The sequence below is a fragment of the Thamnophis sirtalis genome, unplaced genomic scaffold (assembly GCF_051295495.1).
Source record: "Thamnophis sirtalis isolate CommonGarterSnake01/CBP01778 unplaced genomic scaffold, rThaSir2_p1.2 scaffold_6, whole genome shotgun sequence".
Taxonomy (NCBI): domain Eukaryota; kingdom Metazoa; phylum Chordata; class Lepidosauria; order Squamata; family Natricidae; genus Thamnophis; species Thamnophis sirtalis.
Window position 1 is genome coordinate 91,813,519 of NW_028261386.1, and position 132,289 is coordinate 91,945,807.

Here is a 132,289-nt window from a genome sequence, read left to right on the forward strand (position 1 = left end):
AGCCTATCTAAAGCTAATTGAATTACAGTTATGGATGTAGTAGAATTTTTAAAAAAACCACTGAGAAATTACATGAAGCAAAATCATTCCCACCTCCATGTAGAGTGATAACAAAATACTTTTCCATTGATCCACACATTCTTAATTCATAATCAGTTCTTCAAATATGCATTTTTGTGAACAAATTCTCTGATAAATGCTTTTTAATAGTCGTATCTACAGAAGGTTAGTTTGAAAGAGGAAACAATGGAAAAATAATGGTGTTGACATGCAAATTTAACTTGAACTTTTCCCCAGGTGTTTCACAAGGATCTGGCAGGCATGGAGACCTTTAAAATATCAAATATATGTTTCATTTTTGCATTTTTACCTTTACCATTGTACACAAAAGAAGTTCCATTCTCTTTTTGATTGTGTAAGTTATAGAGTACAAACACCAATTCTATATAAGTTTACAAAGACTCTATTGGGAAATACTGAGCATTGAAAATGGAAAGTTTCCCAGCACCAAAGTTGTACAGTAATCATACACATAAAAATCTTCCAAATGTAAAGTAATTCTTTCCCTACTGGAAGTTTTGCTAGAAATGATGCTGCAATTCCTTGAATATAAATTTAAAATAATCGGTGACTATCACTTTAGTATAGAAAAAAATGGACTTTTACTTAAGAATAGGAATAGATTACAATTGAGACTGGAATTACCATGACTACCATGCAGTCTTTAAGTGAGTCACACCTGATTTTAAAATCTTTTGCCATGGTCATTAAACAAATCATGCAGACATTAAAAAAAACCTGGTTTCCCACATTGACTTTGCTTGTCAGAAGGTGGCTGGGAAAGCCACAAATGAAAATCATGTGACTATACTATAAAGTCACTTCTGGTTGGCAAGTGCCCAAATTTGGATCATGTACCTGCAGGGACATTGTTGCAATCATAAGGGAGATGACTAATTGTAAGTCACCTTTTTCATTATAACAAACAATCATTAAATGAACGGTTATAAATCAAGGACTATCTGTGGTCACAAAAAAAGAGCAACTTATTGATACAAAATAATGTTCCTGTTATTATTTTTTTTCATTTCATCCCAGCCTAGAAAGGTGACTTGGTCAGTTATTGGACATTAGATAAACATAAAGACTTGATCTCATAGGCCTTATAGTAGAGGAACAAGTCCTAGGACACTTATGGAGTCCCGTCTCCTTTGACTAATCATGGAAGCTACATGGATTATCATGTCCACAAAGACAACCAAAAAGTGCAAAAAAGGTTGCAAAATTGGGTGCTATGGTGACCTCCTGAATGACCACAAAAACATAGGACTGCATTTCTGGGCTCAGTTACGGTTATATGTCGAAAACTACTGGTCACAATTCAGAGGGATGCTTTTCATTTATGAATCTCAAATGTTGTTCCTAGTCCATTTAATTGCTACCCTACCTTTCAGCTATATGCCTTCTCCAATGACTGTCAGGTGTGAAAGATCAGGTCTACATATAAAAATCCAATTAAACTGATTTATTGTTAATCATGCCTATGATGTTCTCAAATAACAACAGCATGGTTAGTTAAGGCTCATCGGAATTCACGGGAGATTGGACTTAGTTTATTTGTGGCTATGTAGGGGTTCTAGGCAGATCCTTCTTTTGACTCTGCACTCAGATTCTGCTGACTCCTTCTCGTACGATGACAGAAGAAATGCTGTAAGCCATCTTAACTATTAGATGGGCTTCATAACTATAAACTAGAGTGGTAAATAAAAGAAATGCAATAAAAAATCATATGTGTGCTACTCCTACTGAAACAAAAGAGAAGAGAACATTTTTTCTTCTCTTTTATTGGTGTTAATGAACATATGCAAGGTTGCTCATGATCCCATCATAAGCATGGCTTGACTCCATTATTTTGTTAACCTCTCATAAGATGTCATTGATATAGAATCTTCTTTTGAGCAGTTTTCTCCTGACTCCACTTGTTGCCTTCATTTATAACATTTTTAGAAGAAAAAATTATTGGAATTTCTGGTGATGCATTTTAGTTAATGCAAGTGGACTTCAATATTTGGGGGCTGGAAAATTTAAATATGATCTTACATTTATTTTTATTCCACAGAACTACACTACAGTTAACATTTGTTTATGGTGTTGCCTTAAGAAGACCTTGCCTCTAAAAATGGCAAATACAGCCTTTTGTTATAAGTTTCATTCATTTATTCAACTACTAAGGCTGCTCAATTGCCAAACAACAACAGTTTATAAGAAGTTAAAAAGCACTATGACTAACCAAAATTAATGCAATAAAGAACTATGCCAGGGGAAGGCAAAAATCAACTTGCATAATATTCCCTGGGGTCAAGCACTCTGGCCAGCATCTGCAGGAAAAAACAGATCTGAAGCTTCCCCAAAATACAATAGAATCAGGGCCATAAGGACTACTGGGGCAATGCTATTCCAAACAACAGGCATAATGATGTATAATTATCTATATGCCACTGAAACTCTCATGGTCTTTAAGTGGCAGAAATGCTGCATCAGAGGGCAACAATTTTTGAACCAAGGTACCACCAATGGGATACAGAATGCATCCCAAATCTGGGACCTGTGATTCCCAAAGGAATGACACTTGGGGAAATTATGGCTAATCCATGGCTACTGACTGATGCTATGCTACTGTGCTGCTGCTGTGGTCACATGATACTCCTTTTCAATATTTCATGACAGTTTCCCAGCCAATCTCATAATCCCTTACTCCCTCTATCACCAAGGAGGGGATGGAAGAAGAAGCGAGGGAGGGAAGGAGGGAGAGAAGGAAGGAAGGAAGGAAGGAAGGAAGGAAGGAAGGAAGGAAGGAAGGAAGAAAGAAAGAAAGAAAGAAAGAAAGAAAGAAAGAAAGAAAGAAAGAAAGAAAGAAAAAAAGACGGACACTCTGTGGGGAAACTGGCAGGTAATCAGAAATCATTCCTGCTTCCACAGCTTTTTTTGCCTGCCCTTGGTCATTCTGTTTTTGTCTTTAGAACGAAATGCCTCTTAAAACAATGACTCAACACGACATGTTGTCTAGTAAATATATAAATATAACACTTTTCTTTCTCAGGATCCTGATATGTAATACATGCCTGAAATCATGAAGGAGGGTGATTTTAAATTCAGAAAATAGGAAGGAAAAGATTTAAAGACCAAACCATCAAAAATATTCCATATACATTCAGACAGTGCTGGATCCAGGGAGTATTATTTCGAGTCATGTAAGCCTGATATACAACCAGCTCTAAGCTACTTGGATGTCTGATTCAAGTATTTATTACACACATCAACTTTCAATGGAATATTCTAGCTTTCTGTACTGCTGCCTGTTTCACAGAATTGTGTGGTCAATGATTATAGAGAAAGAAATGTTTTCTCTTGGGTGGGCTGAAACTCTCAACATATATAACAGAAAACCACATAGCATTTCCATATGAACCTGACATATTTAACTGAGTCTGGGCAATATGGGTGGGAAATACCATGTGTGAATAAATCAGGATTTTCTTTTTTTTAAAAAAATGTTAATGCATTTTCTCCCATCTGGAATCATTCTTAAATTTGTATAATTACACTATACAATTATCCGATTAAATTTGTACAATGCTCCTAAAAGTGCCAGAGAGCTATTCATTTATATATAATTCATCTGTCAATTATATTCACACTTCTTTGCTTCTGAAATTGCATTTCCACAATGTGTGCAATATTTATAACCTTGCTTCTGAGACATGTTTTCTAAAATATTTCTGGCTTCCTTTGAACAGATTTCTGGTTACTTGAAAAACTCCTGAAGATATTTAAATGAAATTGGCAAAAAGCCTGCAGTATTGACAATGGTGAAAATCCATTTAGGATTGTTTTAAAATCTATTGTAAAAGTAATTGCTCAAAACAGCTGTGCTGCATTTTTAATTTGGAGTAAAGCCAAGCCATCTCCCACATTATTTTATTTTCAAGCAAAAATATCCCAGAGCGGAATATAATGAAATTTCACTGAAAAAATATGATCAGAAATAGGCTTCATTCCTAACAAAAAGCAATGTTTAGTTTAAAATCTCTCCAGAAACATGTTTTACTTTGAAATTCTTCCCTCAAAATTCTGGAACTTCTCAGAAATATCACTACTTCATATGAGAGCAGATGCCAAAATCAAAAAATGGATAACACCCTTGTAAAAAAATGTCCTTAGAGATACAGCCCTCCTCTTCCTTCTCTCCCCCTCCTCCTTTTCAGCTCCAGTTCCATCATCAGAATGCCTCCTAAATCCAAACTAAACATGTATAAGCCATGTTACAATTTTTGCCTAAAATGTTCTTTTTATATTTCTTCAGTTATGCTATCAGTACATTTTACATGAGCTGAAATATATTAAATACATTGAAACAATGCTCTGATGCTATAGAGAGTAGCAAAAGAATAAAACTGAGCAAAAGAAAGTTGCATAGGGACAATTCTAATTTAACACCAAAATGTCATTATATGAGAGTAAGTCAGCAACCCTTCCATTGAATAAAATCTTTGCTGTTGGAATTCACAAATAAGAAAGGCATTCAAAGAAAAATCAACCAATGTTTCCATAGAATAGTGTTGATGATTAGAGGGTACATTTAGATAATTCCTAAATGCAGGAATCCAAATTATAGCATTCCTGACTAAGGTTGTCCAATCTTTGCATGAACATATTCCATGAAAGGAAATTCAACATTTTTATTAGTAATTGCTTCTTTGTTCAATTGGTTGTTCTTACTCTGAATGAGATTTTCCTAACATTTAATCAGATCTGCCTTTTACAAACTGAAAGGACATTATTTTGTGTCCTAATACTGCAGGTATTCTAAAAGAACTTCCTTTCCAATTTTTAAATGTATCCTACTCAGAGGTGGGTTGCTCCTGGTTTGGCCCAGATCGGGCGAACCGGTAGTGGCCGTGGCGGGAGGCTCCGCCCACCCACCCAGATGCTTCTGCGCACACGCAGCATTTTTAAAAAAAGTATTAAAAAAAGAAACCCCCCACTGATCCTACTCGAAATGCAGCAAATAAATGTAATTAATAGGCTGATATAATTTTCACCTTGCATCTTTTGTCTCTCTAGGTAAGACCATATCAGACAAATACAGAGAAGATGAGGTTCTCCCCCCCCCCCACCTTAAATGAAATAACTCCCTGGGTTAAGATGAGATTGAACCTGTTCTTCCGGTGATCTGTTTGAAAGTCTGAAAATCAAATCCTGCAGTAATTTCCTGATGCCCATTATGCTAGACTGGATGACTGGAATATGTAAAATCTTATTTATATTTAATATATAACTTTTTTGAGTAGAATATAGCAATAATAATGTATCACAATGGCAGACACAAATTAAATACACACATATAAGTATACATATACATACATAATACATACTATACATATACATATAATTGTATTGAAAGTTTTAACAATAATTAGACTATTAAAAACTAAAGTACAGTTAAAGGGAAGAAAGAAAAAGAAAAAGAGCTAAAAGTGCAGAAAGAGTAGACTTAGAACAGGGCTCTCAAACTTGTAGCCTGCGGGCCAGAAGTGTTACATGCTGGTCACGCCCACGCCCAGTTTAGTGAAGGGGGGAGAAAGTCCCGATATGTCATGTGATGCAGCTGTGACACCACGAGTTTGACTTAGAAGTAAAGTACAAGAAAATAGAAAAAAGAATATATATATATATATATATATATATATATATATATATATATATATATATATATATATATATATATATATATATATATATATATATATATATATATATATATATATATATAGCAATAGCAGTAGACTTATATACCGCTTCATAGGCCTTTCAGGCCTCTCTAAGCGGTTTACAGAGAGTCAGCATATTGCCCCCAACAATCTGGGTCCTCATTTTACCCACCTCGGAAGGATGGAAGGCTGAGTCAACCCTGAGCCGGTGAGATTTGAACCGGTGACCTGCTGATCTAGCAGTAGCCTGCAGTGCTGCTTTTAACCACTGCGCCACCTTGGCTCTTATATATATGTGTGTGTGTGTGTGTGTGTGTGTGTGTGTGTGTGTGTGTGTGTGTGTGTGTGTTATATTTATGCTGATAAATAAATAAAGGGAGACTAGTATAGATCTATTTCAAGCTATTTAGCTCTCATCAGCTAGCCATACCCAAGTTTGGGAATCGAACCTGTGCTCCATTGCCTCCCAGGCAGGGAGTTAACCATTTGAGCTACAGAGAACGACTCCTTATCAGCCAGCCAGGGTGGGAGGTATATACTTAAAGTCACAACCCCTGGTATGCCCTCCCATACTTGGGCATACCAGGGGTTGTGACTTTAAGTGTATATATATATACATACATACATACATACATACATACATACATACATACATACACACACACACACACACACACACACACACACACACACACACACACATATATATATATATATATATATAAAGTCACAACCCCTGGTATGCCCAAATATGGAAGGAAGTTCACTGCTTCCATTCTCTGTCCATCGGCTCGTCATAAGAGACCATCCAGACAGAAACCCAATATTTTTACTGTTGCCTTTGTTACATTTGTGTTGTATTTGTGCTGATAAATAAATAAACGGAGACTAGTATAGATCTATTTCAAGCTATTTAGCTCTCATCAGCTAGCCATATCGTTACTGGGATTGGAACCTGTACTGTATTGCATCTTAGGCAGATGTATTAACCACTAAGCCACAGGCTCTGATCCGTTATCAGCTGAGCCAGGGAGAAAGGTATATATTTAAAGTCACAACCCCTGGTATGCCCCAATTATGGGAGGAAGCTAACTGCTTCCATTCTCTGTCTATCGGGTCATTACAAGAGACCATCCAGACAGAAAGCCCAATATTTTGCTGTTGCCTTTGTTACATTTGTGTAGTATTTGTGCTGATAAATAAATAAAGGGAGACTAGTATAGATCTATTTCAAGCTATTTAGCTCTCATCAGCTAGCCATACCCTTACTGGGATTCGAACCTGGGCTGTATTGCATATTTGGCAGATGTATTAACCACTAAGCCACAGGCTCTGATCTGTTATCAGCTGAGCCCTCCTTCAATTAAAAAGTTCCCTATAATTCTAGGCTGATCTCAAATATTCCATTCTTTGATAAGAGGACCAAGAAAGTGGTTCCAAATGCATTTGAAATTGATTGATAAAATGTATCATAAACTATATAAGAGAACTAAGAATCTCTAAATTCTTCCAGATCTCTTAATGGTTTCAGTATCAACCCCCATAGTTAAGGTGACCAGACGTCCTGCTTTTGGCGGGACAGTCATGATTTTGCACAATTCGTCCCGTGTCCCGCAGAATTCTTAAAAAGTCCTTTTTAAAAAAAAAATTTTATCTTTACCAATGTAAATAGGCTGCAAGGCCATGGCAGATACGGGCCGCCAGCGGGTCTTACTGATTTTCTAGGATACATACAAGTTGCCCACTATGTCCCCCATATTCAGGGAGAGACACTCGCTCCTGCGCAGCACGATCATGCCGCAGGTTTTCAAAGCCACACTCTTGATTGGCTCGCAAACAGCCGGATGGTATTTTGTCCCTTCTGTCTCCCCATTGCTCAGAAAAGCAACTTCGGGAAGGTCCTTTGCTAGCAGGCAGGTTCTATGATGCCTGCTGCCACCAAAGGACCTTCCTGGAGTTGCTTTTCTGAGCAACGGGGAGACAGAAGGGACAAAGTACCATCCGTTTTCCCCGTGCCACAAGGGCAGTGGGAAGAGTAGGACAGGGATCTCCTCTCAGATCCAGCCTGGGAGAGAAGCAGCAGAGAATGGTAAACCAGCATTTTATATTTTATTTGCTTTATTTGCTTTCGGCCCAGAGGCTGCTGGAGAACACTTTCCGAAGAGAGGGTTTGGGAACTGGGTGGGCGAGATTGGAGTGGGCAGGTGGGGAGTGCACTTGCTCCCCTTTCCCATGGCCCACCTTTCCCCACGGAGCCTGTGGATGCGGCTGCTGGCTGTGCAGGTGGCCTGGAGGGAAGCCCCAAACCTCCTGGTGTGGACCTGGCGTTGGAGATCCGCGTTTCCAAAGCGTAGTATTATTTCACTCCTCTCCCATTATATAACAATATTATAATTTTTATATAATATTTGTTATATAACAATTCCATAATTCTGAAAGAACAAGCTTGTTCTATATGAAATTTAATGCTACAGCAGAATGAACACTGAAGATAAGTGCAGGTAGTCCTCAATGCACGACCACAATTGAGCCCAAAATTTATGTTGTTAAGTGAGAAATTTATTGAGTTTTGCCCCATTTTATAATTTTTCTTGCCACATTTGTTAAGTGATTTTTTTTTAATCAACCCCCCCCCCCCGGTCAATGGTGTCCCTCTTTACCAATGTTAAAATCTGGTCACCTTAGCCATAGTAGCTATCTGGACTAATTGAAAATTCAGTGCATTATTTTCCAGTGGCTCTATGCCTTCTTGTCAAATGTGTCCAGAGGAATATCCTAAAGAATCAGAGTCATTGACTTGTTATGTTTCAAAAAGTTCCATTTTGTCCCCTATATGAAAACAATGAGGGGGACAATTTGGAAGCTTAAAAAAGTGGGATGCCATCAGTGTGTAGATAATATACATTCTATTGATCTCTACCATTCAACTCCAAAGCATTCAGTAATCTTGAGTGTTGCCTAATTTTAATAATGGACTGAAAGATAGAAATCAAGGGAGATGTTGATGGTAAGACAAGTACTAAGATTAGACTCCTTAAAATGTCTAATCTCAATACTTTGTCATAGCTCGCAAATAAATAATAGATCCACAGTTTGGGAATGCTTCTTGATTCCCAGTCATTGTGGTGAGGATTTTGTTTGCACAATAATGGGTAGAACGCCAGCTATGATCCTTCGTGACTTGGTCAGATTTGCCAACAATTTAAGCATGTCTTGGCCACAGTCTGTTTTAACTACAGAATTGCAATGCTCTTCATGCGAATTTACCCTCAAAAGTATCCAGGAACTGTAACATATTGTTGCAACATATAGCGACCAGGCTGCTAATTGGTACAAGGTGTGGTGATCACATGATATCTGCTTGGAAAACTTGCACTAGTTGCCAGCTGTCTAGTGGGCACAGTTGAAAGTGTTGGTGTTGCCTAATTTTTGAAATCATCAAGTGAGGCACATCTGAAGATCTCCTGTTCCTGTTTGAAGATACCTTCTTCTGCACAGCTCCCAGGATATGGAAGATACTCTCCAAAAGTTTTTTTTCTGGCTCCCATTCTCCAGGACTAAGGAAAATGGTCAAAATGTATCTTTTTCACAGAACTTTTAATTGATCTTAACTTTATTGATGTTAATTTCATACTTTGTAATTTGTACTTTGGTTTTAGTCATAAATTGCCTTGAATCTTACATAAGCAGAAAAACAGAGTATATATTTTAATGACAAACTAACAAAAAAAGAGAAATCCTAGTATTTTTCTAGAAGATGGTTAAATGTACTTAAACTGTTCTCTATTCAGGGCAAATATATACTTTTTCAAACCAAGTAATTGCTGCAATACTGGACACAAAATTACATACGGGTTGACTATAGAGTGGGGAAACATAACTGAGCTTTCACAGATACTTTTAGGAAGCAGTACAGTTCCTCTTGTGAATGGATATGTTTCACCATCATTGCAAAAGCAGGAAGAATCAGCAGGTCACCCGTATTTCACACACAAGGCAACAAACACCAGCCTTTATTAGTCTTTCAGTCCCCCAGAATTTTTGATTTACTTATTTATGCAAATCTTATGATCCTGGAAATTCCCCCTCTGTGTCTTTCTCTTTTGGTGAGCACGGGAAAAATTGGTCTATCAGTACAGCACGGCCCTTAGCTTCTCTCTGTTTTGCCTGATCTCTTAAATAAAAGTCAGGATTAATTTTCCTGGGTTTCCTCAACATTTGAGGTGATTTATGTAAAGGATATGTGTTATGGAGAGTACAAATTACACACCTCTGATAAATGTCACATACATTGATTCAACGTAACATCACTGCAGTGCGGGTAATTACTTTTGTTAAAAGCGATTGAACCGTTCCGAACTTCCTTATTCTGCCAAATTCAAGCCACGTGCCAAGAATATTGCATTTCTGCTTTTGAATATGCTTTGGGCCACCTTTTTAAAGAAGGTGAAGATCTAACGAGTGTTTACAAAGTGAAAGAGATGGTCCCAGTCTATTTACAGGTGTAGAAATACGGGGAAAAAATGCATCTGTCAGCAATATCGATACTTGTCTTTCAGCAGGCACAGCATCCCAGAAACTGGACCAAATGCCCCATTGAAACCCACATACAAATGCTTCTATCTTTCAAGTTCTCTGGGCATATCACTAGTTTACACTGGCACTAGTCAAAGGTACAGTGTTGCTTTAGGCATATGAAAAATGGCCCTAGCTAAACTTCTCTTTTCTGTCCAATATTTGAAAACGTGGAAGGTCTGTGATAAGAACAGTTCTTTTAAAAAAGTTTTTGCTTGAGTAGTGTGCTAAAAACAGGACTGCAGAAACAGGTAGCTGGAAAAGCTTAAATATTGCATCCGAAAAAAGTGGTGTGTGTGTGTGTGCACATGTGCGCGCACACACACACACATTTTTGGAAGGCGAGGAGGAAAGTGAAAAGTGGTAATTTCAATTAGCCTGAATAAAAAGGGTTTCCACCAAAGCAAAAATACCATTGGAGAAAACTCTGTATTTATTCTGTAGTTATTGCATATATAAGGAATACCGTACAAGACAATTTCCAGGGAGTGTAGTTACTGTGTGAACAAATCAGTGGTGGGTTTCAATTTTTTTTAGAACCTCTTATGTAGGTGTGGCCTGCTTTGTGGGAGTGACTTGCTGGCCATGTGACTGAGTGGGAGTAGCTTGGCAGTCATGTGACTGGGAGGGCATGGCCATCTTGTAAAATGTGGTGAAACTCACTTAACAACGCTCTTGCTTAGCAACCAAAATGTTGGCTCAGAAACTCTGGCATTTGAAGCACGCAAGTCTTAAAGCTGTCAAGTTACAAGACCCTTGTACCCCTAACCCTTTAGAACCCCCCCGCAGGGTGTTCAAACTTGACAGCTTTAAGACTTGTGGACTTCAACTCCTAGAATTCCTCCTCCAGTCATGTTGGCTCAGAAACTCTGGCATTGAAGTGTGCAAGTCTTAAAGCTGTCAAGTTACAAGACCCTTGCACCTCTAACCCTTTAGAAAAAGAATTCCAGGGATATTCAAACTTGACAGCTTTAAGACTTTAAGGTTTAGATAGGACTCTTAGAGGCGGACAGGGCAATTGGTGAGCCAGCCAATCAGTGAGCAGCAGGCGGAACAAGCATGGTGCGGACGGGCGGGGGGAGGGAGGTGGAACTGGTTCTATTTTTTTTAAAGATTTTTATTAACAAACATGTAAAATATACACACACAAAAATTAGACGTACACCACATTTATACAATACAGTGCGAACAGGAACTTCCTGTTTTTTATCTTAGCAATCATCAATCGATATCGCTCACATTATATTATTTTCCCTTCTATCGTATTTCATTTAGATTTCACCATTCTTAACCCTCTTATTTTACTCATAACTATTATTTTTGAGTGTTGTTATATTCTTTCATTGATTTTTGTTTCTTTCCTTCATCCACCTATACCATTTATCCCATATCTGGTAGAATTCTGATTCTTCCTTTCCCTGTATTTCTTTCGTTAATTTATCCATTTCGGCACAGTCCATAATCTTTCTTATTATTTCATCTTCATTTGGGGTTAGTTTGTTTTTCCATTTCTGGGTTAAGGCGATCCTTGCCGCTGTAAGTATATGTAGTATTAAATATTGGATTTCTTTTTTGTATTTTACTGACATAATTCCTAATAAAAAAACTTCAGGTTCCCTTTCTATTTTAACCCTTGTTATTGCCTCCACTTTTCGGAACCGGTTCTAAATGGCACGGTAGATTTATGGAACCTCTTCTATAGAAGAGGTTAGAACTGGCAGGAACCCACCCCTGGAACAAATACAGAAAACTAACAGAGATTTGACTAAAAGTCTCAACAGATGAACCAAAAAGGAAATACAGGAGGAATGGTACGTTTTTTCCAAGTTGTTGTCAGGTTCCCAGAGTGGAATTTGGCTGTAAATCTCCAGCCCTCCATTTTGTACAATTTCACTTGATTGCTCAGCAGAAATTTCTCAGAAGTTCGAAACTGGCAGCTGGACCGGGATCTTTCCTGAAAACAAGACTGAAGCTACATTGGTTGATTACCATCTCTCAGCAATTCCCTCTTACAGCTTGCACCAGTGATAGCTAGCCTTTTTCGGTTGGAGTGACCAGAGCCTGAACTCCCAAAATTCACCCCTGTGCACGCATGTGTGATCCCTGTGCACATGCCCCATCCCATGCATGTGTGCAACCCCTCACATGCCCCCCTGCATATGCACATGTGACCCCCCCCCCACATGCATTCATGACACCTCCTGCATGCACCCCACCACCGCAGAGACCCAAAGACCAGCTGGCTGGCAGGAGGTGCACATGCATGCATGGCAGAGCTCAACTGGGGCAATCGCTCACGTGCCATCAGAGAGGGTACTGCATGTCAACTCTGGCACGGATGCCATAGGTCCGCCATCAAGGGTTTAGACCCATTGCTGTTTCTTCTCATCTTTCCCAGGTTTCAGTAAGACTCCGCTTTTTGTTTCATAGCCTGAAGTTGAATAGTTGTTCATTGTTGGCAGGAATGACATCTATGTCCTTGAGAACCTCTGGCTCTTGATTTTTCTCTCACAATTATGTGTTCAGCTGTGACAGGTGAAAAGGTCATCTCCTTAATCGTTGCTGATTGCAAGGTGTAAGTCCAGAGAGAGGCCAATTGAGCAACTGCTTCCTGCTGAGGAAGCTTTGTAGGATGCATGTGGCAGCAAACTTACTGAGCAAGTAAAGAGAGAGATCCAGCCATTGCTGACGCAAAGAAGTGGGGAGCAGGAAGACAATTTTTGTTCCCAAGCAATTTTCTTTTTAAGTCAGCAATATGCACTCAGGTAACCCATGCAGATAACAAATAAACACTTTCTATTGCAGTGTGTTAAGAAACCAGACTGAAGATCTCATGTGCAGAATTCTACAGCTGTAACTTACAGTGCTTGTAGCAGATGGCTTGGTACAACCTGGCATATATTTACAGCAAGTGCCAACTTGTTGTAGGGCTTGGCAAAATAATAATAATAATAATGAGAGGATTGTAAAAGCAAATAATCAGACTTCAACTGATGAGACAATATAAAGATTTATCAAGCAAACAAGGCTTCCAAAAGGTGCTATTAGAGAAAATAACTCTCCCAAAAAGGTTAGTAAAACAAATTATAGTGATTTATAAATGCGACAACCAGAAGAAAGAGATATGGACAGGATAATCTGCACCAAGAGAAGTCAGAGACGGCTTTTACAATCTTTCAAGAATACAAAGGGCCCCAGCTATTAGGGAAAGTAAAGAAAAACATTGTGGATCAAAGGACAGGATGATGATCTCCAAAGGATAGAAGAGCTGTGGTTGTGTCTTTCAAGAGGACAGAAAAAAATTATGATAATTTGTGGCTGTCTACTAAGAGAAAGGGACATGGTGGCTCAGTGGCTAAGATACTGAGCTTGTCAATCAGAAAGGTCAGCAGTTCGGTGGTTCAAATCCCTAGCGCCGCATAACGGAGTGAGCTCCCATTACTTGTCCCAGTTTCTGCCAGTTTGAAAGCATGTAAAAAATGCAAGCAGAAAAATAGGAACCACCTTTGGTGGGAAGGTAACAGTGTTCTGTGTGCCTTCGCCATTTAGTCATGCCGGCCACATGACCACGGAGACATCTTCAGACAGCGCTGGCTCTTCAGCTTTGAAACAGATGAGCACCACCTCCTAGAGTCAGGAATGGCTAGCACATATGTGCAAGGGGAACCTTTACCTTACTAAGATAAATAAAAATAAATATGTGCCAATTGGACCCATCCACTTGTCAAATGTGTTGTCTTCCAGTGGCATGGATTAGGGACTGGGGGGGGGGGGATCCCTCACAATTTAGCAAATTCACCAGAAGTAATTTGTTCTGGCTAAGCAATGTGGCAATAAACAATGCTGCAATGAATGTTTTTGCTATAGACTCTGAAAATCTAAAGAAGAACCTTAAGAGCCTGGAGGATCAGGAGTCTTCTCATATATTCTTCTCCCCACAGATGAAAACTGGAACAGGAAAAAAAATAAGTAGCTACACAAATGATGATGGGAAGAAAGATTTAATTTCAGATCATCCTAAGTTTTGAATGGTAATTCTACCAGAACAGGGTGAGTAGCATTTTATAAGGATGGTTAAAAAAAATTGGCCAAAACCTGATAAACTAGATTAAGAGGTTTTAAACTGAGTTGTGTGGTGGTAACAGACAAAAATCACTGAAATCAGAACCTTGGATAAAAAGTTGTAATTTATAAAAGGAAGTAGAAATGTTGCTGCATTAGGGATCATTGATATCAGAATGTATGAAGATTAACAAAATACTTTGACTCATAGTACAGGAGTTGAGTAGGCATATTAAATGATTTAATACGTATATCAAAGACTTGTGATTGATGTAATGGTGTCCAGGCATGACCTTGGGAGATGGAGGGAAGAGATGGAGGGATGATCAGCTGGGAATGCCCCAATTGCATAACAAGCAGAGGAAGAAACTCAGAAAGTATCCTCCCTAACTTATCAGGCTGTAAAAAGAGATGATGGGAGATTTCTACTTTTAGACTTGCAAGATTCTGTTAATGTAGTCTTATAATAAGATAGAATTAGCTCATCTGGTCTATTTTCTGCCTAATCTACTTGGGAAGGCCGCCATCAAGAATCTGGCAACACCTTTCCTTACTCACTTCATTAGATGTATAGAAGGGGTTAACTGATATAGAATTTCATACATTGCACACATTTCATGAATTGAAATCACACACAAAAGATCTTAGGCTATTTCAACAAAACAAGAGTTGTCAACATATTATAGTTCTTAATTGGTGTGGTAATCTCTTTCACATGTAATCTGCACCTTCATAACCAGTCTGTTCCCCCTTCTGTCCCACTCCTGTCCCAATGTGGTATCAATCAAGCCATTCTATGGATCTGATGGAGTGAGTTGAGTGCTATGGAAGCTTATGCTGATGTTACACTAAATATTGAATACACTATATTCACACATGAAATTCAAGTACACGAACTTGGTGATAATGTATAGAGCATCAAGACTAAATGAGTAGAAGTACAAATGTAAATTGTACATGACATTGCAAATTTCACCAAGACATACAATGGTAGGGATTGGAGAGAGTCATGACTTTTGACTTCTCTTTTTGAGACAAACTTTGCCAAATATGTTCCTTTAGGGAAGTTCCTGATTTATTCTGCTGACAACTTTCTCCTTCTGAGGATGGAGGAAACAACCAGAGAAGCAGCTATTTATCCTTGATTTGATATGGAACAATAGGGATAACTTAGCAGAGGAAGTAAAACTATCTTCGAAGGAAAGTGATCACGTGTTGCTACAATTCTAAAGGGAAATGAGCAGAATGAATTTTTGAACTGCAGGAAAATGGTTTAAAATAAACTCAGAGCAACAATTCTGAGGTTTCATAGCAGCAGCAGCAGCTAATGAAAGGATGGATGGAAGTTCTTAAAAAGGAGATATTGAAAGAACAATTGCAAACAATTCCAATATAGTGGAGGGGAGGAGAATAGAAGACAGCCGAAGAAACCAATTTTGCTGCACAAAGATCTTAGTGAAAACACAAAATATTACATATAAGATATATAAAGAGACTGGAAACACCAAAGACTGCATATAGATAGCCTACAAATTGTAAGCAAGTGTCAGGAAAACCAAAGGTGAGAAGGTTGAAGGAAGATTAAAAACAACAGCTGGTATATTAGCTGCTTAATGAAGATGATGAAATGTTAATAGATAACAAAGAAGAACAGAGCTATTCAAGTTGTTTATTGTCATTGCACCTCATACAATGAAATTAAATGCCTTCTTTCATACATAAGAAATCATCATCATCATCATCATCATCATCATCATCATCATCATCATCATCATCATCATGCCACCTGGAGTACTCCGGGATTGGGCGGCCTATAAATCTACTAAATAAATAAATAAATAAGTAAGTAAGTAAGTAAGTAAGTAAGTAAGTAAGTAAGTAAGTAAGTAAGTAAATAAATAAATAAATAAATAAATAAATAAATAAATAAATAAATAAATAAATAAATAAATAAATAAATAAATAAATAAATAAATAAATAAATAAATAAATAAATCATCCTCCACTGGTCATTATGCAAAAAATATGATTTACCTGTATCCAGAAAGTCATGAGAACATAAAGTGGAAAAAGTTATCAAAAATGAGGTGAAGATCTTATGGGACTTTCGAATATAAACAGATAGTCATTTGGAGCACAACACACCAGATATAATGGTTGTAGAGGGCCGAAGTGTACAGTTTATTGATATCGCTGTTCCAGGTGATGCCAGAGTCAAAGAAAAAGAACTAGAAAAAATAATGAAATATTGTGACCTGGCCATCAAAACTACACGGCTATGGATGAAGCATGTAACAGTGATACCCATTGTCATCGGGACACTTGGCATCATGTCCAAGAATTTTACAAGATACATCAACAAATTGCAGCTTCCTGCAATAACACCAGCAGAACTGCAAGAAACTGCGCTACTCAGAACATCTTATATTTTAAGATGGTACTTGGTCGATACCTAGGACGCTGGCAGCAAACCGTATCAACCATTAGCACCAGCCACTGGTATTTGTAATATATTTTTGAATGTTCAGTTGGATGAGATTCATGTTTAATGAATAAATTATTAGTATTATTATTGTTGTTGTTATTGTTATTGTTGTTGCTGCTGTTGTTGTTGTGTGGTTAATCTTTGGTGAGATTCACAGCCTTTGGGGCTGGTTGGTAGCTCAACAGCTCGAGTCCTAACCAAGGACCTAGGAATTGTTAAGGTAACGTTGGAAGATATAAGCTGTTCCAAGTAGGGCATTTTTTTGTAGAATCAGAATGTTCAAGTCTGATAAATTTAAAATTTCCAAATAGCGAGGTAGCCCTTTGGGTATTGCTCCAAGGGCTCCAATTACAATCGGGACAACACACGATTACTTTTTCCATAGTCGCTCAACTTCAATTTGCAAGTCCCGGTACTTTGTGATTTTGTCTTGCTGTTTATCTTCAATTCGTGCATCTCCAGGTATTGCAATATCAATGAACCATACTTTTTTCTTTTCAACTATTGTTATGTCAGATGTGTTGTGGGCCAAGTACCTGTCAGTCTGAATTCTGAAGTCCCACAAAATCTTGATTTTCTCATTCTCTAAAACCTTCTGAACCTGATGTTCCCAGTGGTTTTTGCTGTACTCAAATCCAAACTTTTGGCACAATTTCTAGTGAATGTTATTAGCAATGCGGTCATGGTGTTGTAGGTAGCCAGTTTGTGAAATTTTGCTGCACCCACTGATAAAGTGGTCGACTGTCTTGTCTTTCTCATTACAGAGGCGACATTTGCTGTTGGTGATAACATGTTGAATTTTTGCCTTCATGCAGTTTGTGGCTAAGGCTTGTTCTTGAGCTGCCAAAATAAAGCCTTCTGTTTCTTTTTCAGTGCTCCTGATCTTAACCAGTTCCAAGTTAGTTTTTGGTCAGCTTTGCCTTCAATACTTTTCAAGTATTGAGTTTGAGTTTGAGTTTGAGTTTATTGGGATTTATAGGCCGCCCTTTTCCCTGAGGGGACTCAGGGTGGCTTACAACCACAAGGGAGGGGGGTGCAGTGTCAAAAAAACAAAACAAAATGTGAACAAAGAAAAATAGTAAAAACACAACTTTCGTTCAGCCATCAAACACTCGGGCGGGTGAATTGGAAACCTATCCCCAGGCCTGCTGGGAGAGCCAGATCTTGAGGGCTGCGCGGAAGGTCTGGATGGTGGTGAGGGTACGGATCTCAACGGGGAGATCGTTCCACAGGGTCGGAGCTGCAACAGAAAAGGCTCTCCTCCGTGTGGTCGCCAGTCGGCATTGACTGGCAGATGGGATTCGGAGGAGGCCCAGTCTGTGCGATCTAATTGGTCGTAGGGAGGTGATCGGCAGAAGGCGGTCTCTCAAGTACCCAGATCCACTACCATGGAGTGCTTTAAAGGTGGTCATCAGTACCCTGAAGCGCACCCGGAGACCAACAGGTAGCCAGTGCAGCTCGCGGAGGACGGGTGTAACGTGGGCGAACCGCGGTGCGCCCACTATCACTCGCGCGGCTGCATTCTGGGCTAGCTGTAGTCGCCGGATGTACTTCAAGGGCAACCCCATGTAGAGCCCATTGCAGTATTCCAGCCTAGAGATCACAAGGGCTCGAGTGACTGTTGTGAGAGCCTCCCGATCTAGGTAGGGCCGCAACTGGCGGACCAGGCGAACCTGGGCAAATGCCCCCCTGGTCACAGCTGACAGCTGGTGGTCAAAAGTCAGCTGTGGGTCCAGGAGGACTCCTAAGTTGCGGACCCTATCTGAGGGGTATAAAATTTGACCCCCCAGCCTAAGCGTTGGTACATTAGCCAAATTATTGGGAGGGAAGCACAACAGCCACTCGGTCTTGTCCGGGTTGAGTACCAGTTTGTTAGCGCTCATCCAGTTCTTAACGGCCTCTAGACCCTGGTTCATCACGTCCACCGCTTCGTTGAGTTGGCACGGGGCGGACAGATACAGCTGCGTATCGTCCGCATATTGGTGGTATTTTATCCCGTGCCTCCGAATGATCTCGCCCAGCGGTTTCATGTATATGTTAAATAGTAGGGGGGATAAGACCGAACCCTGGGGCACCCCACATGTTAGGGGCCTCAGGGACGATCTCTGCCCCCCGACCAACACCGACTGCGACCTGTCCGAGAGGTAGGAGGAGAACCACTGCAGAACAGTGCCTCCCACTCCCACCTCCCGCAGTCGTCGCAGAAGGATACCATGGTCGATGGTATCGAAAGCCGCTGAGAGGTCAAGGAGAACCAGGATGGACGCATAGCCTCCATCTCTGGCCCTCCAGAGATCATCGGTCAATGCGACCAAAGCGGTTTCTGTGCTGTAACCAGGTCTGAAGCCGGACTGGAAGGGGTCAAGATAGCTAGCTTCCTCCAAGGCCCATTGAAGCTGGAAGGCCACCACCTTCTCAACAACCTTCCCGATAAAGGGGAGGTTGGAGACAGGACGAAAGTTGTTTAAAATGGCTGGATCCAAGGATGGTTTCTTCAGGAGGGGTCTCACCACCGCCGTTTTAAGTACGGCGGGGAAGTGCCCCTCCCGAAGGGAGGCGGTCACGACCGCCTGGATCCAGCCATGTGTCACCTCCCTGCTGTTGGCAACCAGCCAGGAGGGACACGGGTCCAGAATGCAGGTGGAGGCACTTACAGCTCGAATGGCCTTGTCCACATCCCCAGAGGCAACATCCTGGAACTCAACCCAGAGATGGTTTGCCAAGTGGTCCTCCTGTGTCTCGGCTGGATCTACTGCGGTGGAGTCCAAGTCCGACCGAAACCGAGCTATTTTGTCCGTCAAGAATTGAGCATAGTCCTCAGCCCTACCCTGCAAGGGGTCTCCCGCATCCCTCCTATTAAGGAGGGAGCGGGTTATCCTAAACAGGGCGGCTGGGCGTGACTCGGCGGACGCAACCAAGGCAGAGATGTATGATCTTTTGGCAGTTCTTAATGCCCTAACGTAGTCCTTGGTGCAGGTGGTCAGAAGTGCTCGGTTCGCCTCGGACTTATCGGACCTCCACAGGTGCTCTAGGCATCTCCTCCGGCGTTTCTTCTCCCGGAGCTCCTCGGTAAACCAAGGAGGCCTCCGGGATCCACTGACCCGGAGGGGCCGTAGTGGCGCAATCCGATCAAGAGACTCCGACGCCGCCGAATGCCAGGCGGCAACCAGAGTCTCCGCCGAACTGTGGGCGAGAGTATCAGGAATAACCCCAAGCTCCGTCTGGAACCTCAACGGGTCCATAAGTCGCCTGGGGCGGAACCACCTGGTCGGTTCCTCCTCCCTACGGTGGGGGTTTGGCCTCCGGAAGTCAAGCCTCAGTAGGCAGTGGTCTGACCACGACAGGGGTATGATCTCATTACCCCTCAGACCAAGATCACACATCCACTGCTCCGAGAGGAATACGAGGTCGAGCATGTGACCCGCTGCATGGGTTGGGCCCCGAATTACCTGGGTCAAGCCCATGGCTGTCATGGAAGCCATGAACTCCTGCGCCCCATCAGAGCGTTCACCGAGCGACGGCAAATTGAAGTCCCCCAGAACTATAAGCCTGGGGAACTCAACTGCCAGCTCGGCTACTGACTCGAGGAGCGAGGGGAGGGATGCTGCAACGCAGTTGGGAGGCAGGTACGTTAGCAGCAAACCCACTTGACCCTTGAGGTCCAACTTTATCAGCAGGGACTCACACCCGACAAGCTCCGGAGCAGGGACCCTACGAGGTAACAAAGACTCCCGGATAACAATAGCCACACCGCCACCCCTTCCCTGGGCTCTCGGCTGATGAAGCACCTGAAATCCCTCTGGGCACATCTCTACAAGGGGGACTCCTCCTTCTGTGCCCAGCCAGGTTTCAGTAATACATGCCAGGTCTGCCCTCTCGTCAACAATTAAGTCCCGGACGAGGGGAGCTTTGTGAACAACAGACCTGGCATTTAGCGACAACAGCCGGAGACCAGGGTCCTGATTACTCGTGCCATCTGGCCTTGGAGTGGGACTCATAGGGCCGGAAGGAGGGATCTCTGCAACTTAGCAAGCCCTCCTTCCCCAGTAATGGCCAGCCCTAAAGTCCCCGCCATATCTGCCCCTCCCTGTTACGACCGTGATGCTCCGGCCCACTCCCGTGTCCATAGTCCCCCCAACCACCCCAATGACCCCCGCATTCCTCGGCAGGCCCTCCGAATCAAACATACTCATTCACTCACCCAGGCAGTCCCCACGTAATAATTAAAAACACAGAAGTACAACAATAATGGCAATAAAAAGTGGGATCATTCACTCAATTACATACATATCGCATGCATATCCCATACAAAGAGAGAAAAGGAAGGAGAGAAGAAAGAAAGAAAGGATAGATTGCGCAGCTGTTAGAGTGCGAGTTCAGGCAGAGCCAAATGGCTCTCAGCAAATGGCTCTGTAGAAGGCAATGATAATGTTAATACGAAGGCCGAGTCACAGGGGGAGGAGGGAGGAGGAGGGCGTCTGGAAGGGCTATGGTGGTGGCAGTTGCAATCAGCCACACAAAGTAGCCAGTCTCTACGGGCGTCCAGATCGTCTCCCCCTCCTCTAGAATGATAGTAATTCTGGTTGTGTGCCATAATCATTGAATTTCTATTTTTAAGTCCTGGTATTTCGCGATTTTTTCATATTCCTTCTCATCGACCCTGCTATCACCTGGTATTGCGATGTCTATGATTGTAATCTTATTTTTCTCAACCAGTGTGATGTCTGGTGTATTATGGGCCAGTATTTTGTCCGTTTGTATGTGAAAATCCCACAAGATCTTGACCATCTGATTTTCGGTGATTTTTTCAGGCTTATGTTCCCACCAGTTTGTTGCTGTTTTAATATTATAATTTTTGCACAAATTCCAATGGATCATGTGTGCTACTGAATTGTGCTGCAATTTATAATCAGTCTGCATGATTTTTTTTTACAGCAGCTGAGTATGTGATCAACAGTTTCATCAGCTTCTTTGCAAAGTCTGCATTTGGCATCATCAGAGGATTTTTCGATTTTGGCCTTAATGGCATTTGTGCGGATAGCTTGTTCTTGTGCAGCAAGGGTTAGTGACTCTGCTTCTTTCTTTAATGTACCCCCTGTTAACCATAACCAAGTTTTTTCACTGTCCACTTTATCTTTTATTTTTTCCAGAAATTGGCCATGCAATGCTTTGTTCTGCCAACTCTCCATTCTTGATTTTATCACATCTTTTCTGTATTCTTGTTTCGTCTGTTGGACCTTCAATAGAATCTGGATATTGTTGTTTCCATAATTCATATATTCGCTTTAAATAACCTCTTTTTTCTTGCTCTGAGTTGTAGTAACAGGCCATAATGGCACAGTTTTCATCTGCACTATATTTTTGTCATTTTGTTGGCTGATCCACTTTTAGTCCACTTGTCGACGGATGTCTAGGGACCCCAACATCCGCCGTGGCCCTTGTTAACCCGCGCAATGACCAATGAGGTATAGAATTTTTATTCATTTCTTTCACCATATTGTATGGGTTGGCGGGTTTTTTTTTATGGGACCAGGTTGCCAACCTGACCCCAACCCTCCTCCTTTCTCATCCGGGATTGAGACTGGAAACGGCGGAGTTGTTGTTGTTGTTGTTGTTGTTGTTGTTGTTATTATTATTACAAAAACACACATCCTTCACATTCTACACAATTGAATTGAAAACCCCTGATACTGCATTAGTATTGCACTATACAATAGAATTCAACATAATTACTGCTCCAAATTTAGCTTGATATTTTTCAGCAAGTAGTTAAGTCCATGATGGTTAACTTACAGCACATGTGCGAAAGGTGGCATGCAGAGCCCTCTCTGTGGGTATGCGCGCCATTGCCCGAGTTCAGCCAGCTGATGATCAGGTTTCCAAGATGTGCATGCATGCCAGTTCAGCCAGCTGATCGTCAGGTTTCTGGTGCTCTGGCACACGGGCAGATGCTCGCACCTTCTGGTTTGGGCACTCTGTGCCTAAAAGATTCACCATCACTGAGTTAGTGTGATTTACCATTCAATTGTGCATAACAGAATCTAGAGGTAAGGCTAAAGTTTGAAACTGATACAAATAAAGAATGGGCACAAATACATATTTATTCTGAATTACTTTAAATTTCTAAAGTGTGAAAAAAATGAACTTAGGGCTACAACATTTACGACAGTCATAAGTTCTGGGCTCCATTATGGTCTTAAGACATAAATCAAGATCTGTAATCAGGTTGCAGATAGCACTGCAATGGGCAGAATAGCTAATAATTTAAAATAAGGAAAGTACTTATGAAGATTTTCATTAAACTGTTTCAGAGGAGGCTGAAATGAAAAATCACGGAAGCTATAAATTATTCTTTATAGAAAACAGAATTGAAGGGATTGGGAATCTTTAAGAGGCATGGTGGCACAGTAGTTAAAATACAGTATTGCAGACTAATTCTGTTGCCTGACCGCTGCCTGCAATTCGGCAGTTCAAATCTCACCAGGTTCAAGGTTGACTCAGCCTTCCATCCTTCTGAAGTCGGTAAAATGAGGACCCAGATTGTTGGGGGCAATATGCTGACACTGTAAACTGCTTAGAGAGGATTGTGTAAAGTGGTACATAAGTCTAAGTGCTATTGCTATTGCCATTTATTCTTGCAAAAATGAGGAAAGACCTGATACCAGTCTTCAAATATCTGGAAGAATGTCAAATCAAAAACAGATCCTCTGCCATCTAAGTGTGCAGGGTATGGAATTTAAGGAATGGAAAGAGATTTTTCTTGATTGTTTAAAAAAACCATTTCTAATTGTAAGAGCAGTTTGAAAATAAAAGCAATTACCTAGAAAAATAATGGCTGTATTTAAGCAGAGTCTAGGCAACAATCTGCTAGGCATACTATCTAAATGATAGCATATAATTCTATGGTTTATTTTATTCAAATAAAATATGTGTACAGGATACAGATTGCTTCTCCTAACCACATTGGAATGTGTGAAAATAAACGGGGAACCAACACATTTTCCACTCTCTGGGGCACAGATGAACAGATACATGATTGAATATAGTAAGAAGGTGAACAATAAAAAATAGATTCTACTAAGAAAATAAAAAACCCTCAATATTTTTTAGGAAGTAAAGCAATGGCTTTGATGAGGAACACTTGTATGAATTCAAGCAAGGATATTATCAACAGAATGTTATTAGCTGTTTAATGAAGTGTTCATTTTCTCACTAACAGGAAAGTGAAAGATTTATTGTTATTTCCTGTGAAAATCCACAAGCTCTTCATGATGACAAAATAAAAATAGTGCAAAGAGGAAAAAAGCTGGGTTTTCCTCATTCCCCAACACAGCCTTTTGCCATATGTAATTGATATCTGGCAGAAGGACGAGCAAAAGTTTTTATAGATTTCCAAACACAGTAGGTTTGGAAACAGATCAGTTTTTCAGACACTTTATTTAATAAAGTTATGATTACGATTCATTTTGCATAACTCACTGTAAAAATCAGAACTTACCCTAATGAGGTCATTGAAATCAGCTTAATCTTAATACTGCTAAATAATTTCAGAACAACAGCAGCAAAAACAGAAAGATGAATATTGTGTTAGGATACGGTTAGTGATATCCCAAACTTTTGGAAGCAAATAAAAAGGAAAACAAGTTTCCAAACATTTGTGGGCAGATGGTGGCCCTGTGAGAATTTCTGTAGGTACAGTTAATCCAGCTAAGAGGAAACCATTACTCTTGTCAGAAAAAGGCATCAAAATTTGTGGCTTAATGTTCATAAGCCAAAAGAAAAACCACATTTAAGCAATTTATAAAATAGCAAAAGGTATGAAACATTTTTACAAAAAGAGATGCACAATCAGATTAAGCTGCAGTGGGTGGGAAAAGGCTGAAAGGGGTAGATTAGATTTCTTAAATAAAATTTTAAGGGAAAACATCTAGGAACTCATTTTCCATTCATTTTGTGTCTCTTTTTAAATGTTCAAACCCAATATTTCTAATGTCTGATATCTCAAGGGAAGCCCTTATTCTCTTGTACTCTTTTCTGATGTGTCAGGGGATTTTAAAGTATACTTGGTTGTACCCGTGGTTATTACAAGAAATAGCTGATTTTTGGTAATATACATTGGATGCAGCTAATTCTATGCAGAAGTATAGGAAGAGAAGTCCAACTGAGTACAATGAAACATGGTTCCACAAAAGTGTGCAAGAGAGTGGTGGAGCTGAATCAGACAATGAATTGATTTATTTTACACTGGAAACACCAATGTATGAGGTTATCTGTAAAGATTTGCACCCTTTGTCTATCTGTTGGTCTTTTACAAACAAGTAGAAGAGTTTTTTAAACAAGTTTAAAAAATGTAGGGGGACAAAGATTTTTGGTGGCATCTACCTCAGGCCTATGAACAAAAGTTCAATTTAATCTTTCTGGTTAGTTGTAGAGAAAAAACGGTAATGCCAATCAATTCTTGTGGAAAGATGTTCTATTTTATTCTGAGCAAAATATATTTGCAGCCTTCCATGGACCAACAAGCATCCCAATTTATTGTATTCTTTTATCTGAAAAGCCAAACCTCTCCGCATGAAGGATAAAAGTATTTGCTCCAGGGCATCCATCCCCTCCCCCAAATGAATAAGGAGAAAGTTTTGGGGGCTCTGCTATATGCTTCCAGTTCCAGAGCTTTATCTCTGTGCCAATAGAGAACTGGAAAGTGCACAAAAGGATTTTACAGAGTATTCTAAAAATGGTCTTTAATTTGGGGTATTACAGAATAGTGAATGGGATTTGGACAGAGATCAACAAAGATATGAGATTTCTTATTCTGTAACATAACTGTGTTTCATTTACTTTGGCCATGTCATGTGGGGAAATTCACTGGAGAAAGCAATTATGTGGGGAATAGTTAGGAAACCAGGCCCCCAAAGAACACAATGACTGGACATCATCTAAGTTGACACCAGCCAGAGCATAGAAAATCTCAAAGAAATAGTGCAAGATCCAAAGATGTGGAGAGACCTGGCCCATAGAATCACCAAGGGTCGGACATGACTGAATGGATATTATCATCATCATCCTATAACTCTGATGGTGAACCTATGACACACATGCCAGTGGTGGCACGCAGAGCCCTCTCTGTGGGCACCCATGCTGCCACCAGCTGGTCTTCATGAGCACCAGAGCACTGGAAAATGTCTTGAAAATGGCCCAAAAAATGGCCAAAATGACCAAAGAAACAGGCCATTTTTCAGGCCATTTTCAGGCTGTTTTGGGCCCTGAAAATGTCCTGAAATACAGCTTGAAATATGGCCTGGAAACAGCCAAATAACAGACAGGTGCATGCCAGCCAGCTGGTCTTCGAGTTTCCGGCACTCTGGCATATGCACATGTATACACGTTCCGGTTCGGGCACTTGGTACTGAAAAGGGTCAACCATCAGCGTCCTATAACAATAACAGTAATAAAATGATTTCCCCCTTTTAAGTTAAAAACTAAAATGAAGAAAGCTTGAGACAACAATGCAGAGTATTTTTGTGTGGCATATATGTGGTTGTGATTGTTTTTTTAAAATTCAAAACACTTGGAATTCTTTCCTAGTACATTGCTGCTCAGACTTTGAGTGAATGGATCTCAGTGTTCTATTACAAACAAAGAAGACTCCACAGTGCAGAAATGGATGTGTATTATTTTCCAGGCAGAACCTCCGTCCATTGCGCTTCAACTTGAAGTGGCCTTTCCCAGCACTAGATTCATTCCAGACCTTGCAGAGTATGGTAGCAGCTGTAGCTCTAATGTGCAGTGTCAACTTGGGGAAGGCCGAGTGAGAAGGGGGAAGGCAAGGCACAACCAGAGTTCTGGAGAAATGTTTGTGAAGCTGATAGAATTTGAAGACAGGGAAGTCCAAGGAGTTGCCCTGCTGCTCACTCTTGCCCGTATTGTGGCTGCTATCCCAGGAATATCACTAGACAAATATACCATCCTTTGGTAGCTTGAGAATTCTTAAGCAGGAGAAATGGAGTGAACTGACTTTGATCTTGATCTCATTTGGCTAATGAAACTATTTAACAGATTAACAGAGTTGGAAGGGACCTTATAAGTCATCTAGTCCAACCCCCCCTCTCGCTCAAGCAGGAGACCTTACACCATTTCTGACAAATGGCAGTCCAACCTCTTCTTGAAAGTCTCAAGTGATGAAGTCCCCCACAACTTCCGAAGGCAAGCTGTTCCATTGGTTGATTGTTCTCACTGTCAGAAAGTTCCTCCTTATTTCTAGGTTTAATCTTTCCTTAGTCAGTTTCCATCTGTTATTTCTTGTCCTGAATATATTGAGACTATAATTTCTGAGAGAAGGGAAAGGACCTTTGCACATTGCACATTGAACTTCCTAGGATGTTGTTTTGCTTAAGATCAAGTGTGGTGTATTCTGACCTATTATATTGATTGATTGATTGGTTGATTGATTGATTGATTGATTGTGTGCCGCCAAGTCATTTTCAACTTCTAGTTACTACATAGGTAATATTATCAATGACAATCTATCCCTAACCTGTTCTTTCAAGTTTCCCAAGGGTGCATTCATTGCTATTGTAACTGAGACTATCCACCTTATTGCTGGTCCTTCTCTTCTTTTTCCTTCCACCCTTTCTAGCCTTAACAGAAGCTTCTCTCTCCCTCCTCCTCCTCCTTTTATTATTCTCTCTGGAATCCCTCTATGAGTACAGCGAGCGATAAATTTGACTAAGAAAGGAATTAACAAGTGTCATTCAAGAGCCGAGAGTCCCGAGGCTTCAAGAAGAACCTGGTCCGAGTAGAAGCTCCGCAACAGCGATGCCTCAAGTCCTCGAAGGCTTCCCCGCCTGTCATCCCTGCAGCAACTGTAATGGTTGTATCAATAGTTCTGCTCCCTTCGTCTGTACCACGTCCCTCACATCTTCCAATCCAGCTTTATTTCTTTCTTTCTTTCTTTCTTTCTTTCTTTTTTTTTGGCTGGAGGTGGGGGAAGGATGGGAGAGATATTAAAACAAAAACGGCGATCCTTCTAGCTCGCTTTGTTGCTTGGTTTGCTGCAGCCCTGGGGAGCCATGGAGAGGGCGAGTCAGAGGCAGCCAGGCACCCGGCGTTTGCCCACCCCCCTCGGCGCCACCGAGATGACTCTCCTGGACCCCACGACCTGCCGGTATCTCCCCCCCCCCCCCGCTTTCCGCCTTCCGGAAGCCCATCGCTTGGGGCGCTTCAGGCTCTTTTCTTTCCTCCCATCCCTTGCCCTGCTTTCTGCTCGAACGCTCCGGCTCTCTGGGGCTTCGATCCTCCCTCTGGAAGTCGCCCAGTCAAGCGCTCTCTCTCCCTCTTTCTCTTTTTTTTTTTCTCTCTCTCCCCCCGCCTCTTCGGCCCCGCCGAATCACCAAGTGAGCCCCGTTCCCATTTCCTCAGTCGAGGTTGGCTATCAGGCTCTCGCTGGGATTGCTCAGCAGCCCGGCAGATGCGGATAGAAGATGCCGGGGAGGTTTTAAGCGAAAAGCGGGGGTGGGGGAGCACAAGAAGGCAAGGCAAGGCGAGAGAGGCTGCTGGTGCAGAAGCAGGCGCAGCACAATGAAGGTGTGAGGGCGAAGCCGGCTGAGCAGAGGCTGCGCTGCCTCTCTGGTCCTCCTCCCTCCTCCTCTTCTTCCTCCTCCTCCTCTCCGTCGATCTTCAGTCGCCGTCTCCAGGAGGGGTATGGAGGGAAACGGATGTCCGACTCGCTAAGCAAGCCCTGCTTTGGATCTATCGCCGTGGACGCCTCTCTCTCGAGGAAAATGGTCAATAGAGACATGAATGGCTTTCCTGTCAAGAAGTGCTCCGCTTTCCAGTTTTTCAAGAAGAGGGTAAGAAGAATTTTTCAACCCAGGGTTTGCTGGTGATGCTAAAGCTTATTTGATCGAGGAGCGTCTCTCTCTCTCTCTCTCTCTCTCTCTCTCTCTCTCTCTCTCTCTCTCTCTCTCTCTCCCTCTCTCTCCCTCTCCCTCTCCCTCTCCCTCTCCCTCCCTCCCTCTCCCTCCCTCCCTCTTTCCCTCCTCTGCCACTTTCTCTCTCTCTCTCTCTCTTTTTCTCCCTCTCCCCCCCCCCTCGTTAAGAAGGGTCATTTTACAAGTGCAATGGAGTGACATCAGGACACTTATTTGTTTTAAACAGAAAGTGGACAAGGCAGGAGTGCAAGGCACTACATAAGCATCAGTTTTAAATTTGCAGTCGGGATGAGGCTGGATGGTAGGACGATACCCGAATAAAAGCTTTGTACAAGAATGGTTCTGTATAAACTGAACTCAGGAGGTTACATTCTTTTTTTTACAGAAATGGGCAATAGTGGCTATATTAAGCTCAGAGGCAGTGTGTCTTTGAATATCAAAGACAGAGGATGGAGAGGTTTGTTGCCTTTGCCTCTTGTGGTGATCTGTTGTGATTTCTCCAGAGGCATCTGGTCGGCTTGTGTTGTGAAGAGTTAGCTAAATTCAATAGATCTTTGATTCAATCCATCACAACTTTGTTTATGGCTGGATCGTCTGCATTTGGCTGTATGCTCTCTTGGAGAGAGGAGGTTTGTTCATTTTTTTCTCTCCTTCCTCAAAATTCCTCATCTTAAAACCGGAATGCACCCTGACCTACTTTGCTCCCCCTCTAAAATGGGGATTTGGTTATTGGACAGATGGAACAAACAAACGTTGGCAAAGAACTGGGCATGAAAATAGAAGGCAGATTATTGAAGAAGAGCAAAAGGATGGTTGTCCAGCCCTGTTATAGCCTCTCCCATTGTGTGGCTCTTCTAGCTTTCTCCATTTTTTCATTCAAGCAGTTTGTGACCCTTTCATTCATAATATCCCAAAGTGCTGCATTCTTTCGCCTCCATTCATCTCTGGATGCTGAGCTATTTGCAGGTTCAGCAGAATTATGCCACAGCCTATAATCTACCCAGTAACGAAGGTTGTTCTGTGCAATCGCGATCCTAGATGCTAAGGCATGGAAGAAGAACTGGTGACAATTGTTTGCATTGGAAGACTAATACAGACTTATTTCACTTAAATTCTCTGGGTCCTTCTTAGCTTGTTGCACGATGTGATATAACAGATAAGATCCAGTTTGCTTTTGAGGTGGGAGAAATTGTGCCCATGATGTAATGCTTGGCTGATGATGCCACCTTGTCTGGGTACAAGCTCACAGTTGCCTACAAAGTCTTCCTTGTTAGTCCTGTTAACTGCATCCGCTCTCATTCAGCAGTTCTGGGTTCCATGAGATTTAGCTAATCAACTAGGCAACATTTTCTCTCTTAGAATGGCAATACGGAGATCGAGAGCAGATGATTAAGAAACAGGAGCGAAGAGGTTTCCAGCCCTCTTTCTACCTAAATCCTTTCTACATGGGTGTTTGTGTGTGTGTGTGTGTGCGCGCGCACGATTATATTAGAACCATATATTTCATGTGAAGTACAATAGTAAGAATAGGCAGATTGTGCTGTTCCTTCATTCACCAATTTCCATTCACCCTCCCTCTGCCTTATATGGAGGAGACTGTCACTTCCATTTAGCCCAATGGTTAAATGCAGAAAAGAGATTACCAACCAGAAGCTCCATTTCTCTTAACTCACCACAGCAGAAAGCATGACCCCGTCACGCACCACAAGGAACTAGTTTCGATGCATGAAGTGGAAAATTGGAAACAATTCCCACAGCTGTGGATTTGGTGTAACAGTACATAGTCTTCCCCTCTCTCTGAACGGCCATAGGGTCAGGATGCTTTCCCCAGAGTCTCCTTACCTTGCAATCTTACATACAGAAGGATAAAACCATTGCGTTTAATAATGTTTACTCCTAGTTATAAGTGAGGGTCACAGCCCTGACCACAATTAGTCTTTGACAGATGGGCTTTCCACAAAGGCATTGGCATTATTGTGAAGAAAGATTCATTATAGGGCTGTGATGGCAAACCTATGGCAGGTGTGCCAGAGGTGACAGCAGAGCCCTCTCGGTGGGCACACACACTATCAACAGCTGCTCTTCTGGTTTCCGGTGTGCACATGCACATGCTGGCCAACTGGTCTTTGCGGGCACCGGAGCACTGGAAAACAGCCCCCAAACAAGCTGTTTTTCAGGCTGTTTTTAGGCAGGCTTTTTGGCCCCAAACAGCCTGAAAACGCTATCCAAAAATGACCTGAAAACAGCCAAAAAACAGGCATGCATGTGTCCACCAGCTGGGCTTCACATTTCTGGTGCTCCGGTGCACTTTTGGGCACTCGGGCCAAAAAGGTTCGCCATCACTGTTATAGGACATTCTATTCAAATTCACATGTGTTTAGTTTGTTTTCTGTACAGGTAGACTTCAACTTGCAACCATATTTTTTTAGTGACAGTTATGATGGCACTGGAAAAAGTGACATATGTCTATTTTTCACACTTATGACCATTGCATCCCCCCTCAAATAGTCACACATGGTCAAAATTCAGAAGCTCAGCAATTGGCATGTATTTATGATGTCCTACTGTCTCAGAGTCATGTGATCAGCTTTTGAGACCTTCTGACAAGCAAAGTCAATGGGGAAGCCAGATTCACGTAACAACTGTGTTATTAACTTATTGTTGTAGCCCGCCAGCGGCCAGCAGAGCTGGCAGCAGATTTGGATAGTGAGGAAGTTGGGGAGGAACATGGGCAAGTCCTGGAGTCTGGGGAAGGCTCTGATGAGGGCTCTGTGTCAGAGGCAGAGAGGGGGCCAGAGCCGCATGCCAGTTATCAGCTGCCTTCAGAGTCAGACATCAGATGAGACAGATGAATAACTGGAGCCTATTCCCAGTATGCGCATGCGCACAGTTGCCAGATGAAGGGAACAGCTAAAGAACAGGGGTCGACTTGGGAGTAAGGCCACAGGTGGACGATGAATGGCCCCTCCCAGAGGAAATAAAAGAGGAGTGAAAAAGGGAGTGGAGTTTGAAGGAGACAATTAGTTCGTGAGACTCCTTGCCAAGCTTTGCAGATATCGGCCTGTCAGCTCTCCAAGCTAGATAAGGTCTGTGACTGTACATCCTCGCTTGAAAGACTTTGCTGGATGTGAATGAGCAGAATTCACAGTAAATTAATAAAAAGGTTTTTTTGTCAAGACAAGGAGTTGCTTCATGGTTTGGGGAAGCCGAGGTCAGAACACTTATACAGCTGTAGTGATTCTCATAACCACTTTGGCAAGAAAGGTCGAAAAAATAGGACAAAACTCACCAACTGTCTTGCTTAGCAATGGAAATTGGCTCAATTGGGGTTGTAAGTTGAGGACTACCTGAAATTGAATTGTAATTGTATATAAGAATAGGCCTTTGAAGCTTTGTCAGGGGTAAAACCTCTTCCCTCTCCCAGTGCTATTCAGAATGGCATCCCTGGTGGACACGTCTCATATAAAAAATGTCAACATTACTTCAACTGGCGCCTTTTCATTTTCTCTTCCATGCTCATCAATCTGTACTGAACTGTGGAATGTGAGAAATGTGCGCCATAATAATTGCTGGTTTGTATGAACACCCATGCCTTGTGCTAGGTTCACTTGAGATGAAATTCCATTTGAAGAGACTTGTGGCTTCTAATCACACAGTGCTCCAGGCCAAAGCAAATTCTCATTTCTCCATCTGCATAGTCAAAATCAGAGACATTAGAGGTCATGGAACCTATTTATTTCTTTAGAAAAATGTTTCTGCTCATCTTGACCCATCTATTGCCCTGCCAATAGATAAACCAACTTTCTCAGTAGAGACTACATTGCTTGATGTGAGTCCCATTGATAGCTAGTTCATCACTGGAATAATATTTGGGTTACATATAAGCTCAAACCTCACTACTATAGAGTGGCTTAGGGTATTCTGTAGATACCTGAAGAAAACTATATTCAAAGTTATGGGAAATTGGAAATTACATGGGAATGCACAAGAGTTTAATACTGGTTTTAAGTTCAACCAAATATTCTAAATTTCACTTATCCTGATTTCTTCCACATGTTTACCTAGTCTGGTAGTAGTACTCAATGACTAAAAGATACATGTGATATTGTAATAAAATATCTGCTGAGTTCTTCTGGTTAAATGCAGCACTGCAGGCTACTGCTAGATCAGCAGTTCAGCGGTTCAAATCTCACCGGCTCAGGGTTGACTCAGCCTTCCATCCTTCCGAGGTGGGTAAAATGAGGACCCAGATTGTTGGGGGCAATATGCTGACTCTCTGTAAACCGCTTAGAGAGGGCTGAAAGCCCTATGAAGCGGTATATAAGTCTACTGCTATTGCTATTGCTATTGCTAGGTATTGCAAATGTAACTAAAATAACAAACAGTAGTGTATCTAAGGGCAAAATACTTGCTATTGCTTCCATTGCCACTGGCATTAAAAGTAAAATGGTTTGCATGCAAACTTAAAATGCATTTTCATTTGTGTGTGTGTGTGCTGTGTATAAATTCATTTTCAAGTCAATATCAGAATAATTTCATAAACATACTGTATATTTCAAAATAGGGAAACAAACATGGTAGAAATCAATACAATGACAGGTTGGAAGGGGTATCATACAAGAATGTGTTGTTCAACAAACATGAAGCTAGACCATTGTAATTTTGTGCAAAAGTTTTGGTAAGCCCTACTAGCAAGCTATGCTGATGAAAAGGGAACTTTTGAGCCAAGCTGATGCTGCAGCTACACAAAATGATGAATTCCAGTAGTGTCCTTTGGCACAGTTTCTGCCGTGATAGTGTGCTTGACCTTGAAAAATGCACTCCATTACAATTCTGCAAATGTCCCATGAAACCCTGTAGAGCCACGTGTCTGCAAGACTATTATTTCACAGGGGCATTGTGGGCGGGAGAGTGTCAAAATCTCCAAAAACATAGGTGTGATACTCCAATCAAAGACCTACAACCTTTTGAACAGGGATGGAAATCCCATCCCAGTTGCTTCACCTTCCAGTGAAATTAGGAACATGTTTTGCTTAAACTCAACATGTATTTCTACCAAAGAGTGGAAGCCCACAGATCTTATGATGCTGACTATTGGTGTAACTGCCAGATTTTTGATAAAAGTTGTCTGCAGATTGCCTATGCTATTGAGTTTGGCTAAGTCAGGGGTTTTCAGACTTTTTTAGGCCATGGATTTAAACAAAGTCCCAGAATCAAGAGGCAAAGCTGTAGTGATAAAAACTGGGCTGCCCTGGAGTGAACTTTAATTCTTTTGCCCTTAGTCCCTCAGATAACGTCAAGTTGTTTCAGAACACTGAAACACATTTTTAAAGATCCTGATCAAGTCACGCTCAAGGCAAAAGGCTTTTGATTGAGGAGGTAGGAGGACCAGGGAGTTGCTTGCATCGTCCTAACATGTACATCCCATTGAAAATCATATTCAGATTAATGTTACGAGACCAATTGTTAATATAAAGCCATATCATTCACTGTGGAATAAGGTTACATATTCTATATAAATTCTTGCTTTTTCTGGTGCTGATTATGAGTTGAGAGTGAACAATAAAAACCATTGACAAGGTAAATAAAAAAATAATTTGGATGCAATTCCGCACAATCATTCTTTGCTTAACACAAACCTGCATATTTCCTATTTCTATTTTTCCTGTGTACGTCATTCTTGGCATCCCTAACACGCAAATTCAAATTTGTATTGAGCTGGAATCCCAAATATTCTGCTACTGAGAAATTATTACTGAGTAATGTGAATGGCTTTTATTGTAACCCAGAATAAATGTAAGAAGTTTGAATAGAATCAATTTTCTTGACGAAAGATCTGTTGTATTACTTACTTCCATGAAGATCTTTGGTTCAAATTATTCTCACATCAGTCTGTATTCATACAGCCCATGCCCAGGCTAGAATTCAAGACCTATTACTTTGCAGAGATTGGTTTGCAAGCTACACTAGTCCAGCAATATCCAGCTAGATCCCTAATATACTAAAATTGTGTGTGTGTGTGTGTGTGTGTGTGTGTGTGTGTGTATGTATGTGTGTATATATATATATATATATATATATATATATATATATATATATATATATATATATATATATATATATACACACACACACACACACACACACACACACACACACACACACACACACACACACACAATATATATAGGGGCAAGAAAGCTGATTCAAATATGATATTAGTTATATCCAATATAACAGGCATCTAAAGAATCCCTTTTCATTTTGTCCTTGTGATTTATAAAAAGTTTTCAGTTATAGTGGAAATGAACAAAGTATTCACTCTATGAGCAATGAAACCGACCTTTCAGTAAACAGGAAATAAATGCATTCTTCTCCTTGTCTCTGCAACCCTATAGTCATAAGTGCATGAAAGCAATAATGTACAATTCATAATTGATATGCACCCTGAAGCAATATCCTGAAATGCATTCTGTATGCATTCCTGCAGTCTGAGCTTGTTTCTTTTCCCTGAAGTTCATGTCATCAGCTTAAAATATGGTACAAGCAGAGTCTCTGTATTACATGATTTACCAGTACCAACACACAAATAAGTTATACACATAGCCACCCACACACTCTTAGGGCTGCTAACTGAAAGCAGAAGGTCAAAAAGAAATAAAATGCAGACAATATAGATTATTTCATTCACGCGAACCCATTTTACATAAGTATGTAAGCTTTTTTAAAAAACGGGAAAAATCACTTTGAGTTCAGTTACATCCATTAACAGATCTTAGTAGTTTTCTTGGCATGGTATGGAAATGGTCTGCCTTTATTTTCTTCTGGGATGTTTGATAGTTTTTCTGTTTTTACTTCTCCATCAAGAAATATGTGGGAAACGTTAATTCGATTCAGAAAATAACCTTCAAAAAGAGCAAAATTAAAGACCAAATCATTTACTTTTTCAGGTGCTGTCAGATATATTTCCCTTCCCCCCCCCACCTCAAAAGGAGAGACACTGGCTTATTTGAAATAGAATATTTTATTTATTTATTTATTACATTTATATCCTGCCCATATCTCACTGAAAAGTGACATCAACATTAATTAGAGGGCAACACCTCCATCAATTCAGTTCCGTGAACAAACTCAATTAAAAAAAACCCACATAGCTCCAGACCATATAATTAGAGAGGTACTTTGGTACTCAACTGCTTTGAAACTCATCAAATTTAGTATTCAATTCATTTTGATATGAAAATTTTGTTCCAGTACTTATCATTTATTTGGTACTCAATACACAAACTAGAGCTTGTTGGTGTCAGCTGCCTTGTAACCCACTACATTATTCCATATGGGGAAAATTCATTTGGTACTCATCGTGCCTCCTGGAACCAATTAAAGATGAGATACCACCTATACTTTATCTTACGTTTGTCAAGCTAAAACAAATGTTTTCCTTTCAAAAACCTTATACCTTACCATTTGAACTGAAATTTATTTATTTATTTCCCTTCCTTCTTTTTCTTTCTTTCTTTCTTTCTTTCTTTCTTTCTTTCTTTCTTTCTTTCTTTCTTCTTACTTACTTACTTTCTGTACTTATTGATTTATTTTATTTCTAAACTGCATCATCTCCCTTGCTCTGTTTAACCACTGCATTTCTACTGGCTAAATACTAAAGTTAGGTGATTTCAGAAATACTCCATTCAATTTTTTGCTACTATTGAGGCAGGCTATATAAACAAATCTCCCTTCATTCATTTATTATTTCTTATAAGCCAGGCTATCTCTGGGTTCTTAATTTCTACTGGTCCTATCATCCTAACCCCTGTATATTTGCACAAATATTTTACATGTACATTCAGATATAAGGGGATTTATGGAAGGAATTTCAGTCAGCATTTTCATGACAACTCCATGGGTTTTTTGTGAATTATCATTATTATATAGATTAGATAGGTTTTTCTATATTCTTAAATTTTAATTTTCCTTAAAAGTGGTAGAATGTCTTTTTTTTAATTAACACAATATTCTGCAAAATGAAGTTCTGGCAATAAACTTATTCATTTCTTTTTTTAATTCAAGTAAGTTCTGATCCTGGGGAGAATATATTTGAAATACGTTTGCTATGTTACCTAACCTAAACAGTTGACACCTTTTTTGTAGGTCTAAATTGTCTCCAGATGGTTTTAATAAGAGCTCTTTTGAAGTACAAGTTTTTATTCTTTCATTTATCTTGGCTTTTCATTCTGTAAAGAAAGGCTAATTGCTCAGCCTGTTATGATAGATCCGCTCCAAATTTCATGAAATCATGTGGTGCAACATCAAATTGTGCAGTGTGGGAGAAAGAGAGAAGAAAGGGAAAATGGGTTGCGGTTTCTCAACTTCTGAAATGATGCTCTGCTTAAGCCTTGTGACAGATAAAAGCAGTAAACTCAACTATCTCCAATCTTGCTAAAAGAAAGCTTATTTATCTGCTGGATAAAGGCTAAAAAGACAAATAGATGATGAATAAGAACAAGAATGTAGCCTTCTCCAGAAGACAGGGGAATTAATTTTCTTTGCTTTTGAAAATCTGAAGCTAGGATTTATGAATCACAATGCCGATAATGGATCTGGTTCACTTTTTAAAAATAGATCGTGATTTTTCTATCAACTTTCATAAGGCAGTGGAAAGAAGACACGGAAGATAAAAGAGAAAATTCTTTTTTCCTTTCATTATAATTTCAAATAAGTGTAAAGTTTATTGTCAGGCCAAATTTCTTCCAAGATAGATTTTGAAAAAATAACATAGCTTCATAGAAGAATAAAATATAATAGAATTCTTTATTAGCCAGGTGTGATTGGACACATAAGGAATTTGTCTTTGGGACAAATGCTGTCAGTGTACATAAAAAGACAAGATACATTCATCAAGAATCATAAGGTACAACAAAAATGGAATATTATGCTTCTGATTGACAGAAATCCTTCTGTTCAGGTAACAAAATATCTTTCTGTGACTCTTACATGTATGATCCATTCTTGCAAGCTTCTTCACTGGTTTTGCCACCAACTTGTATGTCTTCCCCAGTCCCAGTTTTAACTCTGCCTTCCTCCTGGCATGGTCCAGTTTTGAAGTTTTAAAGGTATTTCTGAGCGCATTATACATAACTAGGCATAATTTTCATCCTAACCTAAATTTGTTGTCACAGTACAATCTCTCTGTCCAAATTTGGATTTTCTTCTTTGTGATACTGAATCTGGTAGTATTTTTATTTCTAACATCAACCAACCAGATGCTTCCAACTGTTTACAAAGATGATATACCTGTGATGGCCTTTTACTGCTGTTTGTTCCTATAATCTAGAATGTGAAGCTACTCTGATACTGAAGAAAACAATTCCATTGAACTTATCAAGCTAACAGTTTATTTATCATCAATGTTTGTACTTTCAAAATCATTTATATCTCACCCTGTGTCATAAATCTTATGTGAGATACAAGAAGTACAACAATAGATATTAAAATACAAGCACACTTGCAGCACTATGAAGTCATTACTTGCAAACAATCCAAATCTCACTACCCTGATAATTAAGATAAAAAAGCTTATATTGGATAATTCAAAGAACTTTAACCAAGCAACAAAGAAAAGGAAATATCTTTCAGCAGCCATTTTCTTCCTAGAGTTCTTCATTTGAAAAGTATCTTATACGTTCCAACTTTTTTCTCTGGTGTCAAAGGGTCTGTGCCATGCATTTATGAGGCCTGGTGGGTGTCCTTCCAATGTAATAGAGCTAAAAATGCATTCAGAAGGTTAAAGCCAAGCAAGTTTAGCAACAATTTCGGGATATGTTTGAATATGTTCTACAACCCACTTCCAAAGGCTGTGATCAGCAGCTAAACAGATTTCAGTAGTACTAAGTTGAAACATCTCCAGGAGATTACAGAACTGGAGGCTGGATCAAACATTAAAATAATATCTGGAAAAAGTCAATGACAATTTATTTGCCAGTTGAGTGTCTCTATGAAATAAGTAGCTTGACTGGATCAAAAACCCCTGAGATTTAATTTGAAAAATAACAACAAGAGGGATAAAAGAGACCATTTATGTTAACATTGAGCAGCCATCTCTCAACAGAGGGGGAGGGATGAGACACCACCTATCCCCTGTCTACAATGCAGTCCTTTTCAGCAGTTTCCACACCCATTTGCACTCTGGGGAACCCAGAGGTGGGTTCCTACCGGTTTGGCCCATTCGGCTGAGTAGGTAGTAACTTGGCCTGCCATGACTCCAAACCGGTTCATAGGTGGCCACCTATGGTGCCACCATCTTTTTTATTATTGTTCATGCACACATAGTGAGCATCAAATGTGTGCACGCCTGAAGCGCATCCCTGAGTGAACCAGCAGTAGAAGAAGCCAGAACCCACCCCTGGGTGACTCTGAGGTGGGGGGAAAGTAGTCCCCCAAGTGGTCTTAAGAGCTCTCAGGAAAAGTGCTAATGATCAGATGACTGCAAAGAAATACAATCCTCCCACCACCACCATGCCAATCCTGTCAGAACCTATCCTTCCATCCCCCCACCATCCAGTCTTAACTCTCAGCACCTGTCCTTCTACCCCCACCCCCACCCCCATCACAACTGAGGGAGTTTCTTGGATGAGAAATGAAACGTTGTGTTTCTTCCTCAAGGAAAAACAACAACAGTCCAGTTGCCTTTTGAAAAAGCACGTTTGAGGCAACTATAACCTGGATGCCTGAGAATCCCTGCAGACAAAACATCAAAACATTTTTCATTCAGAGTGCCACAAATGAGAAGTTTCTCTCATTAGTCTTGCCTCCTGGGATAGACTAGGATATATCACGAAGGAGTCAGGCCATTATTTTTAGCCCTTTTCCCCACCACTGCTTGCAAGAACAGATATTACAGCATCTCCAATAGCATCTGCCAATCTCTGAGCTCATCCAGCAAAGAGGAGCTTTCCATCTTCCTACATAATTGGTTCTGTGGTAAAAGTGCAGTTACTGTTGAAAATGTCCTTCAAAGGTAATCTGCTTTCTTGTTATGTAAGACCTTCTCTTTGAAACCTGAACTCTTGGATAACTAGAAAAACATGCCCTTCTTCCTTACGAGACCCCTTCAGATATTTGAAGGTAGTTCTCATCATTCATCTTCTCTTCCTAGAACTTCATGCATCACCTTCCTTCTGTCCTTCCTGGCTCCTCCCTCCCCTTGTATGACTAACTATTCAATCTTCTTGTTATCTTATTCTTCCCTGAAGGTATTCCAAATATTTGTCCAAATTCTTCTTAGTGCGATGAACAGAACAGATAGAATTCAGTCTATTCTTTTAGGTAACATCTTTCAAAATTGATTTCTTGTTCTTGCACTGAACATTTTTTTTCTCTAGGATTGACTGTTTTCTCTAATTATAGTTTGCAGGCAAAGAGGAGGAGATAAATTGCAAATAGGTGCAGACTGCATGGAGCAGTGTGTTGAGCCTGTGGGCTTGCCCCTGGGAAATGGCAGGTTGAAGAATTATTTGCCTGTAACTATATTTAAGGTCATCTGGAGTTGCCTGGCTCTAGAAAATTGCATTTCCAGTTTAATTCATCTGAAAGATTCCTTATGCTTTGTTTTCTTGCAATCTGCCATTTGAAAACCAGGAAAAGTTCCAAGAAAGGGCTGCAAACTAGACTCTTTAGGATGATAATGATTTTTCCTATGGGGAATATCAAAAATGCCAGCTAAATCTGGGCTAGCTTCCTATTTTTTAACAGAGCCCTACAGCTATAAAAATAAGTGGAAGCAATTTCTCTCTCTCATTTCCCCTACTCTCAATTTGGTTATAGTAAATAGCATTTTGAAGATTTTTTTTTAAAAAAATAGGTGATGCAAATGTTGTTCCCATTATGCTTTACTCCTAAGCCAAATCAACTAAATCACTAAAATTCAATTATGTTTAGTAAAAATAATGCAAATGCTTAGCATCTTTTTGGCTGAGTCTTAGTGTGCTTTTATTATCAGGGAAGGCAGATTTCTCTTGGCACTGCCTGTGCCATGCAGTTGGAGAAGAAGACACGCTTCCGTGAAGTTGATACTTGTGTACAGATTTAGTTTGAATTGTATAAACAAGCTGATACTAAGGCCAGACAATTGTTTAACCTACCGTAAATCCAGTTTAGGCATATGAAACACTGAATGACCTGAGTAGTGCTCTTCCAATTCCTAAATGTAACAAAAATAAAGGGGATAAATAATGAGGACTAGTGGAGAGCTTGTTTTTCTTTGTACTATGGATTGGGTCAAAAGATCATGAAAGGTTGAATACTCTGGCTCCAAAGCATAACCATTTTCTTTGGCCTTGAACACTATGCATCTTAGTTATAAGCACATGACAGATTAAAAATATTACTAAACACTAGCTTGGTTTAGGTAAGTAGGAGGCATCATCATTTGCTTCTGCCCCTCAGGCAGCAAAAATTGTGGGGCCTCCCTTTGATCTCTAGCTTAAGGGCAAGACTAAAATCACAAGGAAGATTGCTTTGAAACTCCTGAGCAATGATTATATAAACATAAAAGGAGTAGGGGAAACTTGACAGAAGGCTAAAAAGGGGGAACTAGGACAAAGGAAATATCCATTCTTCTGCTCTTAGTTCTCATCTGAGGCAGTCATGTTCTGTTTTTATTTCTTTTATTTTTCCTAAACCTTTGTTTCTTTGGGTTAGTAATTGCACAAAGGTGATGTGGGACCAGGAGAAGAAAAGCAGAAAATCTATGAAAAGGAAGGAAGGAGAGATAAAGAAAAAAAGAAAGAAAGAAAGAAAGAAAGAAAGAAAGAAAGAGAAGGAAGAAGAGATAAATAAGAAGGAAAGAAAGAGAAGAAAGGAAGGAAAGAAGGAGAGATAAAGAAAGAAGGAAAGAGAGAGAGAGGAAGGAAGGAAGGAGAAAGAAAGGCAGGAAGGAAGGAGAGATAAAAAATAAGGAAGGAGGGAGAAGGAAAGGAAAGAGGGATAAAGAAAGAAAGAAAAAAGAAAGAAAGAAAAAAGAATGAAGGAAGGGGAGATAAAGAAAGAAGGAAAGAGAGGAAGGGGGAGATAAAGAAAGAAAGAAAAAGAAAGAAAGAAAATTAAAGAGGCCTTTCTTTCACTTCAGGAAAAAATAGTACTTGGTTCTTATTTTTTCATATAAAAGCTGAATGGATTTGCAGGCTCCACCGCATGTATCAAATAGACTAAGAAGAATTGTGAAAGTCTCATTTTGACATTTTTTACTGTATATCAGCTATAGCTGCCTCCAGAAGGAGAAATAGGACTAGTTATCCTAGAGTCGCTTGTCTGATGATCATGATTGCAGCTTTGTCCTCATAAATCATCTCAACAATCTCGGTATTCTTCCTTGTAATCCACCTACAGTAGCTAGCAAGACTGCGGCCAGGAAGGAATTACCTTTTCCCAAAATACTTGTATGTCAGATTGGCTATGAAAGCTGGAGAATAGATATTTTCTTCTTGTCACTGCTGAATGTTGTTCAACATTTCAAGAACTGCATTTCCCAGACAGCATCCCTAACGATCTGATATTTGTGCCAAAGAAAGAAGTCTGTGAGTGTGGTTTTCCTTTCCTGCCAAATTTAATCAAAAGACAGAAGTCCTAAATATGCGACTGATTTGCAAATATTCCTCTCTTATGCAACAAAGGTATGACTGCAAATATCTGATAAAGCAGAGTTTTGGCTTTTCTGTAATTTTCTTGAAAGCTGCTAAGAAGTTACTGTTTTTACCAATACAAGTGAAACTTTGAGCACTTATTTCACATTCTTCAAGTACAGGTACTCCTCAACTCATGGCCACAATTGAGCCCAAAATTTATGTTGCTAAGTGAGAAATTTATTAAGTGTGTTTTCCTCACTTTACGACTTTTTTTGCCACATTGGTTAACTGAATCACTGCAGCTGCTGAATTAAAGATACGATTATTAAGTGAATCTGGTTTCCCTACTGACTTTGCTTGTCTGAAGGTTGCAAAACTTGATTACACAACCCTGGGACACTATCACTGTCATAAATGTGTCCATTGCCAAGCATCCAAATTTTGATTATATGACCACGGGGATGCTGCAATGGTCATAAATGTGAAAAACGGTCGTGAACTGTTGGTAGTCGAGGGCTACCTGTAGTATATAGCTTGAAAGAGAGGTGGTATTCAGCCAGTTCTGACAGGTTCTGGAGAACCGGTAGCGGAAATTTTGAGTACCATATTTTTCGGAGTATAAGACACACCAGAGTATAAGACGCACTCAGATTTTGAAGAGCCTTTAAAAAAAAAAAGTAGGTAGGTAGGTAGATGGATAGAGAGGGAAAGAGAGATAAATACAGTAGGTAGGTAGGGAGAGAGAGAGGGAGAGTAGTTAGGTAGGTAGGTAGATAGATAGATAAAGGGATAGAGAGAGAAAAATAGAGAGAAATAGAGAAATACAGTAGATAGGTAGAGGGATAGAGAGAGAAATAGAAAGAGATAGAGAAATACAGTAGATAGGTAGGGAGAGAGAGAGAGAGAGAGGGTAGGTAGGTAGGTAGGTAGGTAGGTAGAGGGATAGAGATAGAGAGAGAAATACAGTAAGTAGGTAGGGAGAGAGCGAGAGAGTAGGTAGGTAAGTAGATGTGTATTTATCCATGTGCTGAACAAAGAAATCACTGACAATCTGCAGCACCTAAGACTTTGTTTCTGCTGGCACAGCACTTGATCAATCTAATTCTCATCAATCACTTTAACTAAAGAGCTTTCCAAAAGGAAAATAAAAGATTTTGCACTGCAAACCTCCCAGAAATGGCCCATTTTTTGCGAAAAGGGGCATGAATAGCCTTGGGGGGGGGCTTGCAGGGTGCTCCTGGGCGGGGGGCAAAAACGAGCCAAAAATGGCCCATTTTTTCCAAAAATTGGCTCATTTTTTTGTCAAAAAAATTGCATGCATAGCCTTATGGAGGCTTATAGTGTGCTGCTGGGGGCTGGGGGGCAAAAATGGCCCCTTTTGCTCATTTCTGCCCTCCCCAGCCCCCAGGAGCTCTTTGAAAGCCTCCATAAGGCTACGCACAGCCATTTTGCTGAAGGGGGTGGGGCTTCCAGAGGCAAAAAATGCTGTATTCGATGTATAAGATGCACCCAGATTTTCAGCATCTTTTTGAAGAAAAAAGGTGCGTCTTATACTCCAAAAAATACGGTAGTTCAAAGAACTGTCAAATAGACTGGCCCCGCCCCTGCTTCCTCCCAGCTGATCTTCTTTTGTTGCCCTGAACAGGAGAACAGGGCTGGACAGCAGGTTAGTGGGGTGGGGAGGGAATGGGGATTTTGCAGTAACCTTCCCTTGCCATGCTCACAAACCCACCCCACCCCCATAAGAACCGGTAGTAAAAAAGTTTGAATCCCACCACTAGTTTGAAAGAGACATGACATCCTAGATTTAACCATTCCAGCTTCTCCTTCAGCTAAAGAGTTGTTCAGCTTTATATAGACTCCTTAACCAAAACTTAAGATGCATCTTAAGTGCATCTTTTTGACCAGATCAGATCAATATTTATTGTCTTTACACCAATCAATTAGTAGGGAAACCTCCACTGTCAATTTTTTTTTTTAGTTCTGCCATTTTCAGTAAAATGATTTCAGTACAAGCTTATCATAAATCAGCCAGACCACAAAGTGTTTTAAGTTTGGCCAGGAATAAGGAATGTTTACTCAACACTTCTGTTGAATGTGCTCACCTTAAGAATTTCTGCATAGAGTGTTACCACTATGTTTGGAAACGTGCCGTGTGTATTGCTGCAGTTAATCACACTGGAGGCTGAAATGTGGCCAGTTTTTCGGCATGAAAAATGTTAACACAGCTTTATAAACATCACGTCACTCATTGGTGAGGTTGTTTTTCCATTATTCTGTCCAAAATTCCATAAGCATAAACCACCATCTTGTTATGAGACCAACCACCTCTTTGAATCTCAGGCAAAGCAAACGGTAATTCATCATCATTAGCTCTGCCAATATTATTAAGTCCCAGACTGTCAAAGAAGTTCATCTTTTACTTCCCCACTAAATGTCATTGTATTTTATTCCTAGAATATAGTGCTAGTAAGGCAGTAAGTACAAAATAGTGTAAGAAGTTTCAATTATCTATCAGTCCTTCCTTCAGCCTTAGTTGACTCCTGGCTTCATGCAGTTGAAACTTGGCAGTTTCTTTAAAAAATTAGCAGTACTGAGTTGTCACAGATTTCTGATGGAAGCTTTTAAAAAAATGTAGTACAGGCAGTACTACAAGAATTGGGTCCAGCAATTCTATCATTAATCAAAACCGTCACTAAGTCACAATTTTTCAGTTTTTTCTTGGCTTTACACACCCGAGATGGTCATAAAGGCAAGGATTGATTACAAAATTAGTTTTTCATCATTGTGCTGTAGGATTCCCTGCCTAAGCAGGGGGTTGGACTAGAATAGCGGTCACCAACCGTAGACCACTGGTGGTCTGCAGAAAATTTATTTGCACTTTTTACATTGAACTAAATCAGGGGTCCTCAAACTACAGCCCCTGGGATGGATACGTGCAATGAACATTTGTGTTCCTGCAGAGAATCTCCTCCTACAGGGTCTTTTTGTGTAGTAAGGAGGGGGGAAGAAATTCTGACTTGGGATCTGCTTCAGCCTCCTGGTGCGGGGCTTTGGGCAAAGGATGGAGGAAACTGCCACTGGTGGTGAAGAGCTGGAGAACCTTGTTCCAGTGGGACTGCAACATGGCCTGGCACTGGCTGACCATCTCAGCCCGCTGAGCCTCCAGGCACTGGTACCTGGCCTTGCACTCCCGCAGGTCTTCCATCTGTTTGGAAAGCCTAGACTCATAGTCCTCAGTGAGGTGCTTCTACTGAATCTCCTTCTCAGTCAGATCCAGTTTCAACTGAGCCAGCTGTTTTGCCAACTCTTTCTCATGATGGCTGCTTAGCTTAACTGCTTCTTGTTGGGGCTCTAAGGAACCCAGGCGGGGAGTGGTGGCTGGGAGAGGAAGGGCGAGTAGAGGCTGGCGAAGTGCCCCTTGACATGAATGACATTGAGTTGGCCATGCCCACCCAGTCACATGACCACTTAGCCACGCCTACCCAGCCAATCATTAGGCAGATCATATTAGTGGTCCATGGGATTTAAAATTATGAATTTAGTGGTTCTTGAGGTCCAAAAGATTGGGGACTCCTGGACTAGGAGACCTCCAAGGTTCCTTCCAACTTTGTTATTCTGTCTGGTCTTCATTGCGAACAGTCACTTCCTGAGGGAGTTGGTAAACCAAGACTACCTGTATACCCAAAATTAAAAAAAAAAAAAAACCTGAATTGTTCCCCAGAAAGGAAAACTGCCTTTTCCCAAGTCTGTGATAGATTTTGCAGCCTTGAAAAAAAGAAGTATGTCCCTAATGCCAAATTGCCAGTCCCACTTCAACTTCCATCAGCCTCTAAAACAGATACTAAAAGAGTTAATCCCAACACAGTTGTCCAATACAAATTTTACATGCGCAAGATCCTTTACATGCATAGGATTCCACTCCACGTCTGGGTTGAGAATAGGCAGCTGTGGAGTTTGGTTCCATCTAAGCCAGGTCCTAGGTATACCATCAGAGCCAGTTTGGTATAGTGGTTAAGGCACTCGCTAGAAGCCAGGAGACCATGAGCTCTAATCTCAGCCTTAGGCACAAAGCCAGCTGGGCGATTTTGAGCCAGTCACTCTCGCTCAGTGCCAAGGAAAGGACAGGGCCAAATCACTTCCAAAAAACCTTGCCAAGAAAATTGCAGGAAGTAGTCCAGACAGTTAGTTGTCAGGAGTCAAATACTGACTTGAAGGCCAAAAAAAGCCCTTTAAAAAGTATATACCAACCACAGCTGCACTGGTATATCCCATATTGTACTGCTGGGTAAATGCTCTTTACTTTTAAGTAATTAAGGAAGCTACATATTTTTTGCTAGATGTCACACATTTTGGGAAAGAACATAAACACTAATGTCCTATCTCATTATCATGAAATGGGATATGCTTATAGCTCTAGATCTGTGTTCTTGCCTAGGGACAAGTTGCAAAGGAAAAAACTGTTGTTATTACCCAGGCCCAAAAGGGAAATTCGTTATAGCGCAGTGGTTAGAGTGCAGTACTGCAGGCTACTTCTGCTGATTACCGGCTGCCTGCGGTTTGGCAGTTTGAATCTCACCAGGCTCAAGGTTGACTCAGTCTTCCATCCTTCCAAGGTGGGTAAAATGAGGACCCAGATTGTTGGAGGCAATATGCTGACTCTGTAAAACCGCTTAGAGAGAGTTATAAAGTACTGTGAAGCAGTATATGTCTAAGTGCTATTGCTATTGGTTTCATCTCCTGCGGGAATAAGGTTGCTGAACAAGCACACAAACTTCCTGATCAGTAGCCTTCTCTAGTAAAAGCATACATCATTTAAAAAACACATACACACCTGGAGAGAAAATTGACACTTAAGAAAGTAAAGTGCATGGCAATCTTGAAAGCGAATTTGAAGGCTGTATATTTTGTCAGGATTACATAACCTGGGAGAAGTAAAGCAAGGACATTTATACGCTGTTTTTCCTTTCCTTTTATGCTAGGCTTAAGTGTGCATGGTCAGATTAAAAAGGGCACCTGTGCAAATTCGTTCAGAATAATAATCATAAAGGGGATATAATCATAGGAAGAAAAAACTAGGAATGTTCTACATATCCATAACTTTTTCAGTAGAAATTGTGTATGGGGGAGAGGGGAATGGCATGCTTTTTAGATGTTTACAAAAAGATAAAGAGCCATCAGAATTCCTGCATCTAGAATCAAAGTTGCCCATCACTTCCTGAAAAGATTCATTAGAAAATCCTTGCCTTCTAGCAGGGTTGGCTCCTGTTCTTCCTCACCATTCTCCCCCTCCAGGCACTAATTGTCATTCATGAGATGATCTTTTTGAATTTCTTTTGAGCTCTTTCAGCATGAAAGGCAAGCAAATAATAACATAATATGTATTTTGATGCGCATTTCCAATAAAGATAAGAGCAATCTGTCTCCTCCAAACTCTGTCTAACAAATCCAGCCCAAATCGAACACTTGGAGACCTTGCTAATTTCCCTTGGAATAATAGGGCATTGAAATTGAGAAGATTGAAAAGGCTACCCAATAGAAGTTGCCAGTTCTTCAACCTGATCAGAGATAGCTAGCTAGGGTGCAGAGTTCATTGAAGACAATACACATCTGGTGTGATTTTGAAGTTATTTCTACAGTGTGCTTGGGTTAGAATTGACATATATTAGAGATTAAGCATGCAGGAAGAATCTTCTTACCCCTATGGGAGTGTTTGCAAAGCAATACTTTTTGTAGCCAATAAGTGATTCCAGCAAGAACAGAGTTGCTGCCTTTGGAAAGCCACTGTTTAAATATTACTAGACAACCTGTGTCCCATTGAGTCATCATTTCAGAAATATTTCCTTAGCTGATCAGGAAAACAGAATGTCCAAGGGTTGGGTGGGGGAGCAGTGGGAGAAGTGACTTCCGATTTCCTGCAGGCTTCCCCATTGAGTTTCCTTGTGGGAATCTGGCTTTGAGCATCAAAAATCTTCTCCCCTTCCCTTTCCAAAAGGCAGGTCAGGCTGAGTGGGAGCAGGAGTGAGGGATTGCAAGACTGGCTGAGAAACTGTCACACAACATTGAAAATAAAGATTAGTTGACCACACCAGCAGCCCACAGTACTGAAGCAGGCACAGCCTACCCAAATTTCATTCTCTTGGGAGTCATGGGTCCTGAAATTTGTAAGCATTTTGTAGGTTAGCACATTAAAGATACCTTAGTTCAAAAACTGTTACCCTGCAGTGTTTCACCCAACAAGAGTTTTAGTAGTATATAAATAGAAGGGAACTATTGGAGTCTTCAGGATGACTATAGGAATCTCACTCCCTCTGTTGAACCTGCTGTTTATCTTGCAGATTGTAAATTTCACTCTGAGAGTGGCTCATTGATGAGCAACATGAGATTATCTTCCTCTTGGGTTTTGTGGAATATGGTTATACTTTTAATAACTAGGTTTGCAACTTTGATTTTATTGTGTTGCCGAATATTTCTTTTACTTTTATACTTTTAGTGCTGATTCCTCTTTGAGTCTTTCATTTATACTCTCTATCCTTCCTTCAAGGAGGAAATATTTTTCATTTTGGCTTTCTAACTGGCAGCTGTTGTTTTGAATTGTTCCCTAACCAGGTTACCACATAAGCAAAAATCACTTTGAGAATGCCATTGACTTATTAACTTCAGAACCGTCTGTGGATTGTAAAGTGTTATTATCTTGTGGCTTGGCCCTCCATTTGGGCAACTTGCCTGAGGTGGTTGGAAGCCAGCATGCATAAGGCTTACCAACAAAATATGTAATGACAGCCATGTCCGGAGTGTAGATTACTTTGTCATTTTCAAGAAACAAATAACGTCTGAGCTTGTTTATACGGTAGTTTAATAAAAACAAGATTGAACTGTATTTAAATGATTGTGTAGCTATTACTAGCAGGCAGCATGCCATTAAACATCAGCCCTTTGTGAAGGAATGCTCAGATATTAAATGGGTTTCTTATATAAATGGGTTTAGTTGTCTTTTGACAGAGTGCTAGACCTGTATTTTAAAAATATCTACATTCAAGCCAGGATTTGCCAGCTGTGGTATTGGTGGTTCTGTCCAAAAGAATACTTTTTTTGTTTTCCACTATTAGAAACCAGAAGCATTACATGGCATCTGCATTTGCCATTTCTATATTTGTGGCAAGGGATATTGTTTTGCCTATTTCTTTATCATTCTGCATACTCCATTGACTATTATCAGGTGCTGCTGGCCATGAAACCAGAACCTGGATTAGTCACTTATAGCAAACAAAAGAATAATTCAGTTACACAATTCAATTCAGTTGTACTTAGGCAATCCTATGAAGAATGAATTTATGTCTGTACTACAGCCTCATTAACGGGACACTATACAAAAAAGGAAGCAACTCCAGTGTTTCATGCAATTCATTCTCTATGGCTGTGTCAGGCTGTTTTTTGCATGAGTTTAGCAGGGCTAGTTTAGCTGATTGACAGATCTTGGAGGCAAGTAACAGGAAGTACTTAGTGTCAAGCATGGGAAAATCAGGAAGTCCAGGCAGTTCAATATATATATGTGACACTAGATATGTGCCTACCTCCCTGGCTTAGGCTGATAAGGAGGAGGACCTGTGGCTTAATGGTTAAAACATCTGCCTAGGATGTAATACAGCACGGGTTCGAATCCCTGTGGGAGTATGGCTAGCTGATGAGAGCTAAATAGCTTGAAATGGATCTATGCTAGTCTCCCTTTGTTTATTTATCAGTACAAATACAACACACACACACACACACACACACACACACACACACACACACACACACACACACACACACACACACACATATATATATATATATATATATATATATATATATATATATATATAAACTTATTGCAAGCTTGTGCTCTCTACAAGAATCTGAACTACTAACAGTCAAAGTCAATATATGGTAGATAAGAGTCAATGGAATTCAAGGTGGGCTGGACTTAGATCTCTTGTGGGCGCAAAGGAACTGAAGACTGATGATGCATTTGACCCCTCTCTCAGGTTCAACCTGGTCATCTGCTACATCATGGGGGTCAAACTCACCATGTCACATTGCCATCACATGACATCTTGTGATGGTTTGCCCATTCATGGAGCTGGGGTGGGTGTGGCCTGTGTGTGATGCATCCAGCCCAAAGGCCACCAGTTTGACACCTCTGTTCTACACACAATGCTTCTAACAACTCCACTACCCTGTTTGTCAGTCATGAGTATGAATACTTCCAATGCTTCCCAACTTCACAGACAACTTGCAAAATTACTAAATCCTCCATTCTAGGCACCCACATATTCTTGCTAAGAGCACTCCACATATTAAGGGCTGCCTGTTTTTGCCACCAACATCTACTGTTAAGCGAGAAAACAAAATTAAGGGAATGTACCAATTACTTCTTATATTGAATCTGAATGAATGACACCAGTTTCTGGCCTCATCTAAAGCAGAACAGAGGTTGGTGATTAGGAATGCAGGATTTATGCTATCATGTTGTTTTGCTGATTCAAGGACTGGAGGAATGTCTATTAATGCATCTATGAGAAAGAGCCCACTGGCTCTGCAAATAGTTTTGCATGGATGCACGGAGATCCGCAAATGGGAAACTAACATGCAAAGCAAGAACAATTGCAAATGCTTTGGACAGAGAATCTAGGTCTAGTCTGCTAGCACCTTTCTTTATTAAGACAGTGAGCCATCATAACTGAGAATGACTCCATACCTCAGGAAGGCCCATTGCTGCTGCACCAGGGAGTCTACACACAACTGTTGTAATCACTATGGAGTCAACTGCCCAGCTATGCTAGCAGTACCAACATGCAGGTCCCACTTTATTCACTCACTTAGTCCCTCATCCAAAAGAGAGTTATTAATGATCATCAACCATGGCTGAGCTGGTGCACTTCAATAAGCCGTGCTATATATGCTACCTTTTGCTCCTGGAGAAAAGACAAGATATATTGGCCTATAAAATATTCCACTTTAAATTATAGCTGCCTAAGGCCACCACATCTAGATTGTCTATCTATGCATATATGTGTGTATAATAAAATTAATATCCTAATAATATTACCAGCCTGAAAGTAATATATTTCTTTCAAGTTATAGCTATTGACAATTATTTCTATATGTTCAGATAATATGCCAACAGAATTGCCTGCAGTCAATATTGAAATAACAGGAGACATATACAATTCCTATAATTAAATGAAGATTGCTCATAGTACATGTTATTCCTGTCTAGGCCTTCCACACTTCCCATAACTGATTACATCCTTTGAATATGCAAATACACATTTAAAAATTCAGGAAGTTATTTTAGAAAGGACATCCCCATTTCATTAGATAATCACAACAGACTTGGTGTCCCCATGAACCTACTATCATATACTTATTATCTCTTCCTTGGATGGGATAATTTAAATGTGAAGGAAACTTGAGCCATTTTATTTTCAAACATTGACCCAGAAGAATAACCTGAGGATGTATCAGGGCCAAAATGAAATCTTAAATAACTTCCTATTTGCTCTCTATGATATAATGTACCATTCCAGTCTCATGCATACTGTACAGCTTGTCATTATGCTGTGGAGTTTATTCACCAAAAGAAACTTTACAAACTAATAACACACATTCATAGCAGGAAAAACAACACAAGTTATGTGTATAGCAGGGCAATTTTTAAAAAGCTACCTTAGATACAGGCTTCACCAGAGCTAAGACTGAAGGTGGACATAGTAACCTGCAGTCCATAATGAACATTGAGAACAACATAAGATCAGAGGTGGCATTCAACCAATTCTGACAGGTTCTGGAGAACCGGTAGTAGAAATTTTGAGTAGTTCAGAGAACCAGCAAATAGGCTGGCCTTGCCCCCACTGCCTCCCAGCCTCCCAACCGATCTTCTTTTGTTGCCCTGAACAGGAGAATGGAGCTGGAAATCAGATTAGTGAGGTGGGGAGGGAATGGGTTTTTTCCAGTAACCTTCCTCCAGGAGTGGGGAGGGAATGGGGATTTTGCAGTATCTTTCCCCTGCCATGCCCATAGAGCCACGCCATGTCCATAAAGCCACGCCCACAGAACCGGTAGTAAAAAAATTTGAATCCCACCACTGCATAGGATGTGCTTATTTTGCCTTCATTTTATCTAGGACAAATGTTTGTCTATTAAATAGATTTACAATATATAGCTGTCCAACATATATATAAGAGACCATGTAAGTTAGTATAGGCTGAAAAAAATGACAGTTTAGCCCATGATTAACCAGAGGGCTTCATAACACAATAAAGGTTTCCACAGGGCCCCCCTTAAACCTTAGTTTATACCATCTAAATAGTATACCACAGCAGCTATTTGGAGAAGTAGACCTCCCAACTCTCATTAGTGAGATTATGAACAATATTGTTGGTGCACTTTTACATAGAACAGTATTCAATGAATTAGTTGTATTTAAAAAGAGTGTATGAAAGAAATTCAGAATCTGCATCCCCATATTTCACCTGTGTATTGCTACTAGTATTGGTTGATCAGGTGCCTCCACATATGAAACCAAGGTATAGGACCATTTCAATTTGCACGGTTTGAGTCATAGCAAATTGAAGGATGAGACTGTAGCCTCTGTACAGTATTTGATTAGTCTGGTAATTGAATCATACAGCAACATCTGTGATGAAACTTCATCATGTAGCAATAGCAATAGCACTTTGAGTTATATACGCTTCACAGTGCTTTTCAGCTCTCTTTAAGCAGTTTTATGGAGTCAACATATGTACCCAACAATCTGGGTTTTACCTCGGAAGGATGGAAGGATGAGTCAACCTTGAACCAATGAGACTCGAATTGCTGGCACTCGGTGGTCGGCAGAATTAGCTTGCAGTACTGCATTCTAACCATTGTGCCACCATGGCCCTACCACGGTGTATGTGGGTATTTATGTTAGGATTGATAGAGGATCATTGTTCTTCTATAGATGAATAATGATTCTTTTTTCAGGTTTTTATGGTTTAAAACTGAGTTTAAAAGAAGGATGCTATGGTAAAATGACTGTTTTGTATTCAAGTGACTTACCAGAGATTCATTCATAATATTTATGTCCCATTTTTTCTGGAAGCTGCTCAGGATGCCGTATCTTTTTATTTATTTAGCAACCTTAAGAGACTGGCACAAAATCATTCTTTGAAATTCATAACAGAAATTGGGATTTAGAACTGAATCTAGCTTCAGGTAGTCCTCGACTTACAACCATAATTGACCCCAAAGTTTCTGTTGTTAAGTGAGACATTTGTTAAGTGAATCATTGCAGTTGATAAGTTAGTGACATAAATGTTAAGTGAATGTGGCTTTCCCATTGACTTTGCTTGTCAAAGAGGATTACATGAACCTGGGGTCATAAATATGAACCAGTTGCCAAGCATCTGACTGTTGATCAGGTGAACATGGGACTTACAAAGGTTGTAAGTGTGAAAAATGGTCATAAGCCATATTCTTCAGTCCCTTGTAACTTAGAACAGTCACTAAATGAACTGTTGTAAATCAAAGGCTACCTGTATTTCTATCACTTTCCCTGCAGCAAGAAGATCATCTATAAAAAATGATAGATGTTGGATAGCCATTTGTCTGAAACAGTATAGGGTTTCCTGTCTAGGCAGGGGGTTGGACTAGAAGACCCACAGGGTCCCTTCCAACTCTGCTATTATATTGTATTGTATTGTATTGTACTGTACTGTACTGTACTGTACTGTACTGTACTGTATTGTATTGTATTGTATTGTAAAACTGCACACTTGCAAACAAGCTTTTCTGCTCTGACACCTGTAGAGCAGTTAGCTAATACTGGCTTGGAAGAAGAGAGAGAGAGGCAGACAAAACATGCTGAGAAATATTGCATTAATTCTCTTTCACTGCCTAAACAGTGACTCATTTAGTCTTAGATAACCTGAGATTGCTCATCCCTAGGTTAGTTCTAAATGAAAAACTCCTTTGTTTGTTAATTTTCACTTCAAATTAATACCGTTTCCTCGAAAATAAGACCTATCCCAAAAATAAGTCCGGGCATGTTTTTACATCTGCATCTACTATAAGCCCTACCTGCAAAATAAGCCCTACTTAAGAACCTGTGCAACTGGCTGCCTGCCCATTCTGTCTGGTGCTTGTGGTGTCGCAGCCACGAGGTGGGGGGTGGAACTGTCCCATGCACCCGCACTGGCTTACTTCAGGGCCCCTGCAGTCAGGCCATGCACATCTTAACATCTGCCTCGCAGCAGCAGCAGTCATATGCAGCAGCCCACGTGGCCACCGGCCCAATTCTTCTGCTTGCTCGCAGCTGCAACAGAGCAGGAAGCTAAATAGTGTGTTGGGGCTACGGCCATGAGGCAGGTGTCAAGGCATGGATTGCCTGGCTGCATGGGCCCTGAGGTAAGCTGATGCGGGGTGCATGGGGCAGCTCCATCCATCCCACCTCACATAGTGGCCATGGCACCAGTGCATTGCTCAACTTCCTGCTCTGTTGTGGCCACATGCAAGCAGAAGTGGGCCAGCAGCCAATGCAGGGTCCTGCTGGATTGGGCTGCTGTAGCTGCCATTGTGAGGTGAGGGAGGTGTCGGGGCATGGGTGGGCAGACTGCAGGGGCCCTGAGGTAAGCTAGTGTGGGGTGAATGGGGCAGCTCCCTCCACCTTACAGCAGTAGCACTGGCGCTCCACACGGTCTCCTACTCCGCCATAAGCAAGCAGAAGAAGTGGGCCTCGTGTAGATGGGGAAAAAATAAGACCCCCCCCAAAAAAGCCCTAGTGCTTATTTTGGGACCCAAAGGAAAATAAGATCCAGTTTTATTTGGGGGGAAACACAGGTATGTAACTATTAGGAAAATGGTAAGTTTTACAGTTTAGAATGAAATCGTAGCTTGTTGTTTTCCTTTTTATTTTTGTTATGCCCTACTGGAAAAGTGAAAAAAACCCCCTAACTTGGTTCCTCAACTATTCCATTGGGGATAACAGAGAAAGTCAATCCAAAAGTGAAATAAATTGGTATGCAGTGATTACAGGTAGTCCTCAATTTACAAGTTTGTTTAGTGACTGTTCAAAGTTACAATTGCACTGAAACAAGTGACTTATGAACATTTTTCACACTTACGACCGTTACAATGTCCTCATGGTCATGTGATCAAAATTCTGATGCTTGGCAACTAACTCATATTTATGACGGTTGCAGTGTCTCAGAGTCATGTGATCACTTTTTGCAACCTTCTAATCAGCAGAGTCAATGTGGGGAAGCCAGTTTCATTTAACCACCTAGCTTGACGACTACAGTGGTTCACAAGATTTTATTTTCCTGGGCTCCAAGATCACCGCAGATGGGGACTGCAGCCAAGAAATTAAAAGTCACTTGCTCCTGGGGAGGAAAGCTATGGCAAATCTAGACTGCATACTAAAAAGCAGAGACATCACCCTCCTAACAAAAGTCCGTATAGTCAAGGCTATGGTTTTCCCAGTTACAATGTATGGCTGTGAAAGTTGGACCATAAGAAAGGCTCAGTGCCAAAGAGTTGAGGCCTTTGAACTATGGTGCTGGAGAAGACTCCTGTGAGTCCCTTGGACTGCAAGGCAATCAAACTGGTCAATCCTAGAGAGATCAACTCTGACTGCTCTTTAGAAGGCCAGACCCTGAAGAGGAAACTCAAATACTTTGGCCACCGAATGAGAAGGAAGGACTCACTGGAGAAGAGCCTAATGCTGGGAATGATTGAGGGCAAAACAAAAGTGGGACGACAGAGAATACGGTGGCTGGATGGAGTCACTAAAGCAGTAGGCATGGGCTTAAATGGACTCTAGAAGATGGTAGAGGATAGGAAGGCCTGGAGGAATGTTATCCATGGGGTCATGATGGGTCAGACACAACTTTGTAGCTGGCGGCGGCAGCAGCATCTAACGTGGAGTTTTTCTGATAGTACCACCAATCTTTAGGCAGGAAGAAACAAATCAATTTGATGGAAGCAGCATTGTGCTGTTGATAGATTAGCAGTGGAGACCCATTTTTTATATCTGCATTGTGATGTTACTCAAATGCCAAGGGGAGGAGCTAGCAGGGCAATGGTGCCATGCAACCTTTGCCATTTTAAATCTCCATGAGATAGAATTACAGCTTGATATCTTCTACTTATTTTTTTTTCTGTGTCAGATAAAGATTTCTTCGCAGAATATATAATATGTTTAAGCAAACTCAACATATACCGTACATTTTCCCCTGAGAAAGGTAATGCATTAGGTAGCAGAAGCATGCTGTCAAATGTGGCTGTGGCAGTCTGCTCCTTTGATACGTTCAACTGACTAATCAATAAAGTATACAATACTATACTGATAGCCTGCTCATAGCACCGATGCAGAAAGAGAAAAGGCCAATCAGAACCCCTTTCTTTGCAGCTCTATGTCTACATTGCAAATGTTTTTGGATAACTGTCAGTGATATGTTATCCCTTTTTTTCCATTGCATGTTCCAATGATAATAGGCATGTGTTTCGTTAAATTGTTTAACATAGCCTTAGTACAAGATAGATTTCATGTCTGCCAATTGACAGAACTGCTAAGAAGTTTACTGAGTGCAGATGATCATAAATGCAAGAGCTTTGAATGTCTGCTCAGTTTCCAGGAGCTTTTGGCAAAATCCAGCCTTGGCTTAAATGACCTTAAAAACTTTCTCTGGGTTGTGGGGTTCATTTGGAGCAGCTCTCAGAACTGAAACTTAAACTACTTCTGCTAAACTAACAAACCACACAAGTCTTGGCTGAACACTGAACTTAAACTATGCCTAACCAAACACTATCAAGTCAGGTTTCCTTGATTCCAACAGTAGAATAGACAAATCTATATCAGCTGGAGGACAGAAATATTTCTTCAGAATTTGGAACCAACAGGAAAGCTTTTGCACTCATTTCTTTAAAAAAATTATCAACTTTTCCATTCATGTAGGCTTTCTAGTCCGTTGTAATGAAAGAAGGAATTGTTGTTTGTCACCTGGTGCAATGAGAAGATGATATTTTAGCACATCAAGAGTTAGGACTGCAAGTTGACTAGTGGTAATACTTCAAGATAGTTACATAAGGGTAAGTGTTGGTCCTAATAGTTGCCCAACTACGTTAAAAGCTGATAGCAAGAAATAAAATTTATGTTTTTTACTAACTTACAAAACCTTTGCAGGACACGGTGGCTCACTGGTTAAGACACTGAGCTTGTTGATCAGAAAGGTTAGCAGTTCAGTGGTTCGAATCCCTAGCGCCGCATAACAGAGAGAGCTCCCGTTATTTGTCCCAGGTTCTGCCATCCTACCAGTTTGAAAGCCTGTAAAAATGCAAGTAGAAAAATAAGGACCACCTTGGTGGGAAGGTAACAGTGTTCCATGCGCCTTCGGTGTTTAGTCATGTTGGCCACATGACCACAGAGATATCTTGGGACAACGCTGGCTCTTCGGCTTTGAAATGGAGATGAGCACCACCCCCCAGAGTTGGGAACGACTAGCACAAAGTGCAAGGGGAACATTTACCTTTACAAAAGCTTTCTCTTTCAACCGCTAATTTGCTTGCCATGGTTGATGCTTTTACTTACTAGATTAGTAATCATATTCCAGTTTTCTTATGCTTATAATGGGAACTTTTTGGTTTGTTTTTCAAGTTCATTTAAATTAAGTTTCTGGGAAGTTTTATAATAAACCAGGAACAGAGTTAAGACTTAACTGGAAATAATTGTCCTGGAGCAAAAAGCATCCTCATGCCTATATTGTTTTTGGCTTGACATGGCCTCTTAGGCTACATCTGAGAAGTTTTAATTCCAAATAAAGCATATCTTTAGAATCCAACAGCAAAGGAACAGAGCTAGTAAATATTTCATATTATATCATTTTCGTTGCTTGTATGCCACACATTCCTGAAAAGGGCTCAAGGGGCAGTTAACACCGTCAACATAAAACAAAATAACAGCCCAACCCCCCAGGTACTCATAAAATGACAAACATTTTTAAAAAAGGATTTAAAAATTGAAACATTCAAATGTAATGTTTGAAATGCCACCTTCATTCATAGCAAACCCTCTTCCTGTGCCAGGCAGAAGAGGAAGGACAGTGAAGAGGAACAAAGCTGACATATCCCTGTTGGTTCAAGAGAGTTAGGGCAGCTACTACAAACACCATTTTCAAAGCCCATCGGATGGCACTCCTTAAGTGTGGTAAAATGCATAACAGATTTTGGGAATTCAGAGGAGGAACAAGATAGTGAATATGGGAAATGGGACCATTTACAGAGGTGTCCAGGGAGGGAAAGCAGGAGGCCCAGAGTAACTCTGCCTCAAGTACACTAGGTATAAGTTGTTAAAAAAAAAATTACTTTGGGAAGTTTTTTCAGGCTAATGTCAAGCCCTGAGAAGCTGGTAAACAAGGAGTCCTGGAAAGGACTTTTATAACCAATATAACAGAATGTAACATTCCTCTCTCAGCCAGTTTCATTTATTGTGGATGAGTGTGGATCAGACAGACAGACCTGGCATTTAATAGCATCAGTCAAAATCCCTGGGGTTGAAGGATGTAGATCTCGGGCTGCTGACATGAGAACTGAAAACAAGAAAAAGCAATGAGTGAAATGTACGAAGCCTACCTTCCATGGATAAATTCATTCTCAGGGCCTCTTGCCTGTCACCAAAACCCCATTCCTCTACAACCCTCTGCTCTTACTGGCCAGCACTTCCCTCTGGCCAAGGAATTCCTCAGATATCTAGCACAGATCATGCTGAACAATGCTCAGGGCAGATCTGGCCTTTGCACTTTATCCATCATGAATACTGGCCACTTTCAATTTCCCCAATGCAGAAAGAGATGATGTCACCCTCCACGCACTCCCAGCTCATTGCAAATGCACCTTGCATCAACAGGAGCTTTTCTCTGAAGGTGATGGGCGAATAAGAAGTATGAGAAAGAAAGGGGGGAGAGGGAGGGAGGGAGGGAGAGAGACAGAGAGAGAGAGAGAGAGAGAGAGAGAGAGAATGAGAATGGCAAGAAACAGGAGAATGGCCATTTCAAGTCATGCAAAGCATACATGATTCAGTCAAACCACCAGCCCTGTTGCCAACCTACCATAACCTGGACTGAATTTTTAAAATTAGCTTAAGAAATAGCTTGGAGCAACAAGAGGGACAAGAAGGTTAGGCTGCAATGCAGAATTGCCCTGAATTAGGCCCTCAAGCTGCTGTCTATGTTACATCTCTGTTCTTCTCATCCATTCCTGCTTTGCTGGACAGGAAAGCCCTCACAAAATTGGGAAATCTGAAGCCCAGGTCTCAGCCTTTGAACAGCCCAGAAATCTAGCACCCCTGTCCAAGATCTGAACCTGGCAATGTCCCTTGAATTCTCTTGTGGAGACCAGTTCCTAGGAGATTGGGGTTGATATAATCCAGCACCCAAACTATTCCAGGCTCCATTCTCTTTCCAACCAAGAACCAGGCAGCTGGAAAACATACTTTTCCAAATCAGCTTATAAAATCCTTCAGGTCCTATCAGGGTGTGATATAAATTAGTCAGATTTATTGTTCACTGTAACACCAAATAGGCTCCGATCTGCATAACCCAACAATACACTTTATGTTCCAGTTTGAATGTATGTTCTTCCAAGGGTTGTTTTATTTATATGTCATGCTACCAAGCCTTGGTAAATAGGTCACAGCACAAAGTTATGATTTCACTCTTAAGAATGTACTTAGCAATCATAGACTCATTTTTCTTTGGCAAAAGGAATGACACACAAACCTGCCAATTTTTCTTTAATCAAGTTTTTGTGCTTGAAACAAAGAAGACAAATAGCATAGACACGTTTTTAAAGAAATAAGAGTAATAAAATTCTCGTGCCTTGTTAAGGAATGAAGGAATTGTAAATATATTAAAAGTTAGATCAAAAGAATATTTGCATTTTGCATCTTAGAAAACTAATTTGGGTGCTGTTCCATCCTGGATATATGTGAGTGTGAAAAAGGAACAATTACATTGACATTAGCATATCCTGGAAGATGCCTCTGTAACAAGTAGCAACAAACAATCCATGGGAGGGAGGGAGGGAAGAAGGAAGGAAGGAAAGAGAGAAAAAGAAAGAAAGAAGAAAGGAAAAAAGAAAGTACTTTCTGTGCTCTGTTGGGAAACATAGACAAGATCTGAATCATGTACCCATTTGCAAATGCTCTGAGATTCTGAAGGATTTGAGAGGTCTCAAAGAAACATCAAAGGTACCCAGTTTTAAACAAATCAGCAGACACTAGGGACTCTGGAGTGGGAAATACAAACATAGAAAGCATGGAAAAATGGCAGGCATGCTTTTTATTTGTTTTGTGGCCATAGAGAGATTTGTTTATGTGATTAAAAAAAAAACCATAGCCCTACAAATGTGATTTGAGTAACTCATCAGTCACCATTTGAGTCTGTATTTTATAGTAGCTGTTTACCATGCTTCCTTGGCAACCAAATGCCAGGTTTACTCTCAGGGTTAGTACAATACAAGGGATGATTCATGAAATGGTTAATTGCTTCATTCAGAGTACAAGCCTGGCTGTACTCCAGCACACATAAACAAAAGCCATCCCAATTGCTTTGCTGAGTGACACCGTGTGTGGTACAGGAAGTTGCATGGGGAATTGGTCAAACCATCTTGTGTTACTGTAATTAATTAGTCATCAAGTGCTTTCCTCCTCAGCTTAGCAACCTAGTAATACAGTTTAAGATCCATCCCCATGTACAGATACATCCAACTGCAGGCTTGTCTTCTGGGAGAAGAGCAATAAATATTTATCTTCCCTGCAACAAGAGAAGGGTTTAACCCCTGCTCTCCATAGCATGGTTTTGCTCTCTTCTTCCTTCATCCCCCACCAATGGCTACAATTTTAAAAACCTGCACAAATACTAATGCACATTTAATAAACAGTTCAGCTTGGCTATACACATCACTTCAGTGTCTTGAGAATGAATCATTGGCTGTCTTTTCTATGGAAAAATAAAAAACTTAAACTGAAAACAGGTCATGGGATAAACATTGATTAAGGGAAAAGTAGGACACAAAGAAAGATACACACACACACACACACACACACACACACACACACAAAGAAATACACAGAGATAAAAGAGAGGACATCTTTCTGATATGGTATTGTTTAAAAAATTAAAGAATAACATTCCAGAATATCTTCAAGCCAGAGACGGTTGGAGATAGAAGGGGAAAAGATAGAGAGCTGAAGACAATTTTCTACAATATGCTCATATCTGTGGCTAACACAGTTTCTACTATTCCCAACCACCTTAGCCAGTGATCATGCTGACTGGGACTTATGAGACTTAAAGCCTTGCAGTTATGGATGGGGATGCTTCACTGGAAGCTCAGAATTGACTCTTTCAAATCCCGCCAACATATCTCCATTATGCTCCATTCCATATAACAGAAAGTAATGAGAAGGTAAATCAGCATGACAGTCCAGCTATGAGCAGAATAAAATAAAATCCACTGAGCCAAAAAATGAACAGGTACTTCCAAAAGGTATCACCACTGAATCTATAAAGCTGTTATTATTTTCTTTGAAGGTTACATCCCAAATTTGTTCGCCGTGACTGTTACATTTCCATGAGGAAAAAAGGCAATAATAGAAAATATCCAAGAAAGGTATTATCTTTACAGACTTTATATTTACAGGTCTTGTTTTATATTTACAGGTACGAAGATGGATCAAGAGCCCAATGGTTAGCATGGAAAAACATCAGACAAGCAGCCTCAAATATCCGGGCACCACTGTGATGCACATACCTCAGGGGGAGCCTGACATCGAAATCCCGTTTTGCCAGATGTGCTTCAATGATCACACCTTTCCAAAAGGGATAATCCCACAGGACTCTGAATCCTGCTCCTGGGAAGGCCCCCAAAGCTGCAATGTAAGCAGGCCTCTTTCTTGCATATTAGCAATTGATTTCACCCTAAGAAATCTCACATACTTGTCTGTTTTAATTATTTGGCTTATACCCTACCTTTCTATTCAGCCAGACACGTGTGGTAACTTAGTACAGTACAACTAAGGACTTCTAAATGCACAATAAAAACCAGTGCTAAAATAAGTAGCAATTAAAGGCTGGCAAAAGAGACACAGCTTTTACTCCTTTTTGAAAGGCAGTGTGAATGAGGAAAAGGCCTAATGTACCTTGTGCGTTTCATAATTTAGAAACAAGGCAGGAAAGGGCCCTTGCTGAAAAATCCCCCAAAGACCTATGAAATAGATATTTCTTCAAAAAGGCTTGACTTCTACATTTTAGAGTCAGAACGTGGTCATAAAGGAACATAGTAAACTTACGGGGATGGGAATGGAGCTGCAGCTCCCTGATGCAAGAGTGAGGTAGTTCTTTCAAAAGCAGTTGAGCTTCTCACGAAATCCTCAGTCCAGTCTTTATTGTCTGTGTTGACTCTGCATTGAAAGACAATGCCAGGTGGAAGAACATGTTCTTTCAGCTTCCCCATATCTTAACCATCTCTTGACCCAATCAATGTAGCACCTTTCTGTTTGTATTGTGTGAAAGGGCTCCTTGCAGATCATGTGAAAGATTCTGCAGGAGATTCTAGAGAAATGTTAAGAGGCAGGGGAGACAACAGTATTGTTTAATAAAAATGAAACAGTAAACACTGTGATACGGTTTAAAGCATTGCCTGTGGTCTTAATGGGAACATAGAAATTTAAAGCAAATGAATTCCTTCTACCCCTTCTACACACACACACACACACACACACACACACACTCACTCATAATTTGCAGTAATGTGGGTAGTTGTTTTGGCTAAATATGTTTGCATTTAAGACAGAAGTTGTAATCAATAGACCAGGGTAACCAACTGAACTTTATATTAAAAATTAGACCAACTGTTCAGTTATTCATCCAAGCATGATTAATTAAGCTATTATTTGGTGCAATGTATTGTCAGAAGAATAATTTACATCCAAATTTTGTGGCATCTGAGATTCATTCTCCAAGCAATTGTAATCATATGTCACAGGGCCTAATAGTATTACTCCGTTCCAAGAAGTTGTAGACATTTTGCCTTCCAGCTTTGATAACTTCAAAATTGATTGGGGAAATTCAAGGGGGTTATAGACTCATGAGGCCCCAACCTGCCAAAGATCAGTTCCAAGGAGAGAGGGATACTATTTTAATTATGTTTACAACTCCCCAAAGGAACATGGTTGGCCACTGTGAGAAACAAATTATTGAAATAAGTAAACCTTGGTCTGATCCAGCAGCATTATTCTGATATTCAGGATGTTCAGGATGAAAATGGAACCATTCACAGTTTGTTCTTGAGCTCATGCTGGTCTGTGCATTCATAAAATAGGGAGTATAGCCATTATAACATTATTAATGGTGAAACTGGTATAGTGAATTTGCCAGAAAACAAATGATTATATATTTCTGGGGCCTCAAGGAAGAGCTTTGCAACAGAAGTCCAGGTCACCCTGAGCAAAATAAAAGAAAGTCTCCAAAGTTTAGCTGACTGGCCTAAGACTATTTGAATGGAATGGAATAATACACATTTCCATTGAAAATGGAAATCGGCTTAAAGTGTGGTCGGAGCCAAAAACACCAGCCTGAAGATGGCGAGTGAGACCTCACTGAAACATTGCCAAGACAATCTCAATCTTACATGGGAAAAGACCTGAATACAACAAGACCAGCATATTTACACCCATGAAAACCAACAAATGTGTGTGTGTGTGTGTGTGTGTGTGTGTGTGTGTAGTGTCACAACCCCTGGTATGCCCCAATTATGGGAGGAAGCTAACTGCCTCCACCATCTGTCTATCGGCTCGTCACAAGAGTCAATCACGACAGAAACCCAATATTTTTACTGTTGCCTTTGTTACATTTGTTGTACTTGTGCTGATAAATAAATAAAGGGAGACTAATATAGATCTATTTCAAGCTATTTAGCTCTCATCAGCTAACCATACCCTTACTGGGATTCAAACCTGTGCTGTATTGCATCTTAGGCAGATATCTTAACCATTGAGCCACAGGTCCTCCTCCTTATCAGCTGAAGCCAGGGAGGTAGGTATATATTTAGTGTCACAACCCCTGGTATGCCCCAATTATGGGAGGAAGCTAACTGCCTCCACCATCTGTCTATCGGCTCGTCACAAGAGTCCATCACGACAGAAACCCAATATTTTTACTGCTGCCTTTGTTACATTTGTTGTACTTGTGCTAGCTGATGAGAGCTAAATAGCTTGAAATAGATCTATACTAGTCTCCCTTTATTTTTTTATCAGCACAAGTACAACACACACACACACACACACACACACACACACACACACACACACACACACACACACACACACACACACACATATATATATATATATATATATATATATATATATATATATATATATATATATATATATAAATCCAGAACTTGAAATTATCTGATTGCCCCAATGTCGGTGTCACAAAAGCTGAAACAAAAAATGTGTAAGCCTAATGTTGGCCTAGCTAGAATCCATTGGTAATTCTGAGGTAAATTTTTGGATCTTTCAGAGATGCCCAAGATAAGTCATTCAAACAGGGTGGGGTGATAGACATGGCTAGCAAATAGCCCTGGAAAACTCCAATCTATTCAGAATGAATAGAGTCAACAGAAAGTGTGAGAATATTTCATTTTATTAAAGAAAAAATATCTTTGCACAGAATTTCAGGAACTGGAGCATGGTGGTTTTTTGAATGTGTTTGAATAAAAATAAAAGGAGAGGGAAGCTACATGATGCCATTGTGGGAGCTTATTATGCACTGCAGAAGAAATGGACAAATCCTTTCTGCATCAGATGATAAGCCTTTCACAAAACAGGGATAATGGGAATCCAAATTAATTTGACATCTTTGGGAATATAATTCTGCCCAATAGTCAGAAATCTGGCAAACGTTTGCCCTTTCTTGCTGATAACTTTGTCTATCAGAAAGTAAAAGAAAGAAAAGAGATTCTACTTATCCTGGATTAAATCCTTACCAAATGGAAGGAATTTGTTTAAGAAAGGAGGGTGAATGGGTACACCTTGGGGGGAAAGCAGTGGTAGGATTCAAAGTTTTTTACTACCGGTTCTGTGGGAGTGACTTGGTGGGTGTGGCATGTCTTGATGGGTGAGGCTTGGTGGGGGTGACAGGGGAAGGATACTGTAAAATCTCCATTCCCTCCACTCTCCAGGGGAAGGCTACTACAAAATCCCCATTCCCTCCTGATCAGCTGGGACTCAGGAGGCAGAAATATCCAGAGGGAGGAATTGAAAAGAATCAGACCTATATATTGAAAACTGGAAAGCAATGAGTTCTAATCATCCTGCCTTAGGCAGAAGGTCAGCTGGATGATATCAGCTCTCTTGCTCTCTCTCTCAGCCTGAGGAAAAAGACAAGGAAAAACTGCATCTGAAAATGTTTCCAAGATAATTCCCAGGTCATGTCCAGGCAGTCTGCAGTAGCCAAGATTGACTCGAAAGCAAACATATACAAATAAGCTTAGCTAAATTCAAGTATCCAAGGCCAGGGTACACCCAAAGAATGCTCACTAATGGCCCCAGTTCAGAGACATAGGGCTCTGTCCCTTACTGTCCAATTTTTGTACATGAGCCAACAGCACAATACAGCTGCTGAAAAAGCAAATGCTATTTTTGGCTGTACTAACAGGAACATAGAATCCAGTGAACAAATTATAATAATACATCATTTATTTGTCCTGGTCAGTTCTCACTTACAATACTGATTCCAGTTCTGGGCCCCACAGTTTTAAACATGGAATGAGAAATGGGAGCAAGTTCATAGTATGGCTGTCCAGATGGTGAGAGATCTGGAAATCAAACCTTTTGAGGAACAACCAAAGGATCTAGTTATTCGACAGAAGACACAACATGAAAGCAAATTCAAACAGCTGAAAAATTGTCACATGGGAGAGAGGCTGTAGCCCCAAAGGGCAAAACCAAAAACAATATATTCAAACTACTAAGAAGTGATTTATGCTAGACTTCAGAAGGAACATTTTGACTGTATGAGGTGTCAGTCAGTGGAGCAGGCTGCCTCATAACATACAGTAATGAGACTTCCTTTCCTTATATAGGGGTGTGATGGCTCAGTGGCTAAAGACATTGAGCTTGTCAGGTAGGGTTTGAGACCTGAGTGCCCTGTGACTTTATTCAGTTACTTTCCTCAGCTCCTGCCCGCCAAGCAGTTCGAATGCATGCAAATGCAAGTTGATAAACAGGTACCACTTTGGTGGGAAGGTAACAGCATTATGTGTGCTTTGACATTTAGTCGTGCTGGTCACATGACTGTGGAAGTGTCTTTGGACAATGCTGGCTCCCTTGGCTAAGAAACAGAGATGAACATCATCCTTTAGAGTCGGACATGATTGGACAAAGAAAACCCTTACCTTTTACCTCATCAGAAGTTGATGGTCATTTGTCAGTGATCTTTTAAAATCTAGAGCAGGGGTGTCAAACGGGCAGCCCGTGGGCCAGATGCATCATGTGCAGGCCAAACCCTCCCCAGCTCCACAAAGGGGAAAAACATCGTGAAACGTCACATGATGGCAATGTGATGCGCCAAGTTTGACACCCATGATCTAGAGGATCCTGTGTTAAGCAGTAGGTTGAACAAGATGGCCAAAAAGCCCCTTCATGAATTAAAGCTGCATCTCTACGCAGACTTCTCTGGTAATATGTCCTTTTCTGCTTGACAAACCTATTTCTGAGTAGATGTGCACAGGACTGTTCTATTGTTACAGCAATCTTATTATAAGAATAGAATCCAATGAGTAAATGAACATTTACTTGTCATAATTAATATCCAAAAGCACTTTTTTTCTATGTGTGTATTCTGGAGTCTAAATTCAGGTTTCCCAGACAGCGGAAGTTCACACTGTGAAGAAGTCATTAAGTAAAGTGCTGAATGGACAAATCTCAAAACAGCTGAGCTGTTTGGGCTTGGGTGGGTAGTCTGACAACAAATTAAAGTCATGGAAGGAGAAGAAAGTACAGGAGATAATAAAAATGTGCAGTCATATCATCTAATTATTCTTCAAAAGCTGAGCTCTAACAATAACTTTTCTTTCTAATATGGAATTTTACAAAATTAAATAGAGAAATAAAAAAGTCATTTGTGTAACATTATGCCGACAGCAAATGCAGGCATTCTTGTGCAAGTTAGACAAAGGCACTGCAATAATTGGTTTTTATTATTATGTTTGTACGCTCATGGAAAAGTTTTAGCAGAATGTGATTTGCTCCTCAAATTTCTTTCCCTGTACAGTAGATGGCAAAGAGGGATTGATTTAGCAGAAGGATGTATAAAGTAGAAATAAAACTTCATAATCTTGCCACAGTTTGAAAAGGCCATTTAAGACAATAAAAATTACCCATTTTTAAAGCAGGTAAAATTTGTTTATGGAAGATCAATAGGCAAGGATGAAGACCGACTCTTCACATGCAAGGACTGATATGTGTGTGTGTGTGTGTGTGTGTGTGTGTGTGTTTTATTTGTGCTGATAAATAAATAAAGGGAGACTAGTATAGATCTATTTCAAGCTATTTAGCTCTCATCAGCTGATGAGAGCTAAATAGCTTGAAATAGATCTATACTAGTCTCCCTTTATTTATTTATCAGCACAAATAAAAAACACAAATATAACAAAGGCAACAGTAAAAATATTGGGTTTCTGTCGTGATGGACTCTTGTGACGAGCCGATTGACAGATGATGGAAGCAGTTAGCTTCCTCTCATAACTGGGGCTTACCAGGGGTTGTGACTCTAAATATATACCTTCTTCCCTGGCTTCAGCTGATAAGGAGGAGACCTGTGGCTTAATGGCTAAGACGTTTGCCTAAGATGCAATACAGCACAGGTTCGAATCCCAGTAAGGGTATGGCTAGCTGATGAGAGCTAAATAGCTTGAAATAGATCTATACTAGTCTCCCTTTATTTATTTATCAGCACAAATAAAAAACACAAATATAACAAAGGCAACAGTAAAAATATTGGGTTTCTGTCGTGATGGACTCTTGTGACGAGCCGATTGACAGATGATGGAAGCAGTTAGCTTCCTCCCATAATTGGGGCTTACCAGGGGTTGTGAATCTAAATATAGTGTCAACATATATATAGAGAGACCATCCAGACAGAAACCCAATATTTTTTACTGTTGCCTTTTTTGTTACATTTGTTATATTTATGCTGATAAATAAATAAAGGGAGACTAGTATAGATCTATTTCAAGCTATTTAGCTCTCATCAGCTAGCCATACCCAAGTTTTTGGGAATCGAACCTGTGCTCCATTGCCTCCCAGGCAGGGAGTTAACCTTTTTGAGCTACAGAGAACGACTCCTTTATCAGCCAGCCAGGGTGGGAGGTATATACTTAAAGTCACAACCCCTGGTATGCCCAAGTATGGGAGGAAGGTCACACTTCCACTCTCTGTCATTAGGCTCGTCACAAGAGACCATCCAGACAGAAACCCAATATTTTTTACTGTTGCCTTTTTTGTTACATTTGTTATATTTATGCTGATAAATAAATAAAGGGAGACTAGTATAGATCTATTTCAAGCTATTTAGCTCTCATCAGCTAGCCATACCCAAGTTTTTGGGAATCGAACCTGTGCTCCATTGCCTCCCAGGCAGGGAGTTAACCTTTTTGAGCTACAGAGAATGACTCCTTTATCAGCCAGCCAGGGTGGGAGGTATATACTTAAAGTCACAACCCCTGGTATGCCCAAGTATGGGAGGAAGGTCACACTTCCACTCTCTGTCATTAGGCTCGTCACAAGAGACCATCCAGACAGAAACCCAATATTTTTTACTGTTGCCTTTTTTGTTACATTTGTTATATTTATGCTGATAAATAAATAAAGGGAGACTAGTATAGATCTATTTCAAGCTATTTAGCTCTCATCAGCTAGCCATACCCAAGTTTTTGGGAATCGAACCTGTGCTCCATTGCCTCCCAGGCAGGGAGTTAACCTTTTTGAGCTACAGAGAACAACTCCTTTATCAGCCAGCCAGGGTGGGAGGTATATACTTAAAGTCACAACCCCTGGTATGCCCAAGTATGGGAGGAAGGTCACACTTCCACTCTCTGTCATTAGGCTCGTCACAAGAGACCATCCAGACAGAAACCCAATATTTTTTACTGTTGCCTTTTTTGTTACATTTGTTATATTTATGCTGATAAATAAATAAAGGGAGACTAGTATAGATCTATTTCAAGCTATTTAGCTCTCATCAGCTAGCCATACCCAAGTTTTTGGGAATCGAACCTGTGCTCCATTGCCTCCCAGGCAGGGAGTTAACCTTTTTGAGCTACAGAGAACGACTCCTTTATCAGCCAGCCAGGGTGGGAGGTATATACTTAAAGTCACAACCCCTGGTATGCCCAAGTATGGGAGGAAGGTCACACTTCCACTCTCTGTCATTAGGCTCGTCACAAGAGACCATCCAGACAGAAACCCAATATTTTTTACTGTTGCCTTTTTTGTTACATTTGTTATATTTATGCTGATAAATAAATAAAGGGAGACTAGTATAGATCTATTTCAAGCTATTTAGCTCTCATCAGCTAGCCATACCCAAGTTTTTGGGAATCGAACCTGTGCTCCATTGCCTCCCAGGCAGGGAGTTAACCTTTTTGAGCTACAGAGAACGACTCCTTTATCAGCCAGCCAGGGTGGGAGGTATATACTTAAAGTCACAACCCCTGGTATGCCCAAGTATGGGAGGAAGGTCACACTTCCACTCTCTGTCATTAGGCTCGTCACAAGAGACCATCCAGACAGAAACCCAATATTTTTTACTGTTGCCTTTTTTGTTACATTTGTTATATTTATGCTGATAAATAAATAAAGGGAGACTAGTATAGATCTATTTCAAGCTATTTAGCTCTCATCAGCTAGCCATACCCAAGTTTTTGGGAATCGAACCTGTGCTCCATTGCCTCCCAGGCAGGGAGTTAACCTTTTTGAGCTACAGAGAACAACTCCTTTATCAGCCAGCCAGGGTGGGAGGTATATACTTAAAGTCACAACCCCTGGTATGCCCAAGTATGGGAGGAAGGTCACACTTCCACTCTCTGTCATTAGGCTCGTCACAAGAGACCATCCAGACAGAAACCCAATATTTTTTACTGTTGCCTTTTTTGTTACATTTGTTATATTTATGCTGATAAATAAATAAAGGGAGACTAGTATAGATCTATTTCAAGCTATTTAGCTCTCATCAGCTAGCCATACCCAAGTTTTTGGGAATCGAACCTGTGCTCCATTGCCTCCCAGGCAGGGAGTTAACCTTTTTGAGCTACAGAGAACGACTCCTTTATCAGACAGCCAGGGTGGGAGGTATATACTTAAAGTCACAACCCCTGGTATGCCCAAGTATGGGAGGAAGGTCACACTTCCACTCTCTGTCATTAGGCTCGTCACAAGAGACCATCCAGACAGAAACCCAATATTTTTTACTGTTGCCTTTTTTGTTACATTTGTTATATTTATGCTGATAAATAAATAAAGGGAGACTAGTATAGATCTATTTCAAGCTATTTAGCTCTCATCAGCTAGCCATACCCAAGTTTTTGGGAATCGAACCTGTGCTCCATTGCCTCCCAGGCAGGGAGTTAACCTTGTGACTTTAAGTATATACCTCCCACCCTGGCTGGCTGATAAAGGAGTCGTTCTCTGTAGCTCAAAAAGGTTAACTCCCTGCCTGGGAGGCAATGGAGCACAGGTTCGATTGATCATCAGTCAGTCAATCAGTCAATTGCAGAAAGCAGCTTTACTTGGAACAGCTTACATCCTGTAACAATACCCATAACACTATCAAACATCAACAAGTGCCTATCCCAGGTCTTTGGAAATGACTTGATAGGTGGATAAAAGTGCCACATCAAGTCTGAACATCTGGCTATCTGTGTGATGGACCATAAGAGTAAATAGCAACATGATTTCCAAAGAGAGGATATTCCATAACACATACATTGTTTGTGAAAAGCAGTACTTACGAGCCAACTTTGGGGAAGTGAGCGATCACTGGAAACTTCTCCCAGGATACACAGGTCCAGCAGGTTGATTGGAAAAGGTAGTCCTTGGGATTATTTGAATATAAGCCACAAAGGCTTGTGACCTCCCGTAGATAGCCTTGGGCCTATGCACGTTTCAGGGGTCTCTGATCATTAACCAAGGTGTAGTAGGAATGCTCTTTTTTTGGTCAAATATCTGAATCTTCACGGCTACAACTGAATCTTAGTAAGGTTGGTACACTAAATTTATATCATTTACTCTTAGGATGTGTTCTAAAACAGGATGTACATTTGAATTGAAGACATAAGAGAAAATGTTGGGTTGGTGTTGCATAGGTCCTATCAATTCCTAAGCCATCTTAGTCTTCTAGACATCTGCTATATCATCTTAATTTTTATTAGTTTAGTCTTAACATTCTGACATGGGAGCATGAGGTTGATTTGGAGAAATAGATGGACAGACAGACTGACAGACATGTTGCACAAAATTTTGGAAGGCAAACCAGCCAGTTGTGAGCTGGGAAGTGAGTTGTAAGTGAGTAGGGAAATACTGATTCATATTCTATCAAGAGTTTTTGACCAAGCTAAGAAATATTAAATGATTTCCTTTATCCATTTGACTTTGTAAACTTCATCAACGAAGGTTATACTTAATTCTGCACTTTGTTTTGGCATATTTCAAAACAAAGGAAATTATGCATTATTATCTAATAGAGCCTACTGTGAGTAACCTAGCTTTGAAAGATCTAACAAAACAAGTTTGAAGACCAGTTTTCATTTAACTTAATATGGGTGATGTTTTCCTTCTCTAACAACAGGTTATGCAACTATTAGATTAGCATGGGAATTCCTAAACCCTTCAAGATTTTCTCAGTCAAAATTAACTGTCTTGTTGGTGTTTGTTTGTTTGTTTGTTTACCCTAGGAGTGTGATTAGCAAAATTATACCAGTGTGATATGGTTATATATCAAAAAGAGAGAAAAAGACAAACTCCTGATTTTATTGTTTCAGAGGTTTTTTTTTTTAAACCAATAATCAGCTCCAAATATTTTCTCCATAGATTCACAAGTTATTTTATTAACTGCTGCAAAAAAATGTTTTTAATACCTGATTCATGTACACAGTTACAAGAAAGTAGGTTCCAAGTAATCTAAACTAATCCTTTACTTAGAATCATCTTGGGTGGGGAGTTGGATTAGATGACCTACAAGGTCCCTTCCAACTCTGTTAATCTGTTAAGAGATAGATAGATAGATAGATAGATAGATAGATAGATAGATAGATAGATAGATAGATAGATAGATAGATAGATAGATAGATAGATAGATAGATGATAGATAGAGAGATAGAGATAGAGATATCCACTATTAGTATAAAAAATAAAAAAGTGCCAGCCCGTGTGCCAGCAGAGCGGGTAAAACACACACACACACACACACACACACACACACACAAATTACTTATAATAAAACAAATTACAATTATTTACAAATAATTTTGAATTCCTCCCCTCTGCCCCCTCCCTCCGACCCACATACCTTTTCCAACTGTGTCAATGAGAGGATTTCAACTCTCCTCTTGTCCGCCACGATGAAAATGCAAAAAGAAAAAGGCAAGAGCTGGTCTAGCCAGGCTAGGATAGTTGCTGCTAGAGTCACCACGTGAATGACTCTGCTTAACTGTTTTAAAAAAGCCTCTAAAAAAGTGCCCTCTGCAGGAGGAGGCAAGAGAATCATGTGCCTCATTTGCATAAGGAATTTTTCGCCTTTTAACCCTTGCTTAACTCTGCTCAAGTAATCATAAAGCTAGAGTAAAGGAGGCCCGTGATTCTCTCGCTTCCCCCTGCAGTTAAGCACTAGCCAGAGTCATCCACTGTGACTCTACTACTGTGGCAGCAACTACCTCTGCCTTTTTCCTTTTAATTTTGTTTTTCTTTTCATCATGACAGTGGTGAGGCCCTGCCTCCCCTGACTGCACGTCACTGTCCACTAAACAAGCAGAAAATCCAAAAAACTATCTGGGGTAGAGCATATACATGGTATGCAGAGGGCTGCAAATTTAATCTGTGTCATCTTCATTTTTTATCAGAAGTTACAGAAAAAATGCTTGACATATAGTCCCTAAAAGCACTTCTGACTATCATAAAATATGATATGACCACCACCCCTCCAGTCACATTACCACATGTAGTCGCTTGGCAACCAGTTCACATTGACAAGTGATTGTAGCATCCTTTAATCGCAAATCACAACTAGTGTGTTTTGAGTTTTTTTACATTTTCTGTGTAGAAAACAGCCATTGGATATACTGGATTCATTTAATGACCACAAGATTTGCTTCATGGCTGTGATGTCTCACTTTCCAACTGTTGTAAAAACAATGGCAAAATCGAATCAGGTCACATAATGACTAGTTTATCAACTGCCTTGATTTAGGACCAAAATTCCAGCTCCAATTGTGATTGTAAATCAAGGACAACCTATCCAACTCCTTGTGAATATTCTGAAGCAAGTGGGACACCTGCATAGTTCCCAATTGGATGCTACCAATCTGCCCTTCCCACTTAGGTACGGCATCTGTGCCTCCAGAACTAAGTTCTACTTTGGCCGCCAAAGAAAACTAAGCCTGGGATGAAACTTTTTTCTTTCTTTCTTAGCTCAAGTATAAGTACAGGTAGTCCTTGACTGACAACAGTTCATTTAGTGACCATTCAAAGTTACTGAAAGGCACTGAAAAAAGTGACCTATGACCATTTTTCACATTTAGGAGTATTGTAGCATTTCCATGGTCACGTGATTTGCATTCAGATGTTTGACAACCAACTCATATTTATGATGATTACAGCACCCTGGGGTCATGTGATCAATGGGGAAGCCAGATTCGCTTAACAACCAAGTTACTAAATTAAGAACTGCAGTGATTCACTTAAACAATGTGGCCAGAAAAGTCATAAAATGGGGCAAAGCTCACTTAACAAATTAATCACTTAACAACATAAATTATCGGCTCAATTGTGGTCATAAGTTGAGGACTATATCCTGACAGGTGTCACACAAGGTTTCTGTTCCTGTCAGTAATCTCTACTGCTTGGGTTATCTCCTCTCTAGTGTCAACGTTCCAAGTAATGCACCCATAGAAGCAAAACTCTGAGGCAGGTAGATTCTTCAAAGGATAATTTATTGGATGCATCATATTGGCACAAGTGGTGAAAGCTGACTCTGAAAGTTCCCATGCTTTTCAGCTAATTAAAAAATAAAACTTCCCCCTTTCCCCAAGTCACTAGTCATGTTGTGCTATCGAGATGCTGGCCAGTTGCTTGGTTACTTCACTCCTCCTCTATCCAGCCCATGTTGGAATGTCCTTGATTCCCACAGGAAAACTTTTTGTTTTGGCTACCAACCTGCATCTAGCTATTTCCCTCCTCCCTGTCCTTTCCCCTATTGTGTGGCAACCCTGACGCTCAAAGATGGCCTCAGCCAGGTCCGCTTCAGAGTTGACATCTAGCAAGCATGAAGCCTTAGACCTCCCTGTTTCCTTGTCCTACCTAGTATCTGTCCTTCCTACCCTGCTTCCCCACCACTGCTTCTGACAGCCAGAGCTCTTTTTCCAGGTGGTGGCAACAATTTGGGTAGTTCCATTGTAAAAATGCATTAGAAAAGAAAGTACTTAAAAAGGCTATAGATTGTTTTTTTTTAAAAAAAATAGTGTCTCTTTTCTCCTTGCTGGCAGCGTGGGGAAAATTTCAAAAGAGCTCATTCCAACACTGTAATGATGTATGGGAAAAACCTTAGGAGACTGGAGGAAGAGCCACAGACTAGCAAGACTGATGTTAGCTTTGAGAGGACACCTAGACAAGAAGGACGACAGGGAACCCCAGCACACTCTACCTTTATTAACAGAATCTTGAAAGTTTGAAGGTACTCCTCTCACTCCTCACTTTCATTCCAGGTAGTCCTCAACTTGCAGCAACTGTTGAACCTAAAATTTATTTTGCTAAATGTGACAATTGTTAAGTGAATTTTGCCCTGTTTTATGACCTCTCTTGCTACAGTTGGGAAGTGAATCATTTGTTAAGTTGGGAACATGGTTATTAAGGGAATCTGGCTTCCTTATCTGACTTGGATTGACAGAAGGTTGCAAAGGGGATCACATGACTCAGGACACTGCAACCATTCTAAGTACATGTCAGTTGCCAAGCGTCTGAATTTTGATCATATTACTGTGGGGATGCTGCAACAGTTATAAGTGTGAAAAAACAGTCCTAAGTCACTTTTTTTAGTGTTGTTGCAACTTTGAATGGTCACTAAATAAACCAAGGATTCCTTCTGAGACTCTTTCCACATCCCGCTCTTTTGGACTCAAATTTTATTGGACCATTGTCTAGATTGAGCTCTTCCTCCCGTCTCCCAAGGTCATTCCCACATGCCATTACAAACATAGACCCAGATTAACTAGGTTAATCTGTATCTCACAGTCCAATCTACCTAATCCAGCTGGTGTTGTGGGAAATAAAAATAAGGACATGGCTCTTCTGTGCACTACTTTGAGTTTTCATTACTGGACGCTATGGAAAAGTTGAGGGAACACTTTTTTTTTAAAAAAAGCTGCAGTTTTTTAAAAAATGACATAACATCATATTAGTTGGCAGAAGTCGCTTTTGTAGGCTGTTGTTAGGTTAGGGTGTTTTAAAAATATTATTTCAAAGGTCCCCCCCCCTCTCCAAAAAATGATGGCAAATTATGCCATCACCATTTGATGCTCCACATTTTTGGAATTTCTGATCTGAGGATATTCCAGGGGGATGAACAAATGGGATTCAGAATTGACACAGGTTCCACTGTCTTCTTGTCCTAAAAGAGTAGCTGGATAGACAGGGAAAAATAAGTAAATAAATAAATCTATGAAACTTGGCACCTGAGTTTTTCTTGACAAAAGCAGGAGAATAATTTGCCTTGGCAAATTTGTGAAACTGACATTGTGACTTAAGATACAGATACCCTCCAACCACTAAAAAGTCTGGCAGGTCTTTTAAGTTTACAAATTCCTGATTTTCTTTCTTCCTTTTCCTGTCCGCCCTAGAAAATAGGTTACATTTTAGCTCATTTGCTCAGCTGCAGAGTTTAACTATTTCATCTGAAAAGTTAACATGCTATTGGAGAAAAAATTAGAATTTGCCATTTTCAGTGTTCTTCTCTGTTAAGTCCAATAGCAGCTGACGTCCAAAGTGTTATGTTTATCTGACTTGGCAAAAGCCTCTAAGTCATCGTTTAACTTGGCAAGTCAACACTCTGAAATGGAAAACACAGTTTTTGCAGTCACAGTTTCAAGTTATTTCCTAAATGGTCCCTTTTCAACAACTAGGCTGACAGTTGATATAAACATTGTGCTAATGTGATTTCAACAGAATCAAGAGCAATCAAGTCTTTGCCTCTGGGGAGGTATAATGGGGGAGAAATATATGTATATAGTGTTTTGTTTGGACGTAGAATGTAATCTAGTATTGCTTCCTCTACGACAGCCTTCCCTAATGGATGATTTCTGCTCTCAAGTTAAGTCTTAAAAGCAGAATTCACTGTTCTGTCCTCTCGGCTTGCATTCATCTTAGTCTCTGATCCAACCACATTGCAAAATAGGCTGAAAACAGCCTGAAAGACAGAATAATTGCTAGAAAGATCAAGAGATTTTGCTTACTTGTTGGCGAAAATCTTCATACATTTTGTGTTTGCATCCCATAGCTGCACTAATCACAGAAGCTTCCCAGAGATTGTAAATGGACCCATTTCTGGTCTTCCAGAGCCTCCGGGAGGCCCATTTTGTGCCTTTCCCGAGCGTCCATGCGGGCTCTGCATTTACCCGGCATCCAAAACGAACCACATAGAGACTCCTGGGTGGGGAGGGGAGGGATGGGCGGGACCAACCAGGAGTGGGATTTGGGGCTTCACAAACCATGCAGAATGTTCGCTAGAGGATCTCCCGAACCTGGGTGAACCTGGACCAGCCCACCCCTGGTTATTGCACTTTGCAATCACATTGCTAAGCAGTGGAAATTACAGTCACTATTACTATGGTTCAGTGAGTCCTACCTGTAGTTAAGAAATGCCCCCCCTTATTTTAAACATTACTATTGCAGATAAAATTAAAATACTTTTAAAATGAATCCTTAAAATATTCAGATTAAACCCACAACTGAAACTGTCTCATGCCCATGCTTGCTAGACCCTCCAGAAGGAAATGGACTCTACAGAGGCATGTAAAGATGGGCTTATCGTTTGGGGGGATTTTGTAAAAACAGAGAAAGCATGTCTTTTTGCCATTCATAATTTATATGAAAACAATAGTGTCTGAATTAAAACCTTGATACTAGACCCAAATAAGGAGGAGTCCTTGATACCAGGCTGTGAGACTCTCTAGCTCCAGGATTCAACATCAGTTTTTGATTATTATTGAGTCATTGTACTATACAAGTCATTGTAGCAAGCAATCCTGGATGTAACACCATTTAAATAACTGTTGAATTTAAAGAGAGAAAAAAAAAAGGGGGGGGGAATGACCCAAATTGAAAAGGGGGGAAATGACCTTTTATTTTTTTTATTTGCATAGTTGGAACAATTGAGAGCAGAAGAATCAGCTGGGGGAGCAAGGTGTGCATTCTGAGGTTTAATTTTAAATTATAAGTATATGCCTTCATGGCTTTATAGTGGACTGACACGTTATTGAGGATAATATTTATCTGTCCGAACTGTAGAGCACAAAAGAGTTATCCCACAGGGAATGGCAAAGGGGGAGCAGCCTGCAAACTGGTAGGATAAAATTATGTGAGAGTCTGATTAACAACATAAAACCTTACAGTACACAGCTGCTCCTCCTCTTCTCTGCAAGTAGTAAATAGCAGAACAAATGATACACTAAGGGGAGTTATAAATCTGTTGCATGACTCAAACTGGAGACATGGTAGGTCAGTTGTTTATTATATAAATGAACAGCGACTTCAGTCCAACCATTTATAAGCCAGTTTTGAACTGGATAAATTGCACAGAATCATCCTGCATCAAATTTTACTGGTATAAATGTGGTTATTACTTCTTTCCAAGTGGAAAAGTATGGAACACTAATCTGGATAAGCAAATGTAAGCATAAACAGGTCATTGATTGCTGGTAATGAGGCTGACTTTAGATAGCCCGACCAAACATACCACTATCCCAAAAGATGTCTAGAAATATTGCAGATATAACTTTATATATCTGTATGATAGTAAGGACATTTTCGGGCTTTTTAAGAATGTATTTATTACCCTATTTTTAGTCTATAATGCACACTTACTGTTTCAAATGTATCAAGAAACACATTTCCAATTACAGTTACAAAAGACTTTTCCAAATGGAATGTATGGCTAACTCTACTTCCATTTGATTTGGATTGAACTTCAATTTATAAATCCCCATCCAGTCCATTACTTTTTTTCAGGCATTTGTTTACTGGGATTGTAATAAAAGAGAGAGAGATAAAAACTAGGCACATTTGCTAATATTTTAAAATGAAATGTTTAGATTATTACTCTTTGCAGTTGTATGTTAAATATACAGCACAAAGAAAGGATCAGATTCTGCAGAATTCTGTAACAAAACTGTCACTGAGCCAGAATGGGACAATTCACCACAGCCAACTATTGCTAGCATCTCGCCATGGACGCATGACCATTCACTGTGGCCAGCTCATTGCTGGACAACTCGCCTTGGCCAATCGTATAAAAGCTAAAGTTATTCTGAAGAAATGAACAAAAATGAAAATAATGTCAAAGAAATAGTGGCAGATAACATTTATTGAGTTGTTATCTCCCATGGAATTATCCCACAGTGAGTTGGCCACAGCTAGTTGTCCTAGGCCTCACTGAACTATGAAAGCAATATTTTCAAAGATTGGCCATCCAGAACAAAGCAGAGATGGACAAGCAAAATCCTAAATTGTAATTCAGACTTTCCAAATGAATACTTTGAATGGTATCATGAAAAAAAAAGTGAGTGGTCTGTTTGCTTAAATGTCCATTGCTCTACTCTTAAGGAGTGTGATTCCCAAGATCATTGAGGCAAATTCCAGGACTATAGCAAGATTGAAATGGAAAACAGTTTTAACCAAGAGTTGGCCAGAATTGGTGTGCAGTGTTTATAGAAAACAAGTGAATTCAAAATATTGCCCGTACTTCATTTCAACTTTTGTAAGCAAAACCAAATAAATTAGTGTCATTTTTTTCCTGTGATAGAAGAAACAATGCTGTAAAAAAAGAGAAAAGGATAATTATAGATGAAAAGAGAAAGCAAGCAATGATTGATTTTGAATGAAAGATGCATGAATTGTTGAAAGAATATTGTTCAAAATTCCATAGTGCATTGTTTAAATTCTCAGAAGGATGATGAACTTTTTTGTTGCAAGTTCAACTGGTAATTAAGCAACTTTATGGAGGTGAAAATACTTTGTGTCTGGATGAAAAATAGCATCAAGGGGGATATGACATAAGAAATAAGTTGCTAAATTAAAAACAAAGATTGATTTACAATGGGTGAATATTGATTTCCTGTATGTAAAAATGATTAAAATATATAAATGAAGATATTGGAAAAGGCAGTAGCTGGAATTAAAATTGGATCAAAACAGTAACAGTTTGAATATAGAGATGATGACACCTCTTTGTTAGCCAAAATAGTTAATATTTCTTTAAAGTGTAGAAATTTCATTTTTTAAATTTCATCTCCTTCATTTCTTTTACTGTCTACAGTAAAACTTCGACATAACAGATTACTTCTGGGAATGGGTGTCCATTAAATGCAAATTTTCCTACACACAGATTTATGTCATTTGATTTTGTTTCTATAATAATGTAATTTTTATGTCATTTGTGCAAGCTATGTAAGTTGGTGCAAATGTAAAATATAATTAGCATTATTACCTAAATGCATAATAGTTGTTGGAAGCCACCCAGGGTAGCTTTGTATAGTGAGATGGGTGGAATATAAGTTAAATAAAGTAAATGCATAAATAAATGCATAAATCAATAAAAATTAAAAATGCTATCAGTTACATTGATTATCCAGACTGGACAATGGATTTTGTGGTTTGGGGGAGGGGAGAAATCTTAAATTAAATGTTGTCCATTGCATCTGAATGGAGACCTAGAAGATAAAGATACTGTTGTCCCTTATTCCTTTTCTGCACTTGATATAACATTGCTTGCCCCCAATGAGAACAGCATTCAGGGTATATATTATTAGTCTTGTTATTCTTCAATTGTTATTATTCTTCATGACCTGGAAAAGCACTATTACCATCATGCACGTTACCTGTGTAGCTGAAATAGATCTTGGTATATATGCAATGAAAAATATTAGTCTAATTTGGGATGAGAAGTATAGCATGAGAAGTAAGAACAATCAACCAATGGAACAGCTTGCCTTCGGAAGTTGTAGGGGCTTCATCACTTGAGACTTTCAAGAAGATATTGGAGTGCCTTTTGTCAGAAGTGGTGTAGGGTCTCCTGCTTGAGTGGGGGTGGGGGGTGAGGGTTGAACTAGATGACCTATAAGGTCCCTTCCAACTCTGTTAAATCTGTTAAACTTACTTGCCGTATCTCAAATTAATATTTCTGCTATCTGCTAGGTCTAGTATAAGGCATTTTTAAAAACCTCTGACCAGTTCCCAGTGGTGGTTTCAATTTTTTTTAGAACCTCTTCTGTAGGTGTGGCCTGCTTTGTGGGAGTGGCTTGCTGGCCATGTGACTGGGTGGGAGTGGCTTGTCGGCCATGTGACTGGGTGGGAGTGGCTTGTCAGCCATATGACTGGGTGGGCATGGCCAACTTGTAAAATGTGGTGAAACTCAATTAACAACGCTCTTGCTTAGCAACCAAAATATTGGCTCAGAAACTCTGGCATTTGAAGCATGCAAGTCTTAAAGCTGTCAAGTTACAAGACCCTTGCACCCCTAGAAAAAAAAAACCTCAGGGGTGTTCAAACTTGACAGCTTTAAGACTTGTGGACTTCAACTCCCAGAATTCCTTCTCTCGCTCTTCATCTTGATGATGTGCGGACGGGCGGGGGGAGGGAGCTGGAATCAGTTCTAAATGGCACTGTAGATTTATGGAACCTCTTCTATAGAAGAGGTTAGAACTGGCAGGAACCCACCCCTGACAGTTCCCCACTGTCTTTGTAATTGTCCAACCAGTATGGTACCAGCTGCAAACTGAAGCATAGAGGTCCAAAGTTCTTGGGCATAATTTGCAGTTCCTCTTTTAAGTTGCTTTGATCAACATGCTTATGCAGAGAGAATGGAAAGCATCAGATTTTACATATTCCTTTGACTAAAGTAGAATGCCCATAAACAGAAATTCTGACAAACAATAAGTATGAAGCAATTGCATTTTCTGTTTTTCTTTTTTTTTGTCAGGAAACCATTCTTGGTGATCATAATCAAGAGTCAGTTAAGGGCCAGGCCCAAGGCTTCCAATGGCATTCCATTGCTTGACAATAGCTGTATTATTCCAACTGCTTTTTGTTCAAAGCAGCTGGCTTTTGCATGACTGGGCTGCTGCTATGATGCTCTGTTTTTTTTAAATTACATTTTCATTCTGACTTTCCATCGAAAAGATACATCTATTCCTTTTCTTAATAGGTTTTTCTTTGGGTATGAGGAGGGAGGATTTTACATACAGTAATCCTTTATGGGGTTTGCTGATGTAGTCTTTAATTGTGAAGCTTGTGATTAGCTGTTTTTATGACTATTGTTATCTGGTTTTGTGAAATAAAACACTTGGCAACTTTTTGGAAATTGCTTTAAGGAAATTTCCAAAACAAAAGCCACTTATAAGTTAAAAGACTCTACTATTCTGTACTTTCTTGTACAGTATTATAATGTACCAATCATAGTAATGAATTCATTAAAAAATTCCACTAAAGAATGCATTCCACTGGAGTCTTATTCCATAAATAAGAATCATGTGGGTAGATCATGTCCAGCTTTATATTTCTATTGTATTTCTGTTGGTCAAAGGAGAATGAACTTAGAAAATTGGAGGTTATGTTTGCAATGTATCATAACATAATAGACTGCGCAGAGTTTTGGAATTCTGATCAACCAGTCTTGCTAGCACTTTAAAGTATCTGACCAGCTTTAGCTATAATCTGTCAAAGCTTAAGTGTACCAGACAATCACATAGGAGAAAACCCTCAATCATCTGGTTATCCAGACTAATTTAATCTAATCTAAACCTTGTATCTCTATCTCTATTTTTTAAGTCCACATAAGAAAAAATAGAACATATCTTAGGGAGGCATCAAAAAACACATACAGGAATTCTATTTGCTGGACCAAATGTGTTTTAAATGACAAAGCTGAAGAGAAAAGATACATTTCCTCTGTTTTGAAGGAGGTGGTAGTCCAACTGCTCTTCAAGAAGCCATTTTTGGATCCAACAATCCTGGATAATTTTTCTCCAGTTTCAAATCTATTTGGGTAGATAGGTTAACCTTTTCAAAGGTCCCTGGAAGAAGTGAGAGACATCTAGCCCTAGAGCCCTGAAGTGTACAATATCCCAGAGCTCAACATTCTCCCCACTCCTATCTAACATCTACATGAAGCTGTTGGGTGAGATCATTAACTGGCACAGGATGAGGTATCATCTTTGGCCTGGGCTGCATAAGTAAGCCATCAAGGTTCTTTCTCAGTACTTGGGACTGGTGAAGATCTGGATAATGAAGAATGAACAATATCTCAATTCTAGCAAGATTGAATCATTGTGGGATTTGGGACTTCCTGAAATTGAAGATATCCCATCCATCATTAAATACATTTCTGCTCCACTAAACAGTTGATATATGATCTGGGCTCCTGGATTGGATATGGTTTCTGGATTGAGAGGCCCTATTTACAATCCCTAATGCATTAGTCACTTCCTGAATGGATTACTGTATTTCAATAAGTTCTACATGATGCAACCTTGAAAAACATTGGAGGGCTTTAGCAGGTCCAGATTACAGCTGCATATGTAACTGTTGGGTGCCCATATGATGTTAGAGTTGCATGATCTGCACTGGCTCCCAATATGTTTCCACATGTAATTTAAAAGGCTGGCTATCATCTTTAGAGTCCTGCATGGTGTACTTGTGGAACCATCTGTCTTCAGTGGTTTCTGAGCATGTGAGCTCCAAGTCTCTTCTATAAAACAATGTCATTTGGTGGGACCCAGGAGATGAGCCTTCTCTGTGCCTAAGCTATAAGACAAACTTTCTCCTAAGATCCAGATGGCCCAAACACACTTAGCTCTCTGGAAGGCCATGCATACCTGGCTTTCCCCAGGTGTTAAGGGAAATATATTTATTTTACTGTGTTGTTTTTCATGTGTATTGCTTTTTTTTAGTTGTCAAGAGTTATTTGTTTAAGTAGGTGGTCATATAAACTTCAGTGAGATAAGATAAGATGGGAGGGGAGGGGAGGGGATGAATCAAGTAATTACTAGGAACTAAGTTTTGTGTCTAAAAATACCACTATCATCAAAGCAAAATAAAATGCTGGATACATCTCACCATTCATAAGGTAATCCTATCCTTACTCACACAAGAATGCTGAATATAGTTCACTGAAATACACAAGATTCAAAAATCCATTCTCAGTATATGCAGGAAGTATGTTGTGGCAATGAACAAAACCTTCCTCCTTCTTTCAGCTTAGTCAATTATCTGCAGCATCACATAAGAATGTTTTGAACCGAAAAGTTGCTGGCAGGCATAACTTGATTATGGATTCACTCATAAGATTGTGGTTAGCACTAGCATCCACTAGCAGGATGTGACATTGTTCAGGATGCATACGTTACATTAGCATTTATAAACATCATATATACTAAAATAGCCTTTTCAAATCTGCTGCCCTCTGGGAGGTGCATCATCCCCATCTAGAAAGCTGGGAAATGCTGTATTAGAGGAATTCCTACATAATCTATAATTGGAGTTTTCCACATGATCATTAGTTAATAACGTGGATTTCCCCTTTGGGATACCAGGATTCAACCTTCCAACTCTGGTGATCAGACTGAATCCTAGAAGAAATTGAATAAAAATCTCCACTATCTCTGTTAACACTATTACAGTGTTTATTTTAACCAGCAGTCCACGCTGTATGGAAGGAAAGAGGATGGAGATAATCTAATTTCTCTCTTAATCCACACAGAGAATTTTAATTTGCCAAAGGGATACCAGTTAGGCATGTGCAAACAGCCTGACTGGTAAGATTTAAATAATATTCTTTTCTAATACTGTAAACATTAGATCAATCAAAGAAGGAAATGTAGGGGAAAATTCTTCCATGCTGGTTGATTAGGTTTATATTTCACGCAGGTCTTACTTCTTCCTGGTTTTTTTTTTCTGTAAAAGACTTCCTTGTTTTTCATAGAAAGGGGTTCTAATGTTTTCATGCCACAATACTCTACAATAAGTTCCATTTTCTTCTTTCTGGTTTATAGATAAAAGAACTCTATGGCAAAGAAGATTTGCTGACTCAACCTGATCAGAGAACTTTCTGGAATAGTGATGACTCTGGTAAGTAGAGAAAAATTATTGCCTTTAATAAGAAAGCAAAAACATAAGTTTCAGAACACTATCTCCTTCCTATAGTCCAAAAATGTATAGACTCCCCACCCCAAGCAAAATTAAAAGGCAAACCTATGAATGATGGCTTAGCATTTTTGGTTTTAAGGTTTTTTTTAAGCACAGCACGATTGATTCCTTTCCTTTGCCACAACCACAACTTATGCTATGCTGAAAGAGAGTGACTGATCCAAAGTTAGCCAGAGAACTGCCATGACTGAGGAGAGAGTTTAGTCTGGAGTCCTCCAACTCTATCTTAACATCTTAACCACCGATTGACAGGGTTACCCTGCCTGAAAAAGAACAGAAGAAGGGCCATATTGGGATGAATGGAGATTTAACTTATTAGAAGTCTACTCTTCTTGCTTTCCTAGGTTTCTTCTTCCCCAGTGATGGGTGGCAATGTATAACCAATATCTAGTATTCATTTATTTGTCTAACCTGTCTTCATATTCAATGAGTTGGTGATCAACTCATCGCATGTTGCTTGCACTGTAGAAACCATGATAAGTTCTGATTTTGGAAATTATTTTCCATTCCCATTCCCATCCTCAACAGTTGGCCTCACTTGCTGACCAGACCTTAGGTTTTGAACCTAAGAAGTGATGGGGCTGCTCCATACTTAGAAGGGAGATTTCCCAAGAATACCACATAAGGGCTAGACGTAGATGTCTGTCATAAAAATACTCTGTTAAGAAGGAAGTGCACAATGCGTCTATGAAGCCAGCATGATTCAAGTTTAATATGACCAGGGAATCTGACCTTTCATACCACTTTCAGAAATGTAGCCCTGTTAAATCTTTTGCAACAGGATTAGGTGGCAATGGCCCATTTCCTTTTTTACACTGGACAAGCAGGTTACCTATCTATGCAAAAGTATAAATAGGCAAAATTTGACCTTGGAAATCAAAGGGTTGCCCAACTGGTGGGAGGAATTTTTAGTTCCTCAGGCCTATAACCTCAAAATGATACTTGAGAATCCGAATGACAAAAGTTACATTCCACTGGAATTGTGACTCAGAATTTCTCAGAATGCTTAATATCACTGCTTAAACAGATACCTCCCCCCACCACACTATATGTTAACAACTATTCAAAACAGGATTATCCATGTCATTCTTAAATGCCACTTAAGGTTTGCTCACTCCTCAAAGCAATTCTGTCTCTCACTTTTTCTGTCTTTATTCCCTGATTCTTTTGTTCCTTTTCTTCACCTCCTCCAACAGTAATCCTCTCAAAGGTTTAAATTGGATTGTGATCTCAGATGTTTATGTAAAAGCAAATAGATTTGCCTTTAAAATGCATGCCTCTTTTCTTTCCACTGGGTTTTTATTTTATGAATTTTATATTGTTAGTCATCTGGTGTATTTTATGGCAGAAAAGCAAAACGATGCAGTATTTCTATCACAATGTAGCTTGAAGAATTATTATACACTTTGGCTTATGCAACTTGGATACAGAGAATTTTGGCAAACCTGATGGCAGAGGGAATCATATGTCTAATTGGCAAGGAATATTGAGTTCTTAGGAATGTTTGCAATAGTTTGCTTTGGGGAGATCTGAAAACAAAAACAGCCATGGAAAGAGATGGAGAAAACTGGATAAACCTTCTTAGGCTACAAAAGCACAATACTACTAAAAATAATTTTAGGCAATCTGAGAATATATGTTATTGCCCATTTAGTTTATTGGGTGCTTCTAATTCCATTGTGGTTTTTTTTTCTTTCTTTCAAAAGTGTAACAATTGTCTCAAGGACTGGAGTGTTTGATGATAGGAGCTGAAGGGGATGGGTTCCTGTGATTTGTATCTAAATAAAAAAGTTAACCTTACATTCTTGAGGCTTTGTTCATAAGAAACCCTTAGGTATTTGATGCAATTGGTTTTTTAAAAAAAAATTGTCCCCAGGGAGACTGTCTTTCACAGGGCAGATAATTCCCTTTAAAAATGAATTAAATTGCAGGCAAAACAGTAACTGGATCTGAAGTGATCCATACATCTAGGCTAGTAGGATTTTTTTTAGTATGATGACTGATACTTCTGCATGTTATTTAAACTAAATTAGGGTATCTTTATTTTTGCACGTTATTAGTTTTAGCAGCTTGATAATTTGTACATAATTTGTATGTATGTATACACACACACATACATATATACATATACATACATACGTACGTACGTACATACATACATATATAGCTCAGGGTTCAACTGTACAGTTTCTGGTGCTCTCTGATCTTGGTTGTTTGCTTGCAGATGATGTTACTCAGTTGGGTAATGAAACTTCTTCAAGCAAAGAACCAAGCTCACAGAGCACCAAGAACTCCACTATTGATTAATTAATTGAAACTAAGTATGATGTCAATTTTCTAATCCCCTGATGCATGAAAACATTATTTGTTTGTTTGTTGTTTATAAAATTTATTGGCCGCCCATCTTACCATAGGGAACAAGCATTTTTTTGGTGCAATGGTAATACTTAAATGCCAGATGCAAAACAGATACAGTAATTTGTAATACTATTTTTTATCAAATGCAATGTTGATACAAAGCTTTAGATTTTCTCATTTCAATGTCTTCATTTTTGTTCTTCGAAAGCAGTTCTTATGTCCAGATGAAAATGAGGATTTAGGGAGTCTAGGGTTCAGAAATCAACTTTCAATATGGAAATTGATTGTCATGATCCATATAATTCTAATATCTTAAGAAAATGACCCCATCACATATTTTAGCAATATTTGTGCATTTTTCTGTATAAATTTATACAAGTAAAAAAATCTTTGAATTGCACATCTGAATTCTTTTAATGTCATGTATAACTGAAGTAAGATATATCCACACAGTTCTTCACTATCCTTGGCTGATCTCAAAAACCAGAGTAAGATCTGAATAAAACTTTGATGCGATATCATCAAGAAATCCTGGAGTTACAAATCAGCTGGAAAATTTAAAAACAAAATCCCATAAAAACATTCCATATTGTTAAAAAGAAGACAACTTAAACCTTTCCATGTATTCACCAAGAGTTATGCTCAACTTGAAAGAAACTCTACCGTGTATAAATCAACTGATTACAGATTCAGCTTCTGTTTTTCTGGGCTCCAGAAGAACATGCTTTCTTAGACTCCTTGATAAAATGTTGATTATAATTCTTCCACTCCAACATTGAAAAGAAACACTGCCTGAATCCATCAGTGGATTGATCCTCTTGTTCTTGAGCTATTGATCAACAATTTCACTCCAAATTGTATTTTTATCCCCACTGGCATGGCTGGAATGTTCTTTTTATGTTATGAATGCTTAGATTAGTTGAAGCACAGCAAATAATTGGAGACTGGGACAAGGAGAGAGAATCTTTATATTACTGGTATCTAGTTTTCCATAGTTATAGGCCAGTGTAGGTGAACCTTTTCGGCACCAAGTGCCAAAACTGGAGCCTATGTGCATGTTCGTGCGTGTGCACCAGAAACTGGAAGAGCAGCTGCCCGGCGCACATGCGCGCGCTGGGCAGCTGCTCTTCCGGTTTCCAGCATGCAAATGTGGGTGGCCACCTGGTCTTCTGGTTTCTGCGCATGCACACGCTGGAAACCGGAAGAGCAGCTGCCCAGTGCACATGCCTGTACAAGGAAGATGATCTTCCAGTTTCTGATATGCACCAGGTAGCTGGTCTTCGTGCGCTCATGCTTGACAAAAACTGGAAGATGCACACCGGAAATCGGAAGAGTAGCTGCCTGGTGTGCACATATGCACTGGGTGGCTGTTCTTCTTGTTTCTGATGTTCCTGCATGCGTCAAGACCAGCTGGCCAGCATGCCAGAACCTGGAAGAGCAATGGGCGACAGCTCACGCATCCAGAGAGATGGGTCTGTGTGCCACTTCTGGCACACATGCCATAGGTTTGCCATCACAATTGTAGGCTATGTTTTATATGCATCTATCATGTGAATTGATTGAGTTTCGAGTGCAGATCAACTGTCCTACTGAAGTCTAGCAGGAATGAAAGTTTTTTTCTCATTGGCCATTTTAACTTTTCGCCAACCACATCTTTCAATTGGGAAATCATAACATTTGGAAGGATACTAGCTGAGTTATAAAATCCTCCTCCAGGATTAATCCATGACATCACCAGGTAAGATATGAAGACAACTATGTCGGAAAATGATGGCTAATTATTGTATAAATTATGCTGTGGTAGATCAGTGGAGAAAGGATCATTTAAACTATGATGATCAGCAAGTATTTTTGGTTCCTGAAATGCAAAAAGAAATACAGTATCTATTGTCCTTTTATCTGCATAAAATAAGATGCGCTTCTTGTTCCTACATTTTTGTTTTCTTCATCAAAGAATTCACCTTAGTGGACAAAGATCTAATAAAACAGACTTCCTTTAAAAAAAAAAGACATATTAGAGGTGTTTCTGGACATTCATCTCTTTAATAAATCCATGTCCAAATTGAACTATTACAGGAGGCCATCCAATACTCTTCATATTTTCTTTGGCTTTCCCAATATTCAAGCAATTCTTTACTCCAGGTTAACCTTTTTTTAAATAATTTATTGGACTCACATGGCTCAAGAATAACATTTTTAAGACAAAGATGGAAAATATTTTTTCTGGCCTTGATTTTGGTGTATTTAGCTCTCTCTTTTTACTAGAGATTTAGAACCAAACTTGTTGAGTTGGTAATCTATATGCTCTTTAGTTATGTAAACAGCCAGTGTAAGAATAGAGTAGAGTAGAGTAGAGTAGAGTAGAGTAGAGTAGAACAGAACAGAACAGAACAGAACAGAACAGAATTCTTTATTGGCCAAGTGTGATTGGATACACAAGAAATTTGTCTTTGGTGCATATGCTCTCAGTATACATAAAAAGACAAGATATATTCATCCAGAATCTTAAGGCATAGCACTTAATGATAGTTATAGGGTACAAATAAGCAATCAGGAAACCTCAATAAGGAAGCCTCAATAGCTTTGGACCCTAGGATTGGAAAAAAAGATTAACTTTTCCTCTACTGAACAATATTACTTGGCGTTTTATATTCATTTAAAAATATGATACATACGGTACATGAATTACTCAGATACTAGTTGGAAGACAAATTCTGCAAAGTGCAATCCTCCTAAAATTCTGGATTTGTCTTGTTGATAACTTTCTCCTTCAATAAAGAGGAACCAAAAGATCAATTATCCTTGAAAAGCAGGCAAGATTTAGTTGAGGAAGGAGAAGTAGCCGAAGCACTGGTGATAGTGATCTTATAATGCTAGAGTTTTAGATTTTAAAAAGACTGAAGATGGTAAAGTTAAATATCCTGGACGTGAAACAATTGTATTTTAATAAACAACTGTAAATTGGATTCTTTAACAGAATAAGCTGAAGTGAAAAGGAAATCAAGATGGGTTGGGTTCCTAAAAAAGCAATACTAAAAGTTATATCGGAAATAGAAAAATTGATTTATGTAAAAAAGAGAGGGCTATAGAGGCTTTCTGTGTGTGTGTGTGTGTGTGTGTGTGTGTGTTTATGTGTGTGTATAAATTACTTGGTGAAGATTTCAACAGGCCAATGCAGACTAACAAAACTAATGGTCATCAAGGGAGGGTTCACATAGGTAGATTGGAATTGAAAGGTATTATTAGGTAAACATTTAAAACTGAGAATACTGAATGATAATAAAAAGGGTTCCAGGAAAGGTTGTTCTCAACTTACAACAGTCCATCTAGTGACCATTCAAAGCTACAATGGCACTGAAAAAAGGTGACTTATGACAGTTTTTCATAGTTACGACCTTTGCAGCATCCCCATGATCATGTCATCAAAATTTAGATGCATGGTAACTGATTTATATTTATGATGGTGGCAGTGTTCCAGGGTCTCATGTGATCACCTTCTGCGATCTTCTGACAAGCAAAGTCAGATTCACTTAACAACCATGTTACCAATTTATCAACTTCAGGGATCCACTTAACAACTGAAGCAAGAAAGATTGCAAAACGGGACAAAACTCACTTAACAAATATCTTGCTTAATAATAAAAATGTTGGCTCAATTGTGGTTGTAAGTCGAATTAATATACTACCGTATTTTTCGGAGTATAAGACACATCTTTCCCCCCCTAAAAGAGTGTGGAAATGTGGGTGCATCTTATACACCGAATACAGCTATTTTTGGCCTCCCGAAGCCCTGCCTCCGCATCCCATTTTTTGTGAAAAACGGGCTGTTTTTTGAAAAAACTGGGCCATTTTTGCCTACCCCTATCCGTCAGAAGCACTCTGCAAGCTTCAGCAGGCCTGGGGGAAGGGAAAAATGCCCCGGTTTTGGTGAAAAAAGGACCATTTTTGCCTTCCCCTACCCCCCCAGAAGCACTCTGCAGCTTCAGCAGGACTGGGGGAAGGGAAAAATGCCCCCATTTTGGCGAACTTTTTGCCTTCCCTGAGCCCTGCCGAAGCCTGCAGAGTGCTCCTAGGGGCTGATGAGGAAACCTTTTTTCCCCACGACTTACCTCTTTGAAATCTTGGTGCATCTTATACACCAGTGTGTCTTATAGTCCAAAAAATACAGTACCTGTATATCCAAAATAAAAAGAAGAGAAAGGAATCAATGTGACAGCTACTAATAAAGAAATATGGAATTATTCAATTTTAAGGTGCTCATGTTTTCCTAGTTAAATGTGAAGAACATTTATGAAGGAGCAGGATATCATCATCATCATCATCATCATCATCATCATCATCATCATCATCATCATTATCATCATCCAATGTTGTTCAAATGCTTTACCTCTTAAGGAAGCTAAAATTGCAAGAACTTCAGTGACTGCTAAAGCATAAGATCCATATTTTTTACAGTAGTTACTGAATATGCCCGCACACAGAAACACATTTATGAATGAAGGCAAATATATGTGTCCCAGGATCATGTTGCACCAATCTGGGTCAATCACCAGGAAGAGAACTTTAGTCTTTTGAACTTTCGGACTCGTGCTGGAGCCCATCCTCAGGGAAATTCTCTCTATTGGAATGTGAGAGAGAAGTACCCTGAGAACGGACTCTGGCAAGATTAAATCTCTGGTCCCGGTGATTGACTCAGATTAGATCCTACAAACATAATTTTTCTAAGACACTCATATTTAACATGCAATCTCTTGAAGTGAACTTATTTAAGGTATTGATCTCTTGTCTGGCTGAAGCTTGGCAGTAAAACATCTTCTAAATCTGTAGAGAATCCAGGAAGAATTTCAAAAAGACAAGATAAATCATCTTTGGAAGCAAGATGTTAAAATAACCCTGTTGTTGATAAATTGTCGGTTTACTAATGGAACTACTGAACTAAGATTCTCTTTAAATTATTTTTCTTTACTTCTGGGTATGGTGATTTCCTCCAGTTATCCTAGCAAATAGACACACCTCCCTCTTTTTTTTGGCTGAAATTTGATCTATGAATGCATTAGTGATGTCTAAATATTGTTCCTAATCCTATTTTTATGACATGACTGTAGTACTGCCATCATCACATTTTGACACAGCTTGCCAGTAATAGAGCAGTGTTAACCGATGCATACCCAATTGTGATACTTATGTGATCATATTTTTAATAAACATAGAGTTATGAATAGGAGGTTTTTTTAAAAAACATAATTTTCGGTGCATTCAAGGCAATTGCCGTAGAGAACTATGAATTGCCTTGTCAAGTTGTGATTGCAACATGTAAAGGCAAACATTCCAAAAATAAGTGGGTCAACACTCATTGATATGATGTGACTGCAGATCTTCTGTCAGTGTGACCTTAGAAAGGTCAAAGCCCAGGGGGCCTAAGTATATCTCTCAAAAGCAAAAATTTAATATATGTTATGCTTTTATAACAAAACAAGGATTATCAGAATAGCTACAAAGGTTTTTTTTTGCTTATCTGGGGGAGTTACACAGAGGATCTGAGTTATTTAAAAACAACTTTAAGGTAATCTTGTTTTAGATAAAGCTGAGAACATTTCTTTTGTTATTTACATCAGACAGACAAGTCTGATTTCAACTAGGACACTTAAGAATAACTATGAAAACATTTTTACCTTTTAAACCTGGGCACACAGTTTAAAAATGTAATGAATTCAAGAATAGACTATAAGCAAGAGTGTTAAAACAATGACAAAATGAAACAAGAGTAACATGTGCTATTCTAATTGCTGAAAATTCAATTATTCTACAAGCTCTAGTAATGGAAGTCAAGGAGCCCACTTTTTAAAAAAAATGGAATTAATATTAAATATAAAAAGATTGAATTATTAAAAATAGCCACAGCAACCAGCCTTAGAATGGGCTAAGAAGATAATGAAGTGGTGGACAGCTTCCACCTATCAGAAGATAGAGGAACCAGCAGCCAGAGGCTTAAATCTTATGAAAGGTTTGAAAAATGGATATGGATTCTAGAACAAATCAACTCACAGCACAGATAATCAGACTCAAATTATACTTCAAACACATTATATGAAGTTCTAGTTCTTTGGAGGTCAATAGGGCTGGGAAAGATGGAAGGAAAGAGAATGGCCAGCAACAAGTTGGACAGGTTCAATAACAATGATAGTAGATGCACTGTTGGAAGAGCTAAAGGACCAACTTGAAAACAGAACTTCCTGGAGAAAATCTACCTGTATGGTTGCTAAGAACTGACACCAACCTGAATGCACTTAATCACATTACAAATGATTTCCAAGCAGATCTATGGATGCTAATCAAGATTTTGCTTATTATGTCTGTTATAAATAACAGAAGTTTAATGTTTAGTATATATTTGAAACTATCTTATACTCACCATGTGTATCTTTGTGAATTCAGTAGCATTATACGCAAGCCCTTTTGTTAAAACAAAACGTTTTAAAGAGTGGAATATAAATAACTACAGCACAAATAGGAAAAATAATGGAAAAAAGGAATCTACAGACTACATATTGATTAAAATAAACATACTAAAACAGAAGAAAAAATAAATAAATAAATGAAAGAAAAGAGATCTATTTACTATCCATATTAAGAATACATATGGTCTAAATTTATTTATAAGCTTCAGGGCTGAATTTTATTATTATACACTGCCCAGCGTCTCCTTTGGGGGATATGAGCAACTATATAAATTAATTAATTATATAATTCTACATTGATACTACATGGATCCCATGTCAAATACTTGTGACATAGACACAGTAGACTTTGATAATTCACTCTACAAGGGTCTTTTCAATGAACAACCAAAAAATGGAAGTATCTAAATAGGAAATCGTTATTTTTCAGAGCCCTTTTAAGCATAGAACAGAGAAAAAACATGATTTTCCATGTAGAGGAATTACTCTGTCCAATAACCCTCCTCATCCTGCCTCTATAATCCCACATTAAAGTTTTTCATTGACCATGCCATATGATTAGCATCAGGTAAAATCAAACAGATAATGGATTTGTGTTTGTCTGGGTAGTGTTGTTTATCTGGATGGTGGCCCTCAAAGCAGCTTAGCGGAATTCTTTCAGCCAATTCTGTTTGAGGTTTCTGGCAATCTTTTGATAAGATCAGTAAAAACTGTTCTGTACATTCCTTATTCCTTATCCACTGGTCTATTGTTGACTTGTAATCCTGTTGGCAATGCAAATTGAATTAACAATCCCAGAAAACAAAATGACTATCCTACGACAATAACCCTTATCTGGGCAAACTTATCATCACATCCTGGAATATTTCAAGTAGAAGATGTTCCAAAAATTCAGGAGATGGTACAGTCATGAAGAAAATTTTACTACCTGTCAAGGACTACTTCAGCTTCAATCACAATAATACACAAGCACACAATAGATAAACTCATGGTAAACCTGTCCACACCAAAATACGATTTCAGCAATAGTGGTCAATGCCTGGAATGCATTACCTGACTCTGTTGTTACATCCTCAAACCCCCATAACTTTAGTCTTAAACTGTCTACTGTTGACCTCACCCCATTTCTAAGAGGTCAGTGGGGGCATGCATAAGTGCACCAGTGTGCCTAATGTCCCAGTCCTAATGTCCTCATTTATTTGTACCCATTTCCTGTGTTCTTATTCATATTTATTCTTATTCATAAAAACTTATCATGTAACTATGGGTTGTATGTGTGGCTGTTGCAACTTTGAAAATGGGTCATATATAGCTCTGGGAGGCACATTGTAACTTTGAATAGTACTGACTAACCAGTTTTAAGTCAAGGACTACCAGTATAATATTTAGATATTAATAAATGGAAGCCCCTGGATTGGCATTATTTCCTTTTATTCAAATCTAGGAAAAGCAGAGTCTTAAATAAGACTAAAATATTTTATTATATAATGGTGGATTAAATGTTTAATGAATACTTTCTTATACTTTGCAAACTAATAAACCCATTTCTTTGTCTTTACCATCTTTTCTTGTTGGCATGAATGCTGCTAAGTGGGTACTTTTCAACTAGAAAATATGGTGGACAGCAATCTCCAATCCAATGTTCTCAAGATATACTGGACTACAACTCTCATCACCTTCAACCATTGGCTGCTGGTGATGGGAATTGCCAAAAGTCCTGACACACGAATTGCAGATGTGTCTGTTGAAAGATGCTATACATATGTCTCTTAGATAAGATTACTAAATGACTAAAGTCCCTACACAGTAAGAAATGCAGAGTCTCACAAATCTGAGAGACAGAAGTGGTGGTTTTTTAAATCATGTGCGTGTTTATTTCCAACAGAGTATGGATAGTCATTTGATAAGCTTTAATTTGGATATGGCACTAAGAATGGGTTGGACCTAAGTGGCCCCTTCCAACTCTATGATTTTTTTTGTAGATAGAGGGTATAATTTTATGTAATTCCCAGTTATTTGTACTAGCTTGTTGCTTGCAATGCTGATGCAATATCTTTGCAGTAGTAATAACTACTTTTGCATTATTATTATTTTTTAAAAGGCTATCGCATTAATGCAGCAATCAGTACATCCAGTACACTGCAGCCTAAGCATTTATTTCCTAATTGGGGGAAAGAAAAGAATTGGCCTCAGGTACAGTTAAAGGAACATTTAAACAGTTAGAATCTAACAAATGTAGCATGGGGCGGGGGAAGTGGGGAGTACTTTGCAGGTAAGATAAGTTAGAAAAATACTAGCAGAGTTTCCTATATTACTTGGAATTTCCATTAAACTGTATTAGAGTAACACATAACAAAATGCTATCATACAGCTACCCGAGAGATGGTTGCAAATCACTTTAATGCAGATCTACTTCATTGCTGGAGTAGAGGGTTCATGGCCCAGAGACCATGTACACCATGTTCTGGTAGCCTGGCACATAAGACTCTAGTTTCAGTACTGTAGGGTGTTTTATACTGTTGTAACCTACTGCCTCTTAGTATCACCCATCCACCCTTCCATCACAATAATTTGTAAGTAATGTCCCTACGTTTACATACAAGAACAGTACAGGATTGTGTGTTGGGTTTTTCTTTTGTGCCAGGCAATATATTAACAATATGGAAGTAATGAAAATAAGTTGTTGCAAGTCAAAAACCACCCAGCTTCAATCTCAGCTCCATAATAGCCACAAAAATCCCCCATCACCCTTTCCCAACACAATACCAGTAATACTGTGCATTTTATTTTTTTCACTTTAGTGGAGAGCCTTCAAGGCTGTGTGTGTGTATATATATGTGTCCACCATCAACAAATTCTCCATTTGAAACAGGACTTTAGGAGAGGAGGAAAGGATATTTCTATTTCAGTGATAGCAAGTAGGGGTAAGGCAAAGCTACACTGGTGTATACTTATGATGACAGTTATCAATATACTGGATAAAGTACGGCCATAATTGGAACCAGAATTTATGTTGTAAAGCAAGGCAGTTGTTTAGTGAGTCGTACATGATTTAATAATCTTTTTTGCTATGGTTGTTAATAGAATTCTTTATTGGCCAAGTGTGATTGGACACACAAAGAATTGTCTTTGGTGCATATGCTCTCAGTGTACATAAAAAGACAAGATACATTCGTCAAGAATCATAAGATACAACACTTAATAATAGTCATAGGGTACAAATAACCTACTATCAAGAAACAACCAAAATCAATATAAATCGTAAGGATACAAGCAACAAAGTTACAGTCCTGCTTAATTGAATTAATTGAATTACTACAGTTGTTAAGTGAATCATATAATTGTTAAGCAAACCTGGCTTCCTCCCATTAACTTGGCTTGTCAGAAGCCAGCTGGGAATGGTGATATGACCCCGAGATCAGGGGTGAAATTCAGCAGGTTCTGACAGGTTCTGGAGAACCGGTAGCAGAAATTTTGAGTAGTCCAGAGAACCAGCAAATACCACCTCTGGCTGGTCCCAGAGTGGGGAGGGAATTTTGCAATATTCTTCCGCTGACACGCCCACCAAGCCACGCCCACAGAACCGGTAGTAAAAAAATTGAATTTCACCACTGCCCAAGATGCAACCGTCCTAAATACATGCTGGTTGCCAAGTGCCCAGATTTTGATCATGTGGGCCAGAGGTGATATTCAACAGGTTCTGACCAGTTCTGGAGAACCAGTAGCAGATATTTTGAGTAGTTCAGAGAACCGGTAAATACCACCTCTGACTGGCCCCACCCCATTTATTCTCTGCCTCCTGACTCTCAGCTGTTTGGGAGGGAATGGGGATTTTGCAGTAACCTTCCCCCGCTATGCACACCAAGCCACGCCCATCAAGCCACACCACGCCCACCAAGTCACACCCACAGAACCGATAGTAAAAAAATTGAATCCTACCACTGATGTGGCCATAGGGATCATATGATGGTCTTAAGCATGAGGACTGGTTGCAAGTAACTTTTTTCAGTATTGTTGTAATTTTTGAATGATTGCTAAATGAATGGTTGTAAGTTGACTACTTATCCATGTTTATTCCAGAATAGAGATGAATATGCTCAACATAACTTTTTTTCTTAGTAAAATCTGTTAGATTATTAACAGTTTAGATTTATTTGTGCAAGTTTTCACATTCTTTAGAATCTCTCATCATGCAGAATGATTAATAAAGCAAAGAGAATGGGGAGAGCTGGCTACTACTTAGCTGTAATGCATTTATTTCCAGTTTGAATATGTGCAATGTTTTCTCACAATTTCCACCTGAAGTCTATAATAAGAAATAGACTCCATTACTTGAATAATCCAAAATTGTTATACTTTCACTTTCCTTCCTTTGTTCAGTATTTTATCTAATTTATATTCTGGAAAATCTGAAAGATGTTTGGTGATTTTGGTTTAGCCTAATGTAACTATTGTCCATGTTTCTTATCAATAACTCAACTAGTTTGGGGTTGTTGTTGTTTTTTGCTTTCTCTGGAAAGTATCAGAGAAGGGATGGAGGAAGAAAAGGAAGGAAGGGAAAATTAGAGTTGAGCAGATTTGATTCCAAAAAAGTGCTTTAGATGCACAGAAGTGCAAAGGTAGTAGCACCTGTCTTTAGGTATATACAGACGCTGCTCTTCCCAGAATGATACATCGCCATTCATAGCCCTATACACTATAAAGTATCTTTTGGAAATCAAGTCCAAAGTGCTGCTTAATAGAAAATAGCAAATGTATGGGAAAGGATTTGTCCAAAGTAGAGAGTGCAATGCTAATCAAAGTGACAGATTCAGGAGATTTTACTTAATCATCAAGGCCTAAAATCCACACAGGGAATTCCTCGTGTCTTATAGTGTGAGGGGGTGGGGGTGGGGATGGAGATTTGCGGCTGGAAGTCACCCGCCTCAGCTTAGCGAGTTGTGTTGCAGACTTCATCCTCCACCTCAGAGCACCCTGCCAAACTGATCCTCCTTTTTCAAAGCCTAGCGTGCCCATCGCTTCCTAGAACAGTTGTCTGAGTTTCAGCGGGTCTCCTCTCATCTATCAGCCCTAGTTCCTATTCAGAGTAAACCGCGATTGTCACACGGCGGCGGGTGATCCTCAAAGGGGAGGGAGTCTCCATGAGTTCGCCAGGCTGGCCTAGACGGCCACGCAGGAATCCCCTCCCCCCGCCTTCGGAACGTGAACTCCAGCGCCCCCAGCGCCTCCTTTGAAGGTTGCAGCCGAAGTCTCGGGACTTCGCCGTCTGTCCTCCTTCCCTCTGCGAGGAGAGCGAGAGAAATAGAGGCGCTCAGCGGCCGCAAGCTGGGTTTCGGACTCTGGAGGCGGGAAAGCCCCCGCCGTGTGTCTCTCGCTTTCCTGTTCGGAAGTGCTTGGTGCCAGGACTGGAAAAGGGACGCCTGCTCCAGCCTCCACCCCTGGGCCGGCAGGAAAGCCCAGTCTCAACAACTTCTCTTTCCTTTGAAACGACACATGTTTGGGAGCCCAGATGTCTCCCGCCGCTGCTAAAAAGAGAAAGGGGAAGTGGCGTGGGAGGCTGGCTGGGTGGAGAGAGAGAAACGGGATGACACCGGCGGCAGCCGTCCTCTCGCGCAATTTTGACGCAGAAACAGTATGTCACACACCCCCTCCTACCCCGCAAGCAACAGCAGGGGAACATCTGTCCCCGCTGTCTTTCGGCGGCGATCCTCAAAGGCATTAAACCGGAGCCCTATACATCTGTCTTGTCCCTACTTGCAAATACTCCAAATTAACCGATTTGGGAATCGTGCGATTATTAAACAATCATTGCTACAAAATTGTGCCCCAAAACTCTAGCCTAGCGATCCCAATCCACAAATCACATCCACTGAAATAGTCGCATGAAAAGCATGCTCAAAAAGCATTTAACACGCTTGTTTTTCAGTAATGTTTTCATTCAAGTCTTGCTGGGCTGCAGTTACAAATGCATTAATTAGAGGTGACTTGCATTTCTAGTTGCACACCGGGTGTGCGTGTGGGCATGTTGTGTACATAATAAGCAAGGGATGATTTCAGTAAATTTCAGGGTTATGTTGCAACAACGTGGCTAAGCTAACGTTGAACTTTAGTTCTCTCTGTGTAAATCAACTTTAATGCAAGGTTCATAAAGTGGGCAGCTAGATCAGCTAGTTTCTTTCCTTCATTGCCCGCCTCCTGTCAAGCTGATTGGGAGTCCAAAGGAGACGTACTGTTGGGAATTATAACAAACTAAAGGATTTAAAAGTACTGCTGTTGTGGGATCTTGAGGAAAAGAAGGGAAGAGACAACCATGAGAGGGAAAGAAGAAAAGTCTTCACTAAAAGGTTGGTGAAGTATTGTTTTCCTAACAGTTCTTTTGTTTGATTATTGATAAAGAGGAATATAAGAGGGGGGAAAACTTTTTCAACAACTTCTCTGGAGGAACAGTGATTGAAACTTTGGAAGGGATACTAACAAATTATAACTACTTTTATCAAGTAAGCAAGCCATACAAGGATTGGATTCTTTTTTTCTTCTTTTTTTGGTGCTGTAGAAATGATGGAAAAACCCTCTGTGAAAGCAAACTGAAGGAATGAGACTAAGGAAGTTGTAGTAGAACTGAATGTCTTCAGAGAATGGGGGGGGGCACGCTACAGTTGTTTTGAACTCAGTTTAATGCCGATTGTAGTTTCCTCTCAGGGCTTTTAAAGAGAAAAGACTCTAGAAAAGTAGCACTGGGACCATGAATGGGTCTGTAAATTCAGTTAGAGAACTCTCTTTGGCTTGAGCAAGTAGACAGAATCTTTGGACTAGATTTGTTCACTCAGACTGTAATGTGTGTGAAACCTGTCACATATTGAGGCAGACTGGCTAGCACTCTGAATACAGCTGCAAGTAGCTTCTTCAGGCTTTAGACAAGCCTCAGATAGAGATGTGGGCTTGCACATCTTTTAAGGCTTCCCTCCCCACCCCCATTGTGTCCACATGCTGTAAGCATTGGCTTCCTCCACGATTTTATGGGTGCTTTCCATTATCCTTTGCACAATGTTAAGGCAGATAGTATCAACCAATTGCCATGATCCTGGGCTTTTTTTTTAATATAGGGGTGCTAGAACATCTAAATTGCTCCAAGAGAATTTACTCTGAGCTGGCACCCATTGAGTGTCATTGAGACTTGGAATAGCTAATTCCATAGTTCCACAACCTTGAAAAGAATGCTGACAAACAGACCAAGAAAGAAAGGAACTCAAAATTAGAAATGAATGGCCTTGCTGTGCACCTTACAGAACTACAGATCCCAGCATTCCTAACTTCTGATCTTTGCTGGTGATGCTGCCAGGAGTTGTAACTCAGCATTACTTGGAGGGCCCCAATGTTTCCTGCCTCCGATTTGGGAACTAATGGAGTACCAACAGTATATTTTCCCGGATTCTGTGCCTTGGTGAAAATTCCTTGTGTGGCTGAAAAGGAAAAACTGAGACAGAGCATGCGCATTGTCACCAATGGAATGCATGGTTTATAAGGGGACGTTGCAGTTGGCTAGAGGGGGCGCTCTGCCTTTCTTCGCTAAAGCAACCACTGCTGGAAAATTGACTGGGGGGGGGGGGGGCGAACTTCCTATGAACTGGCTTTGTGCGCTGTGACTGCTGTGGAATTATCGCTGAAATGCAGCCGATCTTGATGCCTTTTGAGTCTCGATTTCCCTCATCGTTCGGCTGCGTGGGCTTCTAGATGCCGAATTAACCAAACAGTAAACCTCGCTGCGTTTTGTAAACTTGCATTTGCCAAAGCGAGAGAGAATTAGCAATCGGATGGGACGGTTCGGCTCAGCCTCCAACGCGCGCTCTTCCCTTTAAGCCGAGTTCTTCTTCTGCGGCGTAACCTGCACTTCAAAGCATCCGCTCCGCTTCCCGGTTGCGAAAATATGTTTTCGGGCGCGCGCGCGCGCACGCAGATGTTACGTTGGAAGAGGGGAGGGGCAGAGTTTGTTAAAAAAAAAGGAGAAGAAAGGAAAGAAATCCAATTAGCTGTCTTTCCTCCCAAATCTCGTCTAGGAGTCGTGGGTAGCCTGAGAAAGAAGCACGCGAAAAGCACCCCTTCATTCCTTCTGAGAACTTGTCTCATAACTGATCCCAAGCGTAGAAGTTGCAAGAACGATTAAAGATGCAAAGGGATGAAATATAAAGCTAAACCACCCTCCTCCAAATCAGGCTCCTCCAAAGTTCCCATATACCTTACCCGTCCTTATTAAGTGTGCTTGGAGACACCTCTCCCCTCCCCCCCAAAAAATTGGTGGGGGTGGTTACCACAGAGGCAGTACCTGGTGGCAGTTACAATCAAGTAGAGAAAGCTCTATTCTGTGGAGAAGACTGCTATCTCCTCCCCCTTTACATAATCGATTATATATTAATGCAATCTTATCAATACGTGGCCAAGGCCTCTACCAGGAGGGACATATCTTCTGGTTCCATCAAAAGGTCTATAGGTCTCCCTTGAGAGAAAAAAAAGCGTCTTGGGGGCTAGGGATTCTGCTGGCACCCTGGGTGCTGCAGCCCTCCCCCCAATTATCTGTTCTGCAAGTCTGGGCCTTGCTTGCCACCTGAGCTTTGAATCACGGGCCACTGGCTGGTGATATCTGGGCCTAATTCATTCATAAACAAATCTCTTGGGTTGCCCTGTATTGCAGCGGCTGTATAAATGCATAAATAGTCTTTTCAGAGAGACGCATTGTTCTTCTGGGATTACGGTGATGATGATAATAATAGGGTAAAGCAATCAACTGTTTTCCCCTTTTCTTACATGACTTTTGCAAATACTGTATGGAAATTTCCATTGCCTCCTTCGGCTAGGGAAGATCGTGCCGGGTTTTTTTCCTCCTCATTTCCCCTCTCCTCTTATTATTTTATTTATTTAACTATCGACTTGTATTGGAACGTTTTGGCCCCAAGTATTCTCGGGAACAGCCCAAGGCAGCGGCGTGAACTCCAAGATCTTGCTTCCAAGGGGCTCTTGTTTGTTGAACTGAGAAAGCCGGGCAGGAAATCGCAGTTTCCCTGAGTCCCTCCCTGCGGTTCCTTGACTGAAAAGGCCAATTCTGACCAACCTCCGGCTCTCCCTGCTGCGGCCGCTTTCGCTGCGGGACAAAGTTTGAACCGCGCGAGCCGGGCTTCTCCGCTCCCCCTTTTCTTCGTAACGGAGGTGAAAAACTTAACGGGCATTAAAAGACCTGATACGGAAGAAAGGATTATTGAGGCTCAAAGAAGAAAAAGAAGTGCAGTTGTTTCTGGTGAGGATTTTGGTAAGAAATGAATGGATAGATGGTTGTTAGGCTTTCTCTTTTCTTGAGGGCTACCTGACTGCCTTGCCTTCTGTAAAACCACGAGCTTTCCTCCCACCCCCTCCATTCCGATTTTGATGAATTTGAGTTACAGCAAACTTAATTCCCCTGCCCGGCCCCGGATGCCTCCTTTGCTTAAGGATTCCTTTTAAAGCTGGTCGTTTGCGGCCTTGAGGTGGTACCAGCTATTGTAGCCAATGGGCAACCCCTCTTGTCTGCTGCTCTGCTTGGTACGCTTTGGGGTCATTAATAAATACCATCTGATAAGCCCAAGCTTTGCTTAAGCTCCAGCGGTTATTGTTTCATTGCCGGAATTTGCTCTGAGGTGTTTTTTTTTTTTAAAGAGAAATGGGAGGGGGAGTCTGGTCTGGTTTGCAAAGAGGCTGCCAGTTTTAAATACTAGTCAATTACTGGAGAGGGAACGCGAAAATACAGTTTGGAACTACAGGTTGCCAAAATGCTTTGCGGATTGCGATGCTTTGGAATAGAAGCGAGAATGTCCACACCGACTGTTTACTGTATAATTCATACGGACTTTTAATGAGATGTATTCCTATATAAGTGTGTTGCACGGAGTAACTTGAATTAGGAAGCCAAACACTTAGGAAACCAAACCCTTAGGAAACGTTCAATGGGTATGCGAGCGCAGATAGGAAGAGTGGAATTATTCGCACTTTGAATGCGGTGTACTGGCACTTTGGAATTTCATGTTTCGTATGTTCTATAACTAAACTGTCACTTAAACAGTTTACAGGATTAAGCAACGGGCAGGCTAGTTTCCCAACCAGGCGCCCTCCGGGAACCTGCCTGCAACGGCTGGCTGGGAATTCTGACATTGCAAGGCCACCACTTGCGGGGGGAGGGGGCGCACCAGATTGCAGAAGTCTGACTAAAACAAAAACGCGCGGCGTAATGTTCTGTTCCCCATGACTAGTAACGGAGAATATTGTTCGGGGGCCGAGCTGAGCACATGCGGGGGGGGGGGTGAGTAGCAAAAGCGAGCTGGCAGCGTCACGCTCCGTTTGCGAGTTTCCTCAGGGCCAAAAATTGCGAACTACTCGGAATGTCGCAAGGACCCTTCTTATCTGTAGTACAAGCTGATCCTGCAATAAGGCCTCCCTCGGGGCATTTCTGACAGAAGAAAAATGCCACCGTGCTCCAAGTAGATAAGAAATAGGTTTTCCTTGGGACTGTGGCCAAAGGAAGCGGGGGGAGAGAAAAAAAGACGGATGCACGGGACAAACAAACAAACAAACAAACGCAAAGACACATTCCTTTGATCTAAAACTTTCTTAGAGAGTTTTTAAGCGATACCACGCATCCGATTCAGGAATGGGGGGCACACTATGGCTACAGAGATGGCAGGGTGTGCCCCAGGCATTCATTTATTCCACTAGTGAAAGTCTTAAAAGAAAAGCTACAAAATACTTAAAAGGGACCCGAACCCACCCACCCCACCTCGCACCGGGCTGTGCCCGTCTTAGAATCGCGCTGCGTTTGGCACGGAGCAATCTGTCCCAGTGGCCAATTTGCCCAAGTCTAAACCGCGCCTGGCCCCCCTCCCCGCTTCGTTATCCTCGAGGACGAACGCATCCATGGTCACCCTAGTTCTCAAAAGTGGAGGGGGGGGAGGAACACTTTATTGCTTTCGCTCCCTCCCCCCCCCCGCTCCCAGGACTAACAAAAATACCCTCTAACCTTCCTAGATTCCGACCCCCAACGCCGCACTGCTTTTTCCTACCCTCTTGAACAAAATCCCTCCATCCCTTCGCCTCCCCTCCTGCGGGCCCGCCTGACCCGACTCTTGGAAACGTCAAAGCGAAAGGAGGAAGGAAGGGAAGGGCGGCCTGCGCGCTGCCTGCGGCTGGGCGCCAGGCTTTGCGTATCTTCTGGCGGCTCCCGGGCGCCCGGAACGGCGGCTCAGTCTCTTCCTCATTGTTCCCGCGGGCTCCTCCCTTTTTTCCACTCCTCCTCCCACTCCTAGCGCCGGGCCCTCGTTTATATAAAGCCTTTGGCGAGAGCCGGAGACGGGAGTTTACTTCGCAGCTCCAGAACGGCTAAGCTTGCTAAGCATCCTTTGCGCTTTTCCCCCCCTGGGCTGGCGGGCTCGCTGGCTGCCTGACTCACTCATTCGCTTAACTCGGTCGTAGATCGATCTGGTTTTTTTCCACCCTTCGGCTTGGATTATTGCTATCGTCTTTTTTTTTTACTCGCTCTGCGATGACAGTGAAAACTGAAGCTTCTGGATCATCCACCCTAACTTATTCAAAGATGAGGGGAATGGTGGCGATTTTGATCGGTGAGTAGTGGGGTCGAGCGAGGACCCCCGGGCAGCGTCGCCTCCTCAGCCGTTCACAAAAAGATTTCCTTTGAGATTATTTTCGGAGTGCCGGATTTAAGAGCGCCTAAATACATACATTTACAAGGAGCATCTAATTTTAATTTTTTTATTTAAATACATTTAGAGGGCATCTAAATAAATATTTTTTTAAAAAAGACACCAGGAAAGTTGTCGATTGACCAGGATTCATTTTTCTGTGTTTTGTTATTTGCAGCTTTCATGAAACAGAGAAGAATGGGACTGAATGACTTCATTCAAAAAATAGCCACCAACTCCTATGCATGCAAACAGTAAGTATGTTTTGCTTTTCTGCATGGTAGATAGTACGGAAGTTAACGATTTAATTATAGCCTTGTGCCATGTTACCTAACTTCTTCCCCAGGGAGGAGAGGAGTTGAAAGAGATCTGTTTGTAACTTGAACTTCTAGTCTAAGGATAACTAGTTACACAGAGTCAGGTTCCACTGAGTTCAGCATATTTAGGAAGTAGATTTAAGAATGTGAGTGTGGGTGCTTTAATAATTTGTGGAGTTTCACTATAAAAGTATGTGTTATAGTGACTGCAATCCTCTACCTGCAAACAAACCTCATTGAACTCAGTGGGAGTTGTTTTTGAGAAGGGCCAGATATATACTGGCTTTAGAAAATAGTATGTGATTTGTTGCCCCAATAGGGGCTATAACTGTCCAGAGAAATGGCATCTTGTCTGAATTTTTTTGATCTCTCTGCCATTTCTTTTCTCTCTGACTTATAATTACAGAAGAAACCTGAGTCTGTTTGCTCAGGTTTACGTTGTGTCTTTTTCCATCCTATCTTTGAAACCCAATAAGCTATTTCAATCCCTTTCCTAAATTTGCCTGTCTGAATTTTGCTCAACTAGAGTTAGCCTGCCGCCTTGTGGTGAGATAATTTCCATGTTCCAGGCATGTTGTAATTGGACTAATTCCATTATGTCTCATCCTTGCAGTCCTGAAGTACAATCAATTCTGAAGATTTCCCAGCCTCAAGAACCAGAACTTATGAATGCCAATCCTTCTCCTCCAGTAAGTGGCCTAGGTTCGATGTTTATTTAACTTGGAAAGAGATGTTTTAAAATAAAGATCCAGCATGCTTATTTAAAAGGGAAGATTTTATTAAAGTTACTTCTCTTGTCTCATTTAAAACAGGACATTTGGCAACATTTTTAAATAAGCATTTTATTTCTCTGAAGCCAAATGTGTGTTTTCTGAAGCCCCATCACAAAATAGCTTATAATTGTATTTGTTGATTTTAAAGTATGTATTCAACTATTTCAGTACAAAAATCTAACACTTTTGATATTTTTTAATTGCAGCCTAGCCCATCTCAGCAAATCAACCTTGGCCCATCATCTAACCCTCATGCTAAACCATCAGATTTCCATTTCCTGAAAGTTATTGGGAAAGGTAGCTTTGGAAAGGTAAGCTATGTCTTGATTTTTGCTTATTGCTTTTTAAGGATAAATATTCATTACTTTTATAACCAGATGGATCCTCTGTTCTGAAGACTTATTTTAAAATGCTCTCCCATGGCCTTGAGAAAGTCAGTTTCATCCAAGACATTTGTCTTAGTATGAAGTTGAGAAAATAAATTGAATAAGTGCAGTTAAATTGCTATTCTTGAGAAAGAACAATTTATCTTAAAGACTGAGATAATTTGGATTATATTCAAGAGGGTTTCATAGCTTCATTGCCTAACTCTGTCTCTAAAGTATTGCCCTTCAGATACAAAACTTTAAGCCTATAATTATACTGAACTGTATTTTTGCAACTATCAAAAGGGAAATTGTAGTTTTAACTTGGGTTTTTGGAATCACCCTTAAACTTACAAGAACTTTGGTTTCTTTCAGGTTCTTCTTGCAAGGCACAAGGCAGAAGAACAATTCTATGCAGTAAAAGTACTCCAGAAAAAAGCAATCCTGAAAAAGAAGGAGGTAAATATTGACTTAATCTTGTTCCAGAGAAATTCCAAGCAAGAAAATAATTCTGCCTTAGGGCACTTCATAAATTACAATAGAATGAGCAAGCTTTCATCTTCCCAGAACTCCTCCTAAAGGAAAATAATAAACAAAAAGTAGACAAGAAGCAGAAAAGACCTTGAAGCTTACAGAATGTCCACTTTTAAGGTCATCAGTTTGAAGTGATGTGGAAAATTAATCCAAAGATGCTTAGTTGCTGTTTTATGCTCTCGAGTTGCTATAAATTTAGGATTTTTCTGGTGGTTTGCTTTATAACAATTCAGTTGTGTTGTTGTTCTGGTGAATACTAACTACTGATTCCATACCTTATTTTCCAGGAGAAACATATTATGTCTGAACGCAATGTCCTCCTTAAGAATGTGAAGCATCCTTTCCTGGTGGGACTTCACTTTTCCTTCCAAACAGCTGACAAGTTGTATTTTGTCCTAGACTACATCAATGGTGGAGAGGTGAGAAAAAAGGGACACCTGGGCCCTCCAAAGGGAAGGGTGGTTGAATGGAGTTGGGTTCTTGCTGGAAAGTAGAAGTCAATCCACAGTAACGTACACTTAAGTGCCGTTGTTTGTTATTTAAAAATGGGGACTCTATAGAGGTAGAGGTGCTAGATTCAGCCTCCTGCTTGCCAACCTCTAATAGCAGGAAATAGCCAGAGGATTACTAGGCTATTTCCGACAATTATCCTCTCTAACTTAGTGTGCTGTGCTTAATTAAATTTATTGTTAAAAGGTTTGGGGATCACTAATAGATTTCTCTCCCCCCCCCCCCCCTTTCTTATCTTGCAGTTGTTCTACCATCTCCAGAGGGAGCGTTGCTTCCTGGAGCCAAGAGCTCGTTTTTATGCTGCTGAAATAGCTAGTGCACTGGGTTACCTGCATTCTTTGAACATTGTATACCGGTAAGCACCCTACTTAATGTATGCATATAAGCTGTTTTGCCAAAATGCTAGCTATGGGCTTTGGGATCAGTAATTTTACACTCCTAAATAATTGAGGTTAGCGGTTGCTGTTTCTTGATATGGACTGGATGTGGGTAAAAAAGACTAGAAAACTATACGTGATACTGGCTTATTTGGGGAAAAGCTTGCAAATCGGACAAATGTGAATCACAAGAGTTTCAGACAGGTAAGATTTTGAAGCTGACCCATCTTTCATATTCTTTGCCACAGGGACTTGAAGCCAGAGAACATTTTGCTCGATTCTCAGGGCCACATTGTCTTGACTGACTTTGGACTCTGCAAAGAGAACATTGAACACAATGGCACAACTTCCACATTTTGTGGCACTCCTGAAGTAAGTCTTGAGTTCTGCTTTCTCCCATGACCGGTGTTGTTGTAAATGTGCAACTGCATGACTAGGGCAGGAGTTTCCCTGATGAGACAATAGGACATTATGTGCCAGCCTTGTGAAAGTAGGTGGTGTTTGATGGATGTGCCACTAGAGGGTTAAAAAAAAAACCAGAAAATTCTATTGGAGTTCCTGTAGAAACTCCCAAGGTGCAGAAACTGGTTTGACTCTCCAGATTGACCTGGCCCCTAGTAAGCCCCAGGCATTTTCCTGTTTCGGTAAGGAACCTGTGGTCCTCTATCCAATCCATCTTAGTTGACAAGATAGTGGTCAAGAGAATTGGAGTTATCTGTAGGGCTGCAGATTCCCCATGTCTGCCTTGAGCAAAATGCCTAAAGAAGGGTAGAGGTTTATCTTAGATTTGCCATTAGCCTTCAGGTCTTTTTCTAATCAAATGTTGCCATTCTTTCATTTGTGTCCAATAGTACCTTGCCCCTGAAGTCCTTCACAAGCAACCTTATGACCGGACTGTGGACTGGTGGTGCCTTGGAGCAGTTTTGTACGAGATGCTTTATGGATTGGTAAGTAAGAACAGAAACAACATATTTAATCTGCTTGCTGGTAATGCTTGCCACTCCAGTATTTGTAACATAAGTTGGACTGAGAGAGAATATCCCAAAATCATCCAGCCAGCTTTCATACCTAAAATCAGACTAGAAGCTCATTTTCCTGGTTTCTAGCCTGGTGCAGTAACCATTAGACCAATCTGGCAATTTATTATATTGCATTGGATATTGCATTAAGCAAGTCTTGCATCAAAGCTCAGAGACTGTATGGTGGGGTGGTGAAAATATTTGAGTAGGATTTCAGTCTAGCTTACATCACAAGTGGTTATGGACAAAATTGGAGAAAGGAGTTGCATGCATGATACCTTGAACTCCTAGAGGAAAAACAAGATGCAAAACTTTGCAATTCAATAAATAATAACAGTAAGGTTAGACAATGGATAGTAAATATCCCTTCTCTTGCAGCCCCCTTTCTACAGCAGAAACACAGCAGAAATGTATGACAACATCTTGAACAAACCTCTACAACTGAAGCCAAATATCACCAACTCTGCTAGACACCTTTTGGAAGGACTTTTGCAGAAGGACAGAACTAAGAGGCTAGGAGCAAAGGAAGACTTTGTAAGTATAACTTTGAAAAGAGGTGAAAGGCATTTGAGAATTTGTCTAAATGGTTTCAGTTCTTTGCATTTAAGCTAATGTAATTTTCATTATTTCAACAGATGGAGATTAAAAATCACATTTTCTTCTCTCCAATTAACTGGGATGATCTTATAAATAAGAAGATTACACCACCTTTTAACCCAAATGTGGTAAGAGCTCTTCTAATTGCATAATGGCCAGGGAAGATTTATTTTATTGGGGATGCCGGAAGTGTATATGTCCATAAATCAAGAGTGAGTGTCTGAGTTCACACTAGGATTCCACAAGACGTCTCAGTTCTCCAGACACTTAATACCCATCACCGGGGAAAAAACCCTGCATTTGACTTAACAGAAGATTTAAACATGTCACTGCTAGATTAGAAGCTTTATAGCCTACAAAATACAGTTATAATACATCTATTGATTTTCCCAATGCAAGGCAAAAAAATTATTGAGCCTTTTTATACACACACAAACATACACCAGAGTATTTTTCCCCACCACTCTGAGTTAACTAATACTTTAAAAGGTTTGCTTTTTAAACCCCAGAACACAGTAGTGGCTTTAAAGGGATGTTTCAGTTGTCAAATGATTTTCAGAGGTCTGTTGGACACTGGTGATAAGTCTCATTATCATACATATAGTCACATGAAAGCAAATTCACTGGCTTCAGTGGGCCTACATTCCATAGTAATTTAGTTTTGAATTTGCCCTGCAGTTAAAAGTAAATATTCTTTGATACTGAGACTGTCCTGGACAAGCTAGGCAGGTTGCATCTAGATAGGTTGCGGGAAAAATTACTTGTAAGTCTTGCCTAAGTGTTTCTTGGACTTGTTCAAGAGTAAGAGGAGAGAAATGGGAAGCTATCCTGTTCTGGTTTCTATAGCAAAACTTGTGGCTCCAATCTTTTGTCTGCCTAAGCTACTGAATGAGCATGCCTTTTGGATGTTAGTTTTGAGAGCCACCAGAACTAATTAATATTGGCATATTGCCTCTCCCCTCCCCCATTTTAAGAGTGCTTAAAATGCCTAAAACCTTGGTAGCCTTCAGATAACCTGGAACTACAACTTCCAGAATTATTTGGCTACATTAGCTGGGCATTCTGGCAGCTGCAGTTTCAGCACCTTTACTGCTCCCGAATGCAGAAAGTTGGCTTGGACCTTATATGACCTCAGGAGTGGTGAACAGAGAAGAAACCTGAGAATTGGTTTCCAATTACTCTTAGGAAAATGTGACTTCATCAGATCTTTGAGTGTTCACTTTTGAATTGGAAGACAGTGTAGTATTAAGTGTCCTTGCATCCTACCATTTAACAACCAAATACCTCCCTTTTTTTTCTTGCAGAGTGGGCCCAATGATCTGCGACACTTTGACCCCGAGTTTACAGAGGAGCCTGTCCCAAATTCCATTGGCCAGTCTTCAGACAGCATCCTCATCACTGCAAGCGTCAAAGAGGCTGCTGAAGCATTTCTGGGCTTTTCCTATGCTCCCCCCATGGATTCTTTCCTTTGAATTTTGTTATTTCTTTTTTTAAAATAATAATAATAATAATTGTTCTTTTGGCATTCTGATCAAGCTGCCAGTTGCCTGGTCATCTTGAAAGATAAAAAAAAAATTGCACATCTTCCCACTTTGCAGCCTTAATTTCAACTGTTATCGTTTGCTGAAAGCTTTTTTTGGGGGGAGGGTGTGTGTGTTCTTGTCCAACTGGAAGAGCACATTTAACTCCTTTTGAGTGAACTCATGACATTTCACTACTGGTTCTTCCCAAGTGGTGCTACATCACAGTTGCAAGTACTAAAAGGAGAAGGGAAAAAATGCAGCTGCTGCCATAGACTGCTCTAGAGTATAAGCCCCGGAACAAAACTCTTTGATTGGTGTCCTTGATTGGCGAGCATAGCGCCCCCAACTTGGGGATCTTTCTGGATGTGAAGAGAACTTTATGAAGACGTGCCTTTTTCCCCCCTCCGGACGTTGAGATCTTTGTGAACTCTGAAGTTTTTATCACAAGAGTGCTTTTGGATTCATGTGTGAGAGAGTGTAACGTGGACAAATGGCAGGAGTGCAATTTGTATATTCCCACAGACGGACTTAGCTCAGAGGTGTCTGTGTGACACTTGGAGGACAGTGTGGGGCATCGTTTGTTCCTTCCATATTTGGAAGACAATAAATTAATAAATGTAGATAGTGATTTTTTTAAAAGAAAAATATGTAAAAAATATATAGTTCAAATGGGCTTCAACTACTTGTATCCCAAATGCTTGAAGAAAGCATTGCTGCTATGGAAATATATATATACAGATATATATGTATATAAATATTTCTATTTTTAGAAATGGTTTCTATGGACCAAAATGCCCCAGCTGTTGTCTGCTAATCTGTTGGTTTAGTTCATTTTTTTGTTCAGAATCTGTAAATTTGGGCATTATTTATGGGTATTGTTTGCTTGCATTCCTTGTTGTATGTATTTGTAAAAAGATTTGTACAGTTGATTGCAATGCTAAATAAATATTTAAAAGAAAAAAAACTTTAAAGGCTCATAATGTATACCACCATTGTAATGTACTTAACATTGTTATAATATGTACCATTTTTGTGACCAAACCCATTGGTTTGCAGTAAAATCTTGGACAATATTTCTATTAATGGTTTCAGTGTCTTTATAAATTCAGGTTATTTTTCCATCTTTATTCAGAATGTCCTTTAGAGTCAAAAACTGCCCAATATTTATTCAGAATATTGTTTGCAGTATTGAACAACAATACTAAAGATATACAGCAGTGATTTTGGGGTAGGAAAAAAATGCACATTCTAAAGATGTTTTTGATTTACAATTTCCAGTGGCTTAACAGGATCTACCACTAGAACATCAGAAAAATTATAGTAATGGGGTATTATTATGTGGCTACCTATAGGGCATGGACGAATCATAGAACTGAAAGTTATCTCTGCCATTACTTCTCACTTCCTGACAGACATAATGATGTTTAGCCTCCAAATGTCCTATCTCAATGCAATACAAAATAGAAAAGTTGGAAGAGGTGAGATTGATCTGGTCAATGACCTCTCATCAAGTTTATTTCATTATATAAAATCTTCCTCCTCAATTGTGTCCTGGTTGTGAATGCTTCTTGTTAAATGAAAGAAATGCAATATTATAAAGCAACATTTTTGGCATACCTGACTATCTTCAACAATGGCAAGAATGTTCTTTTTAACAATTTTAACCAATAAATCTCTTAGTTAGGCACTTCTTCAATGTTGAATTGAAATGTGTATAAATGTTATAGTATGCAGAGCAATAAAATAAGTCTAGCCTCTCCATAACCACCATTAGCATATTTCCTCCAGGCCTTAGCAACCAAGATTTTTTGGTCAGCTTATTTTCAAAACCATAATGATCCTGCCCCTTCTTTCCTATACATATTACAATTTGTCAGTGTTTTTAGAAACTGGCCATAACTCAACATGGTAGCCCAGTGTCAACCTTGTCAAGTGAAGAACATGAAAAGAACCAGGGATCTAACCAGATGCTAAAGCTGTGGGGTCAGAATGCAGTTCTGCTGGCTAATTCTGATTGCCAGCAGTTTGATTCTCACTGGCTCAAGGTTGACTCAGCTTTCCATTCTTCCCGAGATCAGTAAAATGAAAACCCAGATTGTTGGGGACAATATGCTGACTCTCTGTAAACTGCTTAGAGAAGGCTGTAAAGCACTGTGAAGCAGTATATTAGTCTAAGTGCTATTACTATTGCTAAATAAAATGCTACAAAGGAAAGGAATTCTTGAGAAGCATAACTCATTAGCCAGCCAAAGGCCCTAACTAGTAGCTCTGGGAGCATAGCATCACACTAACATGGTTCAAAAATCATGAGTTTTGGAATAAAAAATCCCCACTCACTTTTCCCAAGAAATGCATGGTGGTATTTCATGAACACTTCATTATCGTTATTGCTAAATTTTTACCCAAATGATAACTTTGTATGTATGTAACACAAGGCAGTGAACATACCTAATGCTCCTTTCTATTTTTCCCACAATAGTCCTGTGAGAAGGGTTGGTCTGAGAGAGAATAAATGGCTTGAAGTCACCTGCCATCCTTTCATGCGGAAGGGAGGCCCAGAGGCCACTCTCCTGGTTTCTAGGCCAGAAGCTTTCACCACTACAACAAACATGTCTTTATTGTGAAAGGACCGGCAAACTTTATTATATCAACTAATTTAGAGAGGCTATAATGTTATCATGCTTCGGTAGTGAGTCTGCTTTTTTATTTGCTCTTTTTCTCACTAGGGTTTTTTATTCCCCCCTGTTCCCACAACATAACAAGCTGGGTGGTTTAGTTTTAAGTGCAGTGTAAGAATTAGATGTTTTTTGAGTAAATCTGAATTAATTGCATGAGAGAATTGGCTCCTTCTATTCCCACGAGATACCACTACCAATGACTCAAATAATTGTGTTGTGCAAATAGTATGTACCTGCTTGTGCCTGAATTGGGCAAAACAGGGGTTTAGACATGTTTTGTGCTATGCCACAGTTACAACAGAAGATCAAACATATAGAAATTTAATATGGATGAATCTTCAGTATCATGTACCTCACTGGCCATCTGGTCCAACACTTCTTGTTTTCCACATACCCTTCTAACACAGCCCCAAACATGTCCAAAGCTAAGCTTAGCAGGCTTAGCAGAAGAGATATTTTCAGATGGCATTTGATGATTCAAACATCTGAGTCATCACACCTACCATGGGGGCAAAGTCTGCACAAGTACTTTCATCCTCCCTCTCAAAACATTAGCCAGCTGGGTTTGAGGGAAAGTGCAGGCACAAACACAATGAGCCACGCCCTTACATGTATGTACACATACCAGGAGGTAATTTGCTAGATGGTTTACGAAGGAATCAGAACGAAAGGGGAATGGGCAGAAGAATACATTATATACACAAACCATACTCAAATACTTCCTCATGGCCTCTGAAAATTTATTTCAGATTATCATTCCTCCTTTTTGAAACTTATTTCATAATTATGAGTTAAAGAAACTCTTCTGCTTTGGACAAATGGTTTATGTGGCAACATAGAATGTATGTAACTTTGCTTATGTTATGTGTTTTCATTACCAGCAAACACACTGTTCATAAAACGTAACATTTGTTTGGCCTGTTACATGACCCAGAAATGATTCCCCAGATGCTGTTGAATTAAAACTCCAAATATGTCACTGGTTATGCTGAATAGGGCTATTGGATGTTATAGTTCAGCAACATTAGGAGTGCTGCAGGTTCCTATTTTGTTTCCCAGTCAGTGGCTTTTCTGCAATAGGAAAAAAATTGGGGAAAACACTGGAAGGTTAAAATGAAAAGTGATTGCGCTTGTATCGGCAATAAATCTCTGTAAATGGGTCATTTCACAATGAAGCCTTGTTTAGAATCAATCATGAAGTCAGCAGGAGCTTTCAAGTTTACATTGCAATTTTCCCTTGGAGTAATTTGCAGCACAGTGAAATGTAGATAAAAAGTGACACCATGTGGTTTGCTAAAGATGTGCAGATCCGTGTTCCACAAAATGGAAAAAATCACTTTTTAATCCTTTAAGCTTCAAATGGCTACTACAACACCAGGAAAAATAAGGTACTGATATTATCCTATTGGTTTTTTGTGGAGGGGTATGTGTGTGCAGGGAATTCTGGAGGTCTGTATTGCAAATTGTGTGCAGATTTAAAAAGTATAATAACGAGCAATAATTTTATTTATCTATTAAATTTGTGTGCCACTCATCTTGTCTAGAGGTGACTCTGGGCGGCTTGCAAACATCTTACCTAAAAAGGAAGAAATATGCCAAAATGTTGGAGATGGAATTTTGAGGAAGAATTTCAGTCCAATTGCTCCTAGACAACAACAGATAAGCATTAAAATGGATATCTTAAAGGCGTTGAGAATACAAGATCAGAACATTGAAAAAAAATAGAATGCTGCTGTACCTAGATACAAAATGGCTGCCATTGTGGAAGGAAGAAGGAAGGGAGGGAGAGAGGGAAGAAAGAAAGGAAGGAAGGAATCAGAGCAAATTGATGAGGCTGTTATCTTGTTAACTCTTACAGCTTCTCTATCCATGTGGGTTTCTCTCAGTAGATCTTATCTCGATTTCTCTCCCCCTCCCTCAATCTCTTTCTATTTTGAAGGGGAACAGGGAAGATGCATAGGCTCTCACATCAAATACAGACTATATCCATTTTTTATTTTATAAGAGTGCCTGTGATGACTACTGGAGACCCAGGGGAAGTCCTGTAAAAACCAAGTGGATGATGCCTGACACTTTATTTTGCCAAATACACGGTTCCCACTTAAAAATTAGAAGTTACCAATAAAAGCATATTATTTAAAAATCAAGAGTCTGATAAGAACCAAGGGCATGACTTAGATACAATAAATATGGGGACTACATTTCCTATTCCTAATTCAGATTTTTTTTCTTTTTGGTTTTCTAATTTAGGATGGGATTGATTTAAAAAAGAAACTAAATTGTATATATTATGTCACGACTATGATTATTTTTCCTTTCTGAGTTTAGGTGGGATAGAAACATGCACACTCACTGTTGCATCCACCCCGACGCAGCCGGCAGCCGAAGCCAGAGCCAGAAGAAAATCTGATTGGCTCTGGCGCGGCAGCCAGCCGGTGGGAGAATTGCCGCTTTCCGATTGGTTCCCTGCCTGACAGCTGTCAAGTATAAATAGCTGTCAGGCAGACATCGTTCTGTTCTTGTTCCGTAGTGTTAGCTGTTGCTTAAATAAAGCCTGTTTTGAAGAACTCTCTCCTCTATGCCTGAGTACTTAAAACTGGCGACAAGGATGAGTGACACAGACCCCATCCACGTCTCCACCATTGCTGCCGCCTCTGTCTTCGCCGCGTTCCGTCCTGAGGTGGAATCATGGGATGGGTTCCTTGAACGCTTTGAGATCTTCTTACAGGCTCATGATCTCACAGACCTGTCTGAGGGGAGGAAGAGAGGCGTTTTCCTCCACTACTGCAGCCCTGAGATGTTCGCCACTGCGCGGATTCTGTCTGCTCCTACGCCTGTGCACACCATGCCTTTGGACCGGCTCTTGGCCAAGCTCAAGATACACTATGAGTCTATGCCTTCTCACTTCGCCCGCCATCAGTTCTTTAAGTGGTGCATCCAAACTGAAGGCCAATCCATCAGCCAGTACGTGGCTGCTCCGAGGGCCGCCGCAATCCACTGTGAGTTTGTGGATTTAGACGACGCCCTCCTTGAACAATTCATTTATGGCCTCCAGGACATCTACCTCTACCGCCGCATTCTCTCCCGGGCTGAACTGACCCTGAAGATCGCAGTGGATGAGGCGCGTGCCTATGAAATGGCCAGGAAGTCTACCCCAGACCTCCGCCGGTTCCCTCTGTCGGCCCTGGCTTCGCTGCCTCACTCCTCCGTCCACTGTCGGGCTTGGCCCCGACAACTCCCGATCGGAGGTCGATCTCGCCATTGACCGCCTAAAAACTGTTTGCCTCCGGGATGGCAGTTCCTGCCTCAGCTGCGGTGGCTGCCACTTTCATTCCTCTTGCCGTTTCCGCTCAGCCCTTTGCCGCAAGTGTGGAAAGAAGGGCCACATTGTGGCCATCTGCATTCTACTCCTGTCAAACCGCGACCTGCCAAGGCGCCCGTTCCTACCGGCCGCCGACCATCCTCCGGTTGCCAAGGGTGCTACGCTGTTTCGGAACCAGAGGACCCGCTCCCTGACTGGATGATTGACTCTGCTTCCTCTGCTTTGGGGGGCCAGGGTAAAATGCATCTCCGTGTCTTCCTCGATGACCGCCCCTGCACCATGGAGCTGGACACTGGCTCGGCCCGCTCCATTATTTCCTGGGACATGCTTAAAGCCTTGCTGCCTCACCTCTGTCAGAGCCATCTATCTCCCACTATTTGTCATCTCCGGGACTACCAAGGCAATCCCATTCTCATTGCGGGATGCGGCACCTTTCTCGTCCAATATGAACAGTTTAAGGGCCCTCTGCCCCGGTTGTTGTCCGCAACCCCCTAGCTTCCCTTTTGGGGCTCGACTGGTTCCGAGCTTTCGGCCTCTCCATAATGGGCATCAATTCCCTATGCCTGGCTTCCAACCTCGATTCCCTTCTGGCTGAATTTTCCAATGGCTTCAATAATGCCCTGGGTTGTTATCAGGGCAACCCTATCTCCCTCAATTTGGATCCCATGGTGGCGCCCATCCGCCTTAAGGCCAGGCGGGTGCCATTTGTGCTTCGGGCGTGGGTTGACGTGGAGTTAGACAAGCTGATCGCACAAGGCATCTTGGAACCTGTGGATCACTCCCCTTGGGAAACCTATTAAGTCCAATGGATCTCTGAGGATCTGTGCGGACTATAAGACAACCGTCAACAAGGCGTTGCAGGCTCATCCCTATCCTGTGCCAGTCGTGCAACTTGTGTTGCACTCCTTGGGTCAGGGCAAAATCTTTGCCAAATTGGACCTGGCCCAAGCGTATCAGCAACGGCCCGTAGATGACACCACCACTGTGGCACAAACCATCGTGACACACCGTGGTGCCTTTAAGTGCCGCTGACTTCAGTTCGGCATCAGTGTCGCCCCTGGCCTTTTCCAGGGATTGATGGAGCACCTGATCCATGGCATCCCTGGAGTTATGCCGTATTTTGACAATGTCCTGATTGCTGCTGCCGATCAATCAGGACTTGTCAAAACACTTTGGGCGGTGCTGACAAGATTTAGAGCTTCTGGTCTCCATTTGAAGCGCTCTAAATGTCAGCTGGGCATTCCTTTGGTTGAATTTTTGGGTTACCTCATAGATTCTCGAGGTATCCACCCCACTCCCGCCAAAATCGAAGCCATTGTCTCCACCCTCACCCCTTCCAACAAGGTGGAGCTCCAAGCCTTCCTGGGCCTTCTTAATTTTTACTCCGCTTTTATTCCTCATAAGGCTTCCATTGCAGAGCTTCTTCACCGTTTGTTGGATGCCTCCACCCCTTGGGTCTGGACGAGCCGCGAGGCACATGTGCTCACAGCTGTCAAACGCCTCCTGACAGCTGCCCCCGTGCTCATTCAATACAATGAAGCGGCCAGGCTCCAGACATATCTCCAGGCCCAGCATACTACCTTCTGCCAGGCCTCCGGCAAGTGTCCTGCCAAGATTCTTATGGGCTGATGACTCCGGACCACTCTGGACCGCTTCTACCTCTCCTATGCCCCATCCGGCCTTCCACTCCAAAGGCCCCATCGGTCCTTTCTGGTGGGGGAGGGGGTCTTCACACAAAACTACACTGGAGATCCCAATGGCTTCCAGGTGTCATAGCAGAACTAACTGGGCTCTGTTCTTACAGGGTCCAGCTCAGCGACGGATGACTTTGGCGGCGCCATATAAATCAACTGTGCTGCCGTGAGGCCTCTCCATTACAATCCCAGCCGGCCTTACCAACACCCCGACCGCAATCGGATGCTGCACATCAGCCAGCCGCTCCAAAGCCGCAATCGCAGTCAAACACGGCACAAACATTACTTCCCGCCTCTCCACACCGCGTACTGCCCGCTGACATCGCGGTCAGGAACTTACCTTTGAACATTCGTGTTGGTCCAGGGGCCGGGCCTTCAGCTCCACTGCGTCACGACTGCAGACCTCCTCCTCCAATGACGGACATTCCCTTTCCAAGGTGTTCCCAGCGCATGCGTAGAAGACCACAATATCTAGACGATTACGCATGCACAATCTGGGGGAAAGGAGTGTTGCGTCCTCCCCGACGCAGCCGGCAGCTGAAGCCAGACCCAGAAGAAGATCTGATTGGCTCTGGTGCGGCAGCCAGCCGGTGGGAGAATTGCCGCTTTCCAATTGGTTCCCCGCCTGACAGCTGTCAAATATAAATAGCTGTCAGGCGGGCATCGTTCTGTTCTTGTTCCATAGCGTTAGCTGTTGCTTAAATGAAGCCTGTTTTGAAGAACCCTCTCCTCTGTGCCTGAGTACTTAAAACTCACACAAACTCATATTTTATTTTAACCAATTAATTATTGCAGAAGGTCTTGGCAGATAGTTTGAAAAATCAATATGTCCAGGATAGGAGTTCAGCTTTTAGATAGATGTAAACAAAGTTTTTGAGGAAACCCATAACTAATTACATACAGACATTCAGGGCTTCTCTTCCTTTTTGATGCTGCACAAAAGTAAAAACAATCCAGAATATACAACAAACTTAGAATTACCTATTCATAGAATTCTCTTAGTCTGTCAGTTATTTCAAATGGTTAAATGCTAATATTATCACAAAATTTTAATTAAACTTCAATTACATCTATCTAAACCATATCAAGTGCTAACACACTATTTTTATTTTTCCTGATAGGCATTCATTCCATATCAACCTTCTCTTTAACATTTCAATTTTTCGTGGAAGCTTTTATTTGTTCACACAATAATGTGGATGGGATTACAAATAGCCTATAATATAGCCCCATCAAAATGGTCTAATTCAGTATATGGGTATTTGTCTAGCAAATGTTCTTCAACCATTTTTGAATTATATATTTCTTTGTTCTCCAGATAAGGAAATCTCAATTACTTTACCTAGTCTGGACACTCCAATACAAAAAAATGCTGAGGTCCTAAAAGAAACGCAGAGAAGAGCAGCAAAGATAATAAGGGTTCTGCAGGCTAAATCATATGATGAACAGCTAAGGGAACCAGATATGTTTAGCCTAACAAAGAGAAGACTTAGGGGTGACATAATTGTCTTCCGATACTTGAAGGTCTAGTCAAGAGACAAGGAGGTTGATTTATTCTCCATAGTACCTAAGGGCAGGAGAAGAAGCAATGGGCCATTGCTCATTGGAAGGAGATTCAACCTGGAAGAAGGAATCGTTTTTTGACAATGAGAACAATTAATCAAAGGAACAGCTTGCCTTCCAGAGTTGTGGGTTCTCCAACTAGAGGTTTTCAAGAAAAGATTGGACAACCATTTGTCCAGGGCGGTTTAAGGATTCCTGCCTTGAGCAGTGGTGGGGTTCAAATAATGTAACAACCGGTTCTCAGTCCTAATGATTTCTTCCAACAACTAGTTCACCAAACTGCTCAGAAAGTTAATAACTGGTTCTCCTGAAGTGGTGCAAACTGGCTGAATCCCCTCACTGCTTCCAAGGTCCCTTCCAACCATATGACTATGCTTTCTAAAATGGCAGCAACATATATTAATATAAAGATTGAATAAAGGACAGATTTGCAAACTGAATTTTCTCAATGAAGAATGAACATTAAAGTTGGATGAGCTATAAGTATGACCTGAAATGACAGATTGACATGAAGAAACTTGATTAGATCTGGATGGCTGGGACTGTTTTGTTTCGACTTGGTTATATATGGATTCAACAAGTGTTGTTATGAAATCAGGTTGGTAGTTGTGAGTCCAGACTTGTTGGGATTGAGCAAATAAGCTGGTCCATTAAAGTCTAACAGTCTGATTGTCTTTTGGTGTTAGGAGTAGCTAATCAAAGCAAGAATTTTTTAACCATGGCTTGTTTAAGCCTTACAACTGAATGGAATAACTGCTGTTCTAATAAAATATAATCTTGAACTGAGAATACAATAAATCTCAAATTTCTAATCCAAGCTTGTTCAGAAAACAACAAAACAAGGTGTTAGAGTTCCAAGTATCATGTAGAATTAAATCAGAGTCCAAGGCAAAACTATCCTTAAAGTTCCAATTTAATAAATCAAGACATCTTGGTACATCTATGGAATCCCAATTCTGGAAGTTACCTAGGATTCCCATCCAGTTGAAAGTTCATGATCTTGTCCCCACACCCACAAATCCATCACATGGTCCAATCTTCTTCTTCCACGCTGGCATCTCCACCCAGCTGGTTCCGGTCAGGTGCAGAGGTGCGGAGACAAAAGATGACCTTGGCTTCTAGAAAAGAATGACAACAACACATTCCACCATTCTACTCCTTTCTATTTCGCCCTGCCAACTACTACACTAATGAAACAGCACAGTGAAATAATAGAAAGTGTGGCAGGTCAAAGATCCTAAAAGGGATATAACTGCAGGCCTGACAGGTGGCCTCTCCTCAGAAGAAAAACATTTCCTGAAAAGAGAATAACATAAAAGTTAACATAACAAAATTAACCACCTCTTCCCCCCTCCCGCCCCAGGGGGACCCTTTGGCTTATCGGGAAAATTCTCATGGAATTGTTCCACTAACTTCTCCACTTTTACGTTCCAACTGTTCACCCAAGTGGCTTCAGACAAAGGGTAACCCTTCCAATGCACTAAATACTGTAAGCGACCCCTATTCAGCCTGGAGTCTATGATTTTTGCCACCTCAGATTGTGGTTCCTCTTCTATCACTACAGGAGGAGAGAAAGCTTGGGTGGGTGCTCTTATGCTAGACCCAATTACTGGTTTCAACAAGCTACAATGAAATTCTGGGCCAGTTTTCCCTAGACTTCTGGGTAGACTGAGTTGAACTGTAACTGGGTTTACTATCTTCACAATTGGGAATGGAACTAGAAATTTTGGACCAAATTCCTTGCTAGGCATTCTTAATCTTATGTATTTGGTAGACACAATAACTTTGTCCCACACACGGAAGGGGGTTTGGAGCGAGCGGTGATTTTCAGCTTGCTTCTTGTAGGCTTCTGCTGCATCTGCTAGAGCCTTCTTCGTATTTTCCCATCCTTTCTTTAGCGTGCCCATCCATTCATTACAAGACATGGAGGAGGGAGGTTCTCTAGGCAGCTCAGGCATGGCAACAAATTCCATGTTACTGGTAATCTGGAAAGGAGTAAATCCAGTGCTGCTGTGAACCGCATACATTGCGCAAGTAGCACAGCTTTTGTACGCCACTTCGGCGAAGGGTAACAAGTCTGATCAGTTGTCTTACAGATAGTCCATGTAACACTGGATGTATTGTTCCATCACTGTATTGGCTCTCTCTGCTGCGCAGTTCATGCTGGGATGAACCTCTGAGCTCAGTTCTTGTGTGGACCCAATGGATCTCAGGATCTCTCTCCAGAACTTGGCTATGAACTGGACTCCACGATCTGAAATGATCCTCTTGGACAATTTGTGCAGGCGATAAATGTGTTTCACAAACATTTTCTCTAATTTCTTTGCGGACGGCAACCCTGAGCAAGTGATGAAGTGCACCTGCTTGGAAACCAAATCAATAACTGTCCAGATTACTCTGTTCCCAATACTGTCTGGGAGTTCCATGATGAAGTCCATTGTGACCTCTTCCCATGGTCAGTTAGGGCTGGCCACTTGTAGTAGTCCAGGGGACTTCTCCGGCAGTGGTTTTATCATTGCGCAAGTAGCACAGCTTTTTACGTAATCTTCCACCTCTGATTCCATCTTTGGCCACCAAAGTTGATGCCTGGCAAGGTGGAGCGTTTTTTAGGAATCCAAAGTGGCCTCCTCATGGCTTCGCTGTAGAACTTCCAGCATCAACCCCGCATGGATGTACAGTTTGGACCCCTTCCAGGCTAATCCATTTTCCATCATTAGGATTTCCTGGTTATTGTTGGGCCGCTGGTCTGTTGGGAGCGCCAATTTCATAGCTGTCATCAGCTTATCCTGGCTTCCATTACTGTCATACTGCAGTTTTCTCGACAAAACATCCCCCAATAAGTTTTTTGGTACTTGTTGGACCCCTGGGGTTTTTGTCTCTGCTGCAGGTGCTGCAGGTTCTGGGCTCTTTGATTCAATCATCCCTGGCTGGCCCTTTTCCTCCACCGGTGGTAGCGGCTCAAACACAATCATCAATTTCCTACCACAGTCTTCCCACTTTATCGTAGGCTTCCACTTGTCAAGCCATGCAAGCCCCAAAGTTATTTTTTCCGGCATCTCTGGAGCCACAATGAATCTGAGAAGTTTATAATGGCGGCCCACTTGTAACTTCACCAGTTCAGTTACTAGCATGGCTTGGGCCCCTCCAATTAGCCTTCCATCTAGCTACTCAACCCGAATGGGACAGGCTAGAGGTCTTGTGCTTATGCCTAGTTGCAATCGCCATGCTGATTAAGCATCGAGTGCAACCGGTGTCCACAACTGCTTCAACTTCCCCTTCCACCCCCGTCTCAGGTACTTAGAGGTTGACTTGGAAGGCAAAGGGGTGGATGGGTGCATTCACCATTGGGTCATCTTCAGCATTTTCCTCCTCCGAAGCCTCCCCATTGGTAGGACTCTTCTTCACCTTAGGTTGGGAATCCTCTTCCAGAGGTTGTTGGCCCAGATGACTCTTCTGTGGTGGCACCTGGGGCCTTCTCTTTACCACCATGGTGATTGGTACACACATTTGTTCTTTGACATTTTCCTCCTCTGAGGCCTCCCCATTGGCAGTACTCTTTGTTACCTTAGGTTGGAGATCCTCTTCCAGAGGTTTATTGCCCTTTTCCTCCGAGGTCTCCCCCTTGGTAAGACTCTTCATCACCTTAAGTTGGGGATCCTCTTCCAGAGGTTGTTGGCCCAGATAACACTTTTCTGGTGGCATCTGGGGCCTTCTCTTTACCGCCATGGCGGTTGGTGCACACGTTTGTGGCATTGAGTCTGGAGCCAAGCACTCTGATGCTTTGTGGCCAGGTTGACAGCAATGGTGGCATTTTATTGGCCCCCACGAGGAAAGGAACCTAGTTACATCTCTAAACTTAGGGACCACCTCATCACATTGTTCCACTATCCATTCTGTAGCTTCCCCCTTGGTAATCCCTTCTTCCATTGTTGAGAACCTTTCTCTGTAGGAAGGTGGGGTAAGAACTTGTTGGGGCATTGCAGGGAAGTCTGGAACCAGTGGGGAGGTCAATCCCTTGGTTGGCCACTGCCCAGTTATCTGCCATGGTGCAATCTGCTGAGGGAGGGCAGGTACCCATTGGCATCCCTTCCATCCATGATCTGGGGTTAAAACTCATCCCGGGGTTGCCTGATTTCCCATTTTGATAGGGAATCTGTCTTCAACTCAGTTGCAGGATATTGGTTCATTTCATTTATCACTGTTTGGAAGGAGTCAGAATGTCTACTCCAGTTTTTTTCCCCAAGCCTTGGCTGGGGGGGAAGGAGGAGGAGCATGCACTCACGTTTAGTTGTCCAAAATGGTCCGGGAAGCCCATCAGAGATGACTGTGTGATGGTGGCTGGGATCTCCATTCATCAGATCTTCTGGCCATCCTCTAGTCGTGTGGAGAATAAGCCTCTCCATTCCCCTCCATTCCATCCCCCTCAGGCTGTGCCTCTTGCTAGATGCAATATATCTTGAAACAGAAATTCCTTCGCCTTTGAAGATTTGAAGAGAAGCATCTCATCTTAGCTTCTTATCTCAAAAGGCTTTCTCATAATTGTTCACTGATATTTTATGCTGATCCGGTCAGGTCAGTGTTGGGAATCAGCAATCCCTCACCAGCCCTCATTGCCGGGGTTTTAAAAGGAGAATTGGGATAATGCCAGCATTCCAAGTATCATGTAGAGTCCAAGGCAAAATGATTCTTAAACTTCCAATTTAATAAATCAGATATCTTGGTACATCTGTGGAATCCCAATTCTGGAAGTTACCTAGGATTCCCACCCATTTGAAAGATCATGATCTTGTCCCCACACCCACAAATCCATCACATGGTCCAATCTTTTTCTTCCACGCTGGCATCTCCACCCACCTAGTTCCGGTCAGGTGCAGAGGTGCGGAGACAAAAGATGACCTTGGCTTCTAGAAAAGAATGACAACACCATTCTATTCCTTTCTATTCCCCCCTCCCAACTACTACACTAATGAAACAGCACAGTAAAATAATAGAATATGTGGCAGACCAAAGATCCTAAAAGGGATATAATTGCAGGCCTGACACAAGGATCTTGTTTTGACATAACGCTAAGCAAGATATGCATGGAGCTAACAAATTTCCTGTGATAATCAGGTCGCCAGAAAGGACCAAATTTGGCAAAATATACTGGTATTTTTTTTAACATCATAATAAAATTTTGGGCTTATTATAGTGTGACCAGCCTGCCAATGGGCAAATAACTGAGCCTCAGCTCTTTCTTTCCAACATGGAAATATTATAAATAGTATATAATTAAATTCGTAATGTGTTTTGAATGTTTGAAATATTAAAAATGATAAAATTGCAGCAAATGGTTTCACCTGAGACTTGGTTGAAATATATTGCCTACTGGAAGAGCCAACAGACAAAATTATTGTTTTGATGACCTCTAGTGGAAGAAACATGAATATATTTTATATTGTTTCTGTTCATCCCTAATGAAAACCACTACTTTTTCTGCAAAAATTGTTTGCTTGTGATGGTTATTTACCAGCAGATTGGGTCTAACTAGTGACAACTATAATGTCTCCTTACAAAAGTGTTGAAAATAAATCTTATGCATTTAGACATTATTTATATAAACTCAAAATTCCAATTGAATACACACACACACACGCACACACACAAATATATGTACACAGCAGTGGTGGGTTCTGGATCTCGTTGCAACTGGTATGATGCAATGGGGCCTGGAGTCCACATGAACCAGTGATGCCTCCTCAATGCTCCAGCTGCTCGGCGGAGTGTCGTGCATAAGCCGTATGCGCCCTGCGCATGCACAGAAACGCCGAAGAGTTCAAATACAGATAAGGACAACGGGTGGGCGGTTGGGCCCTCTGGAGCACCGTACCAGAATGGTACCTGGTGCTCCACCGCCTGTAACCAACCACTGGTACACACTCACAGGATGTGCAGCCTATATGGTCACTTGAAATATATGCAAGGAGAGGATAGCTTCAGAAAATAAAGGCTACAGGTCTACATATTTCCAAATTAATCCACCCTCCATCAAATTTAATTATGTAACTCAGCCATGCAAGTAGAAAATCAGTGAGTATGAAAGTGAGTATGAAAATCCACTCGAATGTACACTTCACCATATGGAATCTAATTGCTCAGCACACATGAACAGTTATTTATAAGGAGGATCAATCTCAAGTGATAACTAATTTGATATTTCCTTTATTTTGAACAAGCTTAGATCTCACACCATATGAAAGGAAACACATGAAAAGAGGAAGAATTTGTTTTAATGGACTATGGTAAATTATAATTTAGTTATTTAGTTATAGCTATTGTTCTTTATCTTCTATTTAGAAGTAACTATTGAAGCCAGGTTGCAATTTACTAAACCTTCAATAGCAATAGCAATAGCAATAGCAGTAGACTTATATACCGCTTCATAGGCCTTTCAGGCCTCTCTAAGCGGTTTACAGAGAGTCAGCATATTGCCCCCAACAATCTGGGTCCTCATTTTACCCACCTCGGAAGGATGGAAGGCTGAGTCAACCCTGAGCCGGTGAGATTTGAACCGCTGACCTGCTGATCTAGCAGTAGCCTGCAGTGCTGCTTTTAACCACTGCGCCACCTTGGCTCTTCAGTTCAACTGTTTTTCAATCTGACAGTATACACAATATAGACAATAATGGTGATTTCCATTACAAAGTGCTATGAAGGGCTCACACAGTAAACAACAAAAACCCAGCCTTACTTCAAAGTCTCAAATGTTCTCCTACATGAAAGGGTTCTCATTGGCGAATAGATCTTTCATCAACAAAAAAGTTTCTAGATTTTGTGTTTTTTAGTTTGTGAAATAAATTAGAAAAAGGGGGAAAACTGATATCCTGGAATACATATAAATCATTCAGTTTAATTTATAAAGGCATGATCAAATTCTAAACGTTGTTGCGGGCACTCAGCTACACAAAATCACATGATAGTAATATGGGCTGCATATAATTGTAATAAATAAGCACCTCTACACCTGACCAGAACCAGCTGGGTGGAGATGCCAACGTGACCAAAGAAGATTGGACCATGGGTTTCAACTGGGTGGAATCCCAGGAAGTTTTCAGAATTGGGATAATGTCAGCGTTCCAAAACAAGGCGTTAGCGTTCCAAATATCAGGCAGAATTAAATCAGAGTCCAAGGCAGATCTATCCTTAAAGTTCCAATTTAATAAGACAGACATGTTGGCACATCTTTGAAAATCCCAATTCTGAAAACTTCCTGGGATTCTACCCAGTTGAAAGTTCATGATCTTATCCCCACACCCATAAATCCATCACATGGTCCAATCTTCTTCGGTCATGCTGGCATCTCCACCCAGCTGGTTCCGGTCAGATGCAGAGGTGCGAAGACAAAAGATGACCTTGGGCTTCTAGAAAAGAATGACAACAACACATTCCATGATTCTACTCCTTTCTATTCCCCCCTCCCAACTACTACACTAATGAAACAGCATAATGAAATATTAGAAAGTGTGGCAGGCCAAAGATCCTAAAAGGAACATAACTGCAGGCCTGACAGGTGGCCTCTCCTCAGAAGAAAAACGTTTCCTGAAAAGAGAATAATATAAAAGTTAGCATAACACAATTAACCACCTCTCCCCCCCCCCCCCCCGGGACCCTTTGGCTTATCGGGAAACTTCTCGTGGAATTGTTCTACTAACTTCTCCACTTTTAAGTTCCTGCTTTTAAACCCAAGTGGCTTCAGACAAAGCGTAATCCTTCTATTGCACGAAATACTGTAAGCGACCCCTATATAGCCTCGAGTCTAAGATTTTTTTCACCTCAGATTGTGTTTCCCCTTTTATCATCACTACAGAAGGAGGGAAAGCTTGGGTACATGAAATGAATTAAATTCTGGGCCAATTTTACCTGAGACTACTGGGACTTAGCAGGGGTGTTCAGTGAGGAAGATTGCAACTATCTCCCCCCCCCACCAGCCCGAAGATTGTGCAATAGACTTCAAACCGGGGGCTAACTTACCGAAGTTGAAAATGTACTCCATGACCCCCAAAGAGATGGTTGAATTTTTGTAATTTGTAATTTGTAATTTTAATAGATTTGTATGCCGCCCAATTCCGAAGGACTCCGAGCGGCTTACATAAAAGCAATACAAAATATTTAAAAAGATTAGATTAAAAACACGAGACAAAACGACTTAAAAACAAAAGCACAACATACACTCAGCTGTAATGGGGCTGAAGCTCAGTCAAGATCAACAGCCCCAGGCCTGCCAGAACAGCCAGGTCTTAACAGACTTACGGAAGGCCAGGAGAGTGGGGAGGGTCCGGATCTCAGGGGGTAGATCGTTCCAAAGGGCCGGGGCAGCAACGGAGAAGGCTCTCCCCCGGGGAGCCGCCAGAAGGCGTTGTGTGGCCGACGGCACCCAGAGAAGGCCTTCCATGTGCAATCTTATTGGACGCTGGGAGGTATGTTGCAGGAGGCGGTCACGGAGATATCCAGGTCCTAGGCCATATAGGGCTTTATAGGTAATAACCAGCACCTTGAAGCGTGTCCGGAGACCGATGGGAAGCCAGTGCAGCTCACGGAGGATAGGTGTAACATTGGTGTACTTAGATACACCCAGTATCGCTCGTGCCGCTGCATTCTCGACCAACTGTAGTCTCCGAACACTCTTCAGGGACAGCCCCATGTAGAGCGCGTTACAGTAGTCGAGCCTTGAGGTGACGAGGGCATGAGTGATCATTTGGAGTGCCTTCCGGTCCAGGTAGGGTCGCAACTGGTGCATCAGGTGAACCTGGGCAAAAGCTCCCCTGGTCACAGCCGACAAGTGATGTTCTAATGTCAGTTGTGGATCCAGGAGAACACCCAAGTTGCGAGCCTTCTCTGAGGGGTGTAAGATTTCACTCCCCAGAATTAGAGGTGGAATATCTGGACTATTTTGGGGAGGCAACATCCAAAGCCACTCAGTCTTGTCAGGCTTGAGCGCAAGCTTGTTCATTCCCATCCAGACCCTGACAGCTTCCAGGCACTGGCACATTACTTCCATCGCTTCACTGAGCTGGCACGGGGCGGACAGCTACAACTGGGTATCGTCCGCATACTGGTGGTATTTGATCCCGTGCCCACGAATGATCTCACTCAGCGGCTTCATGTAGATGTTAAATAGGAGGGGGGACAAGACCGAGCCCTGCGACACCCCATATTCAAGGGGCCTAGGGGTCGACCTCTGTCCTCCGATCAACACTGACTGCGACCTGCCAGAGAGATAAGAGGAGAACCACTGCAGAACGGTGCCTCCCACTCCCACCTCTTCCAGCCGCCACAGGAGGATACCATGGTCGATGGTATCGAAGGCCGCTGAGAGGTCAAGCAGCACCAGGATAGAGGAATGCCCTCTATCCCTGGCTCGCCAGAGATCATCGGTCAGTGCGACCAAAGCGGTTTCGGTGCAGTAACCAGGCCTGAAAACCAGACTGAAAGGGATTGAGGAATTACAGACATCAATTTGAAATGGGGCTTTATTGAACTAGCGAAGTCAAAAAGTAGCAGCCCCCGTGCTCTTCAGAGAAAAGAAAGATGGTGGGGTTCATCTCTGTGTTGATCTGCAAGCCTTGAAAGCTGTATGTGAAAAGAACTCTTATCCCCTTCCCCTCATGAAAGATTTTCTAAGCCACTTGGCAAAAGGCAAAATCTTTACTAAGCTGGACTTGAGAGAGGCGTATTTCCGCATACAGATCAGAGAGGGAGATGAATGGAAGACTGCTTTTAACACTCCCCTTGGTAGTTTTCAGTACAAAGTCATGCCATTTGGGCTACAAGGAGCACCTGCAGTCTTCATGCAATACATAAATGAGATGCTACATGACCACCTGTACCACGGAGTGCTTGTTTATCTAGATGACATCTTGATCTTCTCTGAAACCCTAGAAGAATACGTGAAGCTGGTATGGCAAGTCCTGAAAAAACTTTTGGCCGCCAAGCTATACGCAAAGTTGTCAAAGTGTGAGTTTCACAAGACCTCACTAGATTACTTGGGTTATCGCATCTGCACCCTAACCATTGCGCCACCTCGGCTCTTAAGAGGGGGGATATGCCATTCGAAGTCTGGACTGATCATAAAAACCTTGAAGCTATCCACGGCCATCGAAGATTATCTCCCAAACAAGTTTGCTGGGCACAATACTTCCAAAAGTTCAAATTCAACATTAAACACATCTCTGCAGGGAAGAACTTGTTGGCGGATGCTTTGTCGAGAAAACCGCAGTACGACAGTAAGAAGGAAAAAGTTGTTCAACCCATCATTTCTTCCTCCCACCAAGGTCACCAGGCCCAGGTCACCACCCGACACCACGATAAGCTGATGACAGAGTTCAAAGCCGCACTCCCGGCAGACCCGTGGTTCAACAACAGCAAGGACATCCTAACGATGAGCAGTGGTTTAACCTGGAAGGGGTCCAAACTGTACGTCCCTGCAGGGTTGAGGCTGGAAGTTCTACAGCGAAGCCATGAGGCGGAACTAGGAGTCCACTTTGGATTCCTAAAAACGCTCCACCTCGCCAGGCATCAACTTTGGTGGCCAAAGATGGAATCAGAGGTGGAAGATTACGTAAAAAGCTGTGCTACTTGCGCAACGATGAAACCACTGCTGGAGAAGTCCCCTGGATTACTACGAGTGGCCAGCCCTAACCAACCATGGGAAGAAGTCGCAACGGACTTCATCATGGAACTCCCAGATAGCAGTGGGAACAGAGTAATCTGGACAGCTATTGATTTAATTCTGCAAGATACTTGGAACGCTGACACGGGAGTTACAAAATCCTCCCAGTGACTGACTATTTCCTGAGTGGCCACAAAACTAGCATATGTAGTTGAATTAAACATTCTGAAACTTTTCTTGGATTTATCCATGGTTCGCTTTCCAGGGGTCGAAAAGCTCAATAAATTGCATGCCGGCAGATGTTGCACATTGGCGGTTGTGACACATATTTTGAGTGACAGGGAGCCGCAGCAGAGGGATGAAAGAGCCACATGTGGTTCCAGAGCCGTAGGTTGCTGACCCCTGACCTAGACACAGCAGAACATAAGAGAAAGAATGGGAGAAAAATCACAAAATAAAAAGACCTGCAAATAGAAGTAGAACAACGGTGACAACAGAAAGCTACCTGAAGTGTATGAAAATCTACTTGAATTTACACTTCATTATGTGGAATCTAATCATAGAGGATCAATCTCAAGTGATAATTAAGTTTAACTTTATTTTTTAACAAGCTTAGATCTTACAC

General features: G+C 40.8%; 1 protein-coding gene across 4 annotated transcripts; it reads left to right on the plus strand.

Moving 5' to 3' along the window:
• Positions 1–28,326: 28,326 nt before the first annotated feature.
• SGK1 (serum/glucocorticoid regulated kinase 1) lies at positions 28,327–112,838 on the plus strand. 4 transcript variants are annotated; one of them, XM_014074772.2, is made up of 14 exons: positions 28,327–28,742; positions 62,185–62,400; positions 85,061–85,136; positions 105,923–105,998; positions 106,675–106,750; positions 107,041–107,145; positions 107,575–107,658; positions 108,021–108,152; positions 108,486–108,598; positions 108,869–108,992; positions 109,472–109,567; positions 110,018–110,173; positions 110,275–110,364; positions 111,541–112,838. In XM_014074772.2, exons 1-14 carry the CDS (start codon positions 28,608–28,610, stop codon positions 111,706–111,708), a joined length of 1,647 nt encoding a protein of 548 aa, XP_013930247.2. In that variant the 5' UTR covers positions 28,327–28,607; the 3' UTR covers positions 111,709–112,838. The 4 variants fall into 4 exon arrangements, with proteins under 4 accessions (XP_013930247.2, XP_087574557.1, XP_087574558.1 ...); XM_087718431.1 differs by lacking the exons at positions 28,327–28,742; positions 62,185–62,400; positions 85,061–85,136 and adding an exon at positions 100,336–100,374; XM_087718432.1 differs by lacking the exons at positions 28,327–28,742; positions 62,185–62,400; positions 85,061–85,136 and adding an exon at positions 103,186–103,328.
• The last annotated feature ends 19,451 nt before the right edge of the window (positions 112,839–132,289 follow it).

Excerpts from the sequence above, each read along its gene's own strand:
- SGK1 (XM_014074772.2), top strand. The coding sequence starts at position 28,608 with ATGTCCGACTCGCTAAGCAAGCCCTGCTTTGGATCTATCGCCGTGGAC. Across the intron at positions 85,137-105,922 it reads CTGGAATAGTGATGACTCTG|CTTTCATGAAACAGAGAAGA; the intron begins GTAAGTAGAGAA and ends TGTTATTTGCAG. Across the intron at positions 110,174-110,274 it reads TAGGAGCAAAGGAAGACTTT|ATGGAGATTAAAAATCACAT; the intron begins GTAAGTATAACT and ends TTATTTCAACAG.